The sequence below is a fragment of the Vombatus ursinus genome, unplaced genomic scaffold (genome assembly GCF_900497805.2).
Source record: "Vombatus ursinus unplaced genomic scaffold, bare-nosed wombat genome assembly UNPS02011431.1, whole genome shotgun sequence".
In the NCBI taxonomy this organism is placed as follows: domain Eukaryota; kingdom Metazoa; phylum Chordata; class Mammalia; order Diprotodontia; family Vombatidae; genus Vombatus; species Vombatus ursinus.
The window spans coordinates 6,740,025-6,884,203 of record NW_020951209.1 but is presented as its reverse complement, the minus strand read 5'-3'; the positions used below and the strand labels follow the sequence as shown (position 1 = coordinate 6,884,203).

Here is a 144,179-nt window from a genome sequence, read left to right as displayed (position 1 = left end):
CCTTTAGTTGAAGTCAGGAGACTCTAGTTCAAGTTCTGCCTCTGCCACTAGCTGTGTAATCAGGAGTAAGCCACTTAGCCTATCAGAAACCTGTTTCATCATCTGTAAAATGGGGGCAATAACCTACCCCAGAACTATTGTGAGGAAAGCATTCACAATTCCACAAGTGATAGGGAAGCATCCTTGAAAATTTCAAAAATGAATGTTACAGTCCCCTGTTTCTGCCTAGGCAGAGAGAGTGTGTTAACATATACATATATGTATATCAATGATAACTAAAAGGGCTCAGATTTTTAAAATCTAGCCACTGCTTAGATTCTTATAATCTAACCACTGCTTACCCATGTTCAGACTCCTTAAGAGTCTGCCCAATATGATGGATGTTCTAATAAACCTTGTCTTTGTCTGAAAGAAGGCTTGTGTCGAATTCTTTCGGGCAGGACGCGCATGTTGTGATTTTGGGGTCCCAGCACCCCTCAACCCCTAAATCGCATCATTTTGGTGGCCCGTACAGGGAAACTGCCTAACCCCAAGTTCTTCTGCAGCAAAGACTGGAAGTTATGTAAGCTTCCTCTCCCTCCCTTTCTTGCTCTGTAGTTGGGGTCGCTCTCCAAGCACCAAGGCTTGGAGGTGCTTTTCGAGCAGACAGTTATGAGGCTGTCTTGCACTTGGCCTGATGCTCTCAAGCTCTCGGTCCACTGGGTCGGTTCAAGGCCGTGGACCTGGGTACACCTTCCACAGCATAGAGGACAAAGGATGGACACCCTATCCGGAAGTGTATCTGTTAATCCCCTCGGTGCTAGGGAATTGGGGAAAACTGCAGTTGCTTTTTGGTTCCCTGAGGCTTACTTACTCCCTTCCCTCTGCACCTCTGAATCCTTCTTCATGGAGGTTACAGGGAAAGTTAGAACACCTGAAAATATCTTGGCCGATTCTAGAGGTTTTGTGATTGATCATTAGGGAGTTTTGAAACACCTTTGATTTCACCCTCCCCCACCTGGGAAAGGAAGGAGGGGGGAGGGGCAGCAGCTACAGCTTGGGTTCCACTGGCAATGGCCTTGGGCTCTGGGGCAACTTTTGCCTGGAAGTATCATCCAGGTTCAGCACATCCTGCTCAAGGTAATGAAGCTAGCCTCCATACTTGGGTAAGCATGCTCTTTTAAATTTGTAGTTTTAGCTGTTAGTGATGAGATGTTGATTCTCTGTGTAAAGTAATTTGGAAGTGCATTTAACAAAACTGAAGTCACCTGATTGGTAATGGGTTTGTTTCATGTTTCAAATTGGTGAACTTTCTGTATCAGTTATGTCAAGCAACTTTTCATAATTTGGTTACTGCTAAAATAATTTACTACTGTTGGTTATTGTTTTAATGTGTAAACTAGCCAAAAAGCTTGTTTGGGTTATGTATGGCTTGCTGAGAATTTGCAAGTGTATAGAAATCTCTAATGATTGGCTTTTTACATTAGGATAAATTTAAGTTTTGAGATGTAAATCCTGGAAAAGTTTTTCCTAAGCTGTGATTAGTAAAACTTGCTGTTTGAGGTAAAAGCTCACAGGATTTTATTTTGAGTTGTCTGATGGGTCATAATCCATTGATAATCAATAATCCACCATCTGAGAGAAATGCCACAAGCTACTCAGAGAAGGTGATACTGGTGGGAAGTCAACATTGGGAAAAGCTGAGAGGACAATTTTAGCCTCAGTCTGAGATGGGATCCTCCTGGCTCAGTTTCCCCATTATGTTCCTTTGAAAGGGAATGTTACCCACCTGGCTATTCCTAAGTCTGACTACGAGGTGGATTTGATACTGCATGGTTGGAAAACTGAATTATCTGAATCCAAATAGAGCTAAGGATGTTTTGTTCTCTCATTTGGGCCCTAAATTTAGTCCCTGTTTTATATCTGGTCTCTGCAGTCTTTTCTGTCAGATTTGTGTCTTCTAGACTACAGGCCATTCACCTACAGTTGGTAACAGCGAGTGCCAGCCAATGTCCCATCGTTCCCTGGATGCAGCCTGTGTTCGGTCTAGTCAACCTCCTCTTTGGGACCCCCTTGAGGCAGGGACAGCTCTACGCCCCTTGCCAGCAGGAAGCAGTTTCAGAAGCTGAGACCTTCGCCCCTTACCCCAAAAGAATTTGGGTTCCTATTTGTTTGAGGGGGGAATGATGGGGTTGGAATCTGGGCCCCAGAAAGGAAAAACCCTGGACTTTCCCACATGGCCAAATCTCTGGTGTTCCCTTGAGGCTATAAGCCCATCAACTGGCCTTTCATTGTGACTACACCCAATCTCCCCTCCATTGTCTTACCTCCCTATGGCCTCTGGCCATTTCCCACCCTTAATCCTAGCTAGGCTCCATTGTCCAGGTCCCAGGAGTTCTGTTCACCCCAGCTTACTGGCCACTCCCATCCAGATCTCCTTAGACCCCTCCTCCAGTCACCCCAAACTACTTGGCCACTCCTAGATCCCTCCTACAGTCTTTCTGTATATAAGGTCCATCTTGTCTCCATTAAGATGCTCAGATTCTTGAAATCTAGCCACTGCTCAGATTCTTATAATCTAACCACTGCTTACCCATGTTCAGATTCCTTAAGAGTCTGCCCAATATGATGGATGTTCTAATAAACCTTGTTTTTGACTGAAAAAAAAAATGACAACTAAAAGGCTAAACAAAACAGAATAACCTAAGACACAGTATAGAGGGTCAATTAATGATGGTGACTTTTCAGAGTGGAGCTCTACCTGAGACAAGCTCTGAACTGGGCCACTCTCTAAGAGCACTGATGGGGAGAAGGAAGCATTTGGAATTGGATTTCTAGTCAAAGGAACTGGGTTTGAAAGTCAGTTCTAATAATTACTACCTGTGTGACCTTGGGTTAAGTCATGCCCTTTCAGGATCTTTCTCCTCTCCTGTAAAATGAAAGGGGTTAGAGTAGTTGATCTCTTAACAAAATCCTATGATCCTAGCAGGTAGAAGTATGTCACACATGTCAGACATGAATACTTCAGATAGTACTCTCACTGAAAAGGATTTAAGACTGTGGAAGAAAATTCAATTTGTTGAAATATAAGGGATGAGGAAGCATGTTTTAGATAAGAAGTAAGTAGATTTAGGAGGACAACTAGGGAGCACCAGGCCTGGAGTCAGGAAGACCTGAGTTCAAATGTGGCCTCAGACACTTACTAGCTGTGTGATCCTGGACAAGTCATTTAACCCTGTTTTCCTCAGTTTCCTCATTTATAAAATGACCTGGAGAAGAAAATGGGAAACCATTCCAGTATCTTTGCCAAGAAAACCCCAAATGGGGTCATGAAGAGTTGGACACAACTGAACAACAACAAAAGTAGATTAGTAAAGAATAGGGATGGGGGAGAGGAAGGGTAAGTTCTCTGTCAAGATCAGGAGGTACAGGATCAATGACCCAAGTAGAGGGGTTTGTTTTGGAGAGTTTGGATGAAAGGGAAAGAAAATAGATTTGTCTTATTTTTTTTTTAAATGGGGGGAGTTGCTACCAGTGTGAAATGTTGTATGAGCTTTGAGATGAGGTCACTATTATTAATTTTACTTAAATGTTTTACTTTGTTAGAAGAAACCTCTCACAAAATAGAGTAAATTGTAAATATTTGTAATATAAAAGCAAAACATCAATAAGATTTCAATCAAGCAAAAAAAAAAGACTGTGAAGGGAGGAAAGTGAGCTCAGAGAAGGGAGACTAGACTGGGAGAACAGGAAGGAGTGGAGGAACAAAATGAGAAGAAAAAATAAATAGTTTAGGAGAAATAAGAGGCCAAGAGAGAAAACAGGAGATTGATTTTTAAATTTTCAGAGTTCAAAATCATGGCAGTGGCATAGTTATGAGTGATGGTGAGATGTAAGGTACGATTATCCCTCTATATGACTGTAGAAAGGTAGGATGAAGATACAGTTAAGGAGAGCTGAGCAGATTGATGAACTGGGAAGCCAAGGTGTTTGAGAGTACATCAAATATGTGCCACCTAGCTGCCCTCCTAATTTACTTACTTCTCTATAAACATGCTTCCCCATCCTTAAAAAAAAAAAAAATCAATTGACTCTGTCATTCCTTCAAGCAATTTCCCTTCTGGCTAGATCTCTTCTTCCTTTCCCATCCAAACTTGTAGAAAAAAAAATCATCTATGCTGACTGGAGTATAAATCATCCAGTTTTCTCCAACCAATGTTATGGTCTAATGTAGGCTACTTTAGATTGGAGCAATATTTTTCAAATCCCACTGTCTCTTCCCTCTCTCAGTTATCATTCCCCTTCTTTCTGGGCACAAACACAGAAGACAGTGACATTCATTTTTGAAATTTTCAAGGGGCTCTCCCATTATTTGTGGAATTGTGAAGAGTGTAGGTAGCATGTCCCAAACTGCAGGTGGTTTAATGGGGACACCTAGTGGTTAAATAAGGTCATTATAGATGTGTTAGCAAACTTGAGCTAGGCCCAAAGGCTTCAACTATTGATAGAGGGTTAGTCATCTCATCTGTTTCATGACCCTCTTCTAAAGGGTTTGAGGAAGATGCTGCTTTCACTGTGAGGTGAAGATTTGAAAAAGTCATTTGTGCTCCTTTGAAATAAATCAACAAAGATTAAGATGACATTCTACGTAATTACATGGAAAGAGGAAGGGTAGCATCAACTGAGAGGCAAAACATTTGGGGACTTTCCTTCAGCCCTGCCCTGCCACTGCTTTGCAATGTAGCTCAGTGTCTTTACAGAATCTCCAAGTTTTAGAGTTGAATAGCCCTGAGGGGCCATCGAGTTGAACAGATAACCGAAGATATATCCTCTTTACAGTATACCCAGAAAGTAGTCATCCAGCCTTTGCCTAGAGTTCAAGTGAGAGGGGAATCCACTACTTCTCAAAGCACTCTGCATAGGAGAGAACCCAATGGGTAGGACAATTTTCCTTATATTACACCTAAATTTGCCTCTTTGCCACTTCCATCCAATGCTCCTAATTCTGCTGTCTGGGGCCTAGGATGATAGCCCTTTGTGAGCTTAAAGACAGCTAGCATCTCTCCCTTAGTCTTCTGTTCTCCCAGTTCAATCAAGCAACACCTATTTATTAACCACCCACTATGTGTCAGGCAATGTACTAGGTACTGGAGATAAAAGACAAAAAACAGCCCAGTCCTTGCACTCAAGGAGCATAGAGGCTTTTGGGGATGTAGGTGGAGGGACCACCCCGTATGCATAAGGATCCATGATTTCATTGGTAAAGGGAATTCCCAGTGACACTGGCTTCCTGGCTCCTCTACAAACAAGATACTCCATCTCTTGAGTTCAGACATGTTCTCTGGCTGTCCTCCATGCCTAGAACTCTCTTCTTCCTTTGCTCATACTACTGACCTCCCTGGCTTTCTTTAAGTCCCAACTAAAATCCTACCTTCTACAGGAAGTCTTCCACAATTCCTCTTAGTTCTGGTGCCTTTTAATTATTTCCTATTTAAACTGTGTATAACTTGCTTAGTATATATTTAGTAGCATGTTGTCTCCGCTATTATAAGCTCCTTGAGGGTAGGGACTGTTTTTTGCCTTTTTTTTTTATCCACTCAGCTTTTGAATGAATGAATGGAAACTCCCTCTACTAAAAAAAACCAGCACCTTTTTTGCAATTTCTAATCTTAAAGAGTTGCCTGGGGCATTGATAGGTAACTAAGGTACCAACCACTATATGTCAGAGATGGGATCTGAGACAAGGTCACAAAGAAAATATAAGATAATTTCACGGGGCATAAGCAGCTTTAAAGGCTGGTAGTAGAGCAGTAGATAAAGCGTTGGGCCTGGAATCAGGAAGTTCTGAGTTCTAATCAGAACACATAGACTTACTAGATGTGTGACCAATTTAACTTCTATCTGCCTCACTTTCCTCAACTGTAACATGGGAGTAGTAACAGCACCAACCACAAAAGGTTGTTGTGAGGATCAAATGCAATAATATTTATACCAAAAAAAAGTGCTTTGTACAGTCCCTGGAACATTTGTTCAATCATTTCAGTTGTGTCAGACTCTTCATGACTCCATTTGGGGTTTTCTTGGCCAAGATACTAGAGTAGTTTGCCATTTCCTTCCTTTAAATGCATATTGTATGTGAACACCTATTTTTATTCAGATATACTAGGAGGCTGGACATCCACTAGAAGGCATGCTGAATATGGAAATAGAACTGGGTGCAGGTCTGGTACTGTGTCTGCTCTATTGCATCTTTGACCCTGGTCAGGACTTTTCTGAGCCTCAGTTTTCTCATTTGTAGAATGCAGGGTTGCTCTGGATGACTTCCAAGAATGCTTTGAGTTGAAAATTTATGATCCCATGAGAAGACCATATAGAATGTAAGCCTCTTGAGGGCATAGATTGTTTCTTTCTCCTTTTAAAAAAAATATCCCCAGTGCCTTGAACAGTGTCTAGTAGGTTGCTTAATAAATAACTATTCATAGAACAAAGGAAGACCATGACAAAAACTGAATCAATAAAAGATGATTATTATAGGTGTCATAAAAACTGGTGTTCTGTTTTTTTTTTTAAATAATTACATACCCTCCTATTTGCTCATTTACAACATTGTAAGTAACTGGGTATAAGTAACTGGGTGACATGCCAGTGAACCTTGTAAAAACAGTGAAATAAACATAATCCTTTAAAATAAGGGGAAAATATTGTAGCTTTGTGGAGAACGAATTGGAAAGGGGAGAGACCCAAGCTGTCTTAAGTGAGAAGTGAACTAAAGTGAAAGTCAAATGAGTTGGAGGGGAAGGGATGGATGAGAGAAATGTTGTGAAGGCAGAATCAATAAGATTTGGCACCTGATTAACTCTGGTGGGTGAGGGTAAGTGAGGAGTTGGGAATAATGCTCAGATTTCAGGCTATGGTGACTGGAAGGATGATGGTATCCTCTACAGAAGGTTGGAAGAAGAGTGAGTTTAGTTTTGGACTTTTTGAGTTGGAGATGCCTCTGAGGAGAAAGAATAGAATTGGATATATAGATCTGGGAGTCATCTGCATACTGATAACAGAATCTGTGGGAATTGATGAGCTCACCTAGCCTGTTTCCATTAACTGAGCCTCAAACTCAAAAATAAACACAATTTTTTAGAGATACTGTGCAAATCAAGTGAGATCAATCAAATCATCCTTCAACAAGTATTTTTAAAAATCTAAAGTGACCACCTCCCAACTTGTGTTCCTATTTAATTTTAAAATAATAATTAATTTATTATGAACTTGACAATCATCAACAAACATTAACAATTCCACATTCAAATGTAAGGGTGTGACCCATTTGGGTATCCACTAGATTGAAACCTAAAAAGAGACAGAGACATTGAAATGTAAAAGGATGTGTTTCAGATACAAAGGAAACATTTTAGGGTCTAAAACTTGAATAGTACAATTGTATAGACCTAGGCCAGGAAGATAATGAACTTGCCTGGGGTACAAACAGATTCTATATCTTTGTTTCCTGCTACTCCTCCATATGTTGAATGGGAATCTGGAAAGCATACCTGGGCTATGCTCCATAAGTTAAGGTGAATCACCTCATTGAGGGAAATCATTTCTGAACCAGGAGAAACTAAATCTCTCCCACCTCCTTGAGGATTCAAAGAAACTTCTCCCAGTCCTAAACTAAATATCTTTGCCCTAGTTGGAAGCAGCATTTTAATATTCCAGCTGAAGAGAAGGCAATAACACCCAGCCAAGACTGGGGCTTAGTCAGATAATAGCTTACAACCGCCCATCAAAGAGTAAGCCCAGTAGTCTAGGGAATTGACCTGTCTGGTAGAAACATCACCCCCTGTGAAATGCCCAGAGGTCAATTGATCTGCCTGACTCTGTCAGGTAGTAATTGACCACTAGTCAAGTGACCCGCCTAACCCAGTTAAATAGTAGTTTAGAGATTGAGTGCCCTATCTAACAACCAAGCAAACTATGTGACTCAGCCCAGCACTGGATTGACTATGTCCTGCAAGGAGCCAGCCTAACCTTGTAGCAGAATGATTGCTTCATCATCAACACTAATGCCCTGCCCCAAAGTCAACTTCTTGAGAACCCTCCAAAGAAAGAAAAGACAGTGAAGTACTGAAGTTCCATAGTTCTGAGTTGCCTTTGCTTCCTTACATATGTGCCTCACTACCGTTATATTTGAAATTCATGGTCATTCTTGCCCCCATTGGTTCTGTGTGTATTTGTGGGCAAGGTTTTAGGGAAAATGCTTTGCAACTACTGTTCTTTCTATCCTATATGAGTAAATGTCTGTGCTAATGAACTGAGCCTGATGGCTGATTGTTAAGGGGAAGCACGCTTAAGTGGGCTCATAAGCTACAATGTTAGCAGGATAGCTACTCATAGGGTCACCCCCTAGAACCCTGAGAGTAATAGCAACTACTTCTCTATGGACTTGACCTGACAGAGCTAGTTTGAGTAGACAGATGGAGCCTAAAGGGGTGATATATAGAAGGAGTCTAGAGACCACCTTCCCAAAGGATTTCATATGAAACCATGAATCTATCACATACAGATATATAGTTTGGGGTTTTTTAAGTGCATATCAAATTTAACATGGTAGTGCCAACATTGCCCTTCTTGTCATATATCCTTCTAAACTTCCTTCTATACTTCCTTCTGCTCTATTCTGTGCAATGTAAAATATTTCATTGACATCTTCTTCTTCTTCTTCTTCTTCTTCTTCTCCTCCTCCTCCTCCTCCTCCTCCTCCTGCTCCTCCTCCTCCTCCCTCTTCCTTCTTCCTTTTCCCTCTTCTCCTCTTTCTTCTTCTGCAACATTATCACTACTCTTCATACTAATTCCCTCAAAGAGACTTTCCTCTTCTCAAATAAAAGCCCTCTCTTGTAGCAAATAAGTATAGTCAAGCAAAACAAATTTGTATTGTACTGGACTTGTCTGAAATTGTCATTCTCATTCTGGCAACATGCTCTCAACAAATATTTATTAAGTGCCTACCATGTGCTAGGTACTGCGCTAAATGGGTATGTATGGAACACAGCATATATAGATTCAGCTAATTATTCATTTTATTGACCTGTTTTTTCCATCATTTTATGCTTTGTTATAAGGAATGGTTCTTGGGGAGGAGGTTTTGGAATAAATACATTGGGGAATGAAGGTAACAAAAACAAAATATATGAATAAAATTTAAAGTAAAAAAATTGGGAGAGGGGAGGCTACTGCAAGTTGAATTTCTAGGGGATAAGTAAATCACAGATATCAAAGCACAGTCAAGCTGAGGAATGAATTTTTATGGGTTCATCAAACACCTTTAATCTAGTATCATGGTTTTCAAAATGAGGGACTTTACCTCCCTACTCTTTGCTGGTTTCCCCTTATCCTGGCAGATGAGTCTCAGTTATTCAGAGACTAGTTGTCCAGTTTGCAAGCAATCTCTTTTTCAAGTGGTTTGAAGGAACAAAGAAGCAAAAGCACCATATGATTTTCATATTTCTACCACTATTGGCAACTTTAAGATGAAAATCCAAATAGTTCATACCCATGTATGTATACACCTAATATGATGATAATCAGAGGCAAAATTATGAAGCTGTCATTAATACACCTGTGAGATCTGCTTGAACCCTTCATCACTTGAAGAAGGTCAAAAACCTGGACTGGTCAATTGGAGAGGACAATTTGAGCCCTTTTGGACTGATGTATCAGTAATGCTTTGCAATGGTCTCTGAATGAACCCAAAAATCCTCCTGCTATGTCAACAACCATAAGACCGGATGAAGATTGCACAAACATTATGAATCAAGGGCTCTTCCTTGCTTCATGGCTTTATAATCTGTGCAGCTTAATCCCAAAGTGAGTTCAGTTATGACTGCAGCTCCCATGCATGCATTTATATGCATGCCTGCCTGCTTTGAGAGAAATAAACATGCATACAGCCTAATTCTATTTGTCTTTCTTAGACTGAACTCTGGAGGTTGACACAACTCTTTTAAGGATGAGAAGGCTAATAACAGATGAAATTGGATAAACTCAGAATTCTTCATGGAGTGGAAAGATAAATGGGAAAGCCACAAAAAAGTGGAGACTATGCTAGATCAATAAAGATTGATACCAAGAAGCAGTATACAGTGTAAATTATCTACCAATTTAAATGCCAATACAACAGACATTCCAGGTTTTCCTTAATTTATACAAATGAGCTTTTTAGCCTTATCTTCCACAAACCTCCAATCGGATTGAACTACTCTTGAATCCCCAAACATTCCAAGAGCTCTCTTGCCTTCACCTTTATTCATGTTGTCTTTTGCTTGCAATGTTGCACTCTCTCTGCCACATTTCAACCCCTCCATGAAGACTGAAGTAATTTAATCAATTAATCAACAAGCATATCATAAGTGTTTACCATGTGCTAGTCACCATTTGTACTGGGGGCACAAATCAAAAGCAAAAACAGTCCTTGCCTTCAAGGAATTTAAAAAAAATTTTTTTCACATAACAAGCATTTATTTTCTCCCCTTCTCACTTTCACTCAACTGAGAGAAAAAAGAAGAAAATGAAAACCCCTGTAAATAAACATACATAGAAGGACCTTACATTCTAATGGGGAAAACAATATAGCATAATTACTAAGATACATATAGAGTACACTATATATACAAGTTAAGCTTAGAGAAGGTACTAGCATCTCATTGAGATCAGGAAAGGCCTCCTTCCAATGAGATGATAGCTCCTTCTCTAAGGTTACCTGTAGGCATCAGGGAAGGAACCAGTAGATAGGGAGAGGTGGAAGATTATTATAGAGATAGGAGTGGTGATAGTTGGAGCAATCTAAAGAGAGTGGAACAGTTTTCTTCCGGGAGAAAGTTGTGGGAGGAGTGGGGGAGAAAAGAAGGAAGTGGGTTGAATAAAGAGAAGGAAATTGTTTAGGTGACTTGGGTGGGTTTGGACAAGCAAAGAAGATCAGAAATTGAATTTTGGGAAGGAGAATTTGGCAGCTTGGGAGAAAATCCAAGAGAATTTGAAAGAAGACAATCTTCCAAACAAGGTACTGGTGCAGATTGTAAATGAAGAAAAATCAGGGACAATTAGTGAGACAAAGAAAAGATTGATGAGGATTAATAGCAATAAAGGAGGATTAGGAAGTAGAATCTGAAGAGGTAGATTTAAGAAGATTAAGAAGAAGGTAGTTGGCAAGGCAATGCAAGCAATACAAGCAATAAATAAATAAAGGGTTAAGTAAATTGATAGAGTAGATGAGTGGTTGTGGTAAATTGACTGGAAAAAGTTCTAACTTTAAAAAATTAATGATCATCTATAAAAAGTTTTAACCAGATGCTTAGGTTTGAGGTATAAACATTCACAAGTAGTTTCAAGAAACAAGCTTGACAATCTCAACCATTATGGGGAGTGAGATAAATTGTGCAATGACTTGCCTCAAGTGGGCAATGTTTATATTTCTGGTACAGTACAGTCTCTGTTATCTGTGTTCCAAGAATAAGTTAATCCTCTGAGAGGAGAAAGTGAAGGGACTAGAACACTCTCTACACTCCAGGTTGTTAGGGAGATTTAAGGGTTCTTTAAGGGTTCATTGTATAACATTTATTATTATTTTCTTGCAGGCATTAAAAAAAAATAGACTCCAAATCTGCCCCCTCCAATTTGTTCACTTTTACAAGTCAGCCAGAGTAAGCAATTATTTCAAAGTGGAATGCATTTAATGAAATAGGGCAGTCAGAAAAGTAATGATAGAACATTTTCTCCTTGAACCTGGGGCACATTCTCCCATAAATACATATAACAATCAATGGGAATAGTGGACACACCAAGAGAACACATATAAAGAGGCACACATAGAGAGAAAACATATGGCCAAGGCGCATATGTAAAGGAGAAATTATCTTGCTGACATAGTAGTTTTCTGGTGAGGTCATCACTGGGCCCAGTCCCTATTGGTCAGTACTCTGATAGTGCATGTTTGCTGACAGGCTTTGTTCTATCGGATTCTTCAGAACTTTTCTCTGATTTTAGCTTTCTGATCCAACTATATTCCTCAGCTGAAGTACTACCTCTTCCTATAAGAGAAAGAATGGTATGCCGGTTGCGCCGTGCACTCTCCTTCTAACAGGAGCAGGCTTCCAAGGTCATACTTACCAGTCTTCGGAGCCCACCCGGATAAACACAGAGACGAGCTGATCAGGAGGTGCAAACACTCGAACTTTATTCAGAGGCCATCACAGCAAGGCCAAGCAGGAAAGCAAGAGCAAGAGAGAGCAAGCTCGGATCCCTACCGCCCCTATATACCTTCCTAGCCCCTCCTCCTCAGCCCGCCTACCAGTGAATGATTGTAGGATCAGATACCGGAAGGGGATGTCTGGGGTTAGCACTGCACCAAGGGAGAGGACGTGACAAAGGAAGCTAGGCCTGGATACCAGAAGGAGACGTCTGGGGTTAGCGCTGCACAAAGGGAGAGTACGTGACACAGGAAGCTCGGCCTAGATACAGGAAGGATATGTCTGGGGTTAGTGCTGCACCTAGGGAGAGGACTAGACAAAGGGAGCTCATTCTCTGCCGTCCCACTCCCACATGGCACAGCCCCCTGCCTCAGGAGCACATGCTCCAGTTACTTCCCCGTATCCTGTTCCTACCCCAGTTCACCACAACTCCACATGGCACAGCCCCCTGCCTCGGGAGCGTGAGCTCCGGTTACTTCCTAATATCCAGTTCCTGCCCCATCTTGCCACAACCCCCACTTGGCAGTAGCCAACATCAGACAATCCCTCACAGAATGGGCTCTATCTCTTTCTTTTAGCTTAGAGTTCAGAAGCTTAAACTTTACCTCTTTCATAGAGATAGACTATTCATATATGTACTCAGTATCCGCTGAGGCAAAATTCTCAGCTGCCTTTGGCTCCCCATTAAGAGAAATCTGTCAGTTTCCAGAGTTAGTTAAGGGAAGCTTCTCTCCAGAAGGATAATGTTCATTTTTGTTCAGTCATGTTTGACTCTTCATGACTCCATTTGGAGTTTTCTTGACAAGGATACTGGAGTGTTTTGCCATTTCCTTCTCCAGCTCATTTTATAGATGAGGAAACTGAGGCAAACAGTGACTTGCCCAGGGTCACATAGCTAGTAAGTGTCTGAGGCCAGATTTGAACTCAGGAAGACTAGTTTTCTTGACTCCAGGCCCATCACTCTATCCACTGTACCACCTAGCTATTCAGTGTTCACTTCTAGGGAGTAGTGTCTTTTGGAACACAGAATGACCAGTGAGCTAAGTAGAGTTAACAGGCATCAATCAAGTCATTCTTTGAAACATCCTCTTGCTTCCTCTTGCTAGAATGATCCATATCTTTGTCAATAGGCTCTATCTGACTTAGCCTTAAAAATTCTTTGTAATTTCCATTTATTCTTAACTGCCAATCTGCATCCCTTCTAAACCATTTCAAGAGCCACTTTTTCAATAAATTGTCAAAGGTCAAGCCCCCAGATTTCCCAACCTCTGCCCGAATGAGTGAGGGGAAACAAGAACAAAAGAAGCTGGATGAAAGCCCTGGTGAGAATTACAGGAGAAAGGAAGAAATTACCTTTAGATCTATGGATCTACAGATAGGTGATGAGTCAATAATAAATATACAATAAACAAGTGATAGAGAAGATTGTACAAGATAAAACGGACAATTTTGATAACATAAAATTAAAAAGTTTTTTCAGAAACAAATATAACATAGTAAAAATTAGAAGAGAGACAGTTAACTAGGAAAAATATTTGCAACAAGTTTCTGTGATCGTTACATGTCTAAGATATATGATTCAAATTTACAAGACTAAGAACCATTCTTCCAATAGGTGATGGTCAAAGGATATGAAGTCAGTTTTCAAAGGAGGAAATTCAGGATGTTAACAATCATATGAAAAAGGTCTATGTCACTAATAATTAGAGAAATGCAAATTCCAGGAACTCTGATGTTCCACGTCTTATCTGACTGGCAAAGACGATGAAAGAGGAAAATGACAGATGCTGGAGGGGCTGTGGGAAAACAGGTTCACTAGTGTACTGTTGGTGGAGCTGTGAATTGGTCCAGTTATTCTGAAAAACAATTTAGAACTATGCCCCACAAGTTATTAAATGGCATATTCAATCAGTAGACCTACCCTCCAAAGAAATCAAAGAAAGAGGAAAAGTTTCTGTATGTACAAAAATATTTATAACAGCTCTTTTTGTAATACCTCAAAACTGGAAACTAAGATTGTATACTCCTCTTGGGAATGGCTCTTGTTAATACTCTGATAAATCCCAAGCCTGAAAGATTGAAGATGAAACATTCCATTTATCTTCTGACAGAGAAGTGATGAACTTAAAATGCAGGAAGAAACATCTATTTTGAATATGACTAATGTGGTCATTTGTTTATGTAGCTATGTATTAAGGCATTATTTTTTGAGATTTTAAAAAATTTATCCAATTTTTAAAAATGCTTATTTCTTTACCTGTCCTCTCCTCCTTTGCTACATACAGTCTATTAGGACGAGGTGGTACTCCTTGTCAAGTCCAACCTTTCTACTTGTGCCCTTGTCTGTCATGTCCTTTGGAGCTAACTCCATTGCTCATTTCATTCTTTTGTACCTTATTTAATCTCTTCCCATTTAGTGGTTTCTTCCCCACTGTCTAGAAATATACGCAGGTTAAGCTACCTTTTAATCACAAACCTTAACTGGACCCTGTTGTAGCTTCAAATTTTAGTCATATATCTCTCTTCTCTTCATTATCTGGCATCTCACAACCTGGCGTTTGGCCTACAACTCTGTGCCAACTGTTAGTCTCGTCAAGATAACAATGAAACTTTAACTGCTAGATTTAGTTGACAAGTATACAACTGGAAATTGAGGGAGTTCCCATCAATTGCTGAATAACTGAACAAATTATAAGAATGTAATAGAATACTACTATGCTATAAGAAATGATGAAGAGGTCAGTTTCAGAGAAACTTGAGAAGGCTTGAATTAAATGATGAAGAGTGAAATTGTCAGAAAAGGAAAACAATGTTTATAATAACAACAAAACATTAGAAAGATAAATTTGAAAGATCTTAGAACTCTGAACAATTCAATGACCAACCACAATTCCAGAGGTCACATGATAAAATGTGCTACCCACCTCTTGACAGAGAATGGATTCAGGGTGTAAATTGAAACATATCTTTTCTTTGGATATGGCCTGTATGGGAATTTGCTTTGTTTGACCACGCATATTAATTACAAGAGTTTTAGTTTTGTTTTTCTTTTTTTTTTTTAATAGGGGGTGGGTAGGTTAGAGGGAGACAAAATAGATTTTTAATAGAAAATAAATACATTTCTAACAAACAAATAAAACATATCAATTAAAAAAGAAAGAAAACTTTTGTGAGGCATCACCTACTGCCTCAATCTTTTGTCTCAAATTCTTGCCTTTATTCTATATATGTAATCATCAACAAATTTCCTAGAGCAACTAGGTGGTATAGGAGATAAAGTGATAGACTTATAGTCAGGAAGACCGAAGTTCAAATCTTGCCTCAGATACTTGCTAGGTGTGTAGCCTCTTCTATGTGAAGTAATTTCCCCTGTTCTTCTTCTCCCTTTCCATTTCTCCCGGTGCATCCTTCTTTCTCACTCTTCTGTTCTTCTTTTGAAATCATCCCAATATAATAGACACACACCTATGCCATTCTAACTCCCTAATGAAGGTAATGTTCTCAGGAATTACATGTATCATCTTCCCATATGGGAATTTAAAGAGTCTAACCTTATTAAATCACTATGATTCTTCATTCATGTTTACCTTGTTATGCTTCTGTTATGTGTTGTCTTTGAATGTCAAATATTATATTCAGTATATTCTGGGAATATCATTTAACCTTTCTGAGACTCAGTTTCTTTACTGAGAAGGGATAATAACAACAGCATCTAGCTCACAGGATTGTTGGGAAGATCAAATGAGGTAATGTTTGTGAAGCACAGTGCCTGTTACATAGGTGCTTAATAAACGCTTATTTCCCTCCCTTCTTATTTTATAGATGAGAAAACTGAGGTTGAAAGAGGTTAAGTAACTTATTCAGTGTCGTACAGCTAGCTAGTGTCTGAGGTAAGATTTGAACTCAGATCTTTCTGACTACAGGTCTATCACTCTATCTACTATTGTCTTAATTCATTTGAATTGAAAAGATTAGAAAGCCAATGATGGAAAAGACATGAAGTTAACCAAGTGTTTAAAAAATTCCCCCTTGAACCCTCAAAAGAAAAGTATTTTGCCAAGAATAAGACCAGAGAAAAGACTGATTCCCTAGATAGGGAGGAAAAACTAGGCCAAAAAAATCCAAAAAAACAAAAACCCACCAATTAATTTTGTTATTAAACAGTCAAATATGCTCCAACTGTAACAGAAGGGTAGAAGACTAAAACTGTTGTGTCTTACATACCTAATCTATTCCACTGATCCACCACTCTATTTCTTAATCAGTACCAAGTAATTTTGATGATTGCTGCTTTATAATACAATTTAAGATCTGGTACAGCTGGGCCACCTTCCCTTGCATTTCTTTTCATTAGTTCCCTTGATATTCTGGATCTTTTGTTCTTCCAGATAAATTTTGTTATTGTTTTTTCCTAGCTCTATAAAATAATTTTTTGGTACTTTGATTGCTATGGCACTGAATAAGTAAATTAATTTAAGTAGAATTGTCATTTTTATTATATTAGCTCAGCCTACCCATGAGCAACTGATATTTTTCCAATTATTTAGATCTGACTTTATTTAAATGAAAAGTGTTTTGTGATTGTGTTCATATAATTCCTGGGTTTGTGCCGGCAGGTAGACTTCCAAATATTTTATAATGTCTACAGTAATTTTAAATGGAATTTCTCTTTCTATCTCTTGCTGTTGGGCTTTGTTAGTAATATATAGAAATACCAATGATTTATATGGATTCATTTTGTATCCTCCAACTTTGCTAAACTTGTTTATTATTTCAAGTAATTTTTTTCTTGATTCTCTAGGATTCTCTAAATTTACCATCATATCATTTTCAAAAAATGATAGCTTTGTTTCTTCTTTGCCTATTCTAATTCCTTCAATTTCTTTTTCTTCTCTAATTGCTACAGCCAACATTTCTAGCACAATACTTGAATAACAGTGGTGATAATGAACATCCTTGTTTTACTCCTGATCTTATTGGAAATGCTTCCAGCTTATCTCCATTACATATAATGCTTGCTGATGGTTTTTGATAGATGCTATCTATCATTTTAAGGAAGACCTCATTTATTCCTATGTAGTGGATTCTTTCAATTTCTATTTTGCCCTTTGGTTCTAAGATATTTGGGTGATTTTCCTTTCTAATTTTTTGAAATTTGATATCTAGGCTCTTAAAAAAAATCCTGGTTTTCAGATAGTTCAATAATTCTTAAATTATCTTTCAATCTATTTTCCAGGTCAGTTGTTTTTCCTATGAGATATTTCACATTTTCTCTTCCTTTTTTTTTTTTCTGAATTTTGACTTTGTTTTATTTTTTCCTGATACTTCATGGAGTCATTAATATCCACTTGACCAGTTCTAATTTTTAAGGAGTTATTTTCCTCAATGAGGTTTTGTACCATTTTTTTTTTTTTTACCATTTGGCCAATTCTGATTTTTAATTTTCTTCAGTATTTTGTGTGTGTGTGTGTGTGCCTCTTTTACCAAGCTGTTAATTCTCTTTTTATAATTTTCTTGCATTGCTCTCATTCCTTTTCTCAATTTTTCCTCTACCACCCTTGTTTGATTTCTAAAATCATTTCTAGCTGTTTTTAATTTTTTACTTATCTCTTCTAGAAATTTTTGTTGGGCTGGTGTGCAATCAACATTTTTCTTTGAGGCCTTGCTTGTAAATGTTTTCAAGTAATTTTCTTCTGAGTTTGTGTCTTGAGCCTCTCTATCACCATAAATAGATTTTTATGGTCAGGTTCTTTTTTGTTGTTGTTTGCTCATTTTTCCAGTCTATTTGATTTCAGATTTTATTTTAGAATTGGGCTCTGCTCACCTTTGGAGGAGGATGACTGGCTTGAGTTTCTGTCCATTATGTCCTTCTGCTTTCCCAACTGAGGGTCTATAGGTTTTTGGTGGTTCCAAAGTCGTGTGATCCAGGGAGAGTTCTAGTGTCTGCCCTAGCTCCTTACCCAGGTAGGATCTCTGTTCCCTCCTGACTGTGGTCACTCATGGGTAATGGGGCCAAAGTCATACAATTGCGTACCTGGTGCTAGAACAGGTATCCTCTGTGATTTCTTTCTGACCAGGTATTCAGTCCATTTACTGTCCCTGGGCACTGGTGCCTCTGTAGCCACCACCACTGGTCCCTTCTGCAGCTACCTGCCACTGCCATCACCTGTTGCTGCTTTTTCTGAGCCACACTCTTAGCTAACCCTCACATCAGTGTTCACAGACCTCTCTTTTTGTCTTTTTAAGCTTCTCTGAGCTGGAAAAATGACTCACTGTGACTTTTTCTTGGCTTTCTCACTCAGAATTATGTCCAATGTTTTCTATGGTCATTTTGTAGAAGTGATTTTGAGGGAGATTTGGCAGTTGTGACATTTCATTCCTCCATCTTGATTCTGCCTTCCTTACTTCATACTACTACCAATTAATACATAGAGTATTGGGGTCACTACTTTCATCAGTACCTATAGTACTACCCTGGGTAAGGACTTAGCAAGGGGGAAACCAGGGATTGTTCTTTGGCACCAGTGCTCTGTGCTGTGTTATTCTTTCAAGGGCTTCTCCTCTACTTCTGTACCCCAATAGTGTTAGTTACTTCCTATCCAAGTTGATTGGTTGTTGTCCTTCATGCTTGAAGAAGACCAAAATGACATCACTATGTTGGGGGAAAGGTACAGTGTATCTCACTATGGCTGATCAGACCAATATGAGCTCAGAAGGCTCTACCACAGGTTGGCAAAAGTAGTCCACATGAACATTTTGGAGTAGAGATCTCTCTAAATGTGCACATTTCATGTTTCTTTTGGTTAATGCAATTCTGCTTCACTCATAGAGCTTCACTCAACACTTTCTTTGATGTGGGTATGCCATGCTGGGTAGTCCTATGTCAGTATCTCCCATATCTCACAATCTATTCCAAAGTTCTTTAGAGAGACCTTGCCAGGTGTCCTTGTATTGCTTCTTCTGACCTCTGTGTGAGCCCTTGCTTTGTGTGAGTACTCTGTAAAATGGTCTTTTAGGCAAATGCATGTTTGGCATTCAAATGTATCCAGCCTATTGGAGTCACACTCCCTGCAATAGTTTGAATGCTTGTCAGCTTAGCTCAAGAAAGGATGTCAGTGTCCAGTATCTTATCTTCCCAGGTGATCTTCGGCATCTTCCTAAGACAGGCATACAACAATGAGGGCAGCACAACAGCTTTGTAGATTTCCAGTTTGGTAGGCAGCCTAATACCTCTTCTCTCCCATACTTTCCTTCAGAACCTCATAAATATTGAGCTAACTCTGGCAATGCAGGTGTCAACCTCATCATCTATGTATACATCCCTGAAAAGTATACTGCCAAGGTAAGTGAACTTATCCACAGCATTCAAAATTTCTTCATTTGCTGTAACTACTGGTTCCATGTATGGATGGTGAGGTGAGTAGTGGAGAATCTCTGTTTTCTTAATGTTAATTGTCAGGCCAAAATTAGCAGAAGCAATAGATAATCAATCCATACTCTGTTGCATCTCAGCCTCAGGCCACATTGAGTGCACAATCATCTGGGACCAAAAGTCATGCACTAACTCCCTCCACTTTAGTCTTGGCTTGTAGAATTTTTTTTTTTTTAGTTAAATAATTTATCATCAATGCAATAGCTGACTTTGATGGCATTTTCATTCTCATTGAAGGTGTCCAACAATATCACTGAAAACATCATACTAAAAAGCATGGGAGCAAGCACACAGCCCTGCTTCATTCCATTAGTGACTGGGAAAGCATGAGAGCATTGTCCATTACCCAGAACCCGGGCAAGCATGTCATCATGAAATTGATGTAGAATGCTGATGAACTTCTCCAGGCAACCAAATTTTGACATAATTTTCCATAAGCCCTCATGACTGACAGTATCAAAGGCCTTGGTCAGATCTACAAACATTATGCACAGACCTCTGTCCTCCTGGCATTTCTCCTGGATTTTTTGGGCAGTAACCACCATATCAAACTGTTCCTTGACCCTTTCTGAAGCTGTACTGACTCTTGATTAGTTTATCATCTTCCAGGTGAGGGATCAGCCTATCAAAGAGGACTCAGACAAGAATCTTGCTGGCAATGACTAAGAGACCCCCACTGTGATTGTCACAGGACAACCTATTTCCCTTTCCTTTATAGAGATGGACAATGGAGGCATCCTTGAACTCCCTGAGGATAACTTCCTCTTGCCATATAACCTGGAAGATTTCAGTCAGTTTTTGTATCAGCAATAAACCCCTTGCTTTGTAAATCTCGTCCTGGAATAGAATCAACACCAGTCACTTTGCCACAAGAGAGGAACTGAATGCCATTCAAAGCCTCTTCTTTAGTTGGAAGCTTGGCTAGAGAGGGATTGACTTCAACCTGAGGAGAATAGTCAATGACTTCAGCATTAGTTGATGACAGTCTATTGAGAACACTACGGAAGTGTTCAGCCCATCTCTCCAGGATGATGTCCTTATTATTAATCAATGTGGCTCCATCAGCACTGAGTAGTTGAGATGCATAAATAGCCTTCAGGGCATCATAAAAATGCTTTGGATTGTTACTATCTGTGTAAAACTGAATCTCATTTGCCTTCTTACTAAATCAAGAATTCTGCATCTCTCTAAGCTTCACTTGCACTTTACTTGTGATGGAATTAGAATGCTGTCTTTTTAGAGATGAACTATCCTGCTGGTAAACCTTGCAGAGTTCACATTTTTCATTTAGCAGTTTCTGAATTTCCCCACCATTTTTGTCAAACCAATCTTGATATTTGCAAGTGTTCTGGCCCAGATGAGCAAAATGTAGTGCTTTACACCAGATCTCTGAAAGCTGCCTACTCCTTTTCTGCTCCATTGTTGACAACCCTGTGTTGGCCCAGCTTTTCCTCTAAGTTAGCAACAAAGTGTCCACTCATGGAGAAGTGCTCTAATCTGTTGACATTTAGTCTTCTGGTAATCATCTTGCATTGGGACCATTGGGATAAGTCTATGATTGGTCCAATGCTGTACCATACATCACCTTCTCACTCTCACATCCTGTCTGTTTCTTCTCCTTGCAATGACACAGTCTATTAAATGCCAATGTTTGCTTTGAGGGTACATCCATGAAGTTTTATTGTGTTTAGGTAAATGGAAGATGGTGCTGGTGATAAGGTCTTGAGATGCACAAATCTTCAGTAGTAAGTGACTGTTGCTTTTTCTGCCTCCATTTCTCCAAAGGACTCTTTGCTGTGTCTGATAGTCTGTGCCTACTCTGGAGTTAAAGTCACCCAGAATTACAAGCTTGTCCTCTTTTGGCACATTGATGATGAGGGTCTCCAGGTCTTCATTACATTTTCCTTTGACCTCCTCAGGGTTTATCATGGTGGAGGTATATACACTGATTATGGTAGCGTGGCGTTTTCCTGAAAGTGGCAATTACATTGTCATGAGCCTTTTGTTCAGTCCTTTTGGAAGGCAGACAAGCTTGTTGACGAGATTAGTTTTGATTGTGAAATCTACACCAGCTTCATGGCACTCTCCATCACTGCTGCCACTCCAGAAAAACTTGTATCTAGCTCTGACCTCAGTAAGCTGGTCTTCATTTACCAGCCTTGTTTCACTCAGGGCTGCTATTTGGATGTGACACTTGCTAAGTTCTCTTGCAACAAGAGCTGTTTATCTTTCAGTTCTGCTGGATTTTGTATTGTTCATAAACATGTGCATATTCCATGTGCCAATGGTGAGTGGAATCATCTTTGCAAAAGTTTGGTTTTTTTTGGTTTTTTTTTTTAGAGGCAGTTGTGGTTAAGTCACTTGCCCAGGCAAAATTTGAACACAGGACCTCATGACTCCAAGGCTTGTGCTGTATTCATTGAGTCATCCAGCTGCCTCACAAATGTTTTTGGGTTTTTTTGTGTGCTTTGACTGCAGGGTGGAATCCCCACCTGCTGCCATGGTAAGTAGGCTAGAGTTCGGTAAAGCAGACAGTTTTTAGGATACCTTTTTTAGCTCTTTCCTCACTTCAAGAGGTGAGCAGTGCGGTCCTTAAAAAAGGCTGCTCAGGGTGGCGCAGTGGATAGAGCACCGTCCCTGAAGTTAGGAGGACCTGAGTTCAAATCGGGCCTCAGACTAAACTCTTAACACTTACTAGCTGTGTGACCCTGGGCAAATCACTTAACCCCAATTGCCTAAAAAGAAAGGAAAAAAAAAAGGCTGCTCAGGCAATCATCAAAACTATTTGGTACTTGGGGCAGCTAGGTGGTGCAGTGGATAGGGCACTGGCCCTGAAGTCAGGAGGACCTGAGTTCAAATCCAGCCTCAGACCAGACACTTGACACTTACTAGCTGTGTGACCCTGGGCAAGTCACTTAACCCCAATTGCCTGAAAAAAAAAAAAGAAAAACTATTTGGTACTGGCTAAGAAATAGAGTGGTAGATCAGTGGAATAGGTTAGGTACACAAGACCCAGTGGTAAATTACTATAGTAATCTACTGTGATAAACCCAAAGACTCCAGCTTCTAGGATAAGAACTCACTATTTGACAAAAATTGCTGGGAAAACTGGAAAATAGTATGGCAGAAACCAGGCATAGACCAACATTTCACACCCTGTGCCAAGATAAGGTTGAAATGGGTGCATGATTTAGATATAAAGACTGATACTATAAACATACTAGGAGAGCAAGAAATAGTTTGCCTGTCAGATCTATGGAGAAGGGAAGAATTTATGACCAAGCAAGAGATAGAGAACATTATGAAATACAAAATGGATAATTTTGATTACATTAAATTAAAAAGTTTTGCACAAACAAAACAAATGCAACTAAAATTAGAAAGAAAGCAGAAAGCTGGGAAACAATTTTTATAGCCAGTGTTTCTGATAAAGGCTTCATTTCTAAAATATATACAGAACTGAGTCAAGTTTATAAGAATACAAGTCATTCCCCATTTGATAAATGATCAAAGGATATGAATAGGCAGTTTTCAGAAGAAGAAATTAAAGCTACCTATAATCATATGAAAGAATGCTCTAAATCACTGTTGATTAGAGAAATGCAAATTAAAACAACTCTGAGGTACCACCTCACACCTATCATACAGGCTAATATAACAGAAAAGGAAAATGATAAATGTTGGAGAAGATGTGGGAAAATTGGAACATTAATGCATTATTGGTGAAATTGTGAACTGATCCAACTACTCTGGAGAGCAGTTTGGAACTTTGCCCAAAAAGCTACAAAACTATGCATACCCTTTGATCTAGTAATGCCACTACTAGGTCTGTATCCCAAAGAGGTCAGAAAAATGGGGAAAGGACCCACATGTACAAAAATAGCAGGTCTTTTTGTGGTGGCAAAAAATTGGAAATTGAGAGGATGCCCATCAATTGGGGAATGGCTGAACATGTTGTGAACATGTGTTACATATGAATCTAATGGAATACTATTGTGCTATAAGAAATGTTGAGCAGGCGGATTTCAGAAAAACTTGAAAAGACTTACATGAACTGATGCTGAGTGAAGTGAGCAGAACCAGGAGAACATTGCACACAGCAACAGCAACATTGTGCAATGATCAATTATGGTTGACTTGAATTTTCTCAGCAATACAGTGATCTAAGACAATTCCAAAAGACTTGTTATGGAAAATGCTAACCACATCCAGAGAAAGGACTGTGGAGTCTGAAGGCAGATCTAAGCATACTATTTTCACTTTTTTTTCCTTTCTTGTGATTTTTCCCTTTTGTTTTAATTCTTCTTTCACAAGTTGACTGATGTGGAAATATGCTTAACATGATTGTACATGTATAGCCTATATCACATTGCTTGCTGTCCTAGGGAGGAAGGGAGGGAGAAGAATTTAGATCTCAAAATTTTACAAAAAAGAATGTGGAAAACTATCTTTACATGTAATTGGAAAAAAAAATAAAATACTATTAAGAAAAAGAAAAAAGAAAAAAAAAAAGCTGCTCAGATACCCAGGGCACTGCTGGATCCACTGCTGCTTCAGTCCAGTGAGAAGATGAACCTATTGCCTGGGCTGCCTGTGTGCAGAATTGTGACTATAGCTCCCAGTGTATCTGCACCTATTGCTTTGTCACTTGCTCACAGCCACAGCACTTTGAGGTAGGTAAAAATGGCAAAATGGTATGCGTGATGTCTTTAGACTCATGTATAAATTGGATTTAAGTCAGGCAAAGTTGCCTCACCCTCTCTTCCAGAGTCATCAAAGTTCAGTGGCAAGACAAAAGTCAAGATGACTGGCTATGTCTTGGGATGCAGTGGATGACCTTGGAATCTCCTATGTGTAACCAAGCTCTAATTGCTCCACAATGCCGGCTTTAGCTGTCTTCATGGCCATTGGAACAAATTGTTCTCATCTGCCCATTCCACTGGGGAGAAGTCTTCACACGCTTAGGGTAGACACCCTCCTAACTCACCGATGGGTTTGAGGCACCTCTGTTACCCTCAATCTGGTTTAGCCCATCTGCCGAAATGGTTTACCAATGTGTGACTGCTGGGCGTGCTATAGTTTCTTGGAGCCACAAGTGAGAGCTGGGTGTTAGGTGGACACCAAAGGTGAATGAGCAGCTCTGAAAAGGGCTCAGCAGCCCTCACACCAGAGGTACTAGTCTTCTGGAACACCTTTATATGCAAGGAGTACTGGAACACTGTAAGCCCACCTGACAGTTACCCACCTTTTCCTTCTCCAGGGCATGAAACTCATCAAGTTTATTTAAAACTTCTGCTATTTTATACCTATGTCCTACAGCTCTACCCTCAACACCAGAGGTCTCTTAAGGCATCTTTGGGAATGCTTCTTTTTTTGATCTCTCCAATTATACTGGATAAAATGTTCAATTCAGATATTTGTTACGTTTTGGTTGTGCTTATGATGAATCTGTTCCATTTATTTTCTTTTTCTCCCATTGCCTGGACGGAGTACCTTCTATTTGGTCAGCAACTCCACCCAAATATCTTGAGGGGTTGGAAAAGTATTTTCTCTTTCTTATTTGCCTGATAGAAAGGAGCCCTGCATTCTTCCAGGACACCTGAGCTAGGTTATAAAAATTACCTAGGGATCCTTCTTGGGAATCTCTAAAAGGGAAGGGAGAGGGGCAAAGCCAAGACCTCTCAGCAAGATAGTTGTAAGGGAGAAGAATCAGCACTAAGGAAGGAGACTTTTATAGTTCCTGCTAAAAATGCAAAGCAAACCAGAGAAGAGAGGTTTTAATGTAAGTCAGAGTCCAGTTTTAAAACAGGGGACAATTTTAAAACTGTCCAAAAGCAAAACACACTGCCTTGGAAGACAATGAATTTTCCATCACTGGAATTCATCAAATGGATGACAATGTGTCAAGAATGCTTGGGCTAGAAAGTTTATAATCACTGTTCTTTCAACTCTAAAATTATATAATAGCTAGGGAAGGTTTCCTGGATGAGATGAAGATATGACAAGTCTACATTATTGTCAGATGGTGAAATGTGGAATCTGAAGGGTGGTTATCATTGGCTTTGACTGGGAAGATTGGCCAGGGAGCCATGTGAACGACTGACTGCTGAAAAAATTGATACTAGGTTTATCATATTTGTAGAAAATGCTAAACTAAGTGAAGTGATTTATTAATCACATTGGAAGGCTGGAAAAAAAACAAAAACATTTCAAATTACTTGACCAAGTGGGAAAAAATTGGTATTATAAAGTCATAATGAAATTTACAGAATGGTACCTTTGAGTTCACAAAAATACAGAATGGGGAGATACTGAGGGGAGGGCTGGGAGAAAGACCTGGGGGTCGTAGTTGACCACAAGCCCAAATCAGCAGCAGTATAGTATAATATTGCTTTTTGTAGGGCTGGGGAGAGAGAAGTCACATAATTCTGGGATATTTTATAAAGAAGGCAGTATTATATTTAAGCAAGTCTGTGGAAGTAACTCTGAATCAGTCAATCCTTTAAAAATATATTACATCTGACTCAGGTCATCCTATTTTTTGAAAGATGTGTAGGAATTTGAGATGGGCTAGAGAAGAGAAATAAAAATGATTAAAGGATGAAGGATGATACCAAACAGATAATTCAGATTCTTAAGATGAGAGTTTAGTTTTGGAAAACTATTTAACATACATGCTCATTCCACCCTACAACAGTGTCCATTCCTTATAAAACCCTTATCTCTGACTTGGGCTAGTACTCAGTTCCAAGATAAGGGTGGGTGATCCTGAATCAGCATAAACTAGCTTTAATCAGCATAAATTTAGCCTTATCAGTAGGCAGAGTAGGGAGTGGCCTATTTGGTAAAATTTGAGGGAAACCATAAAAGTTCTCTTGTTCCTCTGTTTGACATCCCATTCCCTATTCCTGCTGTTGAAATCCTACCTTCAAAGCCTAGTTCAAAATCAACCTCCTCCAGGAAGTCTTCCTTGATTCCATAGTTAGTAATAATCTAGTAGTTATATATTTTTCTCAGACCAAGTACCAAGAGGGCACGGCCCAGGTCTTGCCTAAACTTTGTATCATCACAGGCAGCTAGTACCATGCTCTGCAAACAATCAGCTCTGAAGGAATTATTTGTTGAATTAAATTGTGGTCATTAGATAGATGTTTGGAATCTTTTTAAAACTATCTCCAGAGCTTATAACACGTTTTTTTTTTCATTTATATATTCATTCATTTATTCAGCAAGCATTCTTTTTTTTTTTTTAGACTTTAGACTTTTTTTAGACTAGACTTTTTAGCATCCATATTTTATCCCCATTCTTTTAAGTGTTCACTTTGGGCTGCTCACATCAGCCCAGTAAGTTAGCTCAGGAGCTAATGTTCCATTTCTTACCTGGGCCACTTCACTCTTTCTTAGGCATCCTGGATGACTTCTCCCCCAACCCCCCATCCATACTGGTGCTGGATTAGTGGGGGGTATCTGATAGGCTTAGCACACTGCACCTCAGAATTCCTGAGTTTCAGTGACCCACCAACCTCAGCTTAACAAAGATTCCTGGCATGAACCACCATGCCTAGATCAATAAGCATTTATTAAATACCTACTGTGTGCCAGGCACAGCATTTGGGGACACAAAACCAAAAACAGACTGCCCTCAATGACAGAATAGTGAGGAGGGCAGGACATGGATGTGGAAAATTAATTAAACACAAAATAAATGCAAAAGAATTTGAGGGGAGGGGTATAGCATCAGTAACTGGAGGGATCTGGATGGGCTTCCTGGAGGGAGGGGCGTCTCTGAAGGGAGCTAGGGATTCTAGGAGATGAAGGTGAGCTGATACTACATTCCAGACATGGGGAACAGCAGATACAAAGACAAAGAGACAGAAGATGGAATGTTCTGTCTAGGGAGCAGCTGATGGTTCAGTCTGGCCAGACTGAAGAGTGAAGGAAAGGAGTGGTGTGTAGCAAACCTGTAAAAGTTAAGAGATAGCCAAATTCTGAAGGACTTTAAAAGCAAAACCAAGACACTTGTATTTTATCTTAGGGGCAAGAGGGAGCCTCTGGAACTTCTTGAGAGGGGAGTAACATCAGGTCTGTGCTTTTAGGAATATTAATTTGGCAGCTGTGTGGAGTTTGGATAGGAAACGAGAGATTTGAGGATAGGAGACTAATTAGGAAGTTATTGCCTTAGTCCAGGCAATAGATAAGGAGGATTTGCATTAGCATAGCCAAATTAGCATTGTGGCCATGTTAGTGGAGAAATGTGGAGGTAGAAATGACAAGATTTGACATGGGGATTTCAGGAGAACAGAAGAGTCAAGGATGATTCCAAGGTTGTGAACTTTGGTGATTTTGGAACGGCAGAAGTGCCCTTAAGACATATGGGTAAGTTAGAAGGAGGGGAGGCCTTTGGAGGAAAGATAATGAGTTCTCTTTTGGACATTTTGAGTTTGAGATGCCTGTGGGACATCAGTTGGAGATGTCCAGAAGGCAGTTAGAGATGTGAGACTTGATGAGGCTGGACATATATATATAGATATCGATATCTATAGATATCGATATCTATATAGATAGATAGAGAGATAGATCTGGAGGTCATCTGCATAGAGATAAAGTTGGGCCGGGAGTTAAATACTTGAGAGCTGATAAGATCACCTGAGGAGAGAGGATAAGTAGAAGATGAGAAGTCCTGAGAAGGTCCTAGGGCACACCCATGCATACATCAGCCTAAACTGATGACAATTCAGAGGAGACTTTGAAGAAGGGGCTGGACATGCAGGGAGAAAGCTATAAGGAAAATCCAAGGAGGGGAAAGGAAGAGGGAATGGTCATGCCAATCAATAAGCATTTATTAAGTACCTACTATATGCCAAGTGGGCAGCTAGATGGTGCATGGGATAGAGCTCTGGGCATGGAGTCAGGAAGAGCCAAGTTCAAATCCTGCCTCACTTACTAGCTGTGTGACTCTGGGGAAGTCACTTAACCCTGTTTACCTCAGTTTTCTCATCTGTGAAATGAGCTGGAGAACTCTAGTATCCTTGCCAAGAAACCCCAAATGGGATTGTGAAGAGTCATGGCTGAATGGAAAATGGATAGAAGGAGGAGGGACTTGATTCAGGCAGACCCACCAACAAATTATTGCAATAACACAGGCGTGAAGGAATGGGGGCCTGTGCTAGGGCGGGGCAATGTCAGAGGAGAGCAGGTGATATTTTCAAGAGGTGTTGCAAAGGTGAAATCCACAGGCGTTGGCAATAGTTTAGATTTGCGAGGTGAGAGAGAGGGAGGAAACCAGTACGACTCAACAATGTCAGGTTCTACAGAGATTTCAAGAAAGATGAGGACTGAGAAAAAGCCATTGAATTAATCAGTTACGAGATCACTGATAATCTTGGGAAGAACAGTTTAGTTTGAGTTCTGAGGTCAAAGCCAGATTACAGAGGGATGAAAAGTCTGAGTCAACAAAGGGGAGGCAATGAGCACACTCAGTTTTTTCTAGGAATTTGACTCTGAAATCAAGGAGGAGGATAGGAAATCAATAGGAGGACAGCTTAATAGGCTAATATGATTAAGGGAAGTTTTTTTTTTTTGTTTAAAGAATGGAGAGTGCTGGGCATATTCTCAATCTTTGGTTTTGAGGGTGGATTTCATTTTTTTTTTTTTATAGTCAAAAGCAGATTTCTTTCTTCATTCCTTCCTTCCTTCCTTCCTTTCTCTTCCTTTCTTTCTTTTTTTCTCTCTCCTTCCTTCCTTTCTTTTTCTTTCTTTCTTTCTTTCTTTCTTTCTTTCTTTCTTTCTTTCTTTCTTCTGAATAATCAAAAACCAACTCTGGTAAATAAAAGTGTTTGACCAATCTAAGTGATACTATTTTTGGTCAATGTAGTGAATGATGAGGCATATAAAATGGCTTTGAAGGGGAAAGTAATTTCTTTGAAGGGGCTACCACTCACTTTGGTGCAGAAGTTCCTGTGTATTTAAAAAATACATATAGCAACAGTAGAAAGAGCATTCAATTTGGAGTTTGAATGTATAGCCTATATCAGATTGCAGTCAGTCTTGGGGAGGGAGAAAAATTTATAAAAGTGAATGTTGAAAGCTAAAAATAAATAAATACAATTTAAAAACAAAAGATTTGGAGTCTGAGAACCTGTTTTTAAGTGAGGCTTTGGTTTTCTACTTCTTGGGCATGTGACTTTAGCCACCACTTTAAAATATTAAACATCAACATGACAAATTAGATATACTTTGTAACTATTTACATTTTTATAAATCAATTATAATGCACAAAATATTATAATTTTTCAGTCACTACCTCTAAGTCACCATTAGGATTCTCCATCTTTCTGTCCTTTTGCATTCAGTTCCCCTTCTTATATGGCTGTGGTTAATATGCTTTAATTTGAATCTTTTAAATCACTAGTGATTTGGGGCATTTTTCACATGGCTATTGATAGCTTGGTTTTCTTCCTCTAAAAACTGTCAGTTCATATCCTTTGACCATCAGTTGAGGAGTGATTCTTATTCTTAGAAGTTTAAATCAATTCTCTACACATCTTAGAAATGAGACTTTCATCAGAGAAAATCTCTACAAAGACTTTTCCCCCCATTTACCATCTTCCTATCAAATTTTACTTGAATTGGTTTTGTTTGTGCAGACTATTTTTAATTTTATGTAATCAAAATCATCCATTTTACCTTCTGTGATATTCTCTGTCCTTTGTTTGACCATAGACTCTTCTCCAATCCATAGTTTCAAAAGATACTTTCTTCATTGCTCCATAATTTACTTTATGTTTAAATCATCCTTGATATTTAATTCATGCACACATTTGGAGCTTATCTTGAATGTTGGTTTATACTTACTTAGGTTCTGCCAGACTACTTTCTAGTTTTCCCAAATTTTTGTTGAATAGTGAGTTCTTACTGGGATAGTTAGGAAGCAGCTAGGGGATACAATGGATAGACCTTTGGCCCTGGAGTCAGGAGGATCTGAATTCAAATCCTGCCTGACCCAGGGCAAGTCACTTAAGCTTATTTGCCTCAGTTACTCATCTATAAAATGAACTGGAGAAGGGAAATAGTAAACCATTCCAGTATCTTTGCCAACAAACCCCAAATGGGGACAGGACATGACTGGAATAAAACAATAATTCCTATAGTTGGGATCTTTGAGCTAGTAAAGCTGTTTTGTTTCTGTATGTTATGTACCTAATCTCTTCCTCTGATCAACCTCTGATTTCTTAACCAGTTCCAAATTGTTTTGATGATTATGAGTGTAGTAGTTTGAGATCTGGAACTGCTAGAAACCTTTACTTCCCATTTAAAAAAAGCTATTTCCCTTGAGATTCTTGACCTTGTGTTTCTCCCACATTAATTTGGTCATTTTTTTTTCTCTATAAATTAATTCTTTGGCAGTTTGGCATGGCACTGAAGAAGTAAGTTAATTTGGTATTGTTGTTTTTATTATATTTGTTCAGACTACTCATGAATTACTCTTCCTCCAATTATTTAGATTTGTCTTTATGTAAAGAATATTTTGTAGTTGTATTCATATAGTTTGTGTAACTTGGCAGGTAGACCTCCAAATATTTTATATATTCTGTAGTTACCAACTTATTTTCTAAAATGATTCTAGTAGTTGTGAATGAGTATACCTTTTTCTCCACATCTCTGTCATTTTTTTCTTTGCCTTTAATTAGTTTTGCTAATTTGACCATTAAAGTTGGAGGTACTAACAGTTTTCCTTTATATCTCTTTGATTGTTAAGATTGAACATTGTTTCAAACGACCATTAACAATTTTTATTTCCTTTTTTCAAAAACTTGAATATAGGGTAGTCCCTTCTGAGCTTGGAGAGAATAATATTAGCATTACCTCATAGGGTTGTTGAGTGACAAAAGTACTTTGTAAATATTTAAAATGTATGTAAATGTGTTCTTATTTTTACTCCCCAGTTGTAACTTGTTTCTTGATTCCCAAATTAAACTGGAACAGATCAGAGACCCCCTTTTATGCTACTTCTTTCTGTATTTGCACAGAACCTAGCAATGTCTGGTAATAAATATTTGTTGACTGGATTGTTGATTGAAGCAAAGACTTGTCCAGTGCCATGCCTCAACTCAGCTCTCCCACCCTGTGTACTTAATCCTCACACCATATGTGTTTGCTCTTCATAATGACAGCTTTAACAGTCCCCAAGGGATGGAGAAGAAAACCTGCTCTATGGTAAGGAGGGAGAAGGAAAGAGTTTGGGGCATCGGTGGCAGATCTGGGAAGACCACCCAGAAGTTCCTGCTTCTTAGCTCTACTGGAGCATGGGCCCTTTGGTGGGAGCCTGCTAGGGATAGAAGCGGCCTTTCCTGGCTGCACTACTGTCCCTTCCTGGGCCTTTCATGGACATGTGCAAATGAGAGATGCACATGGGAGGTGAGCCTGAGCACAATGGAGGTGGCCAGTTTGTCTCCCCATCCTGTTCCGCTGTCGCATCCACTCCCCGCCTTGGCCCTTGCTACCTGCCTGCCTGCCTCTGGTCCTCTGCTCACTGGTGCAAAGGGACTGCCTGGGGTCCTTGGGGTGAAGTAGAGGCAGCTCTCCCAAGGGCCATGCCTAGGATCTCTGGTTACAGGGCTCAGGAGGTGGGGGCGGGGGGATGACTTGTCTCCAGTTTCTGATTCTTTCCCCTCAGCCCTTCCTCATTGGACATATAGGATCTCCCTCCCACCCTAGTCCTCTTATCCCCTACCCAAGCTTATGTGTTTACGGTCTTGGGCTCGCTGCCCCTTGATCTTCTCCCGTTTCCTGGCCAGGAGTGTGGGATTTTCTCAGCTGTCTGGGGGCATGGAGCTAGGGCTTGAGGGGCCTGGAGAGGTAGGGGCGGGGCTGAGGGAGAAAGGCTTAGGGGCCAGAGGAAGGAGGGAGAGCGAAGAGGAAAGGAGGGAGGGGTTAGAGGAGGAGTTGGGGGGCCGTGGAACTTAGAAAGAAAGGGGCAGGAGTCAGCTTCCGAAGTGGAGGGGTCCAGCGCAAACTGGGACAGTGCCTCCCAACTTCCAGTCTTTCCTAGATCACTGCCCTCCCCACCCCACCCCCTTCCTCCAACTCCTCCAACTCCTCCTCGGTACTAGCCCCTCCTCTGACCGCCCAGGGCCAGGCTGGCCCAACCTCTCTCCCTTCCCTGGGAGCCCCCCTCCCTTGCCTCCCTTTCAGTCTCCTCCCCAAGCCTGTAGCGAGGGTCGGGCACTCCCTCCCTCAGCTGCGTGCATCTCATACCAGCCCTCATTCCTCACATACCAGGCTTCCTTCTTTCAAACTTGAGGCCAGGGGGGTGGCGAGGGACAGCAGCCTCCCCAAGGCTCTAGCACCCCAGCCCGGCCCCCTGCCACCCCCCCCCCCATCCCTGCCGGCTAGCAGGCTCCTTCCAGGGTCTTCCTGCCCCTTTCCTTGTTCAGGTGAGTGGAGGTGTCTGCACAGCAAAGTCTCTGCTTCTTGCCTCCCGCCTTCCCCTACTTTACTCTCTGGCTCCCTCCCTCCTCTCTCTACTTCCCCTCTCTCTCTTCCCCCTCCCTATCCCTCCCTCCCCTTCCCTTCTCTTTCCCCCTCTTCTCCTGTTTCTCACCCTCCTCAGCTCCTTCTAGCTCTTTTCCTCATCCTTTACTTTTTCCTCCTTTCCCCTTCCCTCTCCTTTATCCTGCCCTTCCCTCTCCATCTTAGCCCTTTTTCTTCTCTTTCCCTTCTTGACTCCGTCTTTTCTCTCTTCTCTTTTCTTCCTTCCCCTCCTTTCTTCCTTTCCCTCCTTCACCCTTTCCTTTCCCTTTCCCTTCTTCATACTTCTCTCTTTCTCCTTTTTTTCTTCCCATTTCTATTCCTTGAACCCTCTTTTCTTGCTCCTTTCATTTCTCCTCCAGAGTGCCTTTTTTCCTCTCTTCCAGTTGACTCACTCCTCCAAGAATAGGGATCTTGTGCTTTCCTGTCAATTTGATCCTGGAAAAACTCCTTCCTCTCTCCCTTCCGGCCTCCTGTCTTCCCCCCTACTCTCAAACTGGGAGCCATATGTGTGGCAAGTTGTGTGCTATACTGTGGGGATCCTGCCTCCCTATCATTATACTCTTAGAAGGGCTCTGCTGTCCCCCAGCCAACTTTTCCCAAGCCTAAGTCTCCTTTCTGTAGGGAGGGGTTTTTTTTGGTGGTGGTGGTGGGGGTGGGAGTTTGTATTAAGAGTCGGAACCCTGAAATTCTGGCGACCCAACGTGATTTCCCTTGTCCATTCTCTACAGCATTATTGGAGAGCTGGAGCAGAATTGGTGCATCTCTGAGCGCCCCTCAGAACTCACTTAGCACACCATCCCTCTCTCATCCCCCATCCTGGAACAGGTAAGGAACATTGTTCAGCTGTGGATTCTATCCTGGGTAGGAGGGAAAGGTATAGAGAAATGCGCGGGAAGATTGGTGTGTTTAAGGAAATTCATAGGATCACAGATAGAATCATAGATTTGGAACTGAAAAGATTTTAGAGATCCTGTCTTCTAGATTAGTGACTAGGATGCCTAAAGACTGGGGATGGGAGAAAAGCTGGAGGAGGAAGGGACTTTTTAAAATAGCAGGAAAGCAAGAGCATATGGAGGGAAGGAAGGGCAGAGGATAATTGCTAGGAGTGATAATAGTAATTCTATGTATTGTTGGGCAAGTTCTAAGCCTTGGTATTCTCGTCTGTAAAATAGGGCTAACCATACTTATATATTACCATCCTGATAGAGATCATGTGTTCGAAGTGCTTTGTAACTAGAAAGAACTACATGTATAGAATCACACCTTAGAGCTGGAAGAGACTTGGAGGCCATCTATCTAATCCAACCCCTTCATTTTACAAAGCAAGAAGAAACCACAGGGAGAAGCAACTAGTTCAAGATTTTACAGGTAATATGTGAGTTATTTTTATAGCGGCAACCACCATAATGTGAAGGGAGGTAGATGGAAGTAGTAGGGACATAAAAATGGTCTGGGGAACGGGGAGGAATAAAAGCTGTGAATAAAGGTGAGTGAAAGGATTCCCCATCTGTTACTCTTTACTGCCAGGCCTTTCTTAATTTAACCCTAGAAGAGGGAAGAGTACTCAGGGGGAGGTATTTGGAGTTTGCCGTGTGTAATTGTTACTTTTTTTTTATGAAGCTATAAGTGGTGTAGAAGTCAGTAGTAGTTTTTTTTTTTTTCTGGGAGGTGATGAGAAGCTTGATGGTGGCTCTGCTTACAAGAGTTGTAGGGTAAGAGAGCTATAGAAACCTAAAATCGACATTTCATCAGAAGAGCAACCCAGAGTCCTCCCTGAAATATATCTTTTTTTTTTTTTATGGAAGAGATATTCCCTGGGAAAAGGCAGTGGTGCTGCTAGTGCGTAGATGTCTGTGTTTAAAAATGTGTGGTCCTAGATCTCACTTTGTGAGTATCTTCAAATGAATTGGTAGGTCTGCATGAGTCTGTGTGTATGCCTTCTTTAGATCAGCGTGTTCTGCGTGAGAGAGTTATGTTAACATGAGTCTATGCAGACAGGGTCTCTGAGGACAGATTTGTGTTTGAACTTCTGCATCTCAGTGTGTTTATTTCAAAATGTGAGGGTTTTTCTGAATGGGTGAATTGTTTTCTTTATGGGCTGATGCCCCTGTGTCTTTAAATGTGTTTGCATATTTGTACATATCTGACTATCCATATATGTCTGTGTCTGAGTGTGAGTATCTCTAGATGTAAATCTGTGTATGTGAGAGAGACACAGAAACTGAGAGAAGAGAGAGATAAAGAGAAGAGAAAAAGAGAGAAGAGAGATGGAGTTAAGAGGAATGGACAAGACCAACTTTAGTAGTATGTAGGTCTAATGATCAACCATGTTTGTATTGTGTGACTTGGGCTATTTGTGTGTGAGTGGGTGTGTGTGTGTGTGTGTTTTACATTGGTTATTTGTTATATATTTAGGGAGATTTGTTTTGGAGAGAGCAGGGTGGGCTCTGAGGCAAATTCCTTGATGGTTTGAAAATGTGAAGTTGAGTTCGTTCCCCTATGGGCTCTTGGGAAAACAAGGTAATGACTGGGAGGGACTTGAGGGTTGGGACCAGAAGCAGGAAGTGAGAACTGGTAACGTATGGGAATTGAGCTGTAAATCACACCCTGGAGAAAATGAATGTTGGAATCTTTTGAGTTGTGTAAGAGGGTGCTTTTCAGTTCTGATCCAAGTAATGTCTAGTGCAGCCTTGAAAATAAGGGCAAAATTTTATCAGCCCACTCATCTTTTTACCAGGCCTTACTAGCCTGAAGACAGCCTCATTTTTTATGACTGGCCAGTTGGCCAGTGCATGACTCACCACTTTCCCAGGGCAGGGGGATGGATGAGTCTCTTTTTACAAGGCTAATTTATTGCCAGACTGTTCTATGTTTCCAATTTTGCTTACTGTTGGCTTATTGGGAAGTAGCATAGTATGGAAAGCATGTTGGATTGTGTGGAAAGCATGTTGGATTTGGAGTTAGGACCTGGGTGCAAATCTCAGTTCTGGTGCTTAATATCTTTGTAACCTTGGTCAAGTCATTTCTTGTCTCTGGACCTCAGTTTCATTATCTGTAAAATGAAAGGTTGGACTAGTTGTCCTCTAACATCCATTTCAGTTCCAAAAATATCATCCTATGAGGCTATGCTGTGGTATAATAATGCTGTGGTCTTGGGTGGTTAATTCTTACACCCATCTTGAGTTTTCCTTCCCTACTCCCTCTCCTTCCTTTATCCTTTACTTGGTTCCTTTTCAATAGAGATGTTTCTTGAGTTTTCACCATTTGAACATTAGAGTGAATGAGCTGGTCGGAGAGCTCATAGAGAGATAGAGAGAGAGAGAGAGAGGATTTTGGTATAGGTAACAAAGCCTAAGTTGGGAACTAGCATCTTAATTGTCTCTTCTTCTAAATAAAGGGGAGACATTGTGGCTTCCCATTGAGATGTTCAGAAGGAAAAATAGGGTGATTCCTGCTTAGCTCATAGCATCATTGGATAATGCTATTCTAGCAAACAAGAAAGAACTTGAGACCATCTAACATAAACCCTTCATTTCCTGAATGAGGGAACTGAAATCTTGAGAGGTGAAGTGATTTGTTTGAACTCATACAGGTTGTTGTATGTGGGCTTCTGTCATTTAAATGGAAGCTCCTTGAGGATAGGACTGTCTTTCTTTTTGCTTGTATCTATATCCCAGTGTTTAGCACAGAAGCCTGGCACATAGTAATCCCTTAGTCACCTTGCCTTTCCTTGTAAGTGGATTTGAACCCATTGACTCCAAATCTACTGTTCCTTCTTGCTATAAGACTGCATCTTCAAAAAAGGGAGGTAGAAGCATACCCTACTCTACCCTTCTCCCCAGAGCCTACCTGGCCATCTCCAAAACAGATCTCCCCAAACATACAACAAATAACAAATTACACACACACGCACACACACACACACTAACTACCAGGGGACTAGGCTATTCTCCCAGTTCTTTGGTCTATACTCTGTACCTACTTCTTCCCCTCCTGATTTTTATCTCTGACTTATTCCATGAAGGCGAGTTTTCTAGGGGGCTTCATCTCACTCTTCAAACCACAAAGCCCTGGTTCAATGAGCAATGGTGACCAACAGAATCAGAAAGATCCTTAGAGATCATTTAGTGCAAATGCTCATTTTACAGATCAGGACAGTGAGACCCAGAGAGGGGAAGTAACTTGCTAAAAGGTCTTAGCAAGGCTCTGACAGAGCTGGACTAGAACCCAGGTATACCAAGTCCTGGCCCAGTCTGGAAAGGATATCAGCTCTAACTTGGGAAGAGCCCCAGATCAGCCCTAGTCCAGAAGGATCCAATCCTCAAACTAACCTACAGTCTAGCTGGAGCTTCCTTCGAGCCATACTAGTTTTGCCCTGGAGCAGATCTGAATTCCTCAGATAAACCTCAGACCTGGGGCAGAGGGTGGAGAAGCTCTAGACTGGGAATGACCTAGGGATTTTCATGCCCAAGGTAAGTTCTCTCTGCCTCCAGTCTTTTTTTTTTTTTTAATTCAGTTTTATTTTTAATTCTATGTCCTTTCTCTGCCCCAACCCTTTCCCCACCCATTGAGAAGGCAAGAAATACAAAATCCATTACAAATAAGAAATCATACAAAACAAATTTCTGAATTAGTCATACTCTGGGGGGGGAAGAAAGAGAAAAAAATAAACTTCAATCTGCACTGAGTCCATTATTTTCTATCTGAAGATGGGTAACATTTTCCATCACGAGTCTTTGGAATTGTCATAGATCATTGTGTTGATCAAAGTTACTAAATCTTTCATAGTTGATTATCTTTACACTATTGCTGTTATTGTGTAAATTGTTCTAGTTTTTCTCATTTTACTTTGCATCAGTTCATATAAGTTTTCCCAGATTTTTCTGAAACCATTCCCTTCATCATTTCTTAGAGCTCAATAGTATTCTGTCACATTCATATACCATAACTTGTTTAGCTATTTCCCAATTGATGGGCATCCCCTCAGTTTCCAATTCTTTGTTACTACAAAAATAGCTGCTATAACTATTTTTGTACAGATGGGTCCTTTTCCTTTTTCTTTGATCTCTTTGGGCCATAAACCTAGAAGTGGCCTCCAGTCTTACCTTTGTCAATCCATCCTGTACCAATAGGTCTCCTACACAGAAACCTTTCAAATTCTCACTTCCTATCACACAAGCTGACCTTCCACACTCTGACTCCTCTCTCTTCTAATCAGGTGATCTCCTTGTTATACACCATGGAGGGCAGTGTGGTGTCGGGCAATGAACACTGGGTTTTGAACTAGAACAGACTCAGGGATGAATCTCTCCCATATAATTTACTAGTTCTATGTCCTTGGGCATGGAGTATTTTACCCTTATGAGCCTGAGTTTCCTCATTTGTAAAATGAAGATAATAATATCTTTACCTCAAAAGCTTGTTTTGAGGAAAGTGCTTTGTAAACTGTAAAATGCTATACATATAGCAGGACAGATATTTGAAATGTAGAGAAAAGTACTCTGGGTTTAAGGTCAGAGGACCTGTGTTTGAATCCCAGCTCTGCTACTTAAAACCTGAAACTTTGGGAAAGTCATTTAAGGGGTAAGGGAAAGGAATAAGCATTTATTAATGCCTACTATTTATCAGGCGCTATGTGCTTTACAGATAGCTCATTTGTTCTTCACAACAACCCTGTGAGGTAGATGCTAATATTATCTCCTTTTTAGGGTTGAGGAAACTGAGGCAGATAGAAGTTAAGTAACTTGCCCACTTCTCGTAAGTGTCTGAGGCCAGATTTGAACTTAGGTCTTCCTGATTCCAGGCCCAGCGCCCTATCTGCACCTCTGTTTCATCATCAGTAAAATGAAAGGATTAAATGAACTCTTTAAGATTGCTTCTAGCTCTAAAAATATAAATTATTCTAATGCTTATTCCTACTGAGTGCCTTCACCAATGTTCTCCTCTTCTGAAAAGCCGCCTTCTTCCCTCTACCCTTATCCAAATCTGAGCCAGCTCAGTTAAGTCCTTGGATTTTTCAGTTGTCATAAGCTGGTAGCAGTTATGAGAAGAGTTACTGGATCAACATCAGAGTGCCATGTTACCTTCCATCTCTACCAAGAAATAAACAGGAAGGAATTAGACAGCAGGTTTGCTTTCTAGTCAATAATAACTGACATTTAGAGAGTGTTTTACAGTTTGCAAAGCATTTTATATGAATTGTCTTATTTGAGTCTCACAACAACCCTATTAGGTATGACAGGCATTATTATCTCCACTTTGCAGGGGAGGAAGCTCAGTCCCAAGAGTCTAAGTTACAGTGTCAGGCAGAATCTGAATCCAGGTCTTCCTAGATGTCCAGGTATAGTTTGAAAGCCATCATGCCACACTTCCTCTCAAGGATTTCAGAATCTAGAAGTGGTTCCGCAAGAGGTCTTTAAAAATGTCATCTGGGCTAACATCTTCATTTTACTGATGAGAAAATTAAGGCCCAGAAAGATAAAGTGATATCAGATAAACTCACGCAGCTTGTAAGCAATAGAGCCAGACCTCGAAGTTGGTGTCTTCATTGCAAAGCCAGGGCTATTTCCACTATACCAAACCACCTTCTTTTCAAGAGTTCAGATCTAGCTCTTCCTCCCTGACTATTCCTTCCCTGATTATTCCAGTGCTCCCTGAGTTTCTTCTGCTCACCTTCCTGTCTTAATTATAGTCTGTGCCATATAATGTAGTGCTTCATTATATCGTTGGTTTGTATTGTTTACCATTATTTCTCATGGTTTATATTAGCTTTCCAGCTCCTGGAAGGCTTGAACTTCTCCTTGTTTCCCACAGGTTCAAGCACAGCCCTGCCAGGCCTTCAGAAAGTATTTGTTGAGTAAATGGTTAGCCTCTTCTCCTCCAGGATCCTGGGGCTGTATGTACTAGTGATGCAGTGAGCACCATTTGCTAGTAGATTCTCATAACATTTAAGGTAACAGTGTCCTCTTTCTCCCACATACCCTTCTGTTTGACCCCAGGACACTACTCAGCCTCTTACAATATCCAGATAATGGGGGTGGCTGGTACAATGTTGGTGCAACATTATGTCCCATGTTATATAGCTAAGATCAGGAGGCAAAACCACCATATCTTTACTCTCCATAGAATTATAGAATGCCAGAGCTAGGAGGGAGTCATGGAGTAGGTGGGGGCAGGGGGTAGGGTAGAGGAGACAGATGGAAGGATGGAGAGAGGGGAGAGACAGACAGAGACAGAAACACAGAGAAAGACAGAGAGAGCACTTTTGAAAGTTATTACATCCATCCCTGTCTCCATGCAGACTTTATACTTAACCCAGTCCCAATCCAAGGGGGTATAGACTCTGACCTTCCATATCCTTCAGGATACTGGGAGATTTTCACAGATTTACTTAGTTAAGTATCCCAATGCCAACCAGAAAGTCTTCTCTGTGGTTTGCTCTACATCCTTGTCTTCATTCCTCTGAGGAGATGAGTGGTACTACTGGTCTCACTCCAGTAATCTTTCCTGTAGTTAAAGATAGTTTATGGCAATTGACAAATCTTTTACTCTCTCCAGATCACCCCTTGCTCCCTGTGACATGGTGTTGTATTGGTCTTTGGGGTTACAGCACCCTTGAAGCCTCTAGAATTGGGGTAGAAGAGCTGATTTTCTCTTTTCCTAACTCCCATCTCTTTGGGATTAAACCAGTCCAGGCAGGAGAGAAGAAAGGGTTTTGCAGTGGAAGATTAGAAAGACTAGAAGTCTGGTCTTTTGGGTTTTAGTTCCAGTTCTCTTTTGGTCTGCTTAGAGGGTGTCATATTCTCCTCTTAGTTTTTTCATCCAGAAAATAAGGAGAATATTATTTTCTAGTAGAGTAAATTTTAGCCCCCTTATTGCCTATCTTTTTTTTTTTTGCTCTTTTTTTTTTTAAATTAGGAATTTACTTCTGCTTTATTCACCTGGAACTTGGGGGAAATCTACAATGCCTTCATATGGGAAGGATTTGGAAGCTCAGCAAAGGTGGGGGTGGGGGGGGGAAACTTAGATTGCTCTGAAGAAGAGTAGGAGGATGGTTCAATCTCCCCATGACCTGGACCAGCACTGTGTCTGTAGTGAGGTCAGGCCTCTTTGGGTGGGGACCCACCTTCCTCTGACCCAAATTGCTTGGAAACAATAGGCTTCGGAGGAGTCACCGGCAGCAGGAAATGGGAGCTGTGCAGTGGCTGGGGTGACCCTCCTGGGGGATGGGATCGTATCCGCCCAAAAGCAAAAGCAGACTGTGTAATGGGAAGGGTGGAGTTAGGGGGGGTCTGGAGCAGCTAGGAGGGACTACTGACACATAGGGTACCTTTATCAGCAGGGTTGCAGTCATCCCTTCATGAGGAAGTGAGCTCAAAATGAAAGCTGACATCCTGAAAGCCCCTCTAATTAGCATAGAATTTATTTCATGTTTCAAAAGCAAAATATCCCTGCATAGATATCCCTGTCCTTTTGTAGCCAATTAGAGGCCTCTCTAGGCCACTTCTTCTCCCTCATTCCCCTACTACTTTAAGCCCCTGCTATGTCTTCTCAGACTATGTCTGGCCCAGCCTGGAAAAACAACTGGTTGGGTTCCTTCCTGGCTGGTTGGTCTCCTTCCTGGCATCTTTCTCAATGGAACAGCTTACTTGGGAGGCAGTGTGGTATAGTAGAAAGAGCTTTGGACAGTGAGTCAGAAGTAATAAAAACGTTTTGTTGTTTTTTAAGCTATGTGCAGAGCAAGAAAATGAATGAGGAGGGTATAGAATCAACTTGTCCAAAGTGGAATTCATTCTCCTTTCCTCTAAACCCACTCTTCTTCCTAACATCTCCATTTCTCTGTTACCAGCCTTCCGGTCATCTAGGTTCACATCACTGGAGTCATCCTCATCTCTTCACTTTCCATCAATCCCCACATCCAATCAATTGCCACAACATTTTGTACATTCATTCCCTTCTCTCCATCCACTTGGTTACTGCCTAGTTCTGTCCCTTATCTCCTCTTGCTTGGACTACTGCTAGAACCCAGAGACGCCTGAACCAGATTAAAATGGAATTGGGAAACGTTTAACAAGATAAATAAAAATATAATATAACATAGATAATGTACATTTGTGGTTTTCTAACTTAATATGGGGCCCCCAGAGATCTACTATTATTTAAGTTTGACACCATTGCTATAGTTTACTAATTGGTCGTTGTTATTGTTGAGTCACGTCCGATTCTTTGTGATGCCCTTTGGTGTTTTCTTGGCAGAGAAACTGGAGTGGTTTGCGATTTCTTTCTCCGGCTGAATTTGCAGATGAGGAAACTGAGGCAAACAGGGTTAAGTGACTTGCCCAGGGTCACCCAACTAGTAAGTGTCTGAGGTCAGATTTTAACTCAGGAAGATAAGTCTTCCTGCCACTAAGCTTGATGCTCCATCCATTGCAAGATGAAATTCAACAGGGATAAATGATAAGTCTTACATTTATGTTCAAGTAGTCAGTTGCAATAAATATAACTTTGAGGGAGACCTGAATGGACAGAAGTTTTGTGAGGAAAATTATATTAATAATAATAGTATTTATATGACACTTGAAGGTCAGCAAAGTGCTCTACAAATAAATATTAGTTCATTTATCCTCACAGCAACCCTGAGAGGAAGGCACTATTATTATCCCCATTTTACAGATGAGGAAACTGAGGCAGACATGTTAGGTGACTTACCCAAGATCACACAGCTAGTTAGTATCTTAATTCTGGCTGAGGTGTTCCTGACGCCAGCTCCAAAGCACTATCCTTTGTGCCACCCAACTACCTAGATCTGGATCACAACCTCTATCATGAGCCACTGGTGTGCTGAGGCTGTTAACCAGTTGACAGGGTCTTCTTTAAAGAACTGTGGTTTTCTCAGTGTGCGTACTTTTCCCACTAATGAAGATCACAACTCCATTGTAGCTCAGTAGGGCTGTGGTGGCTGAAAAATTCATCAGCCTGAAGCCAACATGGTGATGGAGCCTCTCTGGATGTAATTGGTCCTCAGACATACAGGTCCATTCCCGGGCCTGTGCTTGAAGCCTTTCCAGCTTGCTAGAGCTTCCCAAAGTTCTCTCTACCCCTCACCTCCACTACCTTCCATAGCCTTCCAGAACCCAGGAACATTCTCCAACCCCATGATGAAGCCTCAGAAGAGTAAACGGTATTAATGGAAGCATAGAGTCTAGCACAAAGGAAACAGCAGTCTCACTGAGTTCCATGCTGTTCATCCCACATCTGGAGTAACAGGTCTGAGTGCCATACTTTTAGAAGAGACATCACATTGACAAATTGGAATATCTAGAAAAAGATAACCTGAGAATCAGGAAAGCATGACAACTGAGGAATAGGTGAGGAAACTGAATAAGAAAAGATTGCTGGGTGGTTGGGGAGTGGAGAGATTAAAAAAACAATTCTCTTCATACATTTAAAGCATTCTCCTGTGGAAGGAAGATAGGCTAGACTTGTTCTGTGTAAAAATTAGGATTAATGGGTGAAAGTTATGAAGAAGGAGACTGACTCAATATGAGGAACTTTCTTATCAGTATTGCTATCTGACCATGGAATGGATAAGAAAGTAAGTTGTTATCAGTGTTCAAGTGTTCAAGCACAGGTTGTATAAATATTTGTTGAGGATGCTATAGAGAGGACATCCATTGGAAGAAAGGTACTCCCCAATGACTTCTTTTTTTTTTTTTTTTGGTGAGGTAATCAGGGTTAAGTGACTTGCCCAGGGTCACACAGCTAGTAAGTGTCAAGTGTCTGAGGCCAGATTTGAACTCAGGTCCTTCTGACTCCAAGACCAAAGCTTTATCCACTGCGCCATCTAGCTACCCCTCCCCAATGACTTCTAAGGCCTGTTTCCTTTCTAAGATTCCATGATTGGTTAAAGGCTCAGTATTAGTACTAACTAGCCACATGACCTTGGTTAGGTCACTTCTCCTTTTTAGCATTTAGTTGTTTTCACCTGTAAAATAAGGTTCAACTAGATAGCCTCTGATGTCTCATCCATCTCTAAGATTCTGTTAGTTCCCTCTGCAGTATGTGTGAGATAATATGTCCCTTAAGCTAGAAATGAGAAACCTATTTAAGACAGATGAAGAAGACCCAATGGGAGAAATATCAAATGCATATAGTTAGAGGTTTGTACCTGATTTCCATTCCTAGAATTGGTGTTAGAACAGTCTTTCTTAGGGTCACTTTCCCAGGAGATGGTTCCACCATCTGGGGATTCCTCATACTTTTAAGACTTTATCTTAACATATAGAAAATGTCTAGTTATTGATGTAACAGAGGCCTAATGCATACAGATTCAGTGGGATGTTTTGGATTCAATCAGAATTATAGAAATAAGGTTCAACACCCTTCACCTCCTTCCCCCCCATAATGGGCATTCTTTACCAATTAAATTAGGCAGGAACCATACACCAAAGAGCAAAGCATTTAAAATATTGAAACAAAATAGAGTAATAAATAACAGAAAATTAAACAGTAGAATCATTTTTAGCCTTTCCTTCTCATTTCCAATACGTGAAACGGTGCAGTCTCCCCCAGGTTCCTACACTTGTGAGGAAGAGAACTCCTCTGAACATTATGATCCTGGTTGGAGAAGGGTTGTAACTGGAACGTCTTCCATGGCTTCATCTCCCAACAACTTGTACCTTGCTGCTTCTTGGTTCTGACCCCCACACCTCCCTATTTCTCATACCTGAGCTCCTCTTGTCATTGTTGTTCTACTTTGCCCTGACAGCCCTCACTGAAGCTCCTCCATCTCCCTTGCCTTTGAAACTATCATTGAGTGCTTCCCCAAGCTCCTTGCAATCTACTGGAAGTGTCTGGTGATGATGAAGTGTTACTGCTTTTCTTTGAGACTATGCCAGACCGATATTCTAGAGCTAATAATACATTTTCAGCTCTTCCGTTAGCAAGGTCTTAGCATTACGATATTCTGGGTGTGCCAGACTCAAAAGAAATATTGCTTGTTGACTGTCAAGGTTTTTCTGACTTGCCTGCCCTCATATCGTAGCTGATTCAAGGTCAATAGGTTCCTTTCACTTCTTCCCCTTCCCAGATCTTAGGTTGAGTGCATCCCGTGTTGTCTTCAAAACCTGCTGAGGCTTTCAGGGCCAAGCAGTAAACACATGTACCACTTTTCATTTGCTTTTCATTCCTGTTGCATTCTTGGCAACCAGCACCTGACCCATTCAAATTGCCTTAAAGTAAGCCTTAAGGAGGCACTTAATAACATTGGAGGGGAGAGAAATAAAGCTAATAATCACTTTCCTTCATTCCATCATGGCATAATGTTTCTGTCCCCCTTACCCTGGTGTACGAGTCACATCGAGGAGGTAGATCAAGCACTTCCTATATGTTAAGCATTAGGTTTCTTGTTTTATAAGCATATGGAAGCAGCATGGTGTGGTGGTGATATCATTCAGGGATAATACATAGTTATCAATCAGTTAGTATGTGTATGGCTGGGCAGCTAGGTGGCGCCATAGTGCACAGAGGGCTGGGCCTGGAGTCAGGAAGACTCATCTTACTGAGTTCAAATCCAGCCTTAGACACTTGATAACTGTGTCACCCCGGCAAGTCACTTAACCCTATTTGCCTGCGTTTCCTCATCTGTCAAATCAGGGCTCTGGAGAAGGAAATGGCAAACCACTCTAGTATCTTTGCCAAGAAAACCCCAAATGGGGTCACAGAGTCAGATATGACTGTAAGGACTGAACAGCAACATGTGTGTGGCATTGTGATGCCAAGTGACAAAGATATAACCCATATGACCCAGCTATACACTTCTAGGCCTATGCTCCAAAGAGATGAAATAAAAAGGAAAAGGTCCTGTATATAAAAAAAATCTGTAGCGGCTCTTTTTGTGGTAGCAAAATATTGGAAACTAAGAAGATATCCTACAATTGAAGGGATTAAACAAATTGTGGTATATAAATATTATGGAATACAGTTGTGTTTTAAAAAATGAGGAAACAGATGATTTCAAAGAGCCATGGAAAAACTTACATGAACTAATGAATAGTGAAGTCAGCAGAATCAGCAGGAACAATAAAGTATACATTTGCAAATGTCTTAGTACTCTAAAAATCTCAGCTTTTATAGAGAGGTTGTGTGGCATATTGGAAAGGGAATCAGAATTTGTTAAGTACCTACTATGTGTCAGGCACTGTGCTTAACGCTTTTTTTTTTTTTACAAATATTATCTCATTTGATCCTTATGGCAACCCTATAAGGTAGGTATTATTATTTCCATTTTACAACTGAGGAAACTGAGGCAAATAGAGGTTAAGTGATTTGCTCAAGATCTCACAGACAGAGGGCTGGTCTCAGAGTCATGAAGGCCTGGGTTCAAGTCTCATCTCTGACATATACTAGCACTGTGATCCTGGGCAAATCCCTTAACTTCTCAGTGTATCCCCAGGCAACTCTCTAAGATGGTAAGTTTCAGAAGAGTCAGTAAGAGGGATTTTCCTCATGAGGAACTCCCCCAGAAATGAAATCTCAGGTACACCACCCCCATGCCAAGTATTCTACCACCTATCTCACAGAGTTGTGATGAAAGGGCTTTATAAACCTTTAAGTGGCATAAAAAGAACTATTACTGGAATAAGAGGTGGGGGTAAATTAGAGCCTTTAGAGGTGGGATAGGTGATGATTCACTAAAAGATTCTGAGGGAAAATTGTCAGGCAGGTAAGAAGAGAACCACAACCCCAGGAAAAGAGAGTATTCATAAAGAGGGGATAGTCAATAGTGGCAGTGATTCATAGGGACCAAGACAGATAATAACGACCAAGAAAAAGCCTATTCTACTTAGCAATAAAATGGTTATTGGTGAGCCTTTTCCATCGAGTGATACCATTGAGTGTGATGGTTGGAAGCCAGACTGCAGAAGATTGAAAAAGGAATGACAGAAAAGGAGATACAAGTAATGAATATAGACAGCTTTTTCTGTTTAAAAAGTTTTTTCTTTATTTTATTTTTAACTTATGGAATAAAATAAAACAAGCATTTACATAACATAGTATAATAAAAAAGATGATTGCACATCAAACTGCAAATCTATTATGTACAACTCGCTATTCCTTTTAAATATATAATAAAGTTATCATGTAAATTTCTTTTTTTCCTTTTTTTTTTACCTGTGGTTCCCCCCCACCCAAGTTGGCTACCATTAGACACAAGTATATGTATGTTAAATCATTTTATACATACTTTTATTTATCAGTTCTTTCTGTGGATGCAGATAGCTATGTCTTCCTTTGTATGTCCTTTGTAGTTCATTTGGGTCTTTATAATAGTCAAAATGACTTATTTGCTCCAAACAAAAGCCTTCTGTCTGTGAGACCCTGTTGTTCTCAAAACAATATTGCTATTGCCATATACAATGCTATCTTGGTTCTGCTCATTTTTCACTTCATTATTTTGTGCAATTCTGTCCATATTTTTCCGAGATCATCAAGCTCATCATTTTTTCTAGAAGTTTATCTGTGCAAGGAAGGAGAAATATAGAATGATAGGTCGAGAGTAAGATAGGGCAAAGTGAAGGTTTTGGTTTTTTATTTAAAAGGGGGTAGTAGGGAGATCTGGGCATTTTTGTAGGCAATAGGAAGCCAGTGGATGAGAGAGACAGAATATTAGGGACAAAATGGAATCAAGGGCACAAGTACAAGAGTTGGTGTGGTCAAGAAGGATCATCTCTTCCTTAGAAGAGAGTGGGGAAGAATTTTCAGGTGATTTGACACTGTCAACCTCATGCCACTGAAAACTGGTTAAAGGAATTAGACCAATTTAGCCTGGAGAAAAAAAGACTTGGGGAAAACATGATAGCTGATCTGGTACTGACTCCCAATTCAATACTCTTTCTCTTTTACTGAGATTACTCCAATTCCCAGTCCTGGTGAAGTTTCCTTTGGAATGCTCTGAGAGTTACTTAAATGTAGTATAAGAAGGGGAAACTGACAATTTCATCCTAAGTGACCAAGGAATAGAGGGATCTGGGGAGGGGAGATTTGGGAAGGAGTTAATGACAAGAGGATCATTGTTATCAGTGACCAGGCACAGAAGAAAGGTCATGGGGTAGGAGAAAGGAGAGATAAATCTGGAAATTTCTCTCAGAGGCCATCTTACTCTGGAGTAGGCTAATATTGGGGTTCTAAGCCTCAAGCTACCCCTCCTCACTCATCTATTTGGATCAAGAGTGGAGGTGCAGTAGAGAAGAAAAAAAAAGACTACATTAGCATTTGTCATATAATATCCTTGCAAATTTTAGGTCTATGTATGTGTATATATGGAAGGAGAGATTGGTCCTATTTCTTAACCTCTCTGGGGCTCAATTCTCAAGACCCTTCTCTTGCTCTGTTTTCCTCAGATTTGTGGTGAAGACCTAAGTTCAAATTTAGCCTCAGACATTTATTAGCTGTATGTTTCTGGGCAAATCATTTAACCTTTGTCTGCCTTAGTTTTCTCAGCTATAAAATGGAGATGATAATAATAATAATAGTAGTACTTCTCAGGGTTGTGAGGAGTAAATAAAATGATAATGATAAAGCACTTAGCACAGTGCCTGGCACATAATAAGTACTTAATATATGCTTGTTTATGGGGGCAGCTAGGTGGCACAGTGGATAGAGTACCAGGCCTGGAGTTAGGAAGACCTGAGTTCAAATTTGGCCTCAGATACTTACTAGCTGTGTGACCCTGGGTAAGTCACTTAATTCTGTTTGTCTTCGTTTCCTCGTATGTAAAATGAGCTGGAGAAGGAAATGGCAAGCCATTTCAGTATCTTTGTCAAGAAAACTCTAAACATGGTTACAAAGAATCAGACATGATTGAAACGACTGAACAGCAATAACAATATGCTTGTTTCCCTCCCTTTTCTTCCTTTCTTCCTTCCTGCCTGCCCGCCTTCCTCCCTTCTTTTCTCCTTTCCTTCTCTAGTAAAAATTGTGACAAGCAAACAAAATATTGTTTCTCCTATCTCCCCTTTCTTGATCCTTTTATGTCCCTTTCAGTTACCTTCCCCCTACCCCATCCATTCCCCCACCTGACTGGGAAGATGAAGATCTGATAAACTAATTCATACTAAGGAACTTAATGGTTTATACCCTTCCAGGGAAATCTGCATTTTAAAATAGGCAAAATTTGCACCTAAGGGTGAAGGAATGAAGCAGAAATGTTGTAAATCTAGGCACTGTGGCACTTAGATGGGGGAGAGTGTGAATGTATTTTGGGATTGGCAAGCCATCTCCAGCTCCTGGCAAACATGACCCAATTTGACCTCAGCCTTCTAAAAGTCACAGAAGCATTGAATGTTAGCCAAATGGGACCTTAGTGATAGTCTATTCCAACTCCCTCATTTTCAAAAGAGAGGAAGTGCCATATGACATGACCTCTTCCCCTGGGCCTCCTATCTAAGACAGTGGCTCTGACACTGAGAATATTCAAGTAAAATAAAATCTTTTGTGTCATGTAACTAAAGAATTGCAAGTTTTATGTGTTTTTCCCAAAGATAGAATTTTAGACCTGAAAGAAATGTCTTCACTCATTGGATTGTGAGGAAAGCACTTAGTGAATAGTAGAACTATGTATTGTAATCATCATGTGGTCTAGCCTAATTTTACAAATGAGGAGACTAAAACATACAGAGGTGAAATTCTTTCCCCAAGTGCACCCAGGGAATTAGTAGAAAGCCTTGATTTCTTGAGGGTTCTTCTTCCCAGTAGATGGGAGAGTGTTGTTTGTGGGCTATAGAGGACTTTGAGAAGCTGGTGTTGTTCCTTCTTTGTTCACGAAGAGGACTGATGATGTCATGAGGGTAATGTCTTGATTTGCTCATGAATTGGATCTGAGCAAAGCACAGCAGCCTTACTCCTCCAGAGTCATTGAAGTCCAGTGGTAAGACAAAAGTCAAGATGACTGGTGGTGGCCTAAGATGCAGATGGGATGACCTTGGCCTTTCTAAATTAAGTTCTTTCCCATACCTCATTGAGAAAGCTAGAAGGCTTCCAGAGGATGATAGCCACAATGGAAAAAAGAAAAGTTTCCAGATCATGTAATATGAGAATTAACTGAAGAAATAATGAATTAGATTGAAGAAAAGAAGACTTAGGGTGATGATGACATGATTGTCTTCAAGTATTTGAAGGGTTATCATGTGAAAGACAGATCAGACTGGTTCTGCTTTGCCTGAGAGAGAGGAACCAGAAGCAATGTGAAGAAGTTGCAGAAGTAGATTTAGTCCTAGTATAAGGAAAAACTTCTGAACAATTCAGAGTATCTGAAATGGAATCACTTACCTAGGGAAGTAGTATGTTCCCCTTTAGTGGAGATCTTCAAGTCAAGGCCAGCTGATTACTTGTTAAGTATATTGTAGAGATAATTTTTAGCCTTTTTAGTCTTTGTCTAAATCAGGAGTTCTTAGATCCCCTATGGCATTCTGGTGAAGCCTAGGAACCTCTTCTGAGACTAATATTTTTTGAAAAAAATTCATAATATTTTATTTATTTAGGAGAACTTCAAGTTAGGCAGAATTTTTTTTTTTTCATTCACCAGCCCTCTTCCCCAGTATGTGGATAATTTGCAAATTTAAGAGAAAAGCACTTGCTGGCTTGATAATTAATAAAAATATATATGAGATTATATAGTACACTGTACAATATATAAATATAGCCTGTAGTAGTTGTATACTCCTAGGGAGAGCCACCACAATGTCAAAACACTTTGAAAAGTGCCCGATAAAAATATAAATTTTCAAATGTTATCTACCTCTAGAGAAAAAGCTGACAGAGTCTGAAGGTAGATCGAAGCATATTTTTTTCCTTCTATTGGCTTTTGGTTTTCCTTTTTTTGGTTTGTTTTCTTTCACAACATGGCTAATGTGGAAGTATGTTTTGCATGACTGCACATGTATAGTCTGACAAATTACTTGCCTTCTCAGAAAGGGGAGAAAGGAGGGAGGGAGAAATTTAGAACTTAAAATTTTAAAAAATGTTTAACATTTTTTAAAAGTGTTTTTACATGTAATTGGATAAAAATAAAATATAATAAAATTAAAAAAAATAAAAAGTTTCAGTCTTCCCATCTAGAACTAATGTACAAAGGCAAGGGCTCTTAAGCTTTTTATGTGGACATCTGGGGAAATCTGGCAACATCTATGGATCCATTCTCAGAATCATTTTTTAATGATTATTATTTATTTTTAATATTCATTTGAAAAAATTGAATTCCAAATAAGGTTTTTAAATGCATAAAATGATTATATAAGATTACCAGAGAAAGCAATGATATTGAAATATAGTTATCAAAATACATTTTTCAACAAAACAAGTTCAGGGACCCCAGGTGAAGGACTCCAGGTCTAGATCATAAAAATGATAGCTAACATGTAGCACTTTGACGTTTGCAAAGTACTTTATATCTCTTATCTAAGTTGATAATCACAACAACCCTATGAGGCAGGTGCTATTATTATCTTCATTTTACAAATGAAGAAACTGGGGAGGTTGAGAGTAGCCTGGGAGTGAGTGCCCAGTTTCAGTGCACCATATCTCTAGATTGTGTAACACAGATCTCTGACTCTGTCTACCACGTCCCTTTCAATCCACCCTAACCTCAGTAGACAACCACTGCATGCCTTGTTCTTCAAGTTGGGTGGGAGGGCTGAAAGGCCAGAACACTAGGAACATGGGCTCAGAAGGCAAAAAAGAAGCAGCAGTCACACCTAGCCCTAGGCCACAGTCCACAGATAAAACTCAAACGTTCACCAAAGACTAGTTGACAGAGTAAAGGAGACTGGCCAGTAGCTTAGTGCCCTTTTCTACTGCTGCCATTCCCTAGCATCAGAGGCCCTAGATATCCGTCCAGATGTCCGCCGAAGTGGGTTGTCATAGTGAGTAGGTGTCAAATGCCAGGTAGGTACGAACTAGAATATTCAATACCAGGAACAGGGGGGAAGAGCTTAGATCAACCAGTCAGAGGGAAGTGTTAGGTTACATGGTGGAACCCGAGTGTACCCGTTAGGTCCTAACTACTAAGTTGTTATTGTTCAGTCATTTTTTCAGTCTTATTTGACTATTCATGATCCTATTTGGGGTTTTCTTGGCAGAGATACTGAAGTGGTTTGCCATTTCCTTTTGCAGTTCATTCTTTTAAGATGAGGAAACTGAGGCAAACAAAGTTAAGTGACTTACTTGTTCGGGGTCATACAGCTATTAGGTGTCGGGGGCCAGATCTGAATTTATCAAATTGAATCTTCCTGATTCCAGGCCTGGCACTCTATCCACTAAGCCACCTAGCTGCCTAAATCTCTCAATACTTATTGAGTAATTGAGTGGATGATCTAATTTTTGTCAATAAAGAATGATTGGTTGCTAGAGTGGAAATAATGTGAACTTTGCAGGAAAGTTACTGATCCATCTTGGATTTGTTGCTAGAAAAGAAGAGAAAGGCAGTGAATATAGTCTGACATACACCTTAAATTAAAAAAAAATTATTTTTTCCTAATTGCATACAAAAGCAATTTTTAACATTTAAAGAAAATTCAGGGTGGGAGCAGCTGGGTGGTGCAGTGGACAGAGCACTGGCCCTGGAGTCAAGAGGACCTGAGTTCGAATCCCACCTCAGGCACATAACACTTACTAGCTGTGTGACTCGGGGCAAGTCACTTAACCCCAATTGCCTCACTAAAACAAATAAAAATAAATAAAAATAAAAAAAAATTCTGAGTTCCAAATTCCCTCCCTTTCTCCCTTCCCCCCTCCCTGAGAAGGTAAGCAATTTGATATAGATTATACATATGTAATCATACAAAATATTTCCTTATTAGTCATGTTCCTCTTTTTAAAGAGTAGGTATCAAAGAGTTCAGGAAAAGGATAGGAAAGGACCAATGGTCTATAATTCTATAGGAGAAGATACTCCAGGAATAATAGGTAGTCCAGGAGCTCTTTAGAATCGATTTCTGAAGCCACCAACAAAAACAAATTTCACTGAGAAAAAGGGAGAATTTTTAGAAGAGATCCATGTGGATGAATGGGGAACTGTTTAACCAACCTAGATATTAAGAAGACCTGTACAAATGATGGAAACAAAGTCAGTTAATGGAGGATGAATAAAAAAGGCTGTTATGGTCCTGTAAGAAGGGTATGAAGACTGATGTCCCAGAATGAGCTGAGGCTGGTGGAGACACCTCAGGACAACAAAAAGTGATTTAAAAAAACTTAATACTATATTGGAGAAAAATGGACCAAAGAAGGGCCAGGATGACCGCCTAGTGTGATGAGATGATGATGACAGGTTGTGGTATAAAACACAGAAGTTCAAATCTTGTTTTGCTTGTTTCCTTGGTGGAGGAGAGCCATCTCTGGACTAGAAATGGAAGAACAAAAATGACCTAACAGAGAACTGCAGTGCAAGATAAACTAGGGAGAAAAGAGTACTTTTCTGCCCTCGATGAGTTTAAGGCCTGAGGTACAGTTCAACAATATCCCAGGGTACTAAAATAACTGCAGATGTGACTGCAGAGCCACCTTCAGCAATCTCAGAAAGATTCTGGAGGACAGCAAGGAGAATACAGGACTGAGAAGGGCAATCGTCCCAGATTTTTTAAAAAGGGAGCTTGCAAATTATAGTCCAGTGAGCTTGACTTCACTTCCTGGGAAATGTTGAAATGTATTAAAGGGATGGTTAACTGAATACCTCATGAAGGGAATAGTGATCACAAAGAACCAGCATGTCGTCATCAATAATAGATGATACCACACTAACTTTATTTCTGTTTTTGACAGGGTTACTGGACTGATATAGGGGAAGACTGTTTTCGACATAGCTTACCTAGGATTTAGCAAAGCATTTGACAAAGTCTATCCTACCAATGACTTGATGTGAAGAAAGACATAGGTGGTATGTTTATCAAATTTCTGATTGATGTAAAGCTAAGAGGAATTTGCTGACACAGTGGATGAAAGATTTAGGTTCCAAAAAGAACCTGATGGAAAGTTGCAAGGAATCTAATAATATGAAATGTAATAGGGATAAAGAAAAAGCCTCATACTTGAATTGCTAAAAATCAATTTCATAAATTTAAGACCAGTCAATCAACAAGCATTCCTTCTACTATGTGCCAAGCATAGGGATACAAATACCAAAGTCTTTGCCTACAAGGAATCCACTTCTAATGTAACTGTGACATTGGGTCTCATTTCATCATGTTTAAAATGTGGAATTTGGATTAGATGGCCTCTGAGTTCCCTTCCAGCTCCTGATCTAGATCTTAAATCCAGATCCAGATTTTTAAAAATAGATGTTTATCAATTATATATAATAAATATAAATGTTGTATATATTCCATATTATATATATTTACATCATCTACATTGCCTCCTATATCCCTGAGCTTATATTCTACTGGATATTGATGGAAGATGGGAGAGAAAGGTGTTGCTGGACATCCAGAGGAGGGGTTACTCAGGATGGTGGAGGGATCTCAAGGTCATGCTATATGAGGATTAGCTGAGGAAGTGGGGATGTAGGCTATAGAAGAGAAAAATTAAGGGATCATGATAGCCATCTTCATATCTGAAGGGCTAGCATGTGGAAGGGGTTTTAAGATTTATTCCTTCTGCTTGGTCTAAAGGGCAGAACTAGGAGAAAAAAATAGATGCTGCAAAGATGCAAATTTAAAATCAGTGTAAGGAAAAAAATTCCTAAAAATGACAACTGTCCAAAAGTGGAAACGATTGCCTCAGGAGGTAATGGCAGTCACCTCAGCTGAGATATTCAAGGAAAGGCTGTATATCCATTTGACCTTAGGTCAAACACTCATAAAACCTCAGTTTCCTCATCTTTGAGATGAAAGTGTTTCACTATTAAGTATATTAATAAATACTATTAAGTATTGTTCTATGATTCTAAACTGGACATCTTTGGTTATCTTAGTAAACTGTGTCAAGTCCAGATAGCCGTATCTTAATTATCTTGAGTAATTACCAGAGTTTAAGGATGACTTCAGAATGACAATCGGTGGAATTCACAATGGAGGTCCCTAGGATCAGACCTGGAGACTCCAGATGGGGAGCATTTTTGTCCTGCTTCTTTTAAGTGGTAGTGGTTTACATCCTAGGCTTAATAAGGCCATCTGTTCTCCACTCACATTCTCTTCTCTGGCAGGCACAGACTGCCGGATAAAGTGAAATACTTGTGAGGGAAAAAACAAACAAACAGACACAACCTCTCTCAAGGGGAGAGATGGGGTGAAGAGTCATGGAGGGAGGGGGATGGGAGGACGGTGTCAGCTTACACCATGTGCTTCTAACATGGCCTACCAGGCAATGACTCCTCTGTAGATTTGCCATGCAGGGAGAGTGGGAGCTGGGCTTCTGAGAACTAATCAAGGGAGAGGCTATCAAATGATTGTTTGGGAACAGGCTGGGGTAGGGTTAAGGCTGCTCCCCAGTGAACCTTGGCTGGTGAGGAGAAGACTGGGAGTAGCTCCATTTGGTCATAGATCCCAGGGCCTTGGGTGACCTGCTGCCCTACTTTTTCTGGGATAGTGGACACAAAGGGCGAGTCCTTGGAAAACTTCACTTGTGGGGCCATAGACTATCATACGATAATAGAGTTAGAGTTAGAATGGACCTTGGAAGCTGTTGAGTCTCACCCCCTCCTTCATTTTACAAGTGAATAGACTGAGGCCCACAGAGGTTAATTGACTTGCCCAGGTTCACACAGCTTGTAAGTGTCTGAGGCAGGTGATGAACTCAGGTCTTCCCAGTTCCGTATCTGGTACCCTATCTGCTACATCATTGAAGGAGAGGAGCTAGCTGAACATCCCTGTGCCCTCTTTCTGTGGCTGCACTCCTTAACCATGGTGCCCCCTTGCCTGACTTCTGCAATGCCAAAGTGATTTGCAGAGAAGGATGATGGTTATTTGTACTTCCAGTACTCCCCAATTCCTCTGTCAGAGCAATCAGGCAATTAGACTGTGAAGGGCCTGGGGCATAGACTATAATTGCTGCTTGGTTGCCTGTGTAACCAGAGGAATCTTACACTCTTCTCTCCCTTACACATACATATACCTCTATAGGGGAAGAGAGTATGTAAAGGTAGGAAAACGTCTGTCATAAGGAGCTTTGCAGAGGGTCTTGAGATGAGTTTATCAAATGAGTTTATCATTATGCAAGTGAGTTTATCAAATGAACCAAGTGGTTCAGAGTACTTACCAAGAGATCTTTTTACAGCAAACATGTTCAGTCCCTTCCCCTCACTTCCCAAGTTTCCCTTTCAATCAAAGTCACAAGAAAATTTAAGCAAAAGGTCACCAAGGAGAGCTTTTGCCAGTATTTGTTAACTTTCTTCTAGCTCAGGGACCTGTCCTAATTTGCATGTCTGTGTTAGCTGCATGTGTGCTTTGGAGCTCAGCTTATGCTCCCTGGTCTTTATAGCTTTCAACCATAAGTGTGTACCCCAGATCCTGATTCCCAGAAGACCTCCCTTTCTCCCCCTCCTAGCATCTTGCTTTGGACAATTTTGTCTTCCCAACAGCTTGGGTCAGGGATAAAAGTCCTTTATGGAGATTTCTGAGAGATAGTGAATAGCTTCAGAAAACTGAGCAATGCTTCTGGGAAGGAATTTGGCTCAAGGGTGGAGCCTGGGATAGAACCCAGGATAGAACTCTATCTTCACTAAGTCATATTTTTAGAATTTATTTAAAAGAAAAAAAAAAGGAACAAAATATAAATTCAGAAATAGTGTGCCAGGATAAAGCCATTATATCTGTAATTAAAGGAAAATCACCCATTCCTGATTGATTAATGTTTCAATGAAATCTTTAACTAACATTTCCTAGATCTAGTTTGGCCTTCTATGATTTTCAGCTCAAAAGCTTTAGGCTACCGCATTCAGACTCTCTTATCATCCCAGAAGAGTATGGCACCTTCCTTCCCATGACATTCCTTACTCTTCAGCCTATTTTGAAATTTATCCTGGGCAGGATAGATGGAGCTCATTCTTCCTTTCTCCAAATTGACCCTGAGCCAATCAGAAAGCCTTCTTTGGAGAGTGGGCTCTGGGTACTCTACCATAGAATCACTTAGTTAACTAACTCCCTCTCCTCCTGACCAAGGGACAAATGTGAAAACAAGACAGATAAATAAAACAGTGTTTCTATCACCACAAAACCCAGAATAATTCATCCTGACACATAAGTGTCCACTAAAGTTCACAAAGGACCACTCTATTTGTTATTAGGTCTATTTGTAGATATATTCTATAGATGAGGACAGGAAGACAGTAGGGGTTGATGGAGGGACTGCAGATAATATGTAATATTTGACTTTCTACAGCATATAGTCTATCACTTCAGTTATTTGCTGCTGCCCACCAAAGCAGTGGTATCCAGATCAGATTGGAAAATCTGATCCCCCCATCTCTGGAGTTCTAGAAGCAGAGTCTGACAACCATTTGTCAGGAATTTTGTAGATAGAATTAATGTTTTGGAGAAGGAATTGGCTAGGCAGCCTATAAGAGATTGTTCCAATTTACACAGTTAGTGGCAGGGGCTGGATCAGAATGTAAAGCATTTCAGGCTCTAGTTGAACTAGCAAGCCCTACTTTCATGGCCACCCATTGGGGAGAGTCCACCAGTGCTTGCTATATAGTCCTATTACAAAAACTTTTACAGCTGGAAACTCAATAAATTGAGAAGAATAACATTTTTACATAATTTGCACTGTTTTTAGAATGCACTGAGATCTCTAATGTTTGCTTCATTCTTTGCCTTTGATCTTTATCTCCCAACTTCTTTCTTTCCACCCCTCAGACCCAGCTCCCCTCAGCCCTAGTCCCTTTTCCCTATTAATCCCACTGACTATTCTTTTTCTTTAACCCTCATTATACAAGGTTTGGCTGTTCTCCCCACATCCTCCCAAGACCAGATTATTTGGTTAATATATAGCTTCTATATATAACCTGTGTCCTAAAGTTGATCCCTTGCTTCCCCTGTCTTCTGCCTGACAGCCTTTCCTGTCACCCCCAACACTTTGGTCTCCATCCCAGCAGGTCCAACGGGTCCTTCTCCAAGCGGAGCCTTGGAGGGCCTAGCCGGCACCATTACCTCCAACGAGTGGAGCTCTCCCACCTCCCCTGAGGGGAGCAACGTCTCCGAGAGCAGCGAGGCTTTGGACAAACCCATCGACAATGATGCGGAGGGCGTGTGGAGCCCTGACATTGAGCAGAGCTTCCAAGAGGCCCTTGCCATCTACCCACCCTGTGGCAGGCGCAAGATCATCTTATCAGATGAGGGCAAGATGTATGGTAAGGAGCTAGAGATGGGACTGGAGCTGCTATTGGTGATAACATTTTTTTTCCCTTAATAGTATTTTTTTTTTCAACTACATGTAAAGATAGTTTTCGACATTCACTTTTATAAGATTTTGAGTTCCAAATGTTTTTCTCCCTCCCTTCCCTTCGCCTTCCCCAAGACAGCATGCAATCTGATATAGGCTATACGTGTACAATCATATTAAACATAGATAAATAACATATATTAAGCACCTATTGTATATGCAACATTGTTTACTCTGTACTCAACTCTGGAAGAGATGTACAATTTAGTTTAAAAAAATATTGCCCCTACCCTCAAGAAGCTTATATTTTATTAGGGGGGATAAGACACAAATAGAATTATAATGCACAATAATACAAGAGAAATTAAATCAGTTACAAAACATAGTCCTATAGGAGGTCATTATTAAACTGGAGGATCAAGGAAGAAGGTGGCATTTGAGTTGAGTTTTAAAGAAGTTTAAAGTCAGGCAGAGAAGACATGTTTTCAATTTATTCTAATACGAAGCAGTATATGATAAACGTCACATGAATGACATAGACAATAGTGATCTGGGAGTTAAAGGAAGGAAAGATCATTGTGGTGATCAAGGAAGATTGCACTGAGGAAGGGTCATTTGATCTGGTTTTTGAAGAATGGGTAGAATTTTTATGAATGGAGTGGGGAAGAGTATTCAAGGTAGAGAGGACATCATGAGCAAATGGAGAAAGACTTGAGAGAAAAAGAAATACAGGTGTATGTTTATATGAAGATTATGACATCATGGTCCCTGTCTGCAAGGCAGAAGGGAGGAGAACTATTCCTGAAGAACAACACTGTCACATGGGGATAGCAGTTATGGGGACAGATGTCTGTTTGGGGAACAGTATAGGGTAACACTTCTTTCTGTCCACATTGTCTTCCTGATCCATGGGCAAGCTAGTGGTTCAGACAGGCAACAAGCTATACACTGTAATCCTAGGTCCCAAGCTACTCAGAGCTCAAACTTATATAGAGTTTTAGACAAAGAGCCAACATGGCACAATAGGACAGCACCCCATCATTCATGGGGCAAGACAGTTGGGTTTTCTAGTCCTGAGAAGTCAGACATGCAGTCCTAGGGCCACATCTGGCCCACAACACTCCTGAGTGCAGCCTGAAGCAGATTAAAATATAATTGGGAAACATTTAACAAAATAAATAAAAATACAATAGGTAATTATATATTATTATTTTGTTATCATATTAACCATATAATATTAAGACACAATCATAATATGAAATTATAATTATATATCAATTACATATAATCATATATTAGAAAATATAATTAACTATAATTAAGTTAAGCAATTATATCAAATGTCATATAATATTATGTTAATAGATAATATTAATATTAATATCCAGCCTTCACAGATCCTTGTGTATTGTTTAGAGGTCCCCATTTCTATTTGAGTTTGATAGGGGTATACACCACTGAAATCAGGGTATTTTCAGAAATAAGGAATGAGGAATGCGGGGCAGGAACCTGGAAAACTTAATTAACTGTGCCACAGCAAATATGTGGCTGGGAAATGAGGGAGATACCCTGTCTTCAAGTCAGTTGAACCTTATCATACAAATATCTTGAAGACTGGGGCTATACCAGTCAAACCAGTTTTTTATCTACTCACACTGCCCTCAGACACAGTTAGTGGTCATAATGTCAAATGCACATGGATCTCTTTGAGAATAAGAGCAGTATTTTATAAAGTGTTTAATTGTATGGGTCCAGATAAAAATGGCATAGGAGTTTAGAGAAAGGAGAAGTCAGTGTGGGTCAGCGCTCAAAGAGACTTCAATGAGGGAAATGGAATTTTAGCTAATTTTTTATTTGAAAAATAAATAGACTCTGGATAAGTAGATGGGAGAGGAAAGAGACTTCCAGGTATGGGGACCATACTAGCAAAAGGTCGGAGGCAGGAAACTGCTTTCCAAAGTTACCAGATATCTAGTAAGTAAGGATTATTTCATTTATATCCTTAGCACCTAGCACAGTGCTTGGCATGTAGTAGGTGCTTAAAAAATATTGGTTGATTGTGGAAGTAAGTGTTTCTGACTGGAGCAGAGGGTAGGTCTTGGGAACAATATGAAATAGTATTGAAAAGGTGGGGTCAAATCAGCTGAAGGATTGAGCAGGGGAGGGATAGAGTAAAAGGAAGGTTTTGGAAAGATTAACCCAGCAGTAGCACAGAGCCAGACTCAGAGCTAAGAAGAGCTTTGTTAGAGTCCCCCTTCTGACATTTGCTACCTGTGTCACCATGGGTCACTTTAACTTTTTTGAACTTCAGGCTACTCTCTAAGGATAGAAGTTATATACAGGTTGATACTTGCATTAATGGAGAGAGTTTGAGTTTGGACTCAATGGCCTCCATGGTCTCATTCATTCAACTGAAATTCAGTAATTCTGAAAGATGAAGAGAGAGAGGCCTGAGCCTTGGTAAAAGGAGGAAAAGGAGGAAGAGTGGTGGTGGTGGTGGTGGTGGTGGTAGTAGTAGTAGTAGTAGTAGTGGTGGTGGTGGTAGTGGTGGTGGTAGTGGTAATATTAGTAGTGATAGTGGTTGTAGTAGCAGTGGTGGTGATGGTGGTAGTTGTACTTGTAGTACTAGTTTAGAATGCTATTGCATTTTAAAATTGACAAAGTACCTTTTTCCCAGCTATTTTGTGAATATAAGAATTTTTATCACCGCCGTTTTGCAGATAAAAAAATTAATTCTCAAGCAAGAGATTTTTGTCCAGGGTTCAATAACTATTAAGCATCAGAGTCAGGACTTGGATTCAGATCTTCTAACTCTTGAGAATAATGCTCTAAATTCGCTAAACTTCAGGGAAGTAGGAGAGAAAGAAGAAAAAAGACAAGGGAATGGTGAGAAAGAAGGGAAATAGAAATGGAAGAACTGAAATAAGGAATGGAAGAGGAGAGATGGGGGATAGGGGAAGGAAAAGACAGATTTCTTGTGGGAGTCTGAAGTTGGTACTCTAAGCTTTACCCTTCCCTTCCCCCAGGCCCCTTTGATTCTGCACCCTCATTTAGTTCTCATCTCTACAGCTGGTCAGGCACTTTGCCTGCCTGGGGAGGGGGAGTTTTCAGTGGTGTCTGTTGACCTGTCTCAGCTCCCGCTGCACCTGTCCTCCATGTGCACAGACTTCAGTGGACTCCAGACACTGGCTTATCCTCTCCTCTTCCACTCTCCTTCTCTTCTTACAAGACTTGGTAGTGAGTGAGTTCCAAGGCAGGGACTACAGAGTATGGCCAGCCTGGATAAGATATATATAGTCCTGAACTCACTACTGTGTGGATGGGATGGGGTACTGGGAGGTGGAGGTAGGGAGCAGACTGGCCCAGCTGCCAAAGGGCTGATCTCCTTCTGGAAGCTGTCCTGCCTTCTACTCTTTCCCAGTGCCTTCTCTGTCTACCTTTCTGTCATGTCCTACTTCTTTTTTCTATCTTTTAGTCTTTCAAATAGTTTTTTTCTTTTATTCTTGCATTGGACTTTCAATTCCATCCTCACCACCTTTCCTCTGAATTTTTGGCCTGAGGGCTGGAGTCAGGCCTGGTCAAAAATCAGTCATTTTTCTAGGCATTTTCTGGGCTCGTCAGGAAGGCTGTATGATGCAGTAGCAAGAATACTAGATATGAAAACAGAAAACCTAGGTTTGAGTTCTGATGCCAATCAGGATAACAGGATGTCAACTAGGATTATAGGGTATCAAGCTATGAGATCTGGTCCAACACCCTCATTTTACAGATAAAGACACTGGGACCAAGAGAGTGTAGATGACTTACCAGAGTTCTGTAGTAATTAATAATGTAAAGTAATAATAATAAATGCCAAATAGGTTGTACATAACAGTGAATCTTACAGGAATTTAGAGAAGGTGGTCATCATTGTGAGCTGGAGACCTGGTGGGTGGTGGGGGTAAGGCAGGATTGTCTGAAAAGGCTTCATGCAAGAGATGAAACATAAACTTTTGTATATGAAAGAATAAGAGAAAAGGGTGTTTCAGGTTGGAAAAACCAGCCTTAGAAATCACCAAGTCATAGATCTTAGATTTAGAGTTGGAAGAGAATGGAGAAGTCATCTAATCCAATGCCCTTATTTTGTAGATGAGGAAACAGAGGGGAAGTGACTGGCTTAAGGTCACAAAGCTGAATAATGGAAAGATCTGAGACTTAAGCCTAGCCCTCCTGATTCTCTCCCTGATTTAAGGGATCTTTCTGCTATACTGTGCTGGCTCCATGTAGGAGGGAATAAAAAGGGGTATCCTCATCTTTTCACAGGGTTCCTGTTCTCTGTGAGTCATTTTCTAATTCTCTGAGAAATTATTTTTCTCTATAGCTCCATCCTTCTGTTTTTCCATTCACTTTTTCTTTAAAAAAATTGAATTATACATGTATTTTCAAACATCAGTGTAACCTCCCAATGACTCTTCCTTCTCTCCTCCACATTCCACTGCTCAACAACAGAAACCTTTCCTAGCAACAAAAATATCAAATTAAGAAAAGCAAATGAACACATTGGCCATGTCTGCATGTATAGTCAGCTTCCATGGGCTTTTTTATCTCTTTTCAAATGCTTCCATCACTAGGAAAAGTACTAGACTTTTAGTTAGAGAATCTGGAATTACATCCTGGCTCTGCTCCTTACTACCAGTATTTCCTTGGTCATGTCACTTAACCACTCAAGGCCTCAGTTTCTTCATCTGTTAAATGAGGAGTTTGGACTAGTTGACCTCTAAAGTCCCTTTCCTCTCTATATCACTCTTTCCCTTCCTGCGCCTATGACTTTAGAGATCTTGTTTTGGTCTGACTTTGTGACCCTGGTCTTGGTCCTGGAATCTTTAACTGTTAGTGTTAGAAGAAAGCTTAGCGATTGTAGGAGCACAGCTCTACAGTTGGAAAGAGATCTCAAACCCTCTAGCCCATGGTATGATGGGATAAGTTTATAAGAAGCTGAATTGACATAGACTTCATTTCCACTGACGTCTAACGTAAGAGCTCTCCTACCTTGGAATTGGAATAATTCCTGGTGAGAGAGAGAACTCTTCAGAAGTGATTAGTGTCTCCTTTGGCTTCAGACAGAACTTCACAGATACCCCTTTGACTGTCTAGGAGTCTTCCTTGTTTTGTTTGTTTTTTTCTTTCAATTTTTAAAAACAATTTGTACGGTAATAGTGTTACAAGTTTGATCGAAATCTGTAAATCCATCAGGACCAGGAACAAGTTTTTGTTTGTTTTGTAGTTCCGCTATACCTAGTTCTGTTTCCTTTTCCAACACTGGATTATTTAAGATATCTTTTTGGTGTTCTGTTAATTTGGATATTTCATATCCTCTTTTTCTTTTGTGCTATCAATTTTACTAGCATATAGTATGCATAGTAGGTTCTGATGATAGTTTTTATTATGGTTTCATTGTGGTTGTACTTTATTCATTTTGCTACTTTGTAGTTTTGGTTTTATGCTTTCTTCTTTTTAATCAGGTTAGATGAAGATTTCTCAACTTTGTTAGTCTTTTCAAAGAACCAGCTCATAATAAAAAAAAAATAGCATGTATATCGTACTTTAAGATTTGTAAACTAGTTTACAAATATCTCATTTTATCTTCCCAACAACCCTGGGAGGTAGGTGCTATTATTATTCGTATTTTTTAGTTGAGGAAACTGAGGCCAATAAAGGTTATGTAGGTAGGGAATGTGTAAGACTGGGTTTGAACTCAGGTCTTCCTGACTCAGGTCTACCTCTCTATACATTGTTCCACTTAGCTGCTATTTATTATTTCTATCATCTTTTTGGTTTCCAATTTATCTATTTCTCCCTAATTTTCAATAATTCTCTCTTGTGTTCATTTTGGCTTCATTTGTTAAATTTCTAATTTTTAAAAAAATTCAGATTCATTTCATTAAACTTCTTTTCTGTTTTTTTAATGTATGTTTTTAAGGGTAGAATTTTTCCCTTGAGGATTCTTTAATAGCATTTTAGAAATTTTAGTTGCTTGAATACTTCCAAATGAAAAAGAGTTGACTAGCTCACATGGTAGTCTGGTTTTTTTTGACAACTCTAATTGTTAGAAATGTATTTTATTGAATTAAAATATGCCACCCAATAACTCCTACATAGTTCTGCCCTCTAGAGTCAGAAAAAATAAGTGCAATACCATTTCTCACATGGTATCCCACAGAAGATTGTCATATGTACTGTATTGGAATTCACACTATTTAAAGTTCTACTTATGTAAATATGATGATTAGCTCCAGCCCAGTGGAAATATACTGTGAGAAGTTGAATAATGCAACCAATTCATGGATTCATTATTTTCTGTAATCAGGATCTAACTATAACCATTTCATCATCATCATCATCATCATCCATGGAATGGCACTGAATTATTAGTACTATCTCTCTTTGTACAAAGCCTCACACCCTTATTAATATTGCTGCAACTTGACAGTTTTCGATGACTGGATTAGTAAGAATTCTCACCGCGTGTGGTTCATGTCTGATGTAAAGCTCATGAAGTCGTTCCTAGTTAAAGAACCAGGTGTGTTAATTGAGTTGATGAAATTACACTAAAGGGATTATGTATCCCTTTTTTTTTTAGTAGACTCAGGAAAGGGTCAGAGGATCTTAGATTCAGAGATAGAAAGGACCTTAGAAGTCACCAAGTCGAACTCTCTCATTTTACAGAGGAGAAAACTGAGGCCCACAGAGGCTTAAGTGACTTGACCAGGGTCACATATCTAGTAAGTGTCTGAGTTGGGTTTCACACTTTCTAATTCAAGTCTAGTACTCTGTCTACTACTCAAACTTGACAATTAGGATGTCTGCCTTCTGGATTAATCTAGGTGTCTTTAGCTACAAGAAACTTAGTTCCTCCTGTAGAAACCTAGGGTAATAAACAAGTATTTATTAAGCATTTACTGTGTGTTAGACTTTGTGTTAAGCACTGGGAATATAAATACAAACAAAAAGAAAGGTCCTGCCCTCAAAGGAGCTTACATTCAAATGGGATAAAATGGCCCATAAAAGAAAGTTGAAAAGATTGCCGGTGGGGGTTAGAAGGAAGAATAATGAAGAAGTCTGAAGAGTTGGGAGTGGAGTAGGAAGAGGAGAGGTGTGAGCATGGCTGGTCTGGGTACTTCCCCAAAATAGTAGTTCCAGGAGGGAACTCGCCCATCAGAGGAGGGCGCCACAGGGGAAGATGGCTATTCTGAGTATGCTGGCCAAAACTGCTTTGGGCTAAATACATGAAGAAGCCTTCTTCCCCCACGATACTGACACTTTTATCAGTGTGCCTCAATCTTTCATTAAAGGTGTTTATTACTTCAGCTGATCCCCATTAAGGTAAGCTGGGGGACCATAGGGATTAGATCACTGAAAGCTGATTCTAGCCTCCTTCCCTCGAGGTCCTAATTTGCAGTGATTAAATTTAGAGCTCATGAAAGGGGAACGGGTGCTGGCCAGAGAGTCACTCACTGACGGATGTTTCTGGTTGGAGTGAAGCGAGGACTGACAGAGATGTTTGCTTTTAGTTCAGAGTGAAGTGATACTTTAAGATATCTCAACCCTTTACAGCAAATTTTATAGGTGAAAAATCTTACAGAGAAGGAGATGGATTGAGACACAGAAGGGGAGAATTGAGGCATGTGGTCTGAGACAAGAGAACTGTAGAAAAACCTGAAGATACTTGTTCTAGACAAGGACATTCGGAGACATGGCAAGTGGGGACTCATTGCCTGCATAGAATGAAGAGAGCTGTGTGTGGCTTGTTTTAAATGACATAGAGTGATGACTACACCTGAGACTTGGCCATCAAGAAGGAAGTGATAAAGATACAGTGGAAACCAAAGTTCTAGAATACCTTGCCCAGTCCTCAGTACCCTGGTTAGAAGCAGTGCTGGGGGTGTGCTGGAGCCAGCTCTTACCAGCTCGTAAGAGATCCTTGTTAAATTTTCAGTGTGAACATTTATACCTCAGAAATCTGCAAATGCTATACAAATCAGGACTTGGCTTATTTTTGTTTTTTTATTATCTAGATTTAACAAAGTGATGGAGAAAATGTTAATAGTAATGCAAATTAACTTAAAAGTAAATTATAGATACTTTCTTCTCCCCTGCCACCAGAAAACTGCCTTTTAACCAGTTACCAGGACATCCCTGGGCAGAGCTGAAAATGGGACCCAGTGGCCTTGCCTCCCAGTCCCTTATTTCCTTCCAGAAGGGAGCTTGTGACTTCTTTGTGAGATCTGCAGCTGTCCTTGGAGTTCTGCTCTGTGGTGAGATGGGTGGGGGCCAGAGATATAAGCTCCCATCCCCCAGGGACTAGTGGCCACTTGAGTTCTGACAGATGGGCCAGGGGCTTGGCAGTGCCCATCCACCCTCGCCACACCCTGCCTCTTCTTTGGGGATAAACTAAGGACATCTGCTGCTCGGTCATGCCCAACTAACTAGCTGGCCACAGCAGTAACCTTGAATTTTTGACCTCTGTTCCCCAGCCTGGGCTCTTTTCCCACCTCCTTGATCTCCAACCGCTAGTTTCACTACTTTCCTTTCACTTCCTCCTCAGGGATCTGTCTCTAATGTAGTTAGAATGAAAATGGATGATCTGATTTAAGTTGAACATAACCACACATGTTTTTGGGGACCCGGGCATTTCCTATCTATTAAAGGGGCCCTTGGGCTGATTGGATTCCATGGCCTTTGATGTAAGGAAGACCTGCTTAGAAAAAGGTAAGAGAGAACAGGTTTAAATTTCAGCAGTATTGAATTTAGGTTAGGTATTAGGAACACTTGTGTGGCTCAAAAGGAGAACTTCAAACACATTGATTGCTAAGTAAAATTGTGGACGTTCCTTCTTTCAAGATAAGTTCTTATGTTTATACTTAAGTTGTAGACTTCACTTATCTGAAGATAGTTTTATCTTACATACACACTTCAGTGTATTGAAGAAGGAGCATGACATAGTGGAGAAAGAGTTGGCCTGGGAGCCAGGAAGATCTGGATTCAAGTTTCACCTCTGACACATACTGGGGTATCCTTAGCATGTCACTTGCACTCTCAGTGCTCTATGAAACTCTATACTATAAACTGCAGAAAACATGCTGACCTGCATTGGTTGAAGATGTTCCCTCACTTTGAAGTTCCTGTGAAATCACAGGTTCAGTTCTTATTCCTCTATACCTCAATGAGTCTTATTTCATTAAGATGGACGGTCTTTCTATCAGTGAGCCTGATCACAGACAGCCTATCACAGCCTGTCCTTGCCTACTAATCTTGTGCAATTCTTGTCCATGTGCTTCCAGTGATCCTCCACAAAGAATCCACTGAATGTACTAGAGAATTTCCTATTGGCCTTTTTACATTTTATCAATGATAGTGCAGCACCAATGCTGTCCCTCACTTACCACAGGACTAGCACACAGCCTTTTCTCGTCAAACATTTCCTTAGTGATTTCTCTTGTACAGAGGTCAACAATTGAAAATATGCTACATCATACTTATGCTTACCACACATTTCCCCATTGTCTTCTGGGGATATCAGAGTTTTGATTCTTGGAGACAATGGCATTCCAAGATTCACAACTATACAACAGTCCCAGAAGAGCATTCTTTTAAAAAAGATAGATTTCTGTGCCTAGAAGCAGTATGTTAAAGGTGCTAAACAATTTCTCAGATGCACTTTTTCATTTTCCTGTCCTAGATAGCTAGATATCTTGCTATAGATATATCTAAAATAAATATATAGCTAAAGATATACATATGTGTGTGTGTGTGTGTGTGTGTGTATATATATATATGTGTGTGTGTGTGTGTGTGTGTGTGTTTGCAAATGTGTAAATATATACCTACATATTGTTGTGGTAAGTCAATGGGCTGGCTTGTCATAGGCCAATCATAGTCTGGACTGTAGACATTTTTATGCTTTTAGTTTTTTCTGTATAGGTTTTGTGATGTGGTAGAGAGCTAACCAAAGGGTCAGGAAGAACTATATTAGAATTTTACCTCTGACATATACTAGTTATGTGACCATAGGGAAGTCATTTAATTTCTCAGTGCCCTAGGCAACTCTTTAAAACTATATGTTACAGATGCATTAGTATTCTTCATCTATGGAGGGCGTTTCTATCCCTGGATTTCCCTACACCAATAATTTGGTACCGATCAAAACAAAAGCAATTATTAGTGAATATATAGAAAAGGAATAAGTCAAGCCAGGTGAACTTCATTTCCTCTTTTAACAAGGTCACTGCAGTGGTAGATAAGGAGAATGCTGTTAATAGAATATGCCTTCATTTTAGCCAAGTCTTTGACAAAATCTCTCATGCCCTTTTTGTGCAAAGGAATTAGGCTGGATGATAGCACATTTAGGTGATTTTCAAATTTGTTGAATGGCTAGTCTTAAGTTGCATATCCCAGAGTTCTCTGTTTGGCACTGTGCTACTTAACATTTTAATCAATGACTTAGATAAAAGCATTGGTGAGATACCTAGGAAATTTGCAGGTGACACAAAGCCAGGGGGTATTGCTGTCACATCAGATGACAGGGTCAGGGTTCAAAAAAATCTTGACAGGCTAGAATGTTGGTCTGACTCTATTTAATATAATAAAATTCAAGGGTGTGGATTATTGCATATATGGTGCTATTTTTTGATTGATTTTTGCCAATTTTTTTTCTCTTCCTCTTTTTAAAAAATTTATTTGTTATATGAGATAATTGATTGGAAGGTTGAAGAATGTGAAGGAGGATATGGGGGAAATGTAAGTTAAAAACAAAAATTATCTTTAAAAGAGGTATTAGACTTGTTCTATGTGGCCCCAGAAGGCAGAACTCACTTTGTGACCTCATTTGGGTTTCCCTGGCCAAAATACTGGTATGGTTTGTCATTTCCTTCTCTAGCTCATTTGACAGATGAGGAAACTGAGGCAAACAGGGTGAAGTGACTTGCCCAGGGTCACAGCTATTAAATGTCTGAGGCCAGATTTGAACTCAGGAAAATGAGTCTTTCTGACTTCAGGCCTGGCACTCTAGCTACTGTATTACCTGCTTGTCCCTCAGAACAAAGAATAATGGATGGGAATTATAAAGAGGCAAAGTTGGGCTTAATGTAAGGAAAAACTTACTAACAATTAGAACTCTCTAGAATTCGCTGCCTTCAAAGGTGGTGGGTTCTCTCTCACTGGAAGCCTTTAAGCGAATGCTAGCATAACCATTTGTCAAATGTGTTGTAGAGAAGATTTTTGTTCGGAAACAGGTCAGATGGACTAGGTGGGCTCTGAGGTTCCTTACATTTCTGATGTTCTGTGATTCTATGATTCTTAAAGACATTTATCTTTCTGAGAGTATTTGACTACAGTAGTATCCAGAGGCAAGAGAATGAAGTCCCTTGCTGCTGGAGGATTCACAGAAAAGACCAGGGGCATATTTTCCTTGCTTTCCTCAGCTATGCATACCAGATTCGTCTCCCCCCACCCCAGTCTCCTCCATCCTGGTTCATTTTGTGCTCTCAAATCTAGAAAGTGAATAGTTGTATGTAGAAATTCTGAATCCATTTCCATCTCGGCTACCCAACTGGGAGCAGGCAAGTGTATTTGCCTCACCTTGGATTACAGAGAAAGCTTCATGGATGTTGTTTTCTAAAAGGCTTGGAGACTTTTATGAGGTCTTTGGGAAGGGCAAAGGATTGAGAGGTGGGATGGTAAGATCAAGGATGGGCACAGTAGAGTAGAAATGGAGTCTAAGGAAAATGGCAGTTGAGAAAGGGAAGCAGACATGAGGGAATTATATGTATGGGGAGTTCCTGAATCCCACAGAGGTCAGATTGGACATGGAGGGGCTTTCTAGGAACAAGGAATAAAATGGAACACATGTGCCTGAGTTTTTTCTTCTTTTTTTATAAAGTCGGAGAGACTTTCCCTTCCTCCCCTCCCCCCTTGTCCTATTCAGAAACAAACCACTGGTCTGTAAGGAAGTGAGGTCTAGTGGAGGAAGCCTTGAGATTCTACTGGGTTCTATGGGTTCATTTCCTGGTTTAATCCTAGATTTGTTGAAGTACCTTAATATAGCCATTCAGACAGATATTACTATGGACTTCATTCAGAGTCCTAGACTGGGCACTTTGCAGAAATACAGAGTGGGGAGGAGATATGAACCATACCCTTAGGGAACTTTTTCTACGAGACACAGAAGGGAAAAAAGAAAAGGATAAAAAAGCAAGCATAACTAGTGTAGTGGAGACTTTGCTATTTGGAGCAGATAAAGGAAAGTGGTCATAGTAGGGTCAAGAGAGGAGAATCATTTTTGTTTCTTCCCTGGGAACAGAATCCTAAGGCTAGAGAGGACCTCCTAGTATCATCTGCCTCTGAAGAAGATGTTCAGAAATCTCTCCAGGAGTGAAAGGTCAGTGAAGCTTCAGGACATAAGAGCATATGGCCTGGGTTAGATGTCAGCCAGAATGGAGGCAGAATGATAAACTCGTTTACCTCTGTCATGCTGAAATGACAGGAAGGTGTGGTCCATGGACTTCTTTGGCTCAGCACAGACACCGAAACCCAATATTTTATTCCCTTGGGGGAGAATTCACAGCTGCTCTTGCCTCCCCCTGGCCATGACCTGCTGGGACAGGACATAGTGTTATTTTGAGACTTCAACATGAGATCCAGTGATTATAAGGGAGGAGGGCGCTGTCTGGGGTTATGGAAGAAGTTCAAAAAGAAAAAGAATACAGGTACAACTGAACCAACTTTGGTTCCCTGTTCAATTTGGCTCCTGTCCTGTCTTCCAATGTTGGCCCTTTGTCCAGGGCTGGCATGGCCTCTCTAGAATTGACCAGATCAATGTGAGACAAGAGCTCTCCCAATTCTAGGAGACAAATGGATTAAAACAAATTTATTCTGTCTTCAGAGTTAGAGGTGGCTTGGGTGTGGCCAAGTCATATGTGCCATCTTGGAGTCAGTATGGAGTTCCAAAGATTTGCTGTGAGGGTCATAGAGAAGGCTTGGAGGAATGCATGCTTTTTATATGATGGAGTGAGACACAGTTTGGTGTAGTGGAAAGAGTTCTTGACTCAGAATTGAGGGATCTGGGGTTCAAATACCGCAGCTAGCATTTGCCAGCTATAACCATTTTCCAGTGTAACTATATCCCATAACCATTCTGAGTTTCAGTTTTCTCATTAATGAGATGGGGATAATGATACTTTTATTAGTCTCCTCCCAGGATTATTGTGAAGAAAGTTTGTTGTATAAACCTCCTTTGTGTCAGGCATCTGAGGGCTCCAGAGGGGGATAATAGGAGGAGGTTCCAGGACACAAAGAACCTGCTGTATATTTTCCTTTTTTCCCCCTACTCTTTCCCTTACTTCCTGCCCTTTCTGTTTTCCCTGTTGTGTAGAAGCAATACTGACAATGCCCCAGCATTCCCAATTACAGCAATCCCAATTACAGGATCTCCTAGGAAGTTCAGGGCAGGGGCAAAAGAAGGCTAAGGTAGAGTCTGGCAATGGAGGCTCTTTTGAGGTTGGGACAAAGAGGGCCAGGAGCACAAAGGTAAGGGAGAAAGAAAGGAAGGAAGAAAGAAATATAGAAATATTTACCTACCATATGCCCCTGCTAAGCTCATTACAAGTATGATCTCATTTGATCCTTGCAACAACCCTGAAATGTAGGTGTTATAATTATCCCCATTTTACAGATAAGGATCATCTTTGACCAAGCTATTGAATATCTTGGGGCCTCAGATTCCTCATCTGTAAAACAAGTGAATAGGACTATCAGATAATCTCTTGAAGTTATTCCAACTCAATTCTATTATTCTGCTGTAAGCTTGACAGGGGTGTCAAATCACCCTCCCATTCCACTTAAATTGACACATGAACACACTTCCATTAAGTCAAGCAATCAGAGAGGTGTGAACCTGGTATGGGCGAAGCCTAGGCATCACAAATGAATCAACTGTTCAAAGGTTTTTAGATGAGGTTAAAAAAATTGCTTGACCTTTGACCCAGGAATAGTACTTCTAGGGCTGTATCCCAAAGAGATCATAAAAATGGGAAAAGGACCCAAGTGTACAAAAATATTTATAGCAGCTCTTTTTGTGGTGGCAAAGAATTAGAAATTGAGAGGATGCCTGTCAATTGGGGAATGGTTGAACAAGTTGTGGTATATGAATGTAATGGAATACTATTGTGCTATAAGAAATCATGAGCAAGCAGACTTCAGAAAAACCTAGAAAGACTTGTATGGACTGATGCTGAGTAAAGTGAGCAGAATCAGGAGAATGTTGTACATAGCAACAGCCATGTTGTACGATGACTAACATTGATAGACTTAGCCCTTCTCAGCAATACAAGGATCTAAGACATCTCCAAAGGTCTCATGATGGAAAATGCTATTCACATCCAAAGAAAGAGCTATGGAGTTTGAATGTAGATCGAAGGATTCTATCTACTATTTTTTTTTCTTCTGTTTTGTTTTGTTTCCTCTTTCTGGTGGTTCCTCCTATTGGTTCTAATTCTTCCTTACAACGTGACTAATGTGAAAATATGTTTAATAGGAATGTATATGTATAGCCTATATCAGATTGCGTAGTACCGTCTTAGGGAGGGAAGTGGGGAGGGAGGGGGAGAAAAATTAAAACTCAAAAGCTTATGGAAGTGGTTGTGGATGAATCAAAATAAATTAATAAAAAGAATTGCTTGATCAATTTAGAAGTCCTTAAAAGTCATTGGATGAAATGCAGGGACATTTTACAGGAAGTATATTCAGATTGACTGAGAAGACTTGGTCATGCCCCATGGATTTTGTATAGAACAGCCAACTACTTTAGAAACCAGGTATTTGATTGTCTGGCAGTAGAGCAAAGAGCCATTCCAGCCAGGTCCCAGAGAAAGAATTGCTTGATGGGGAAAAGAAGAGCCTCAGTCTTTCAGTCTGTCTGTCTGTCTGTCTGTCTGTCTGTCTGTCTCTTTCTCTCTCTCTGTCTATCTCTGTCTCCAGAGAGAGGACTTTGTGAACTTTGGAGGGTCAGAGGACTTCTCATTAGCATCTTAGAACCAGCAGCATACCTAGAGCAGCTGACAAAGCATCTGTGCCAATCCTGGTTACTAGGAGTCCCTTTCTCTTCTTTGTAGGGGGATTCTTGACATTCTCCATAAATAGAGTGTAGTTTTTCTGCCGGATGCCTTACCACTGTCTTTCCTCATGATGTCTGTGGTTCCTTTGGTTGATTCCTTTTCTTGTATGGTTTCCATTTTTCCCTGCCATCCTGGTCATTTTTTTCTTTTGTGCTTTAGATTGTCAATGTCCTTTCTAAAATGAGGCCCCAACAAGTGAAAATATTAGTCAAGATATGGCCTGACCAAATAGTAGTGCTTCTTAACTGTTTTTGGACGATATGCTTATAAATTCATGCAACCTCAGTTCACATTAACTTTTTTGGCTTTTGTGTCAGACTATTGGTTCATATTGAACAATCCCCAGGTCTTTTTTGTTCATAAACTGTAGTCTAGCTATGCCTCTTCCATACTATACATATAAAGATGATTTTTATTTTTAAACTTAAGTGTTAGACTTTACATTTATCCCTACTAAATCTTAGATGATTAGGTTTGGTTGTAGCTTTTTCAGCTCTTTTAAAATCTTGATTCTGCAGTCTTAGCTTTCTATTTTTTTCTGCCAGGTTTATTGGACATTCACTGTGTACCTGGTTCTGTGCTAGTAGTGGCTATAGGGGATATAAAATAAATATGTGACATAGTTCCCACTCTCAAGAGGCATCTAGATGGCTCTGGATAGCATGCTGGACTAGGAACCAAAAGTTTAAACCCAGCCTCGGACACTTACTAGTTGTGTCACCTGGTGCAAGTCACTTAACCTCTGTCTGCCTCAATTTCCTCATCTGTAAAGTAGAGATTGTCATAGCATCAACCTCTCAGGGTAGTTGTGAGAATAAAATGAGATAATAATAGTAAAGCATTTTGCAAACCTTAAAACCAGATTAAAGCTAGCTGTTATTAGTAAGAAGTGTATAATTAACTTGGAGAAACAGGAACACACACATAATACTTAGTTAACAATGTAGTCTAGATTGTCTTCTATTCATAGATTGTAGTCTTTGCTTCTTAAACTTTGGGTCATGATCCCATATGGCGTTGTGAAAAAATTTGGCAACAGTAAAAGACTTCTGAATGTGCAATGTCCAAAAATTAATTAAAAATCAAACATGTAATGAATCCAAGGTGTTTCTGCCAGCGCTTGCCCATGTTGCACCAGGAAACTTCACTGCAGCCTTGGTTCTAAAAACAAAGCATGTACCAACATCTGGAGTAGAAAAAGTTTAAAAAGCCCTGGTCAAGAATATGTCTCTATATATCTATATACCTAGATAGAGAGCTCTTTTGTTGTCTTGCCTGACCTGTTGGCTGTTTCTTTTAGCTTCATGTCATCTGCAGATTTGATAAGCATGCCATCTAAGATTTTATTTATAACTCTATAATTGTGCACCTTGGCAGTAGGCAAAGAAGTCTTTGAGGAGACAGCCCAGCGTTGGCCCAGGTGGTCATTGCCCACTTTTCTCTGCTTTTATCCTACCTATAGCTCGGTGGTATGGTGGATAGAGTGCTGCACGTGGAGTCAGGAAAACCAGAGTTCTAATATGACCCCAGACACTTATTATCCGTATGATGTCATGGGAAGTCATTAAACTTTGTTTGCCTCAGTTTCCTTATCTATGAAATGAGAATAATAACAGCACCTACCTCCTAGGGTTGATCAAACTCTTTGCAAACCTTAAAGCACTGTATAAATGCTAGCTACTATTATTACCTTGCCCAACTCTATCATCTGTGGGTCTTCCTATGTGCCAAGAACATGGGCACTTCTGGGGCCTTGGGTGATTCTCCTAGGACTTGGATTTGGAGGTTGGGAGATGGGTAGAAGAGTTGCTGGAGAGTTAGTGGTGTCTTCTTTGATTCCTACCCAGCTTTCAAGATACAACTCTAGGGACAGCTAGGTGGCGCAGGGGATAGCACACCAGCCCTGAAGTCAGGAAGATCTGAGTTCAAATCCAGCCTCAGAACAAACACTTGACACTTACTTAACCTCTCACTGCTCTCGGGCAAATCTCTAAAGCTGTAAGCTGCCAAATAATTCCTGAGCTACATTCATCAAGGGAGATTTCCTCATTAGAAGTTCTCTACACCAGTGAAATCATAGGTCCAGATTGATGTTAAGGTTTGTAAAGTATTTTCTTTTCGTCAGCCCTATGAAGGAGGTAGTAAATTATTATCCCTATTTTATAAATGAAACAAATGAGTGTTAAAGGTTAAGTGACTTTCCCATGGTCTTATATCCTGTATGCAGTTAAGCCTTTGAAATAGGATTGAAACCCAGATCTCCTGACCCAAGGCCAGGGCTCTTTCTCCTACCATATACTACCTCTTTCTTGATCGCCCTACCTTCTCAATAAAACATTCCTTGGTCACGAAAACACACAATGATCTTCCTCTTCTGAACTCTCACTGTGTTCTTATTGTTGGTACTTGTTTCCTGCTCAGTATTGCTAGTTCACTTTCCACATGTGTGTCTTGTCTTTTACCCCCAATTGGATTGCAAACTCCTTGAGGACAGGATCACAGAAAACATTTTTTTTTAAAGCTAGGTAATGGGGTTAAGTGACTTGCCCAGGGTCACGCAGCTAGTAAGTGTTATGTGTCTGAGGCCGGATTTGAACTCGGGTCCTCCTGAATCCAGGGCTGGTGCTCTATCCACTGCACCACCTAGCTGCCCCGAAAACACTTTTTATTAAACCGGTTCACTTTAGACTTATGGATTAGCATATATTATATGCTAAAGGAAGAATGATGGCATAAGGCCAAGAGAAAATCAGCATTCCCCACCTCCTTTTTGTCCTGGAAAGCTTCCTGGAAGAGTTGTAATTTCTGTAGTTATTTAATTAAGGAGATGGAAAACTGACAAACTGGAGAGGGAGAGAATTCTAGTCTTATTCTTGTAATTAGGCTGTAAATTCCTTCAAAGGAGAGTCCTCTTCTAGTTCATTATCCTCTTTTAGCACCTTGCTCATTGGACATGTAAATGTTGACTAACTGAATAAGGTGCTGAGTGAGATGATTGAATGAATACATTGAACAAGTGTGAGTTTTCCTGCAAAAGGTCCTCAGTCCCAGGAAGCAGACTGACCCTGTTGATTCTTTCATTCTCAGGCCCCATCATCATGATCTGACACCACAACTATGTCTGCCAGGACTCAGTCCTTCTGGCTTTTCTGATCCCCGTCCTCTGTCCTTTACCCCCATCTTCCTTGACTTAGCAAGCTGTCTTCTGTTTCTACAGGCCGTAATGAGCTGATTGCTCGTTATATTAAGCTCCGGACCGGGAAAACTCGAACCAGGAAGCAGGTGAGTGCTAACATGTTTAACATGCTAACAAGTATTAACATGGTTAACAACAAGGAGCCAATATCTCACAACCTGCAGGCTTCCTCAAAGGAAAGAAAGTGTCTTCCTATGACCTTTGGTGATGGTGCCAATTTAAGGGTTGGTGTATTTGTCAAAATGCTTATGTGAACTAGTTTTCTGTGGGCCAGGGGTCGGTTACTGCCCTATCCCTTATGATAATAATGCACCATATCTCTGCAAGAGCAAGCACACCTCTTCAAACCTGAGAACCCCCTAGGATCAAAGTATTTAGAGTTGAAATGGATTTTGATCACATTATTTTACAGGTAAGGAAATGGAAGCCCAGAGAGAAAGTGACTTGTACAAAGTCAGGTAGCAAGCACCAGAACTAGGAAGAGAAGCCAGTAGTAGCTGTCCTCTGTCTCTTATCTTTCTGGCACACCAGAAGAGACCCTTGGAAGGTAATCAAGGGGCCTCAGCGCAGTGTGAGACAAGAACATAATGTATTCTTTTCTCTCTGGCAGGTATCTAGCCACATCCAGGTGCTAGCCCGTCGGAAAGCCCGGGAGATCCAAGCCAAGTTAAAGGTAAAGCAGGTCCTAGGATGTTTTGGCTTCCCCCAGCAGCAAGAGGGATAGGGACCCTGAGGGCAAACAACTTCATTCACTACCCATCAAGGGGAAATCTCTCTTCATCCCTTCTCCTTGGCTTTGTTAACCCAAGAGCTCTTGAAATTGAATCATCACGAGTCTCTTTTGTGATACTGCTAGTAGAAAGTGAGAAAGAACAGAGAAAGGTGGCAACAGTGTCAAATAAACACTGATCTGTGGCCCCTGAGGCTCTCATTTGTCTCTGTGCTTCTTACTCTTGAATAAGAAGTTTCCTCTGACCCCCAGGCAGCCTTTTAGGGCCAGCTCTTAGTGATTCTTTGCAAGTCCATCCAGGTTCCTGAAAGAACCAGGTTATAGGACAGTGGCCCAGGGTGCTGACTTAAACTACATCTCGCTCTATGTTGGGAGCTGGACTTCTGAGACAGAGTAAAGAGTTAGAACCCCAGGCCTCTACCAGTATCTTGGGAAGGACAGACAGCCCACTGTCCTCCTGCTGTCTCTCCTAAACCCTCCCTTCCCCCTTCAGCTCTACTTACTTATGACCAGTCCACCTGTCCTTCCCCTAAGCAGCTGTAGTAGAGGCACCTCTAAGTGACAGCTGGAGAGGCTGCAGCTGCTGGCCCTCCATCCACAGCATGCGTGCATGGAGCTTCCACCACCCCAGGCCACATCCTGAACCCTGTTTGCCTTGGGGTTTCCTCTTGCCTAAGCCTGCCCCTTACTGCCCTCTCTCATTCTGTGTTCAAATCCCCAGTCAACCAGCTGCTGGGCTGGAGACCACAGCAGGGTATTTATCATGGAGAACAATTGCTCCTGTGTTATCTCCAGAGCCATAAAAGTGAGTGTGAATTTGCTTGGGCCACACTGTGTAGTCAATTTTTTGCCTCCATGTATTGTTCTTTGTTCTTTGTGTATGCTGCAGTCCAGTGCCTGGGTGTCTTTCCCCATCATGCACATCCCTTTCTTTCCTCCCCTCCAGACACCTCTCCCTCCCCGCCTCCCTGCCCAGCTGATGGCATCAAGTCCCCTGCACCCGGGAGAAGTTTGGGTTCAATTTGACGCCCTGGTCACTCAGAATGAGATTCAGTTCCACTCAACAAACATTTAAGACCCTTCTTCCCCCACCTCCCTGCCCTTTTTTTTTGTTTGTTTGTTTGTTTCTTTCCCCCTGCAAGACTGTATTGGTTTGGAGTTTATCAACCTTTCAGAGGTGGCATGTTAAGTTTTCAAAATACAGATATCTCTGGGAAAGGTCACATTTTTTTTCTTTTTTCTTTTTTTTTTTTAGTGAGACAATCAGGGTTAAGTGACTTGCCCAAGGTCATACAACTAGTATGTATCAAATGTTTGATCTGAGGCTGGATGTGAATTCAGATCCTCCTGACTTCAGGGCCAGCGCTCTATCCACTGCACCACCTAGCTGCCCCTGAAAGGTCACATTTTAATCTAACTTTAAGTCTAATCAGTTAGCATTAGGGCTTAGTATGTAGTCAGCTGAGATTGAGAAAGGGATAGAAGGAAGACTCAAAGACCCTATCAGATGTGGGGAAAGGGGCACTGAAAGTGGAGGGGGAGGAGTATGAGATATAGAGCGGGATGTTATCATAGAGGTCATCTTTTCCAACTCTCTTATTTTACAGATGAGGACACTGGCTTCACAATTTTTCTTAGTGTCTGCTGGCCCTGACTACTCAAAATCTTCTCCTTTGCAGGGCAGCTAGGTGGTGCAGTGCTAGAGCACCAGCCTTGCATTCAGGAAGACCTGAGTTCAAATCCAGCCTCAGATACATAACACTTACTAGCTGTGTGACCCTGGGCAAGTCACTTAACCCCATTGCCTAGGCAAAAAAAAAAATCATCTCCTGTTCCACGGTTAGTAGGCATGCCAATGCGAAGCCCTAATTTAGCCCAATCAAGCATCTTCATTGGTGGTGTGATTTATAGAGTACTGGAATGAGAATCAGGAAGACCTGAATTCATATTTGGCCCAAATACTTAATAGTTGTGTGACCCTGTGCAAGTAACTTAATGTCCATTTGCCTCAGTTTCCTCACCTGTAAAATAGGGGTAATAATAGCACCTATCTCACAAGTTTGTTGTAAGAATCAAATGAGATAATAATTGTAAAGTACTTAGCACAGTGCCTGGCACATAGTAGGTGCTATATAAATGTTAGCTATCATCATCATCATCATCATCATTTGACTATTTCTCCCTTTTGCTAATACAAACTCTTTTTGTTAAAGACCCAGGGGTAGTATAGCTACATTCCACAGAACAGAGGATTGTTATCATCATCACCATAATAATTATAACTATCACCATATTATCAGTCAGACATCAGGAAAGGTACTGATATAGGCTGCTAGGTGGTACAGCAGATAGAGGCCCTATGCCTAGAGTCAGGAAGAATGAATTCAAATTTGATCTCAGACACTTAAAGTGCTTTGTAAACCTTAAAGCACTATATGCTATCTATACTTATCATCACAAAAATTACTTTGTATGCACCCTATGTTGGGCACTTAACAGAATGGTTTAGAGTTTAGACATTGAGGACATATAGATGGCAGAATGATGTGTTGATATTCTATAGGTGGTACAGTGGATAAAGTGCCAGGCCTGGAGTCAGGAAGATCTGAGTTCAAATTTGACCTCAGACACTTGCTAGCTGAGTGACTCTGGGCAAGTCATTTAACCCTGTTTGCCTCAGTTTTTCCTCATCTGTAAAATGAGCTGCAGTTGGAAATGGCAAACCACTCCAGTATCTTTGCCAAGAGTACCCCAAATAGGGTCATGAAGAGTCAGACATGGCTGAAATGATTGAACAATAACAACAACATTCTATGTATATGCATTTTGAATCGGGAAAGTCCCTGGTTTAGAATACGGCTGCTAGATATCATCATTTCTCAAGACAATCCAGGAAGGCTTCAGAAATGAGGATAGGTTTAACTAAGACATATCTGCCTGAGGCTGACACTTCATATCTAAGGAGGAACAGATGTCTTCTCAGTAGTCTCCTAGGATAGAGTGGACTATGTTACAGTTTGTTAATTACATACATTTACATTCCAATTTTAACTTTTTGAAGCCCTTTCATGTGAAGGATCCCTGATTAAGAGCTAGAAGGGGCCTCAGAGATCATCTAATCCAATTTCATTTTAGAGTTAAGAAATGGACACCCAAGAGATTAAGTGACTTGACTAAAATTACTCAGGTAGTAAGTGACAGGATCAGAATTTGAACCCAGGACCTCTAATTCCAAATCCAGTGCCCTTTCTGCTGTTCAATACTTTGTCTTAGTTGATCCTTACAAAATCCCTGTGGGGTAAACATGGTGGGTATTGTTACATCCATAGGAAATTGAGACTCGGAGATCTTTTCCACAGTCACACAGTTGATTAATGGCTGAGTCGGGTCTAGAACATAGGTTTCCTGGACTCCTGTGCAGGTGCTCTTTTCACTAGGGCTGGGGGACTGCTACCTTCTTCCCTTGTTAATCCTCTCCTCCCTGACTTCTCTATACACATGTGCCTTGTCCCTCTCTGTCCTCTGGCTGCATCAAGATCACTGCAATATCATCCCTTCCCATTTCTCCTCAGGATCAGGCAGCTAAGGACAAAGCCCTGCAGAATATGGCTACCATGTCATCTGCTCAGATCATCTCTGCTACAGCCTTCCACAATAAAATGGCCCTTACCCGGGGACCAGCCTACCCAGCAGTCTCAGGGGTAAGTGGACATGCTACAGTAAAGGGTTAAATCACCCCTCTTCTTCTCACCTTCCTCGCCCCATCCTCTTTAAGTTCCAAGTACAAAACAGTCCAGATTTTGATCACTGCCTCCTCTCTAGCTTGGGATGTTGGAGAGGAGAGAACAAAGCATTGGGTTTGGACAAAGCTATTGGCCTAAGGATGAAACCAAACTGGAATCTATGGACACAGCCATAACCCATAATTTCTATCCATTGCTTGTCACTCTCCAATCCCCTGCTAACACTCTCTCCTTATACTGGTCTTAGACATGATTCACCTAAAAACAGGTAGAGCAGGGCCTCAGTGCACACACAGCCCTACTGCAGACTTCCAAGGGATACTAAAGAACAAACCTACAACTTCCATTCTTATTAACTAAATAGATAATTGAACTTTACCTTCACTGGCCCCTGCCTCTTATTTGCTAGTCTTTCTAGTAGCCTCTACTTTACACTCTCTCATTCCACTTCCTTTTGCTCCCCTTTCCTCCAAATTCTCCAGTGTTCTCAGCCATAGTGGCACAAAGGGACCCCATGTTTCAGGTTCAGACTTTCACTTTCCAACCCAGGCCCCTATCTCCATTTCTTCTACTTTCAGTCATGGCCCTAGTTGGGAGCTAGACTGGATTGATTCTGTTTTTTGCCTTTCAGTTTTGGCAAGGAACTTTGCCAGGCCAAGCCGGAACTTCCCATGAGTGAGTATGTCCTGTGCTCTGCTCTTGTTTGCTCTCTCCATAACCCTTCAAGGTATATTGTACCTATGAGACCTGTGGTCCCATCAGCTTCCAGATTCTGAATAATGCTATGGACACCAGGGCTGGCCTCTAAGATAGACAGAGGCCTGAGTACAGTTTTTCCAGGACAGCTAATGTTTGGAGATTGGTAGTTTGAACTCTCCATAGCTTTATTGGAGTGACTGTGTCTCAGTTGTTAATACATCACTAAAGCAGTAATTAAATCAGGTTCCCTGGGCCCAGAATCCCAAGAGGATTACCTGGAGCTGGAAGCCTGATGTCTATGCAATATGTCCACCAGAGGCTTACCTTTTTCAGCAATGGAAATATTTCCTTTATGGATCAAATATAAAAACTAAGGGGAAAGAGTTGGGTGGGAGGGACAGACAGGCTTGCTGTATAGATCATTTAAGGGTTGGGCCTAAGCATCTTTCCTACTGAGGGTATCCAACTCCAATCAAAGTTCAGCTGACAATCTCTCTCCCATGTTTCCTGCAGTGTGAAACCTTTCTCTCAACAAACCTATGCTGTTCAGCCTCCGCTCCCTCTGCCAGGTGGGTCAGCGCTGCATGGCTCTCTTGCATGGCATCCTCCCCAAATCCCATGCTCTGGGCTCAAGGAATAACATGCCTACCTGAAATGCCAATGTGTATACTTTTTTCTTGCCTCCTACTGATTGTATACTCAGTTTGTACATCCCATTACTTAGATAGCCTACCTTATGGCAGCAAGCACATGAAACCTACATGCATGTCTAACCTCACTGGCATGCTTATTTTCACACTCTCTATCTTTGGTTACATCAACTACCAAACTCCTCATCCAGTGTATGGACATACAACTAGCATACCTAGCCCCTCAAGCTCAGCTCAGATGCTTTTGGCTTGGCTGGAATATCTGGCTTCCTTTGCATACCAAATGAATGCCACTTGCATGCCTGACCTCCTTAAGCAACTTTGCCCCTTGTGCCCCACTACCCTCTGCTCAGCTTCATCTCCTGTGGAACCTTTTCCCCACAATTTAGAAAGCCTAAGAGATCCCCAGCCTTTACCAGCAGGGAGGGTCTGGAAGAAGAGTGGGGTCAGTACTAGGACAATGGCGTATAGAGTTAGATAGATGCCATTGTAACCAGATTCTTTCAGCTGTGTGAGCCTGTTATATGGGCCCCTTCTTATCCTCTTCCAGGTGATCTCTCCATCCATGTCTCTATCACATGGTGTGAGGTGGGAAGGAGATGGAGTGGGTAGAACCATCTTCCATCCTAGGCAGTAAGACAAAACACTCTTTCTTACCCTCCCCCTTTTTGCAGGTTGCAATGATTCCTGATATTCTGGGACATGTTTGACTTTGGATTTCCCCAGGGTTTTGGCAAAGGCTTTGTACAAGTCTTTGCTCTCTTGTCAGGCTACTCTGCCTTTTGGGGGTTAATAATACCTCCAAGCTCAAAACCTAGTAAACTTGGATGGGTACAGTGGGAATGCAAAGAGAGAGGAAGATACCCATTGACCTAGCAATTCTGCAGGGTGAGGACAGTGGATCCCTTCTCTAGCCTCTGCCACTGGCTCCATGGCCAGCCTCTCCCTCTTTAGCCTTGTGCTTCCCTCCTCAATTTTAGGTATATGAATCATCTCATCCTGTTGGGATATCTTTGTCTCCAGAACCCTTAGAGTCCTGTCCACTATTTCTTATTCCTATCATCCCATACCCTTTCCTTTCCACATCTGGAGTTATGAGATGGGGTAAACTGAGGCACAGAGATTTGGAGCAAGGGATTAAGGAATTCCAGTAAGTTTGTGGCAGATTTAGAAAAAGGTATCCCTGTCCCCACTCCAGAACTCCTTTGTTTGGTACCAAATGATACTGGTTTGGTCTAACACAGTTAGGTGTTTCTTGGTGTGTTATTTACTAGTCACAAGCCCTGTCCTTCAGAGACTTACACTAGAGCTCTTACTCACTACTTTACCATGCCACTGTTTCCGAAGGGGACGTGAGGCTTCTTTAGTGGGTGTGTGTGTGAGGAGGGACTGCTCTGGTCCCCATTGGCTTCTCCCCCTGTACTTAGGGTTTGAATCTCCTGCTGGGTCCACCCTGTCACCATCAACCCCTCCATGGCAAGGCCGAAGTGTGGCCAGCTCCAAGCTCTGGATGTTGGAGTTCTCTGCCTTCTTGGAGCAGCAACAAGACCCAGACACGGTAGGCCTTGACCCCCTGGCCTTACGCTTGTGAGTTTGGGCATCCTTCCCTCCCTGTCTAGGTATATGCTGTTCCTAATCCCTTTTTCCTCCCTCCTGAGTTTGTTTCTATTTCTGTTTCTTTCTTAGTCTTCCCTATGCATATCTCTCTTCTTTCTATCTCTTTTCTGGTCTCTGTTTCTACCTGTTCTCCCTTTTCATTTCTCTTCTTCCTTCTCTTCTCTCCCCCTTTGAGGAAAGTCTTCTGTTTCTTGGTTCTCTCTCATTTTCATTCTTGTTTTTCCCTCTTCAATTTCATTTCTCCTTTCTCTTCTTTCCTTCTGTGTTCCTGTTTCTCCCTTTCTCTGACTTTATCTTTTGATGAACGTATAAAGTTCATTCCAAAGTTTTCAGATGGGGGTTCATCTTCTCATCCCTGGGTTTATTTTAATTTAATTGGGCTATCTCCCTTCCCTATCTTTCCAAGCTTCTTTCTCTCTCCCCTCTTTCTCCCCCTCCTGCGTTCCACAGTGCCTTAATATAACATCCCATTGAAGAGGAAGACAGACACCAAAGGTAGTCTCTGACCTCTTCCCAAACTGGGTTTAAATAATTTCTCAAATTGGTTCATCACTTCCCCCTTTGGAGTGGATTTGGGTAGATGTGAGGAAGAAAATATGTTCAAAATAAAACAGGAAGAGTAATTTATTACTATCTCCTTATTACCCTCATTACTTATTACTTATTAATTTATCACCCACAGCTCCTCCCTGCCTAACCCTTTTTACTATGTAAGATCTCCCAACCTGCCTGGCCAATGATACTCCTTAAAGAATAATAGGTACACTAGGTAGAGCTTCTTCATATGGGATATGTTACAGACATTCATTCCTTAAAGGACATGGGCAGTGCTGAAAGGAAGCAGGGAAGGAAGCAGGGGAGGCAGCATGGAGCAGTGGGCAAAGCACTCGACTCAGGGTCGACAAGAGCTGGGTTTGAATCTCACCTCTGATGCTTACTAGCTGTATGACCCTCAGCAAGTCATGTAACCTTTCTATGTCCCAGTCTCCTCATCTACAAAACGGGGATAATAATAGCACTTACCTTCCAGGATTGTCTTGAGTTTCATTATGTAATGCATGAGAAGTACTTTTCAAACCTTAATGCACTATATACCTTTCAGTTATTATTAAATTCTGCCTCTGACACTTAATAGTTGTGTGACCTGGGCAAAGTCATTTATCCTTTCTGAGTCATAGTTCCTATATCTATAAAATGGGGGTAATAATAGGACCTGCTTCACAGGGTTGTTATAAGACTCAAACTAAATAAATATGTATGTGTATATATAGGGCAGGTAGGTGGTGCAATGGATAGAGTGCCAGGCCTGGAATCAGGAAAACTCATCTTCTTGAGTTCAGATCTGGCTGTGTGGCCCTGGGCAAGTCACTTAATCCTGTTTGCCTCTGTTTCCTCATCTGTAAAATGAGCTAGAGAAGGAAATGGCAAACCACTCTAGTATCTTTGCCAAGAAAATCCCAGTTGGGGTTGTGAAGAGTTGAACAACTGAAACCAACTGATCAACAACAAAAATGTGTGTATATATACATATAAAATATTTTGCAAATTTTAAAGTACTGTATATGTGTTAATTATTAGTCCACCTAGATTAGCAGAGTGTTAGAGGAATGTTAGAGATGGTCTGGTCTAGCCCCCCAATAGGAATGAGGCTCTGAGAGGGGATGTACCTTGGCAAAGATTACACAACTAGTTAGACCTCAGTTTCCAGATCAGGGCTCTTTGGACTACACCATGAAGCCCTGAAATTGTCTCCCTGCCTCACTTGTGATCCCACCATTTTCTTCACAGTATAACAAGCACCTGTTTGTACACATTGGCCAGTCTAGTCCCAGCTACAGTGACCCCTACCTCGAAGCGGTGGACATCCACCAGATCTATGACAAATTCCCTGATAAGAAGGGAGGACTCAAGGAGCTCTTTGAACGAGGACCCTCAAATGCCTTCTTCCTTGTCAAGTTCTGGGTAAGTCAGTGTTGTTGAGTAGGAATAAGAATACAGAATGGTAGAGGTTGAAGACCAGAGTCGAATGTCCTCTTTCTGTAGGTGGAAAGTTCCAGAGAGACTGAATGAGAAGGGTGTGGAACCAGGGAATACAGACCCTAATATCCAAAAGATAGAAACTAAAATGGTGGTAGGCTACTGATACTAAAGGATGGAATTACAGGAAAATATCCTTTTCTGATAGGTAGAAGTAGTATACGGGGGTGGGACCATGAGGGTAGAGCCAAAGAACATAGGGATAAGGTGGAACATGGTCTGCTGTAATGCTGAGAGAAAAATTCTGAGAGATTGTGACCAAAAATGAGTATACCCTATCAGCCAAAGTTCTATCCCATTGGCATATAATTTCAGGGTCTCAGATTCTAGAGGTCATTTAAATTCCAGAAGTTTATATCATCATCATCATCATCATCATCATCATCATCATCATCATCATTGTCACATTTATATAAGAGTTTAACATTTTACATATGATATCTCATTTGGTCCCAACAATAACCTTGTGACATAGGTTCTGTTATTATCCCCTTTTTACAGATGAGGGAACTGAGGTCAAAGAGCCTAAGTGATTTGCCTTCAGTCACACAGCAGTAAGTCAGGGCAGCAAGTGGGAAAAGGGTATTTCAAAAGGGTGTTTCAATTGTGCCATATACTGACCCTAGGTCTGCTCCTCTCCTACTTCCTCAGCCAAGCCCAGAAGACTGGGTCACAACTCCTCCAGGGGGCTGGGACATTTTCTCCCAATGGAAAGGAATGAATTTCTCTTTTTCACTGCAGCTCAAAGAGTAAATGAATCATGGGAGTTGTAATAGACACTAAACTTTCCTATTAGTACCTTATAGTTTGGAAGTTAGAAAACTGAGCTCATTCAACCAACATTGAATATCTCCTATGTGCTAGGAACTATGGAAGGTACAAAGATGTACCCTCATCTTTCAGGATGGGGAAGGGTCTCTCATGTATATAAGAGCTGGAGGTTGCTTCAGGGAATAGGGTAATAGAAGGAGATCCAGGCTTGGAATCCCCATTCTTCTACTGCCTATCTGGATGACCTTGGACAAGCTAACTTACTTTTCTAGGTTTCAGTTTTCTTATCTGTAAAATGAGGGGAGTGGTCTAGATCAGTGATTCCCAATATTTTTTGTTCCTCAAACCCCATTTAATAACAACAACAAAATGTTGTGAACCCCCAAGGTAATATTCTTCTGGATTTATTCATTAAATGCTTAAAATAGCTACAATGTCCAAAAAAACTCCAAATTAAAATTTTCATTATAGAATATAAAATTTCATTCTACCTGAATTATGAAAATTCCAAACACAAAATTAGAAGACTAATTATAAAATGATTGCAAATATTTTATGTGGAACATTCTATAAGAATAAAAGAAGTGATCTAGCAAGATTTAGTGCTTACTAGATCTGCAAGAACATATAAAATTTCTTTGTTTTACAAATTTTTGTTGAATAGAAATGACATTTATATAAAAAGGCCTAATAACATTTAAGCAACTACATTTCACTTATGGTACCATTAAAGTTTTTGTAGTGTGAATCCCTTGGCCCATCATCAAGAACCCTTAAGGGGTTTGTGAACCAAGAAATCAGAACCATTGGTCCAAATGATTTACAAGGTCCCTTCTTGCTCCAAATCCTATGAACCATAAACACTTAGAGGTGGGATTGATCTTGGAGATAAGTAAAACATCCTCATTTTATAAATTTGTGTAGTCCTTGTAATTTTATATGTCTTTTTCATGTATGTTGTTTCATTTGATATTTGCAACAACCCTGAACTTATGTTGAATAAGTTTTGTTATTCCCACTTGGCAGGATGAGGAAATTGAGGTCATGCTCAAATACAAGAGTTAATAGTGGAGCTGTCTCTTGATTTCTAGTACTAAAGTCCAGGGTTTTTTCCATTAGTTCATCCTACCTAAAAGAAGAGTAGGAGTCTGGCTGTTAAAACCTGTTTGTCCCTGCCAACAGGTCTCTTGCTCCTGATACAGGATAGAACAAGACTAGAGCAAAGGTGTGGCTTAGTATCCAAATGACAGATGGATAACTTTAGCTCTCTCACTATTTTAGGAGCATGATGAGTTGTGTGGGGGACCTGGGTAGAGGAAAAGACAATCAGCTAGCCCCAGTCTCCTATAGTAGAGCTGTTTCTATTCCTCTTTTTGGCATGGACCAGGGCTGAGTAGACCAGGAGCAGACACTGGGATTAGATGGATAGATGGCAGATGTACAGATCCCATGAAGGTCATGGGGGGTGCTTTAAGTGGGTCAGGATAAAAGAAATAGGCTCTAGTGAAATCATCTTAGTTCTAGCTTTGATTAAGAAAATTTTTAAAAGAGGTTCTCCCAGTAGATAGCCAATTAGTACTACTGCTGTACTAATATTTTGTGTATATCTAAAGTGTCTTTCAGTATTACCATTGCCCCCTATAGCATAGCCCTTTGGAAGAAACCATAGGCATGCATAAAGTGTGGGTGTTGCATGCACATCTATGGGAAGAAACTAAAGTCATATTAATTACTTTTGCATACTTTAGTCCATCTCTCTTCCATCAATTTATTAGGGTCTTCCCTGACTCAGAGGAAGGAATAGAGCTCAGCACAGGCTTAAGCTTCACCTAGAAGCACAATTCTGGGTCTGGGAAGTAGCCCAGAGGGCAATATTGAGTTGGAGTACAGACCTGTAGCAAAGAACCCATTAAGGGTCCCATGACCTTTAACTGCTGGGGTCCTGTGACCTCTGCAAGAGACATACCTGATAGATTAGGGAACAATAAAAATTATAATTATGATAGTTCACATTTATATTGAGCTTTATGGTCTATAAAATGTTATTCTCACAACAACTCTGTAGTAGGTAGGTTTAGTAGGCAGGTTTTATACATATTTTACAAATGAGGAAATGATTTCAGAGATATTAACTGGCTTGCCCATAGTTATGAGTATTGTAGTTACAATTCCATCTCCCTCTGTTGATTACCTCTTATTATCCTATATGTATCTTGTTTGTACATAGTCATTTCCATCTCCCTGAGAGCAAGGACTTTGTTTTGTCTTTATTTGTATCCCCAGCACCTTGCACAGTGCCTAGCCATAGCACAGTGCCTGGGCACATAGTAGGTACTTAATAAATACTGGTTGGCTGACAGACCTGAACCCAGCTCTTGACTCCAGGTCCCATGCTCAGAAGATGTCAAGGACTCAGCTTTTCATTCTCAGATTCATCACTGTTACAACTGTTCTGTTTTCTGTGCCCAAGACGTTGGTCAGTTTATAGTATGACCTGGGACACAAGGCTTATAACGGGACAAATCTGACACAAAAGAACACAGAAAGGGGAACAAGACACTAACAAATCAAGAAATCAAGAAAGGCCTCTTGGAAGGGAGGTAGTGTTTGAACTGAGCCTTGAACAGAGCTGGGAGTTTCAAGGGGTGGAAGGAGAGCATTTCAAGCATAAGTGAGAACCTTTGTAAAGACATGGGAGATGGGCAATATGCTGTCATGTATGGAGAAGAGCAAATAGGTCAGTTCAAATGGTTTATAAATCACGTTGGGGGAATGTGTAATCATACTGGCAGCATATGTTGTGAAAGGATTTAAATGCCAGACAGGAGAGTTTGTGTTGCATGCATGTTGAGACAATAGGGAACCACTGAGGCTTCTTGAGAAGAAAGTGACATGGTCAGATTTGCACTTTAGGAATATCATTTTAGCAGCTAAATAGAGGATAGATTAGAGAGGGGATGGGTGGCATGCAGGTAACCTAGTTTGAAGGCTATTACAATTGTCTGTGTAAGAGGTGATGAAGACCCAGGCTAGGGTGGTTGTAGTATGAGTCGAGAGAAAGAAACAAAGCCAGAACATGTTGAGGAGCTAGAATTAATAATACTGATTATTAATAGAATCAATAGAATAAATTATTATTTATTATTAATTATATCTTATAATTTTTATACCATACATTATTATATTATATACAATAAATATTGTTATAACAACTAATTATTAATAATAATTAATAGAATTAATCAAACTGGTTAGATAAGTGGAGGAGGGACTGTGAGTAAGTGAGAATGAAGAGTTGAGGATGATTCTATATTTACAAACCTGGGTGATTGGAAGAATGATGGTGTCCCCAATAGAAACAGGGGAGTTAGGAAGAAGAGTGGGTTTAGGGGAAAAGAGAATGAGATCTATTTCAGATACATTAGGTTTGAGATGCCTATGGGACATCCAAGTAGAGATGCTGGAGCTCTGGAGGACAGATAAGGACTTTGGGAGTCATCTGCATAGAGATGATAGCTGAATCCACAGTTGCTGAGGAGATCACCAAAACAAATCACAGAGAGAGGAGAGACTCCAGGACAGTGCACACCCACACACAGGGGGTAAGACATGAATGATGATTCAATGAGGTCTTCTGAGGAGGAATTGTAAGACAGACAAGAAAGAAGCACAACTGAGAAATGTTTGGACAACCCAGGGAGGAGAGAATATTAAGAAGCAAAAGGTGGTTAATAAGGTCAAATGTTGCAGAGAGGTCAAGAAAGAGGATTAGGAAATTAAATTTGGAGAGATTGATTTTGGTCAATGGATGGGGATGGAAGACAGATTGGAATGACTGAGAAAATGAGGCACATAGAGTATAGACAGCTTTTTTTCTACAAGTTTGGTTGTGAAAGAGAAGAAAGATACCAAATGATGGCTTGAGGGTGAAATGAAGGTGTTTTTTAAGAATATGGGACATTTGGGCATGTTTCTAGGAATCAGGGCAAAAGCCAGAGAATAAGGAAATATTAGGAGGAATAAAAGGAAATAAAGAATAAGGAAAGTTGAAAATTATAGAGAGATGGATGATCAAAGGGGAGATGGGAGGGCATGTGATCAAGAGCACAAATAAAGGGGCTTCAAGGAGGAGGAGGAGAGCAAAGGAGTAGAGAGTGTACAATGATGTTAAGGTGATTTGAAGTGAAAAATTAGGGAAGAGAAGGTGCTTTTGACAGATAGTGAAGTACAAAATGAGTGAGGCCCTCTGCTGAGAAGGAATAGAGAAGGGGGGTTGTGTAGATGGCTTGAGAAGAAAAGGTTGGAAACAGCCGAATAACAAAAATTTATGGTAAACTCAGTCAACAGGTTGTGCAGCTTCCTTCAATGGTGTTCTGTGACAGAAAAGCAGAAACAGAGACGACCAATGGTAGGAGTAATCCAAGACTGGGAAAGAGAGTTTCAGAGATAGCATAATAGGAATATGCTTAGAGTATGGTTAGGTTAGAAGGTATGAACTAAATTGAACTAATAAAACTGAACTAGCTAAATAAAGGTCAAGATTTTGAAAGGAGGAAAAGTGAGAACAAAGCAAAAGTAATGGCCTCGAGATTGTGGTGAGGGTGAAAATAGGGTTAGGAGAGGTGAGGCTCAGAGAGAGATGGAAAGACAGAGGGTTATGATTAGATAAATGGACAGTGGTTAGAGCTGGGCCTGGAATCACGAAGACATGAGTTCAAATCTGGCCTTAGATATCTACTAGCTGTGTGACCCTGGCCAAGCCACTTAACCCCTTCAAGTCTGATAATAGCATCTACTTCAAAGGGTTGTTGACCAAATGAATGTCCAAATGAGGTAATATTTGTAAAGCACTTAGTGCAGTTCCTGGTGTAAAGTAGGAGCTTAGTAAATGCTTAAAAAAGAGATAGGAATTTCAGAGTTATGGGTTGTGGAAATAAAATACTTCTGGGTGATGGACAGTTCATACAAGATCTAGAGTATGAGAGGCAGATAGGTGGCATCGTGGATAGAACACCAGCCCTAGAGTCAGGAGGATCTAAGCTCAAATGTGACCTCAGATACTTACTAGCTTATATTGTTTGGATCTGTCGAGAAAGTAGGATCTGAGGTTTGGGACTCCTGGGATTCCCTATCACTACCACTGACGTGCTATGTGACCTTGTTCAAATCCATTTCTTCTCTGGGCCTCAGTTTCCCTTTTCTGAAAAATAGAAAGACTCCTAGTGCCCAGGAACTGTGATGAAAGGGATAAAATGAAATAGAATTGTTACCCTTCTCAACCTTGACCATCTCTTTCTTCATTCCTTCACTCACCTTGTCCACCATACTAGGCTTTTGTGAGAGGAGAGGATAGGGGAAAGTAAGAAGAAGGATTAAGAGGTAACATGGTACAGTGGAGGGTACACTAGGAAGCTCTGACTCTGCTACCATCAATTAATTTCTCATTAATGATTATATTGTCAGAATTTCATTTTTTGAGAGCCCTCCCAGCCCCTTTGAGCCATCTTCTTCCTTAAAGGATAATGCCTATCATTTTCTTTGAACTTTATGAAATCCTATTTAGTTACTACTGACCGTATCATCATGTATGATTTTATAAATATAACTGAGGATCACATTAGGGTCATTGGCAGCTTCACCACATTGCTAACTCAAATTGAATTTGTAATACTAAGTCCCCCCTCCCCCACCTTGTCTTTTTCACTTAAACTAGCTAAGTCTTGCCCTTCCCATACTTAAAAAACAAACAAAAACCCCCCTAAATTCAGGGTTTTATATGGATTCTTCCCAAACTCTATTTTGATAGATTTAGGACATTGTTCCCATCCAAGTCTTTTTTTAATCTTGATTGTGTCATCCACTAGCTTAGCTTCTGCCCAGCTTTGTTTGTGCCCAAGTCAGGCTCGACTACCCTCATTTGCTTTCTTTAAGAGGGCTATTAGAGTGGTTGGCAGGTCCGGAAAATCTAGAGTTCAGCAAGGCATTTGATAGCCTCCTGTGATGTAACCAATAGTCACAAGATAGTCAGTAGTAATTAGATAATCTCAAAATGTGAGATAGTTCTCACTTTCTATAGTTATACCTTATTTATAGGATTTTCAGAATCTTAAACATGAATAAGGAGAGTTGAGGTATTTACCTCCAAAGATAAGAGACATCTTCAACCAAACTTCATTTTCTCCTGGCTTTGAGGTACAAGTCCATTTGCAAACAGTAGGATGGTCCCATGAGGTAAGGTTAGAACTGTTTAACTACTCATGACTATTTATTAATAATGGTTTCCAACTTGAAAAGTTCCTGGGCTCAACAGCAGAACTTGGGCTAGGGCAGGGAGCCCAGAGGAGGGAAGAATATATAATGTGCCTGCTCCCTGATCATCTCCCTCCAACCCTAGCTTGACAATCCTGTTTGGGCCCCTTGACATTTCTCCTGGCTGGCCTGCTCGCATGCCAGCACATGACAATGAATCTGAGCCCCTCCAGTCCCCCACACTAGGGCTGCGGCTGCTCTGGCTCATTTGCCAGTCATTTGATGCCCCACACCTGTTAACTGCTTTCCTTGTGAGCTGCCAACCCACACACACAGCTATGAATAGGTTAGGAGAGTGAGAGGGGGCACAGAGAGGGCAGGAGGGTAGGGAATTTGGGGCCAGAATCTTCTACAGGAATGGAGTGTGTGTGTGTGTGTGTGTGTGTGTGTGTGTGTGTGTGTGTGTGAAAGAGGGAGAGACAGAGAACATCTCTTAGACTGGAGAAAAGAAGGGAAAAGAACCTTTTAGAGGGATAAGGGGTGTGGAGAACGAAGGAAGGCATTTTAGGGAGGGCAAGAAATGCCTGGGTTTATAGCTTTGGGGGAAGAAATGTGGGAGAGAGGTTGAGGACTGTGTTAGAAAGATGGAGACAAAAAGAGTAGGTGACCAAGAGAAAGAACTGATAAATAAAAGTATATATAGAATAATTTTACACATATATGCCTATTTGTGTCTAATGGTAACTATTTCTAGGGCGGGAGAGGGGTAGTGTGGAGGGAAGATAAAAGGAAAATCATGCTAACTTTATTGCATATTTGGAGGGAATAGTAAGTTGTACTTGGTAGATTTGCGGTTTTCATGTGCAATCATCTTTTGTATTATACTGTGTTATGGAAATGCTTGTTTTGTTCTGTGAATTGAAAATCAAATAAATTTTTTTAAAAAAGATTGTGTAAAGGGCCAGAGAAAAGACTTGACAATAATCATAATAGCTCATACTTATAGCCTGTTAAAGCTTTTTACAGAGTTCATTCCTTGCAGTAGTGCCGTGAGGCAAGTAGTGTAATTATTATTATTAACTTTAATTTTACAGACGATTAAATAAGGGTCAGGGGAATGCTTGTAAGTGTCAGAGCTAGGACTGGAACCCACCTCTTGTGCCTTCTTTCACTGTGCTGCATGATTGTAGTTTGGCATTCAGCAGAGGCTGCCTTGTAATATTATGCTGAATGGCCCATGGCTGCTAAGAGGGGTGTGGCGCAGCCAGCTCTAAACATCTAGTTTCCAGTAGTGTTAAAATTTCACTCATACCCCAGAAATTGGCAATCACTACAAATCAGGTCTTGGTTTATTGTTTTGTTGATTGTCTTAGACTTAAAAGTATTAATAAAGTAGATTACATTTAAATGTGTATATGTATGCATTTTTCCGCCCCCTTTCTTCTCTTTTCCATTCTTCTCTGTCTTTTGACCACTTCCACCACCATCACTACCCCCAATCCCCCGTTCCCTCTCTTTTTTTATACACATCTGACCTTAAGGGAAAAACGAGCTACTCCACTCAAGGCATTGCGTGCCAGCTCACTGTTCAGGTGTGTGATGTGTGATGTCTTTTCCTCATATGCCCAGGCTCCCCAGTGTCTTCCCTTTTAAGAGCTCAGGTCCTGAATTTATCAGTAGTGTAATAGCAGCAGGGTATAGTGGAGAGATTTCTGGGCTTAGAGTCAGAAAGACCAGCATTCAGACATGCTGGATTCCAACACCTCTCAGCCATGTATTACTGGGCAAGTCATTTAACCTCTCTATGCCTTAAGCAACTCCCTAAAGTTGACCTGTAAGTCAAAAGATGGACTGACGTCTGTGTTGGTGAAGAAAGACAGAGATCCTGCACATACTAAAAAGAACACTTAATTCAAAATCAGAAAATCTGGGTGCAAATCTTGACTTTGCCACTTACTATTTGAGTAGTACAACAGAAGAAGGAACATCTTATTTGATCCTTGCTTTTCAACAGTATAATATGGGAGTTGGACTAGAAATTCTGGAGAAAAAATATTCTGGGGGGATGTACATGATAGCTGTTTACAAGTTTTTGAAATCTCTCGTGTGGAAGAGGTATTTGTTCATTTTGATCCCAGAGGGAGGAAGCAGGAGAGGTCAATTTTGGTTTGAGGTCAGGAAAAAACTTCTTACAATGAGAGCTGTCCAAAAGTAGAACAAGCTGCTTTGGAGTGGTGAGTTCCCTCTCACTGGAGGACTTCAAACAGAATCTGAATGACCACTTGCCAGACACAGTGGCGTTACATAGTAGGTGCTTAATAAATGTTGATTAATTGGTTGATTGACGGTGGTGATCTCTTTCATGAACAGGTGGCCAATGAAGTCCCTTCCGTACCCAAGGTTTTGTTGTTCTGTGGTCCTTTCCCACTCTCAGATCCTATTCTTATCTACACGTGCTTACCTTGGAAACTGCACATACCCAAGCCCGCTAACCACCAAGTTTTGTTTAGGGGATAGTCCATCCCCCTAGGACAACAGAGAGAAGGGACAGTGTGGAGGTGGGCTTCCTTCCCTTCATTTGCTGAAATTGAGAGCTGTATAGATATGTTTAAGTGGAAGGGGGAAGGTCTTTACCTCATCCTCAGAACCCAAGCTCACCCAGGGCATAAATACTAGAGCTAGTACTCAACTCCAGGGCCTCAGACTCTAGATGTTTTGTTTATTCACCGTGGCTGAAATCAGGATCTGCATTAAAGGAGAAGACAGTAGAGCTGGGTAGTATGGGGAAGTGACTCTAACCCTTCCTGCTTCCATCTTTCAGTCTAACCCACTCATTATATAAGTGGGGAAATTGAGGCCCAGAGAGGTGTGAAGTAACTAATACAAAGTCTTATGGTTAACCATTTATGAGGGACAGTGAGGTTGGGTGGAGAGTGTTTGCATCTGGCGTCAGAAGACCAGGTTCAAATCCTGGCCTTGTCATTGCCTAGTTTTGTGAGAGAGGACAGGTCATTTCTCTTCTCTGGGACTCAGTTTCCCTCTCTACAAAATTCTACTTGCCTAGATATCTCACAGCATTGTTTTCAGGATCAAATGCAGTGATGTCCATGGTGGACCCATAAAATAGGATATAGGGATAAGTAGGGACTGAACCTATTGTTTCATTGGTATAGGGAACTCGTCTTTCAACCAACTGAGATTAGCACTTCTACAATTTAGTAGGCAATACAAAATGGTATAGGGGACAGAGTGCTGGATTTAGAGTCAAACCTTGGCCCAGAAGTTACTACCTGAATGATTTTAGGCACTTAATTATCTGGGCCTCGGTTTCCTCAACTGTAAAGTGAAGAAGTTGAACTAGATGATTTCTCAGTTCCAAATCTGAATTCTTTTGAAATATGCCAGTTAATATACAAGCTTGTAGAACAACCCCTTCCCTGAAGACTTTCCCATACCCAGTTTAGACAAACTATCCTTATAACTGACTGCCCCATAGTGGCCAGTAGTGGAATTGCACAGTCCCTCCAAATGTTGGTTGACTATCCTTGTCTTGAGAAAGAAGGGTCCTTGATTTCTGGATCTAATACTATCCTAGGTCCAGAAACTCCTCTGTTTTTTAGGACTGTGCTAATGATATATCCCATTTATGTCCCATTGTGGCCAAAACTATAAACTAAGGAGAGAGGGTTCAAGCTAGTCTGGGAATGGGGACTTCTGTGTTAGATGGATTTCTTAGGGGTCTTCACATTGATCTGTACACTGCTCTTGCCCAAGTACAGAATGACTAAGTGTAAAATGGGGATAATAATACCCATGGTGTGTAGGTTGCCAGGATGTGTTGACTATCAGATGAGGTAATGTCCCTAAAGTGCTTTGCAAACCTTAAAGCATTGTGTATAAATGTCACCTTAAAGCACGATGCATAAATGTCATTTGTTATTATGCTGGTGATCACAGGAATATAGCCTAGGGCTCAAGGTATATGAGTAACTGTCTTATTCCCGGGTCTTTTTGATTCTGAAAAAGCCAATTGTTTAAATTACATTGAAATTAAAGCTCAATGAAACTTAACAGGGGAATAACTATAACATATAAAGAGTTTATCTTTGATGCCATAAGATCAGAGAATTTGGCACTGGAAGAGACCTTATAGATGATCCAGGTCAATGTAGATGAGGAAACTAAAGTCCCAGGAAATAAAGTAATTGTTTCAAGGGCCCCCAATTAGCTAGCAGCGATCAGAATTTCAACCCAGATCCTCTGATGCCAAATACAGTGATCTCCATGACATGGGTACCCCTCACCGAATGCACATTGCAACCCTTTAAGGTCTTCTCATCCTATGTATTTCTTGTCGGTATCTTTCCATGAATCCTCCATAGAAAAGCCACCATTTCATGTGCATTCTTCCTCCAGTTCTTTTGCTATTTTGTAGATAATAGTGTGATACTCAGACTGTCCCTCTGTTATCCCTAGTCCTTATTACATAACTAAGTCATTTCCTTTTCTGACTGTTCTTTTTGCCATGCCACCTGCTAGCCAGCTGTGCATTTTCAAGTAATCACTGCCTAAATTCTTCTGAAGTTTTTCCACTTTCTTCTAGTCCCTTAGCTGGTTGAATCTTTGTTAAGTAGAATGACCTTCTAAGGTACTTGAGACTGTCTGAAATGTCTGCACTATTTGGCACTGTGTGGTATCTGTCCCAACAGGCTGACCTCAACACCAACATCAAGGATGAAGGCAGCTCTTTTTATGGTGTCTCCAGTCAGTATGAGAGTCCTGAAAACATGATCATCACCTGCTCCACCAAAGTCTGCTCCTTTGGCAAACAGGTTGTGGAGAAAGTAGAGGTGAGCAACTACCTACCCACAAGGGGTGGAGAAGGGGGTGATAGGGCCAGAAGTGCAGGTATGGTACTGATTTCTTCTTCCATAGAGCTCAGGAAAAGCCCGATGGTTCGAGCTCTGCCTTGAAGCAAACTTAGGACTTCTGGATACTATTCGCTGGTGTTGACACAGTTATCTCCCTATGTGACCTTAAACAACTCTGATTCTAGGCTTCCACTTCCCACAAGGAGAATCCTGGAGACTAGCTTCCTCTGCCTTCTCTACTAAGCTTCCTTTAGATTTCCTATTTTAAAAATTTTTTTGAAAGTTATTTAACTCTAAACTTAGTAACCATCAACAAAAACAAACATTTGAATAAACAAAATAATGAATTATTGCACATTTAGCTTGTCAGAAACTCCAATTTATTTATGCTTTTGAAAAGTGTATGTTAACTTTAACAAAATAACTCATATTTATTTTGTAAAAATGTTATCAGCATCTGCTTTATTACTATATTCAAATCACCATGCTGGGTCCTGACTATAAAATATGGTAAAACCTTATTAATTCATTGAAGTTTTGCTTACTCAGATGGACTAAGAAATATTGTTAACTTACCTACTGAGATAGGGTTTAGCCAGGCTTGTTAATGGAGAAACAAAATAAGTTTAAGAGACTGAAGTTTTATTGTGCATATTAGCAATTATTTGCAATCAGTGTACTGATTTACAAACTATTCTTATTTCAATATTTTCTTGGATCCATGATTTCATTTATATGGGTATACCTTCCATAACTGCAGATTGTCCATACCTTTTTATCCCGGATGATTCTTATTCAAATTTTACCATAGAGCCTCCAATGAGACCCAGTGTGTTAGAGACATTCCTCTAGGGTCTGTGTTTTGTTTTGTATTTACATTTCATGGGTATTAGTTCAACATTTGGGCTATCCAACTAATATAATTTACTGTAATCACATAGAAGCCTATCTCCTTTTCTGATGATCTAAAACCACCCTGAAACTACTTCTTGCACATAAGTATTATGTTACAGCCTGCTTATGTCCACTACATATCTATATGTTGCCTATTGGGTCACTGGCAGTTTTGGTCCTTTGGAGATGATGGCAATCCAAGATCTGCAGCCAGATAGGAGAATATTGTCTGGATGATATGCATTTTATTTTCATCTATTTGGTTTTTATTCAATGGATGCACTTGTTTATTGAATGGATGTACTTGTTTGAGTCATTAGGCCAATCTGTTTTGACTTACCATTTATCTCACTGAGGAAGCCTTATAATAGTGTAGGGTTTTGTATCAGCATAATATCATCCGTTAACAGGAACATCCAGAAGATCTCTCTCTTCTATTTGGATCTTATGAGGGCCATTTGTCCATAAAAATGGCAAATACTTTGGGCAAGTATAAATCTCCTGGTTTTATACTTGACAGTACCAATCAGAGGGTCATTGAATACAATTACCTCTGTGGTTATATTTATCAATGAATTTTATATAATGTTGAAATTCTTTGAGAGAGTCCATGAGTTGAGTCCATGGGAGACTCCTTTTTGAAGAGAACTTTTAAATCTGCCTACCATTCAAAGCAACTAGGTGGCATGGAAAATAGAATGTAGGACCGGGAATTAGGAAGATATGGTCTGAGCTGTATGCCCCTGGGCAAGTCACTTAACCTCATTCTGCCTAGGTTTTCTTATCTGTAAAATGGGGAAAATAATAAACCTTACCTCCCAAGTTTATTGTGAAGATCAAATGAGATAATATTTGTAAAGTGCTTTGCAAACCTTAAAGTGCTATATAAATGCTGGCTTTTAGTTTCTTTAATTAAATTCTTTTTTGTAATCAGTGAACATTATAAATATAGTAGGATCTTTTCTGTACTTCAGTCAATTTTATGACTGCAAAGAAAATATTTTTCCTTTTCATATTTTCATCTGAGCAGATAACACTCATAAAAATTTGATGAAGATGAGAAAATAGGTGGAAAGCATTTCAAGACCTTCTTGGGACATTCCATGACTATTGGTTTGTTGGGGCATTGTTGATATGGTTTAAAAAAAATTCATCTCTTTGTGGATATCTGCTGCTTTTATATCACGTTTGTTTCTGAATACATAATTGCCTCCTCCCTTGTTCAGCAATTATTAAGGAAGAAAAGCAGTCCAACAATTCTAACAAACACATTCACTGTGTTTGACTATATATGCATTATTCAACACTAACTCTGCAATGAAGGGAAGGAGGCATTTTTAAAAAAATTCTTCTCTAATAAGGTGTTCGGTTTTACTTTTTTGTGTTTGTGTATATCTTGTAGTCATTGTCATATTGGTTTTCCTGGTTTTGTTTATTTTTTATAATAATTTCTTCTTAGTAAGTTGTGAATTTGCTTGTTCTTGGTCCTGGTTGGCCTCTTTCTACCATCCTAAGGTATAAATGATGATGGGTTGAAATCTTGGCTAGTCATGTGCCTGAACTATCGACCCTGGACTTGACCCTTAAAAGGCAAAGGACTGTTAGAGACACAGAACTGAAATGATCAGAAAGAAGCTGGTCAGATATCGAGAGACTCCGGTTTTCTGGAGGGAAGTTTTCACAGTCCTATAGTTCCACAGCCCCTCCAAGGAAGAAGGTAGAACCATGTGGCTCCAGGTATAGGGTGAGTAGCAAGGAATTCCTGTGCCAATTTTGGAATTATAGGAACATAATTGGGCAACAGTGGAGTGACAGAAGAAATTTTAGACTGAGCTGCCTGGACATAAAGGAAGAGTTCCTGGATGATGCTAAACTTTTGAGCCAAGAAGAGAAATTCTAGAGCTAAGCAGGATCTGGAGCTAAGTATCAACAAAGGATAGAGCCACAATATGGAGGAGAAAACATAGATTTGCCCTTTGTTAATATTCTGAGTTATGTGAACTCTGCTAGTTCCAGAGAAATGGAATCACCTTGAAATGTTTTCTCTTTGAAGAAGACTTGCAACTCTGTATACATAGTGCCTACTCTAGTGCCATAATCATGAAAAATTTTAAAGGTACCTAGAGAGGTGTAGGTCTGAGGTCACAAGTTACATAGGTATACAGATCAGTTGTTATTTATGTATGTTTACTCTTATTTTTAGGATAGAAACATTGTTTTTTATTCCTTTCCTGAGATACCTTATAAAATGATCCTTTAATACATTCAAGAGAATATGATTATGTTCCCTCTGGCACAGATCTACATGTTTCCTGGCCCAGCTCCAGTCACTTTTCCAAACTTCATCTTCTTATGTGCCATTTGTTTCCTTATATACCATATTGGTATATCTCTAACTGAGATGTTAGAATCCACATGTGGTACATCACTGACATTTATGATGATAATAGATTTTAGAAATGCTGGCAAATCTCTCTCATTTTCTGTATTTTTTGGCCTTCTCTAACAGTGTGTGTCACCTATGAATGCTCTTGTGATGATGGGTCTTAGGGATGCTCTTGGGATGAAAGCTTAGCTAAGCTTTCTGCAGATTTGTTTCTGTTTTCACTGATTTTCAAAATGATACAGCTTATACTTTTCTGTCTCTGTCCTCTATAATATTTTACAAATGAGTTTGTATTATAAATTGGTATGTCTTTAGGCTGCCACATCTCTGCTTAGTGAAGAAATCAAGAATTTGTTAGCTAAGGGGCTTTTAAAATTTAATTTAATTTGAGGCTTTAAAAAAAACACCTCATTGTTTTGGTGATTGCTTTACGTAGACTAAATTTCTACAGGAAATAGTGATGGTACCTTTTTGCATATCTCATTTCCTATGAATCACTTTTAAGTATGCATTGAAGCAGATCCCCTGTAGCACTATGATGACCAATTAAGTTATTTCTTGAATGTGAAAGTAATAATTTTGCATTTCTTTGAAAAATAAGCTATAAAAAACTAACCTCTTTATTCTCTTACCTCTTACTCTTCCCACTGCCCCATAGCTTACTTAATGGAACTATTTCTATACAAAATACCATAGTTTCCACCAATTACTAAAGGAAGGACTAGAGTTGGGGGTGGGGCAGAACCATATTGCTATTCACCAATTAAAGAAGACAGTCTTTTTTCATGCTCCCAGAGGAAACACCCATATCTATTCCCTTTCTCACCAGCTTCTATTTCTGGGATTTATGGGAATCCTTCCACTGGGTTTGCTATAGAATGGAGTCAACCATAAGGGCTAAAAGTACATGCATGGGGAATAGAGGTAGACATGTAAAGTGATCCTGAATTCCGGCTCTTCCTTGGGTCCTGCAGACAGAGTATGCCCATTATGAGAATGGCCACTACTCCTACCGAATTCACCGGTCTCCTCTCTGCGAATATATGATCAACTTCATCCATAAGCTAAAGCACCTGCCAGAGAAATATATGATGAACAGCGTATTGGAGAACTTCACTATTCTGCAGGTGTGTGCTGATACGAATGCTCCAGGAACTTGTACTGGTGGGAATTGAGGGTGGGAACATGAGGACTGAGGGGAAACTTTGAAATTGGTGGTTGAAGTTCAAGAAAAAGCAGTAGATGATATGGGCTGTTCCTTGTAGCCAGCGGTTGGAGCTATGGGAAACCTCAAAACTTTGAAATGGAGAGAGAGGGCAAGTTGGTATAGGAAACAGGAATCTTTTGGGGAACTTCATCAGTCTTCTTTCTCCTGCATCTAGGTGGTGACCAACAGAGATACCCAGGAGACCTTACTGTGTATTGCCTATGTGTTTGAAGTGTCTGCAAGTGAGCATGGAGCTCAACATCACATCTACCGGCTGGTGAAAGAATAAGAGACTTGGGGATGGAGGACAAGAAGAAGCCAGGCTGTGTGTGTTCAAGGAAAGCAGGGATATCTGGTCTATGCCTGAAGTTCAGAGTCAAGAAGAGAACATTTCCCCCCGACCCCTCCTTTCCCAAGAACAAGCATAATCCCCTAACCTCAAATAAACTCAAGATATTACACCTTTTCAGAGGAATGTGGTCTGGCTGTGTGAACAGTGGGAAGTGGTAGGGAGAGAGGTCTAGGAGATGAAAGTGGGATTTATCTGGGAGTTGGGGTGGGGTGATGAAGGAGTCACATATTCATTATGTGTCATGAGCTATTTTGAAGCCATGATCCCACTGTCTGCCCAGCTCTCCACACCACCACTGAACCTTCTGGCCCTGATGATTTACCCTCCCAGTAATCTGTTGGACCAGATGAGACAAGGCTTAGATACCACCACAGAGGAGTCAGAGCTGGAAAGGACCTTATTTTATGGGTGAGGAAACTGAAGTGTAGAGAGGTGAATAACTTGCCTCTATGAGCATGGGTAGTAAGTAAAGCTGAGATTTGAATCCAGATCTTTTGACTCTAGTGCTTTTCCCACTATACCACATTGCTTCCTTATGCATCTGTGTCTTGAGCAAAGGCTTGATCAGTCATAGATTGGGTATATTTCACCCATACTTGTGTATTGATCTTTGCTATGTATCTATATTTGCCCCTGTGCATTTAGTCCCATTCCACCCAGAGACTAGAGACTTGGGACTAGAAGACAAAGTAAAGTGAAAGAAAGCTGGTGGTTGGTTGAGTCTGATGGGTATAGGTTTTAGAAGAGTAAATAGTAGGGTAGTAATAGAGGCCCCTCCTTAGTCTAGGTATATTCCCCCAGGAACATTCATTTATTTTAAAAAAAATTAGTGCTTATCATGTACAGCACTAGAGGACATTCAAAGTTTAGATAATACTACCCTCTTATCTAAAGGGTCCCCTGATGGAGCTTAAGTTTTGGTTGGAGGCTGAGATCCAGTTCTGCCATGCCCAATGTTGCATGATAATTGCCTTAGAGAGTTATAAAACAAGTCAAGTGAGGTCTAAGGGAAAGGTTCCTACCTATCAGGGAATCGGGGAGTTTCATGGAAATAATGACATTTGCTTTAAAGGATGCATAGGAATTAAGTGGATAGAGGAGAGGGGCCATTTAAGCTAAAGACACAGTATGAGCAAAGACACCGAGGTGGGAAAGCCCAAGGCAGCTCCTGAAGGGGCAGAGACGGGTCTGTGTTGACCTGAGCAATGGAGAGTACTGAAGAAAAGACAGGACACAAACTTTGAAAGTTGTAGTGGAATCGGAATGTGGGAGGTTTGTCCTTTCGGCAGTGGGGAACCACTGAAGACCAAAGAAGTCACCTGACCAGCTAACGTCCATCTTCCCTGTTTCATTTTTCCTACCAGTTAAGAAATAGGTCAATTTTATTTTTTCGCAAAATTGTTTGTTTTTACAATGTTATATTATAAACTGTTCTGGTTTTGCTCACTTTACTCTGCATAGTTTTATACAATCTTAGCAGGTTTCTCTGAAACCAGACCTTTATTTCTTACAGCACAATAGTGTAGAATTTATTTTATATTAAGGGGTGTAGGAGGATAATTGGTGGAATAGCCTGAGGTATTTGGATAACAAATCGACGTTTTAGAAAGTGAAAGTCAGGTGAAAGTTCCTTGATTCCAACTCAAAGCCTCAAAAACCCTCCCAATTTAGGGAAATTTCTGGGTGGGACAAAGGAGGTGGGGCATATTCCCACCCCAAAGCACCTGGTAATTCTCCAAGTTATCAAGACAATGCTACTCCCCTTTCCAAAAGGAACAGTTTATTCCCATGGACCATAGATCAAAATACTTTAATGTTTGGGGGCCTCGAAGAGCTGACATGAAAGGGACCTTAGATCATCTAATTCAGGATTTTTAAAAACATTTTGTTTGTCATGGACCTCTTTAGCAGCCTAGTAAATCCTATGTATTTCTCAGAATAATGTTTTTAAATGCATAAATGTTTTTAATGCAATAATATTTTAGAAATATATAGGATTTCAAATGAAACCAATTATATTGAAATACAGTTACCACAATATTAAGAAATAAGTAAGTTCACAGGTTAAGAATCCCTGGAGAGTGTTAATGGGGACTATTTTACAAATAAAGATCCTCAGGTATCACTGAGCAAAATTTATTTGGAGAAAGGTCATGTAAATTCTGTCTGTAAGGGCAAAGTCTACGTCTTATTTTTCTATATCTTCTACTACTTGGCACTCAGCCCATACCTAATAGGCATTTGATAAATGAATTGGATCTGGTCTCTGCTTTCCCTTGGGATGCTGTGGTCATAGGTGGCCCTATACTGCCACCTTTTGGTCCATTGAATTTTTTCTTTCTGCATGGTGACTTTTCCCTGCCCCTCCCTTCCCTACTCCCCAGCAGAGAGCTGAAAATATCTCAAAGGATCATAGAATTTTAGAGTAAGAAACTTGGGTACCATCTAGTCCTTCTTTTAGAAAGGAGGCTCCAGGGAGTTCAAAAATCTTGCCCAAGGTCAGAGTTCAATGACCTAGCTAAGGCTAGATCCCAGATCAGATATTTGTTCAGAACTTAGTTCACAAGGTTGTTGTGAAAGTGCTTTGTAAAGACTTTATAAAGAAAGTGCTTTCTAAACTGCAAAGCACTATATAAATAAGTTTTTTTTTTCCTATATGCAAGGCATTGAGCCCTAAGGACACAAAAGTGATATAGGTCCTGCTCAATTCAGTCTTGTACATCATTTATACAGTCTTAAAGTTTTAAAAATATTTTCATAACCACAACCTATTGAGAGAGGTAATGCAATTATAATTGCTCTTGGCTTTGCAGATTAAAAATGGGTTTAAGTACAAGTCAAGTAACCCAACTAGGTCATGCAGCAAGACCTAATAAGTGACAGCTTCAGGGCTTGTCTTCTCATTCCATGAGGAGAGAGAACTTTTCCCACCATATTTATTGATGTACTGTCTCCAGAGTTATTAATGACCATTATCAAATCACATTATCAAAAACAATGACTTTTCAGGCCTCATTCTTCTTGACCTCTCTTCAGTCCTTGACACTATAGATTAATCACTTTCTGGATACTGTCTCCAATTTGGGTTTTTATGACACTGCTCTCTCTTGATTTTCCTTTTACTGATCTGGACTCTCCTTGGTTTTTCTTGCTTCATCATCATCTCTGTCCCCCCACCTCCCAAATGTAGGTGTACCCTATGGTTCTGTCTTTGGTCCACTTCTCTTTCTAGAATCTATGTCTCAGTGGTTTCACCAACTCCCTCTTGTTCATCTATCTTTATTTCCAGTCTGAGATACAGGCTTGTATCACCAACTGCCAATTGGATATTTGTCATTTGCTATCCCAAATACATCTCAAACTCAGAATTCATTTTCCCCCAAGCTCTTCCCTCTCCTTAACTTTCCTATTTCTATCAAGGGCATCACCATTTCTTATAGCCACCCAGTTTTCATTTAGGAGTCATCCTCAATTCTTAACTCTTCACTCTTCACCAGCTTTGACGTACAATCATTTGCCAAGTCTTATTGGTTTTACTTGATGATACCTCACAAATCCATCACCTTCTCTATGTTCATATGGTTACCACACTACTTCATACCCTAATCATCTCCCTTCTATACTACTCTAATAGCCTCATAGTTTGTTTCCTTGCATCAATCCACTTCCCTTTCCATTCCATCCTTCAGAGGTGCCAAGTGATTTTCCTAAAGCCCAATTTTAACTATGTCACTCACCCACTCATAAAGCTCCAATGGCTCCCTACTGCCTCTAGGGTAAAAGACCATTTTGAGCATTTAAAGTGCTTTATAATCTGACTCCAATCTACCTATCCAACACACACTCTCTCTCTCTCTCTCTCTCTCTCTCTCTCTCTCTCTCTCTCTCTCTCTCTCTCTCTCTCTCTCTCTCTCTCTCTCTCTCTCTGTTTTTCTCTCCCTCTACCCCCATGAGGAAAGTAGGACTTGACCTGGAATTTTGACAATTTAGATAGAGGAGAGAAGGGAAGGAAGACTAAGCTCCTGGAGGTACCAAATGCTCTACTAACCTTCCTACCAGATACAAGGCAATAGGATGTGACAATTTTGAAGATAGTGCCTGTGTCATGAAAATTGGGACAAATTGACAGCAAGGAGAGGTGAAAGTTTCTTTTTGCATGAATGGCATTTATGAATCACTACAGCAGCTAGGTATTTACCCATTTATTTGCACTGGCTACTATGCCAATAGAGGAGAAACACACATAGTATCTTCCCCTAGAGTTTCCAGTCTAAGGCCACATTTATGTAGACATAGGTGCTGACATAAAGGAAGGAAATCACAATTTTATGACTTATTTCATAGAGATCTATAATGGACCTTATGGTGATATGATGAGGAAAGTGCTTTGAAACTGTAAAGTATTATAGAATGTAAATTATTATTACCATTGAGTCCAATTAAATTTTTACAGATAGATAAAATGAAACTCAAAGAGGTTCTGAAGTACTTTGTCCAAGTCACACAGGAAATTCATAACAAAACACTCTGAGGGTACTGTCAGGAGAAAGGGCTGCCTGTAGGCTAGAAAGGACTTTGAAAAACTGGAGAGCATCTCGATAAGGACAACCAGGAAGGTGAGGTAGGAGGACTGATTAAAGAAATTGGTGATGTTTATTTAGCCTGTTGTCCTTTGGAGTATACTACAGACCAAATGGCCAGAAAAGATGAAGAACCAGGTAAACAAATTGTAAGCCTGGTGCAGAGGCATTGTATAGTAGTGGTGTTGGGTGAGGATTATTTAGTGCTTCAATTATCTAGCCATTTGTTCAAAGTTTCTGCCAAAATAAAAGAGGCTAATAGAGCAGAACAACCAGTAAATTATTTGCTTTCTCTAATGATACATTCATCAAAAACCTGTTTTTCTGGATGTGATTCTAACCAACAAGGAAGAATTAATTGCTGAAGCAGAAATGATAGGAACCTTGGAAAAGGGCTTGGATGAGTAGAAGTGAAATGACTAATCTATTTTAGAATTCTTGATAGAGGAGAAGAGAAATCTGTACCCTTTATTTTGGGAGAGTGGATATTGAAGGTGTCAGAAAAGTTAGGTAGGAAGCCATGGCCTAAAATTCTGCGGGAGGTCAATCAACAAAAATTTATTAAACACCTACAAGGTACCAGGCACTGTTAGGTGTTAGGGTCACAGATACAAAGAATGAAACAATCTCTCTCTTTTTTAATTTTAGTTTTTATTTTCAGTTACAAATTCTCTCCCTTCCCCACTTGTTGAGAAGTCAAAAAATACAGTATCCATTTTATATGTGTGTGTGTATATTCACATATACATACAGTCATGCAAAACATTTTTGCATTAGCTGACAGTAAAAAAAAATAAAGTGAAAAATATGCTTCAATATACATTCAGAATTTATCAGTTATCTCTGAAGGTGAATAGTACTTTTCATCATGAGTCCTTTGGAATTGTGGATCATTGTATTGATCAGAATAGCTAAGTTTTTCACAGTTGATTATTGTTACAATATTGCTGTGTATACAATGTTCTAGTTCTTCTCACTTCTTTGCATCAGCTCATATAAGTCTTCCTAGGTTTTTCTGAAACCATTCCCTTCATCATGTCTTACAACACAATAGTATTTCATCAAAATCATAAATCATAACTTGTTCAACCATTTCCCAATTAATTAGCATCCCCTAGGTTTCCAATTCTTTGCCACCCCACCACTTTGCAAAGTGCTATAAATATTTTCATACATAAGGATCCATTTCTGTTTTCTGTGCTCTCTTTGGGGTATAGACCTAGTGATGGTATTACCAGGTCAAAGGGGATGCAGTTTTGTGGCCATTTGGGCATAGTTCCAAATTGTTCTTTTCAGAATGGTTGAACCAGTTCACAGCTCCACCAACAGTGCATTAGTCTGCCTATTTTCACACATGCGCTTCAGCATTTGTCATTTTCCTTTTCTGTCATATTTGCCAATCTGGTGATATGAGGTATGATCTCAGAATCATTTAATTTGCATTTCTCTGATTATTAGTGATATAGAGTATTTTCATATCTCTATTGATAGTTTTGATTTTTTCTGAAAACTGCCTATTCATATCATTTAATGATTTATCAATTGGAAATGGCTCATATTTTTATAAATTTGCCTCAGTTCCTTATATATCTGAGACATGAGACCTTTATCAGAGAATCTGCTGTAATTCCCCACCCCACCTCCAGTTCGTTTGTACAAAACCTTTTTAATTTAATGTAATCAAAATTATCCATTATATTTCCCATGATCCTATCTATCTCTCATTGGTCATAAACTCTTCCTTCATCCATAGATCTGACATAATTTTTTTCATGTTTTCCTAATTTATTTATGATATCACCCTTTATGTTTATATCACGTATGCATTTTGAACTTACCTTGGTATATGGTGTGAGATATTAGTCTATGCTGTCAGATGTGTCATGATATATGGTCTGTTTCTGTCAGACTTTTCACATTTTCCCAACAGATTTATTGAATAGTAAGTTCATGCCCAAATAGCTGGAATCTTTGGGTTTATCAAACATTAGGTTACCCTGGTCATTGACACCAATGATCAACCACTCTATTGCTTATCTAGTTTCAGATTGTTTTGATGATTATTATTTTGTAGTATGGTTTGAGATCTCGTACTGGTAAGCCACCTTCCTTTTTTTTCCCCATTAATTCCTCAAGATGAATTTAGTTAATATTTTTCCTAGCTCTATAAAATAATTATTTGGTAGTTTGATTGGTATGGCACTGAATTAAGTAAATTAATTTAGGTAGTAGTGTCATTTTTGTTATATTGGCTCAGCCTACCATGAGCAATTAATATTTCTCCAATTGTTTACATATGTCTTTGTGTGAAAAGTGTTTTGTAATTGTGTTCAACACAGTTTTTTTGTGTGTCTTAGCAGGTAGACTACCAAGTATTTTATGCTTTCTGCAGTTATTTTAAAGGGAATTTCTATATCTCTTTTTGCTGGGAACAGTCCCTACCCTCAAAGAACTTACATTTTATTTGGGGAGACAACATGTGCACATATAAGTATGAAAAAAAAATGCAAAATTAATAAAAAGTAGTAGGTGAAGGACAGCCCTAGCATTTGGAGATAGCAAAAGAGCCTTCATGTAGAAAGTGGTGCTTGAGCTGTATGTTGAAGGAAGAGAGGGATTTGATGAGGAAGGAGCACATTCCAGGTATGGAAAGTGATCTATAGAAAAGCACAGAGGTGAGAAATATAGTACCATGTGTGAAGAACAGAGAGAAGGCTGCTTTGGCTCTACTGAAGAATGTGGGTGGCAGCTAGGAGGCGAAGTGGATAGAGTGCCAGGCCTGGAGTCAGGAACATCTGAATTCAATTCTGGCCTCAGACACTTACTAGCTATGTGATCTTGGGCATACCACTTAACCTCTCTGTTTGCCCTCATCCACTGGAGAAGGAAATGGCAAACCATTCTGGTATCTTTGCCAAGAAAACACATTACAAGGTCATGAAGTGTCTGACATGATGGAATGATGGAACAATAAGAATGTGGGAAGGGGAGTAATATAGAATGAGATTGGAAAGATAGATCAAGGACAAGTTGGCAAGGGTTTTAAAAGACAGAGGAGTTTATATTTTACCCTAGAGTGAAGTCATATCAGGAAGGATAAGAAGCTCTCAAGAACGAAATTCTTTAGACACAAAAATAAATTGTTCTATTGAGGAAAGAAAGGAAGGATCTTGTAAAGAAACTAATATGTATACATAGCTCATAAACCAATTCAGATTTTACATATATATATTATATATGAAGAGAGAAAGAGTGAGAGTAAGAGCAAGAGAGAGAGTGAGAACCAGAGAGACAGAGAGAGAAAGAGAGAAAGAGAAGATAGAAACAAGGGTAGGTAATTGAAAATTAATACAAAATCATTGGAGGATTCCCCAAAAAATTATCTGCAATCAAAAGCTGCAAATGAATTGAGGCTAGCAATAAATGTTAAAGACCAAAAAAGTCTTTTTTTAAAGCTATATCAGGGCAAAGAATATTAAAGGGATAGGACTAGTCAAGTGGATGGGATGATAATAGATGATTAAGAAGGAAGAACCATTCAGTTTTTATTATGCATCAGTGCTTCTGAAAGACATTATAACAATTACTAATACAGAATTTAAACCCAATGTAAATAAGGAGATAAGTAACCTAGGAGCACCTTTCTGCCTTTGAAAAGCTCATTTCAGATGACCTGCACTCCAGAGTACAGCAGGATGTGATTGAAGAAGGTTGTAAAAGCAGCAAGGTGGTGCCATCATGCACAGAGCGCTGGACCTGGAGTGGTCAAGATCTGAGTTTGATTCTATCCTCAATTACTAGCTTTGTGATCCTGGACAAGTCACTTAAGCTATGTCTGCTACAAGTGCTATGGACAAAACCTACAAAATGACATACCCTGAAAACCTAAACCTTACTATTAATGAGGGGAAAAAATGAATCCAAAGAAGCAGGCATTGCAATCTTGCTATCAAAGCAAAAAAAAAAAAAAAAATTCACAACATAGAGATAAACAAGGAAATAACATTATGCTAAAAGGAACCTTAGGCAATATCAATATTAAACTTCTGTGCTCCAGATGCATTTAAATTTGTAAAGGGAAAAATAGCTGAATTACAAGAAGACATAAATAACAATATGTTAGTGGCAGGAGGTTTTAATATTCATCACTCTTTTTGAGGAACAGAAACATAAACAAAAGTCAAAATATAAAATTGAAGAAACTGCTAAATTCTTAAAGGGTTCCATGAATCCTTAGGGTGCCCAAGACCCTTTCAGAAGGTCTTCAAGTTTAAAACTTTCTACAATATTGTAACACATTATTTGTCTATGAAAATACTCTTTCATTTTCCAACTACATATCTCTGTGAGCTAGGTTTTCTTTATGTAATTCAGCCAAAACAATATAACAAATTGAATGCAGAAACAGATATGAGAATCCATTTGTTTTCTATTAAAGAGATTTACATAAATGCCACTCTTCTTATGAAATGATTTTTCTTTTGGAAAATATAGTTATGTTCATAAAATATTTATATTAACAATTAATGAGTTTATTATTGTTATTTTAAAATTAATATTTTTAAATGTGTCTATTTAAATTTCTAATACGGCAAATATCAGTAGATACAATCCCCTCAAATGAACGTCCTCGATAATTTTTTTTCATATTCAACAATGATATTTTATTCTTTTCTAATGGTAAAATCTTGTGTTTAGAAAAGGGAGATTGCATAGGAAATCACTACTTTTTAGAAGCCCCCCATACTCAAGTTCCACCCAGTAATCTAGAATCACATTAGTTTTTCCTGTCCAACTTTACACATCACCTTTGGAAATGTAGGTGTTCTAAAATAAATCACTCGCCCAGATGGTTTCTGTAAATGCACACAATTGCTTTAAGCTACAGTCCTTTTAGGTCAAGGCTTTTCTTGGTTTAGGGCACAAAGTCATAAAGTGCAAGAGTCTGGGTAGAGACAGGCTAAAAGGTAAATCTAAGTTACTGCTTACCTTGCAGTTTTTGTTTTCTTTTATAGGATCCCAATCATTAAAGTCATCAGACAGGAGATGATACAACTGTTAAGAACCTACATAAAACGGCCTAGGCTATTATTCTAAGTCAAGGGGAGAAATCTAGAGTGTGGTGTCACAACTATAGAGAGCAATCCTTCAATGCCTTCAAGGCAACAAAGCTGGCCCATTTGATTAACTGTTGAACTCTACATTTTCAATCCAAAATGTTTCTGGTATCATAATTGCATTATGGATATTTGCCTATTGCTGCATTCATTAGGCAAAAACAGGCTCATCTTTGAAACAAGGATTACAAACCTAGAAAGAGGTTTGGAAAGCATTAGTACAAGTAAATTATCTGACTGCCCTTAGTGAATCCCTAAGTTTATCATCATGCTTTGGTTGCTATAGAGCTTTTAAAATAATAGAACTCTGAAGCATATTTTGGAGAGGCCAGAGATCATTGTATTTAAAGGTGTTTTGGGTGTGTAGTGTGTGCCTCATTATACCAGACTGGGACAAATGAGTCAAGTCTTACATACCTGTATATTAAGAAACAATACAAGCCTAGAAGTTGCATAATTGTCCAGAGTTTCTCGATGTTTGCCAGTATAAACTGGCATGAATCCCAATGTCAACAATCACTATTTCATTTAATATACTAGTATGATAATGGCCAATGGATGACCTTCTTTGTCTTGAAAAAGCTAGAACCTGAATTTAATTTCAAGAGATCACAGATCACTATGATGATAGGATAAGAAATGACAACAGAACATGCAAATTAAATCTTTCTTTGAATAAATTGAGCAATACAAAGAGTAATTAAGTCCCTCTTCATTCTCTTAGTTCAAAAAAGCACAGGCCCAATTATAATTTCAAACATATCTATTTCCAATTTGTGAATGTGAGAAAACACTCACCCCACATGCCCCCCTCTACTAAACAAAACATAGACTTGGGGGTGAACTTTACAAAATAGGTGGGTCTTCTATAACATTTGTTTGCAGGAAAATAATATGACAAATACTTCCCCAAATTGGTTATTTTGGAAACCCATCCTAAGAGCAAGTAGAACCAACCTTCATGAGGAGCCAAGACATATTCTTCTGGTACAAACATTTCCTCATTCTTAAAGCTACATACTTCCTGTCTGTGTTTCACCTTTATACATTGGATCATTTTCCACCAGCAAAAAATGAAACACGTTCTCAACTCTCCAAAGTTAATGTTATTCATGTAGATTTTTAGGTAGCTTCTTTGGTATGTGAAACATCTGAAAATCAAAATGTCTCAGTCTAAAAATTCACAAAGTCCATTTTCTTCATTCACGTGAATTCATTTTACTCATTGCCATCCTATAGAGCACCGGCTCTGGATTCAGAAGGACCTGAGTTCAAATCCGTCCTGAGACACATAACATTTACTAGCTGTGTGACCCTGGGCAAGTCACTTAACCCCATTGCCTAGCCAAAAAAAAAATCATTGCCATCCTGATTTGAAGGCATATTCTCAGACTTCTTTAGTGAAGGATAACTCATGAGTTCATTTATTTCCTTCTTCATTTTTCCTTTCTCCTTCTTCTTCATATCTTGGATCTGGGCTTTCTTCTCATTCCTTTCTTCTTGGTCTTGGTATTTCTTCTCTGCTGCTAGGTCTGCAAATTACTCCATTTTGATCATTTTTAATTGGTTCAGAATCTCATCTACTTTCTTCTCCACTGTTAAAATTTCACATCTTTTTGCCTGTGAAATTCTATCTGTTTCACATCTATGTCTGCTGTTTTCTTTAGGTTAGACCGTAGTGCATATGCCACATTAACACCGTTCATCTTGCAACCTTGAATACTATCGGCCTTTACAAGGTGTGCACAGTTCATCAGCACTTTCTTTGGAATGTTTTCTACTCTTCCCCCTTGTGTAGCCAAAGGTTCATGTGAACTGAAGAGTTTGTCCACATGATACCAAATATCTTCTGGCCAGCCATACTTTATTAGATCTTCATTTTCATGTTTGTCCTTTCCCACATAATTGGTAAAACAGATGAATCAGCATGACTGGTGAAGTAGAATACTGAGCTGGCAGTGGTTCTTAGGCCAAGTTTGGCTCCAAGGCAGGGGTTTAGAGTGGTGTCCAGGAAGCAGAACCTAGTTTGTCCAACGGTTAATCTGTCAATCCTGGTCCTCAATAATTCTTAAGAATGTAAAGGGATACTGAGACCAAAAAGTTTGAGAACTGCTATATTAGAGAAAGTAGAAATAAAAGACTTGTGACATCTTGTTGTGCAATGACTAACTTTGATAGACAGCTCTTCTCAGCAATGCAAGGATCTAAGACATCTCCAAAAGCCTCATGATGGAACATGCTATCCACATTCAGATAAAGAGCTATGGAGTTTGAATGTGGATCGAAGCACACTATTTGCTCTTTTTTTTCTTCTGTTTTGTTTTGTTTCTTCTTTCTTGTGGCTCCTCTTATGGGTTCTAATTCTTCTCTACAACATGACTAATATGAAAATATATTTAATAGGAATGTAAAAAAAAGAGAGTTGTGGCATCTTCGCAATGGGACTACTAAAGAATTTGCATGTTTCTCAGAACCACATGAGACTTTTACCAAAAATTGATCATGTATTAGGGAACAGAGTTATTGTAAAGAAATAGCAAATATATCCTTTGTAGACTATAACACAATAAAATTAGCAATATATATGGAGACAATAATAAAATACTAAATAATGAGAACATCATCTAAACAATCAAAAATCATGTGAAAGAAAATGATAAGGATGAAACAAAACATCAAAATTTCTAGGATGCAGATAAAATAGTCCTCAAGGGAAAAATTATGTCCCTAAAACATATATTAACAAAATAAAAAGGAGAGGATTAATTAACTAAATATTTATTTTAAAAAACTATGAAGTGAACAAATAAACCTAACATGAACACAAAAGAGGAAATATAAAAAAAGAGAAATAGACACATTGGTGACAAAAAATGTTTCATAAAATGATAATTAAAATTAAAGGAGAACTAGATAAACTGGAAAAAAAATCACAGAAATGATTAACAAAACTAAAAGCTATCTTTTTGAAAAAAGTAATAAAATTAATAAAACTTTAGCCTGTCTCAAAAAGAAGAGGACAGAAAATCAAATCCACAAAATAGCAAACAAATAAGGTAAAATCACAGTAGAACAAGAAGAAAGAGAAACAATAATTGGGATCTACTCTACAGTTACATGCTACCCAAACTGAGAAGACAAAAAAAAGGAGTATTTTGAAAAGTATAAAATACTCAAACTAACAGAAGACCAAATAGAGATCTTAAATAATCCAATGTCAGAAAAAAAAAGAACTAGCTATATTGGAATGACCAAATTAAAAAAAATAACAACTCCTGATTCTGATAAATTCCCTGAATTCCATCAAACTCTTAAAGAAAATTTAGTAGCAATACTATACAAATTATTCTCCAAAACTGAGAAGGAAAGCACCCTACTAGATTACTTTTACATAGCAAACATAGTACTAATACCTAAACCGTAGAATGACAAAGCACATAGAACAATATTATCAATGAATATCAATTCAAAAACTTTAAATAAAAGACTACAGAAATTTATTCAAGAAATCATTAAAAATATCTATCTAAATCCAAAAGCAAGCATTATTTGCAATAGGGATATAAAGCTTTCTCAATGAATATAGGACTAAAGGGAAGATGACCACTCTCCCCAATATTAGTTTATAAAGTTCTAGAAGTGGTAGCAGTAGCAATAAGAAGGAAAGAAAGAAATTAAGAGTATAAAGATAAAGAGGAGATAAAACTATTTCTATTTGCTGATGACATGATCATTTACTTAGGAAATCCTAGAGAATCAGCAAAGGTGCTGATTGAGATAATTAATAGCTTCAGCAAAACTATAGACTACAAAATAAGCCCACAAAAATCAATAGCATTTGCAATGATTGAAAGGGAATCCCATTCCAAATAACTACAAAATGCATAAAATACTTGGGGACTAATGTACCAAGACACACAAAATACTAACATAGATTCAATCAACCAATCAATCAATAAACATTTATTAAACTCCTACTATGTGCCAGGCTTTGTGCTAAGCTCTGCAGATAAAGAACAAGTCAAAAGAGAGTCTCTGCCCTCAACAAGCTTACAGTCTAATGGGGGAGAGAATGTGCAAACAAATATATGCAAAGCAAGCTATGTGCAGGAAAAATAGGAAATAATTAAGACAGGGAAAGATTTAAGAGGGGCTGGGGAAAGCTTCCTATAAAAGAAAGGATTTTAGTTGGGACTTGAAGCCAGGGAAGTCAGTAGATGGAGTTGAAGAGGAAAAACATTCCAGCCATGGGGCACAGCACAGAAAATGCTGGGAGTCAAGAGATGGAGTGTCTTGTTTGTGGAACAGCAAGAAAGCCAGTATCACTAAACTGAAGCATAATTGTGAGCCTGAGGGACTGGGAAGATGGTGTTGACCTCTGCAGTAAGAAGGCAGGTAAGGAGTAAGGATGGTTTAGGGGGAAAGATTATAAGATCTGTTTTGAACATGTTCAGTTTCAGATGTCTATTGGATATCCAGTTTGAAATGTCTGAAAGGATGTGGAGATGTGAGAATAGAGGTCAACATAGAGGTTGGGGCAGGATAAGTAGCAGATTTGAGACTCATCAGCAAAAAGATAGTAATTAAATGCGTGGGATGAGATCACCAAATGAAGTGGTATAAAAGAAGAAGAGAAGAGGGCCCAGGACAGAATCCTGAGGGACACCTATGGTAACAGTGCATGATCTGAAGGAGGATCAAACAAAGGAAACTAAAAAGGAGATAGGAGGAAAACCAGAAGAGGGGTGGTGTCCTGAAAACCTAAAGAGAAGAAAGTATCAAGGACGAGAGGTGATCAACAGCATCAAGGGCTGCAAAGGTGAAGGAGAATGAGGACTGAGAAAAAGCTATTGGAGAAAAAGCTACAAAGTGCTCCTTAAACAAGTAAAGAACAACTAAATAGCTGGAGGAATATTCATTGCTCATGACTGGACCATACCAATGTAAGAAAAGTGATGATACCACTAAGGTTAATTTATAGTTTTAATGTGATACTAATCAAATTATCAAAGGGATACTTTACATAATTCAATAAAATAATTAAAAATTCATTTGGAAAAATGAAAGATATAGACTATCAAGGGAAATAATGAAATGAGATAAGGAAGGAGGAATAGCACTTCTAGACATCATACACTTTTGCAATATATTGATGAGTTTTACTGATTTTTTTGTTTTGTTTTGTTTTATTTTTTACAAGGCAATCAGGGTTAAGTGGTTTGCCTAGTGTCATGCTAGTAAGTGTCAAGTATCTGAGGCCGGATTTGAGCTCTGGTCTTCCTGACTCCAGGGCCAGTGTTCTATATTTGCTGCTTTTTTTTCTCTTATTTTTCCTTTTATTTTGACTTTAAGAATTTTTAAAAATTATTATTATATGAGGTGGTAGAAGAGGGAAGGATACTGGGGAAAATTTTGGTGATATAAAGAAAAGTAAAACATGAATAAACATTTATTTTTTTGAAAAAACGATGTATGCTGCTTCAGGATAGGGACCATGTTTTTGCCTTTCTTTCTATCCCCAGCGCTTAGCACAGTGCCTGGAACATAATAAGCATTTCAGAAATGTTTCTTGATTAACTGTTGACTGACTAACTTAAGATCGGAATAGAACAAACAGAAAAGAGGTAAAATAAAAGCAAGGCCCAGCCTTGCCCAGTCAAAATTTGTGTTTTAGATGCCATGTGCTCATGTCTACATAGCACCTGGGCTAGGACACAAGGCAAACTGTCCCTTCCCATCTCTTAGGGGAAACTACTCAAAATAGTCCTGAATACTGTATACCAAGATAATTTCCAAATGGAGACATGACATAGATATCAAAGGTTATATCATAAACAAATTAGGAGGAACAATCTGTGGATTTGTGTTCAGTTATGTCCAACTCTTCATGACCCCATGGACAGTGGTCCACAGGGTTTTCTTGACAGAGATACTGGAGTGATTTGCCTTTTCCTTCTCCAGTGGATTAAGGCAAACAGAGGTTAAGTGGCTTGCTCAGGTTAACAAAGCTAGTAAGTGTCTGAGGCTGCATTTGAACTCAAGTCTTCCTGATTCCAGGCCCAGTGCTCTATCCATTGAGCCATATAACTGCCCTTCAATCTGTAGGTATGAATCTGTGACCAAACAAGAGACAGAGAGGATCACAGAAGATAAAATGAAGAGCTTTAATTACATAAAAATTTTAAAAGTTTTTGCACAAACAAAACCAAAACAGCTAAGATTAGAAGGAAAACAGGTACCTGGGGGAGGGATAGGGGCAGGGATTTTTGCAGTAAGTTTCTCTGAGAAAGTTCTTATTTCCAAAACATATGAGAAATTGATTCAAATATATGAATATAAGAGCCACTCCCCAATTGACAAATGCTCAAAGATATGAATAGGCCTAAGGAACCAATCAAAGCTATCAATAACCATGTAAAAAATGTAGAAAAATACAAAGTAAATCAACTCAGATTCTACCTCACATTCACCAGATTGTCAAACATGACAAAAGAGGAAAATAACAAATGCTGGAGAGGCTGAGAGAGAACAGGCACATTAATGCATTTCTGGTGGAGTTGTGAATTGGTCCAGTCATTCTGGAAAGCAATCTGTAACTATGCCTTTGGACTATTACTAAACTTATACCCCTCTTCAGAAAAGATCTTCTTTGAAACTGAAAGATGGACAACAAGCCTATACCCCAAAGAGATCAAAAAAAAAAAAAAAGGAAAAGGACCTACATGTACTAAAAATTCTCATGGCTCTTATTGAGGTGACTAAGATCTGGAAACTTAAGGGGTACCCATTAAGTAGGAAGTTCCTGAACAAATTATGGTATATGAATGTAATAGAATATTATTATTCTGTAAGAAATTGCAAAAGGGACACTTTCACAAAAACCTGCAAAGATTTGTATGAGATCATAGAGTAAGCACAAATTGAACAGTTTATATAATAACATTTTAAAGACAAACATCTCTGAGCTTTGATCAACACAATAACCAAGCACCATTCTAAGGACTCATGATGAAGCATGCTACCCACCTTCTAACAGAGAGGTGATGAACTCAAGAGGAAGAATGAATCATACATTTTTTCCTTTTCTCTCTCCTTTTATTTTTTAATTAATTAATTAATTTTCAGTTTTCAACATTCACTTCCATAAGCTTTTGAGTTTTAAATTTTCTCCCCTGTCCTCCCCTCCTCCTTCCCCAAGATAGCATGCAATCTGATATAGGCTCTACATATACATTCCTATTGAACATATTTTCACATTAATCATGTTGTAAAGAAGTATTAGAACCAACAGAAGGAACCACAAGAGAGAAGAAACAAAACAAAACAAAAGAAAAAAAAGAGCAAATAGTATGCTTCGATCTGCATTCAGGTTCCATAGTTCTATCTCTGAATGTGGATGTCTTAGATCACTGTATTGCTGAGAAGAGCTAAGTTTAACAAAGTTAGTCATCACACAACATGGCTGTTACTGTGTGCCCTGTTCTCCTGATTCTGTTCACTTCACTCAGCGTCAGTTCATTTAAGTCTTTCCAGGTTTTTCTGAAGTCTGCCTGCTCATCATTTCTTATAGCATTATAGTATTCCATTACACTTATATACCACAACTTGTTCAGCCATTCCCCAATTGATGGGCATCCCCTCAATTTCCAATTCTTTGGCACCACAGAAAGAGCCACTATAAATATATTTGGGTCCTTTTCCCATTTTTATGACTTCTTTGGGATATAGCCCTAGAAGTGGTATTGCTGGGTCAAAGGGTATGCACATTTTTGTAGCCCTTTGGGCATAGTTCCAAATTGCTCTCCAGAATGATTGGATCAGTTTACAACTCCACCAACAATGCATTAGTGTTCCAATTTTCCCACATCTTCTCCAACATTTCTCATTTTCTTGTTTTGTCATGTTAGCCAATCTGATAGGTGTGATGTGGTACCTCAAAGTTGTTTTGATCTGCATTTCTCTAATCAATAGTGTGAATCATATATTTTTGGACATGGTTCATTTGACTGTGCATATTAGCTTTTTGTTTTAAGTATTTCAATTAACAAAAAAAATCTATTTTATTTCCCCCCTACTTCCATCTTTTTTTTTAAACCAAATCTTTGTCAAAGAAAAAAATATCAATACTTAAAATTTTTGGCACAAGTCTAACAGAAATAATTTTTAGCCAAGCATTTTTAGCTTGGAGAAAATGTACAAAGTTGCATAATTCCCCATGTCCCCTGATGTCTCTCTACTCCAAGATAATTTGAGACAACCTTTACTGGAATCTTCAAAAAGGAAAAAGCTCACAATGTATTAAAATTCGGTTTTGGTTAACATCCCAGATTATTCTTTACTAGATTATTCCCCTCAAGGATTGAAAAGGGTCTCTCCCTTTGATCCATATCTTAACAATGAATAGAAAAGAGGGTGTTGCCCTTGAGTCAGTCATGTCATCCATTACTTCTGGTAGATGGGGAGGCAATAATCTTGCTTGGACAAGAAGTATATTTGTTTGTCACCATAATCTATTTTCCTAAGAAAAACTTTTGTTCTAAGCATTTTCCTAAAGAGAAAAATTTCAGAACAGTTTTAGACTGGTTAAGATATTATTTCTTAATAATTCCATTTGAATTTTAAAAGGATATTTAAAAATACTTTATTTTTCTCCAATTACATGTAAAAATAATTTTTTACATTCATTTTTTTAAATGTGTTCCAAATTCTCTCTCTCCTTCCCTTCCCTCCCCTCTCCCTGAGATGGCAACCAATTTGGTATAGGTTAAAAAGAATACTTTTAATATGCCTCCATAGCCAGTTAACAAATATGCACAGTCAAGCAAAACAAATTCCCACGTTGGCCATATCCAAAACACATGTGTCTTATTTTGCACCCCAAGTCTATTATGTCTTTGTCAGGAAGTGGGGAGCATGCTTTTATAGGTCCTCTGGAATCATGATTGATCATTGCATCCATCAAAATGCATGATCAGAGTTTTATAAGTCTTTCAAAGCTGCTTGTCTTTACAATGTTATTTTATAAATTGTTCTCCTAGTTTTGCTAACTTTACTCTGTATCAGTTGATACAAGTCTTCTCAGGTTTCTCTGAAGTCCTCCCCTTCATCATTTCTTACAGCATAATAGTATTCCATTGCATTTATATACCATGACTTATTCAGCCATTTCCCAATAGGTGGGTACCTTCTTATTTTCTAGTTCTTCGCCACTACAGAAAGAACTGCTACCTATATTTTTATACATATGACTCCTTTTCCTCTCTGATTTCTTTGGGGTATAGGCCTAGTAGTGGTATTTCAGGGTCCAAAGGTATGAACAATTAAGTCAGTTTTTGTTTTGTTTTGTTTTCCCCTTTTTGTTGAGGCAATTGGGGTTAAGTGACTTGCCCAGGGTCACACAGCTAGTGTAAGTCAGTTTTTGAAATACAGTTTTGAGTTGCTTTCCAATATGGCCAGACCAACTCATAGCTCTCTCAGCATGGAATAAATGTATCTGTTTTCCTACAGCCCTCCAATATTTTTCATTTTCTTTTTTTATCAACTTTGCCCATCTGATGGGTAGGAGGCAGAACCTCAGTGTCGATTTACTTTGCATTTCTCTAATTATTATTTGGAGCATTTTTACTATGACTCAAATAAATATTTTAATTTAGCTTGGATTTCTTTCTTAGAAAACACCCTGTTCATATCCTATGAACATTTATCAATTTGCAAGTGGTTCTTTTCCTTACACATTTGAATCAGTTGCTCATGTATCTTTCAGGAAACCTCGACTATATTTCTTACAAAACTTAAAAAAAATTTTTTTTATTTTGGAGAGGTGGCAGGAAAAGAAAAATCAATGCTTGTTATTTCTTTTTAAAGAATTTTTTTAAAGGAAAAGAAAACAGTCCAGATGCCATAAAGGAAGAGTACCCTAAGGGTGGGGACACTCCCTTTTCAAGCTCTGTTGCCTATAAATCATCTCTAAGCCAAGCCCTTTAGAGCTGAGTCATTTACGGGGGAAAGCAGGCCCCGAAGCTCCCTTATGCTTGAAGGGAAGCAGGAAGAGCAACTGTACCATGAGATGGTGCCTGTGGACCAGTTCAACTCCCTCTACACTCTAATAATTCTTCTAAATGGTCTACCTTTCTCCAGCAGTTTCCCTGTTCCCACAACCACCAAAATGATATTCCTCAATTTTCCCTTGTGGCAAAAGCCTTCAGTGGTTTCTCATTTCCTTTAATAAAGTACAAACTCTGGTATTTGAAACACCTCACAATCTGGCTTCAACCTCTCATTCCTGCTGTGTTTCATATTACTTCTCTTTCCATATTCTACATGCCAGCCAAACTGTAGTGCTAGTTCCTGGACTTGACATGTTGTCTCTTGCCACTCTGCATTTTGCGCCCCCCACCTCACCCTTTCAGAATCTTAATCTTCCTTCAAGGTTCAGCTCAGGTATTTCCTCCTCTGTGTAGCATTCATATTGCTAGATCTTAGGCTTCTGCCCACAAGATTTTCTACCTTGTGTTATCTGAGCAAATGGTGAATTTATTTCTATCTTACCAAAGAGAACATAAGCAACTTGAGGGCAATAGTTGCATAACTTTTCAAATCTTTGTGTCCACTGGGCCTAGAGGTCAGTCAGTCAATAAGCAATTAATATACTCCCACTATTAGCCAGGCACTGTGCTAAGCACTGGGGTTACAAAGAAAGGCAAAAGAAAAGTTCTGCCCTTGAGAAGTTCACCATCTAATAGGGGAGAAACAAGTAAACAAATATATTCAGAAAGCTAAGTTCAGGATAAATAGGAAATAATTAAGATAGAGATGACACTACAATTAAGAGGGACTAGAAACACCTTCCTGTAGAAGGTGGGATTTCAATTAGGGCTTGAAGGAAGCCAGGAGACAGAGATGGGGACAGAGAACATTCCAGGCATGGCGGACAACCAAGAAAATGCCTGGAGCTGAGAGATGGAGTGTGTTGCTTGTGGAACAGCCATGATGCCAGTGTCACTGATAGAAATGTATATGTCAGGGAATAAGGTATAAAAAGACTGGAGGGGTAGCTAGGTGGTGCAACGGATGGAGTTTTAGCTTTGGAGTCAGGAGGACCTGAGTTCAAATCTGGCCTCAGACACTTGACACTTACTAGCTGTGTGTCCCTGGGCAAGTCACTTAACCCTGATTGCCTCACCAAAAAGCAAAAAAAAAAAAAGACTGGGGGGGGCACTAGGTTAGCACAGTGGTTCACACATGGTAGGTATTTAATACATCAAATAAGTTAACATATAAAACAAAAGCTTTACAAATCTTTCTAGTTATATAAAGACTAGCTATTATTTTACATTTCTGTTGAATTAGGTTGATAATAATAGCTGGCCTTTTTTATAGTATTTTAAGATTTTCAAAGTGTTTACAAATATTATCTCATTTTGTCCTCACAACAACCCTGCGGGGGAGGTGCTATTATTATTTCCATTTTATAGCTGAGAAAACTAGGGAAAACAGAGGTTAAGTGACTTGCCCAGAGTCACAACTAGTAAATGTCTGAGTTAGAATTTGAGACCTTTGAGATCACAGGAGTGAGATCATCTTGAATCCAGATCCAGTACTCTGACTACTGTGCCACCTAACTGACCATTCACTGCCTCTCTCATCTTAAACTGTTGATTATTTGGAAGTATTAGACTTTATATTTATCTCTAATACATTAAAATTTTTATTTTATTTGTATTTTTCAAATTAATAAGCATTTATTTTTTCTCTCCCCTCCTTCCTTCCTTCAAAGAACAATTTTTTTTTTAGTGATGCAATTGGGGTTGTGACTTGCCCAGGGTCACACAGCTAGTAAGTGTCAAGTGTCTGAGTCTGAATTTGAACTCAGGTCCTCCTGACTCCAAGGCCAGTGTTCTATCCACTGTGCCACCTAACTGCCCCTAAAGAACAATTTAAAAAATGAAAACACCTTTATAACAAACATATGTAGTCAAACAAGACAAATTCCTGTACGGATCATCTCCAAAAATGTATATCTCATGCTGCAGTTTAAGTCTATCACTTCTCTGTTACAGTTGAAAGCAGCAACAAAACCTCTACTATTGATGAGGATCGGGCTGGTGAAGCAGTTTTCTTGTCCTCTCCTTGAAGGAGTCAAAGTATACCTGAAAGAAACTTTGTCACCCCTGACATCCACATAAGCAGCCCTTTGCCCCTTTCAAAAGTCTGGAAAGGCCATATTACTTAATAAAGGAGAAGAAACACTTGGAGACCTGAAACACCAAAATTCCAAATTCTAACTCTCACTCTGCAGCAGACTGTAAATTCTTTGAAGGGCCATGCCACACCAATTGACCCTCTCTGGGTCTTGGTCATCCAGTGTCAAGTACAAGCAGCATGCCCATATTACATCTAATCGATGTAATCCCATCCCACTCTAATCATCTATCTAAACATCCCCAGTTCACTCATGACCTAGCTTGTTTAATCCTAGGTCATTGATCTACGATTCACAGTTAACCTTTGGAACCCCCACCATACTGTCAACAGACTTCCCCCTAAACCACTGAAATTTTAAACCTGCATTCCTTCAGTCTTCTTACTCTTACCAAATCCTAAGATCTGTACTTATTCAATTCAATCCAATTAAACTGAAATGAAAGTAAACTGTGAAATTATAACAAAAACCTTAGCTTGCAGTGTGATTTTGAGCAAGTCACTTTACCTCTAAGCCTCAGTTTTTTCATCTGTAAAATTAAGGAGTTGAATGAAGATTCCCTTCTAGCCCTACATCCTAGGATTCTGTACAATGGATTTGACTGATAGAGAAGCTGATTCTGTAATAAATAGTTTAAATACCATGTCTATTTTTTTTTTTTTGTAAACCAGATGTATAAGACATGTCAGTACTAGCTGTCTTAATTAGGAAGAAACAAATATGAGTAAGGGTGGAAAGAGAACAGAGAATCTGTACCTTGAATACTTGAATTTGAATCTCAGATATGTATTCACTGAACAATTAATTTTCCCTTTCTGGGCCTCAGTCTCTTCATTTATAAAATGAAGCACTAGAACCAGTATAATGTCAGAAGTCCTTTTCATTTGTGAAATCATATTATCTTTTTCAGGAGTTTGCTTTTTTTCCTGTGATACTTAAAAATATTAATTCAGGTTATTCACCGGAAGATCAAAAGATAAAGCTGAAGCTTAAATACTTATGTCACATAATGAGAAGACAGGACTCATGAGAAAAGACCCTGACATTGGGAAAGATTGAAGACAAAAGGAAAAGGGACAGTAGAGGATGAGCTGCATAGATAGTGTCATGGAAACAATGAACGTGAACTTGGACAGACATCAAGAAATAGTGGAGGATAGGAGGGCTTGGCATGCTATGGTCCATTGGGTTACCAAGAGTCCAACTTATTTGAATGAACAATAAAATGAGGCACCCCCAGGTCTCAACCTCCTGCAATTTGTGCACTGGCCACTGGGTGGCACAATTCTGTAGGTGATTTAGCACCCCACCATATTTCCAGTGCTCAATCACAGAGGGTGGTTGAAATCACTTGAGAATACTAATTTTTGCTCATCACTTTGCTTGCCACTTTGGATTGTATTCAGTGATTGTGAAGGGGGAATTTGGCCATTTTATTGCTAACTTGAATTGTTGGAGAATTAAACAATACTGACAGACTCACAGAAATCACAACTAGGAGATTTCAGGATCTATCACCAGAAAGTACTATTTCTAGTTATAATCCAGATAGATGGATACCTAGACCAGTCTTTAAAATGTCCTGGATGGAGATTATATAATACTTCCAATATCATGAACCAATGTACCTCATGCTATCAGTAATCTTATCCTTGTGTCCAAAGTAAGTACAATTATTTTCAATGTAAATAATTTCCTCTGGGGTTTATGGGGTGGTTTAGGAGGACTAGCATCTCTGGTGTGAGGGCTTGCTGAGACCTTTTCAGGGCTGCTCATGCTCCTTCGGTCTACCTGCCACTCAACTCTCACCTGTGGCTCCAAGAAGCTGTATCATGTTCAGGGGCCACATTCCAGTAAAATCCTCTCAGCAGACTGGCTAAACCAGGTTGAGGGTAATCAACTGGCCCCAAATCTGTCAGCAATTTAGGGGGATGTCTACCCCAAGCATGTGAAGATTTTAGTGAAATGGGCAGATGAGGACAATTTGTTCCATGACTGAAGCAGGTGCTATGGAGAGCTTAGAACTTGGTCAGGCATTGAAGATACCAAGGTCATCCACTACACCCTGGGCCATTGCCAGTGGTTTTGACTTTTATCTTGCCATTGAACTTCAATGACTCTGGAAGAGAGAGTGAGGCTGATGACTTTGTGCAACTCTGCCTCACTTAAATCCAATTCACAAGCAAGTCAAAACATCACCCCATGATGTCTTCAGCCTTCTTTAAAAAAAAATAGGATGATTTTAAAAATGAATGTTGAAAATGATTTTTATATGTAATTGGGGAAAAATTAAATACTAAAAAACACACACCAAGAAAAAAACCCAACAGAGGAAGAACAAAAAATAATTTATTCTAGTTAGAGCTTTAGTGGAGGTAGTCAGAACCCTCCAAATAGATAAAATGTCACCTCAGTATTTTTCTGTACTGAATAAAAGCAAATGTTTTTCTTGAGTTTATTCCATAAAAATGCAAAGTCCTGCATTTGATTTAAAAAATCAGATGCACATATGCTATCTGGACTTGGGCAGTATAGTCAAATCCTTCTGGACTTTAGTTTTGCTTTCTGAAAAATGGAAGGATTGAACTAGTTGAAATGACCATTTCCATTTCTTTTTTAAAAAAATACATTTTTAGTTGTTTTAATTTTTCTGTATTTGGCAAATATCATCAAGCAAGACATACAAAAGAAAAGAATGAATGTAATAAATTCAACATGTTAGTTAGAAAGCTGTCTGTCCCATTTGTGTTTCTGAATCTTCTTCCATTCTTTTCTGTGTATTTTTTTTTTTTTTTTTGCTTAGGCAGTTGGGATTAAGTGACTTGCTTAGGGTCACACAGCTAGTAAGTGTCAAGTGTCTGAGATCAGATTTGAACTCAGGTCCTCCTGACTCCAAGGCCAGAGCTCTATTCACTGCACCACCTAGCTGCCCCTTCTGTGCATTACTTTTTAAAATTCTACAATGACCTTTTTTTTCTTTGGAGAGAACTTGGTGGTGCAGTGGATAGAGCACTGGACCTGGAGTAGAACATCCATAGTTCAGATCTGATCTCAAACATTTAGTACCTGTGTGACCCTAAGAAAGTCACTTAAACTCTCTGTTTCAATTTCCTCATTTGTGAAATGGGGATAATTATAGCACCTACATCACAGGGTTGTTGTAAGACTCGGATGAAGTAGTATTTGTAAAGTGTTTTACATACTTTAAAAGTGCTATATATGTATATGTATACATATCTGTGTGTGTGCATATATATATATATAATATACATAGGCATCTCTGTTGATAGTCTCTCCTTTCCCTCTCTCCTAATTCTGACCCCCTTCCCATAGTTAAACAATATACATATACATATATATACACGTATGTATATGTATATTTGAACAGATATGTCCTTTTCTTCTTTTTAAAATCTCTTCAAGGTAAGTTCCTTTCCACCTAAAAAAATTCAATTATCTAAGAAGAGGATGGTAGAAAACTTAACTGTATAGTAGTTTATATGAAAAAAGACTTAAGGGCTTTAGTGGATGGCAATCTCTGGATAAAAATAATATGAGTCAACAATGTGTTGTGGTTGCAAAAGAAAAAAAGCTAAAGCAATCATGACTGAATTAATTCAAGGAATGTTAATTGAATGTCTCCTATATATAAGGTATTGTACTAGGTACTGAATTAATGGAATTATAAAGCTCACTTCTCTCCCAGCTCTATTCCTGTCTCTCCCAACTTTTCTCTCAGTTCCAGCAGCATTCTCCTCTGGAAATGTCCTTGCCCTTCTGGATTCCCTCCTCCAATTGGAAAGTTTCTGCCCTAGACTATCACTGCAGGAAGTTGCCAAGCCATGCATGCTCACTTTTCTCCAGGATCCACTGCTGACCTTCAAGAATTTTCTTCCTCACCCCCATTCTGGAGTCCTTCCTCACTTCCCCTACTTGTGTTATGTGTTGTCAGCTTTCGTTAGAATGTAAGCTCCTTGAGGGTAGAGATTGTCTTTTTTTGCTTGTATTTGTATTCCCAGTGCTTAGTACAGTGACTGGCACATAGTATTTAATAAATGCTTTCAAAGAAGGCTGAGAACAAAGATGGCTGAGTAAAGGCAGGGACTCACCTGAGCTCTCCCAGACTCCCCTCCAAACAACTTTAAAATAATCTTTCAAATTGAATTCTGGAGTAGTAGAACCAGTAAAAGGTCAGAATGAACAATGTCAGGCAGATAGCAGAATGAATTAAAAACCAGAATCCTACAACAGTGTTTACAAAAAACATACTTGAAGTACAGAGACACACAGAGAGTAAAAGTAAAAGACAGGAACAGAATCTACCATGTTTCAACTGATGTAAAAAAGCAAAGGAGGAATCATTATCTCAGACAAAGCAAAAGCAAAAATAGATCTAACTAGAAGAGACAAGCAGGGAAACTACATTTTACTAAAAGGTACCATAGACAATGAAGTAATATCAATACTAAACTTATATCCACCAAATGGCATAGCATCCAAATTCTATGAAAAATTAAATGAATTACAGGAGAAAATAAACAGTAAAACTATAGCAGTGAAGGACCTCAACTTTCCCCTCTCAGAATATATTAAATCTAACCAAAAAATAAATGAGAAAGAAGTTAAGGAAATGAATTGACTTTTAGAAAAGTTAGATATGTTAGACTTATGGAGGAAATTGAATGGTAATGGAAAGAAATATACCTTTTTCTCAGGAACACATGGCACTTGCACAAAAATTGACCATATTAGGACACAAAACTTCACAACCAAATGCAGAAAAGCAGAAATATTAAATGCATTCTTTTCAGATCATAATGTAATAAAACTACATTCAATAAAGGGCTATGGAAACATGGACTAAAAATTAATTGGAAACTAAATAATCTAATCCTGGAGAATCAGTGAGTTAAAGAACAAATCATAGAAAAAATCAATAATTTCATTAAAGAGAATGACAGCAATGAGACAACATACCATAATTTATGAGAGCCAAAGCAGCATTTAGGGGAAAATTTATATCTCTAAACACTTACATCAATAAAGTAGACAAAGAGTAGATCAATGAATTGGGCATGCAACTAAAAATGGAAAAAGGATAAATTAAAAATCCCCAATTAAATATTGAGTTGGAAATCTTGAAAATCAAAGGAAAGATCAATAAAATTGAAAGTGAGAAATCATCAAATTAGGAGCTGGTTTTATGAAAAAAATAAAAAACTAATAAAATAGAAAAACCAGTATTTAATTTGATTTAAAAAAAGAAAGAAAACCAAATTACCAGTATCAAAAATAAAAAGAATGAATTCACCACCAATGAAGATGAAATTAAAGCAATTGTTAGGAACTATTTTGCCCATTTACATGCTAATAAATTTGACAATCTAAGCAAAATGGATGAATATTTACAAAAATACAAATTGCCTAGATTAACAGAAGAGGAAACAAAATACTTAAATAACCCATCTTAGAAAAAGAAATTGAACAAGCCCTAAGAAAAAAATCCCAGGGCCAGATGGGTTCACAAGTGAATTCTAACAAACTATTTGGAAAAATAAGCAAAGAAGGAGTCCTACCAAATTCCTTTTAGGACACAAATATAGTGCCATTATTTCTAAACTAGGAAGAGCAAAAACAGAGAAAGAAAACTATACACCAATTCCCCTAGTGAATGTTGATGCAGAGATTTTAAATAAAACACTAGCAAGGAGAACACAGCAATATATCACAAAGATCATATCCTATGCCTAAGGTGGATTTATATCAGGAATACAGGTCTGGTTCAACATTAGAAAAACTATTAGTATAATTGACCATATCACTAACAAAAACATCAAAAATCATATGATTATCTCAGCAATTGCGGAAAAAGCTTTTGACAAAATATAGCACTCATTCTTATTAAAACAACTAGAAAACATAGGAATAAATGGTTTTTTCCCTAAAATGATAAATAGGATCTATTTAAAACCATCAGGAAGCATTATCTATACTGTGGATAAGCTAGAAGCCTTCCCAATAAGGTCAGGGGTGAAGCAAAGAAGCCCATTATCACCACTGTTATTCAACATTATACTAGAAATTCTAGCCATAGCAATAAAAGAAGAAAAAAAATAAATTGGAGGAATTAGACTAGTCTATGAGGAAACAAAACTATCACTCTTTGCAGTTGATATACTTAGAGAATTCTAGAGAATCAATTAAAAAACTAGTTGAAATAAATATTTTCAGCAAAGTTGCAGGACAAAAATAAACCCACACAGATCAGCATTTCTATATATTACTGAGTCTAGCAGGAAGAGGTAGAAAAAGAAATTCCATTTATAATTACTGCAGATAATATAAAATACTTGGGAATCCATCTGCCAAGACAAACTCAAGAAGTATGTGAACACAGTTACAAAACACTTACACACAAAGTCAGATCTAAACAAGTGGAAAAATATTAATTGCTCATGGGGTAGGCTGATCTATTATATTAAATAATATAATATTATAAAATAAACATAATGTCAATATAATAAAATAACAATTCTATCTAAATTAATTTACTTATTTAGTGCAATATCAATTAAACTACCAAAAATTATTTTATAGAGCTAGACAAAATAATAACAAAATTCATCTGGAAGAACAAAAGGTCAAGAATATCAAGGGAATTAATTTAAAAAAATGTGAAGGAATAGACTGGCAGTACCAGATCTCAAACTGTATTACAAAGCAGCGTTCATCAAAACAATATGGTACTGGCTAAGAAATAGAGTTGTAGACCAGTGGAAGAGATTAGGTACATAATACACAATAGTAAATGTCCATAGTAATCTAGTTTTTGATAAGTGCAAAGATCCTAGCTTTTGGAAAAAGTACTCACTATTGATAAAAATTGCTGGGGAAATGGGAAAATAGTTTGGCAAAACCTAGACATAGACCAACATCTCACACTATATGCCAAGATAAATTCAAATGGGTATATGATTTAGACACAAAGGGTGATATCACAAGCAAATTAGGGTAGCATGGAATATCTTACCTGTCAGATCAATGGATAAGGGAAGAATCTGTGACAAAAGAAGACATAGAGAGCATTGTGGGAAGTAAAATGGATAATTTTAATTTCATGAAATTTAAAAGTTTCTGCATAAACAAATCCAATGCAGCCAAAATTGGAAAGAAAGCAGAAAACTGGGGGAAATTTTTACAGCAGCATTCTCTGATAAAGGCCTCATTTCTCAAATATATAGAGAATTGAGTCAAGTCTGTAAGAATAGGAGTCATTCTCCAATTAACAAATGGTCAAAGGATATGAACAGGCAGTTTTTGGAAGAAGAAATCAAAGCTATCTATACTCATATGAAAAAATGCTCTAAATCACTATTTTCCTTTTTTGTTTAATATTTTATTCCCCCCCATTATATGTAAAAACAATTTTTTAGATTTTTAAAAATTTTGAGTACCAAATTCCTTCTCTTTCTCCCTTGCTCCTTCCCTGAGATGGTAAGCAATTTGATATAGGTTATACACGTGCAATCATGCAAAACATATTTCCCTATCATTCATGTTATAAAGGAAAACACTGATAAAAAAAAACAAGCAAAATAAGGAAAGTTTAAAAAAGTATGCTTCAATCTGCATTCAGACTCCATCAGTTCTTTCTATAGGGGTGGAGAGCATTTCTGATAGGTCCCTCAGAATTGTCTTGGATCATTGTATTGATGAGAATAGCCGACTCATCCACAGTTGATCATCATACGATATTGTTGTTACTGTGTACAATGTTCTCCTGGTTCTGTTCATTTCACTTGCATCAATTCATGTAAGCTTTTTCCAGGTTTTTCTGAGAGATTAATTTCTTATAGCACAATAGTATTCCATCACTATCATATACCACAACTTGTTCACCCCAATTGATGAGCAATTTCCAGTTCTTTGCCACTACAAAAGAGCTGTGATACCTGACTAACATTTGTAATTTTTCTTTTCTGTCATATTAGCCAATCTTATAAGTTTGAGGTGGTACCTCAGAGTTGTTTCAATTTGCATTTCTCTAATCAATAGTGACTTAGAGCATTTTTTCATATAGATATAGATAACTTTGATTTTTATTTCTGAAAACAGCCTGTTTATATCCTTTGACCATTTATCAATTGGGGAATGATTTCTATTCGTATATATTTGACTCACTTCTCTATATATTTTAGAAATGAGGTCTTTACATCCAGATATACTGGGTGTAAAAATTGTTTCCCAGTTTCCTGCTTTCCTTCTAATATTAGTTGCATTGGTTTTGTTTGTGCAAAACCTTTCAAATTTAATATAATCAAAGTCATCCATTTTACATTTTGTAATGCTCTCTGTCTCTTGTTTGGTCATAAATTCTTCCCTTAGATCTGATAGGTAAACTATTCCATGTTCTTCTAATCTGCTTATGGTATCACCTTTTATGTCTAAATCATGCACCCATTTTGATCATATCTTGGTATACAGTGTGAGATGTTGGTCTATACCTAGTTTCTGCCAAATGTTTTCCAATTTTCCCAGCAGTTTTTGTCAAATAGTGAGTTCTTGTCCCCAAAGCTTAGATCTTCGCATTTATCAAACACTAGATTTCTATGTATGTACTGTGTATTGTGTACCTAATCTATTCCACTGATGCACTACCATTTTTTAGCCAGTACCGGATTGTTTTGATGACTGCTGCTTTGTAATACAGTTTGAGATCTGCTACTGCTAGGCCATCTTTCCTCACAAAAAAAAAAATTCCCTTGATATTCTTGACATCTTGTTCTTCCAGATAAATTTTATTATTATTTTGTCCATCTCTATAAAATAATTTTTTGGTAGTTTGATTGGTGTGACACTGATTATATATACAACTTATATCTATCTTATATACAAATAAGATATATAGTTATCCTATATATATCTTGTACAAACAAGACTTAGTTGTTTGCATGTTGTCTTCTCTGTTAGACTGTGAGTTCCTTGAGCCAGGGACTGTTTTTTATCTTTCTTAGTATTCCCAGAGCTTAGCATAGTGCCACATACATAGCAGACATTTAATAAATGCTTGTTGATTGATTGACTGAACTGCAGGGAGTAATGGAAAGGATCGCATACTAGACATTGGAAACAGCATAAACAAAAGGCCAGGAAAGTGTAGTGGCAAGTATTGAGGAGAGCGTTTTGGCAAGAGTGTTAAGCTAAAAGATAGGATTCTTTTCTATCATCCATACTCACTTCTCCCTGTCTACTGGCTGCTTCCCTACTGCTTACAAATATATACCCATGTCTTCTCACATCCTTAAAAAACCCTCGCTTGGTCCATCCATCCCTACCAGCTATCATCTCATATCTCACCTGATTTTTGTAGTGGGTAAACTCCTTGAGAAAGTTGTCTATAATAGGTGTCTCCTCTTCCTCTCCTCTTTCTTTCTTTTTAACTCTCTACAATATGGCTTCCAACCTGAAGCCAGGTTAGAGAATTTCTCTCTCCAAAGTTATTAATCATTTCTTAATTGCCAAATCTAATGGCCTTTTCTCAATTCTCATTTTCTGTGTCTCTGCCTTCTGTGACATTGTCAATCGCCCTCTTTTCCTTGATACTCTCTGCTAAGTTTTTATGACACCACTCTCTCCTAATTCTTATTGACCTTCATTCACATTATGCCCACCAACTGTGGATGTCCCACAGGGATTTGTCCTGGGGCCTCTTCACTTTTCCCTCTATATTGTTTTACTTGGTGATCTCATCTACTCCCAATTCAATTATCATCACTCTATTGATGATTCTCACTACTTATCCAGTTCTAACGTCTCTGTATAGAACCTCCAAATTAGATATTTTAAACTGGATATCCTATAGACATCTTTAGCTCAACATGTCCAAAACTGAACTCATTATCTTTTCCCCCAAACCTTTCTCCTTTCCAAACTTTCCTATCATCATCCTTCCATTCCCTAGACTTGTAACCTAGTATTATCTTATATTCCTCACTCTCTCTTCCCCATGTCCAGTCTTCATAGTATCTTTCACATATGCCCTCTTCTCTTCTCTGACACAGTTACAACTCTGGTGCAGGTCCTCACCACTTCATGTTTGGACTATTGCAGTAATCTACTCGTCGGTCTACCCGACAAAATTTTTCCCCACTCCAGTTCACCTTTCACTCAGCTGTCTAAGTGACTTTCCTAAAGCACAATCTGATCATATTACCCTGGCACTCAATAAACTCTACTGGCTCCCTATCACTTCCAGGACCAAATATAAAATCCTTTGTTTAGTGTTCAAAGCCCTTCATAAGCTGACATACATTCCAATCTTTCCAGTTTTCTTACACATTAGGCTTAAATTCCGTAACACTGGCCTCCTTACTCTTTTTCCTCCTACTCAGTAGTATTTTATTTTTTCCAATTACATGTAAAAATAGTTTTCAACATTCACTTTTATAAGATTTTGAGTTCTAATTTTTTTCTCCCTCCCTCTCTCTCCTCCCACCTCCCTAAGACAGCAAGCAATCTGATATAGGCTATACTTGTACAATCATATTAAACATATTTCCACATTAGTTACATTATGAAAGAAGAATCAGAACAAAAGGGAAAAACCACAAGAAAGAAAAAAAAAGAAAATAGTATGTTTCAATCTGCATTCAGACTCCATAGTTCTTTTTCTGGATGTTGATAGCATTTTCCATCATGAGTCTTTTGGAATTATCTTAGATCATTGTATTGCTGAGAAGAGCTAAGCATATCAAAGTTGATCATTGTGCAATGTTGCTGTTACTGTGTACAATGTTCTCCTGGTTCTGCTCACTTCACTAAGCATCAGTTCATATCACATCAATCTTTCCAGCCTTTTCTGAAATCTGCCTACTTATCATTTCTTATAGCACAATAGTATTCCTACATTCTTATACCACAACTTGTTCAGCCATTCCCCAGTTGCTGGGCATCACCTCAATTTCCAATTCTTGATCACCCCTTTTTAATATCCTTTTTGGGATACAGACCTAGTAGTGGTATTGCTATATCAAAGGGTAAGGCATAGTTTTATAGCCCTTTGGGCATAATCCCAAAATGCTCTCTAGAATGGTTGGATCAGTTCAGAACTCCACCAACAATGCATTAGTGTTCCAATTTTCCCACATCTTCTCCAATGTTTATCATTTTTCTTTCTTTTTTTTTGTCATATTAGCCAATCTGATAGGTGTGAAGTAGTACCTCAGAGTTGTTTTAATTTGCATTTCTCTGATCAACAGTGATTTAAAGTATTTTTAATTTCTTCATCTGAAAACCGGCTTCCTTACTCTTCCTCTACAAGATCCTTCATCTCCTGATGCAAGAGGTTCACTGGCTGCCCCCATGCATGGAATGCTCTCCATCCTTATCTTTGTCTCCTGGCTTTCTGGGTTTCCTTCAAATCTCAGGAAAAAAAATCTCACCTTTTACTGGAAGCTTTTCCTGATCCCTCAATTCTATGCCTTCCCTCTGTTAATTATTTCTTATTTTTTCTGTATATAGCTTGTTTATACATAGTTATGTGCATTTGTCTCTACCATCAGATTGTGAACTCCTTGAGAGAAGGTGCTATCTTTTATTTTTCTTTGTATCTCCAGGGCTTAGCATAGTGCCTGGCAGGGAGAATGTTCATAAATGTTTATTGACTATGACTTGATAATGACACAGAAATATGACCCTCGGGCTCTTTCTCCTAAAGATGTTCAAGTCTCTAGGTATGAATCTAGGTCTGAGGTCCGGAAAGTCCTAAAAGGAATTTTACCTGAGGCTTATAACCTAAATAACTTCTATGAATCTAATTGCTCTGGGACACTTAGCCCAGTAGGAGACCTTCAGAGATCACCTATGGCAAATAAAGGTCCCAAAGGTAAAGCAACTTGCTCAAAATCACACAGGCAATTAGTAGCTGGTTATTGTCCTTTGTTCTCAAGGAGGACCAAAATGACATCACTATGCTAGAGTCAAGTTACAGTGCTTCTGACTGTCGCTGATCAGACCAATATGAGCTCGGAATGTTCCACCACAGGTTGGGCCCAAATAGTTCATGTTAACATTTGGAGTAGATTCTCTACATTTGCAGTTAGTGGCAAAGCTGATAGGAAGATGCAAAATTCCTGCCTGCCATTTGTTAGACTGCTGCTCTCACTGCCCAGGAGGTCTTAATTTTTTCTGTGTCATGGATCCCCTTTGGCCATCTGATGCCTTCTTAGAATAATGTTTGTTGCCTACATTAATAACTGAAGGAAGTTCTAAATTTTAGTCAGAGATTAGTGAAAATAAAGATAACATTTTTTTTTCAACGCCAGTTCACAGGCCCCAGGTTATAAGAACTCCTGTACTACACCAAGTCTGTCCCTTACTTAGGACATCCCAACAGGAGTGTTAAATTCTGAACTCTCAATGTAAAAACCTGGTATTCTATTTATATTGAGGGCTGTCTCTCACATGTAGTACAAGGGTATCATTGTGTGGCTTGAAAGGAGGTAGAATAAACATCTCTAGCCTCTTCTCCACTCTACCCTTTTTCAAAGGAGACTTTATTGCATACCAGGAGGGATATCAGGATATTGAGGCAAGAAACTTGGCCATTATGCTCTCTTGAGAGAGAGGGTTACTGGGCTAGAATTATATCTGTCTGCTCCCTTAAATATTATTAGTCTCAAGGACATAGCTTTCAGGTTCAAACTAACTTCTGATTACTGTTTCGTTAATGGAGGAAAAGAAGGACCCCATACTTGATAATCAAAGCTTGACTCCCTTCTCATGAAATACCAGTTCCATAATGAACATACAAAACAGGTAGCAAAGAAGCCCCTTTATCCAGATCATAGCAAAACATGGAAATCAGAGAAAGTATATATAGGAGAATATATACACCATATGATAGAGTGAAGGAACTCTCCCATTGGGGAAGTTCCCCAAAGTCTCTAGTATACTGAGCTGGGGACAGGGACATGAGGAAGACATGTGACTTCTTCCCAGTCTTTTCCTTCAGCAACCTGAAGTGGGGTTGGCATTTTCCATCTAATCTTTAGATGCCAGAAGCAGCTCTCAGAACCTGAAGAGACTGAAGGGACTATATTTGAAGGAGGTCCAAAGACTTAGAGACTTTCCTGTTTGAAGAGAAGCAAACCTCTCTCTCTGGCTCTCTCCAACTCTGCCCTACCCCTCATTTAGGCATAGGGCATTGGTTTCTACCAGTAAGTAGAGAATCTCATATGGCTCGATGGGCTTTGGGTCTCAGGTTATATATCAACACATCAGGTTTTTATGTCTTCCCATTCAATAGCTTACAACAGCATTTAATACACAAAATTGTTGTCAACATGACATGACTTTTGAGCTGTCTTGAAATTTAAAAAAGAATCAACTTCACACCTACCAGATGAGGGAGACACGGCTAGAAGCAGTTTGAAAAAGATCTACAGGTTTTATTGGATTGTTAACTCAATATGAATCAACAGCAGAATATGGCAACCACAGAAAGTTAATTTAGGAAAAGTTAACAGAAAGGAGAATATATACACAGAAAGTTAACTAGGAATAATGCATATAGGCAATGAAAGTGGCAAATTGTCCTGGGAGTAGTCTATCTACACTGGTCAGACTATATCTGTGCTGTTTAGTTCTGGGTATTGATAAGTTGAGGAGTATCCAGAGAATGGCACCTAGACACTGAAGGTCACTGAGATTATTTAAAGCCCCTGGGAATGTTTAGTTTGGAAAATATTTAGGGAAGGAACAGGAGTTATCTTCAGGTTTTGGGCTGTCCCATGGAAGAGGGATTGATTAGGTTTGTTCTGCTTAGGAGGTAGAACTAGGAATAATGCATATAGGCAAACAGGCTTAAGGAAAGGAAAACACTGTAACAATTACATTTCTGCTAAAGTGTTATGGGCTGCCTTGAGATTTAAGTGAGTTACCCATCACTGAATGACTGGATGTGGTTATTATAGAGGGAAGTGCCAATGATCAACTGATCATTTGTTACGGGTTGGGGGGGAGGGGAACTTCACACGATACTCCTCTCCCCTTCCCTCCCAAGCAGTGCAAGTCTGCCCTGAAATCAACTTTTAAAAAACAAATTTGCTTGAGGAAGTATGGGAGGAGACTTGGGATATAAGGTCCCCTTGGTAGGAAGACAGAGACTCTGGCACCCTGGACACTGTGAGGCTTTGCTAGGGAGGCAAAAGAGGTCAGCAGGGAGGAGCTTACCTGGGAAAGAAACCCCTGCTAGCTTTCTGTTTTAACTATTCTGTCTCACAGGGAGGTGCGTAAACCTCGTAGTTTCTAAGCGGATGGAGTGTTAAGTGCTAAATTTTGGTTCGATGGGACAAAATCTAGTTGCTGTGCTCTAATTCCAGTTCTTTTATGAAACTTCAGGTGAGTATTCCTGGAAAAGCTGATGTTTGGGCATAAGTGAGGATACGTGGGCAGCTGTGGTCACAGAAAAGACCAAGAGACTTAGAGCAGGGAAGCATTTGGGGTGGTCCTTGGGAGTTGAGTCCAGCTGCCCTAGTCCTCTAGCCTGTCACCCCTATACCTTGCTGCTGACATGTGAAATTAAAGGGAGAAGGTTAGGAGTCATAGATAGGCTCTGGGCTTTGTTTGGTGTGTCTATCGAGGATTAAATTACCTATAGGTAGTGTTGTTTAGTGGAAGGCTCACTGGATTTGGTATCAGAAGACCTGGATTTGAATCATGGTTCTGTTACCTGTGTGATCACTCAACGTTCCCTCTCCATGTCTCAAAAACAAAGTTGTCGAGTGGCTGGACTACGAGATCTTCATCTAAGGCCCCTTTCCTCTCTCTCTACCAATCATCCTAAGAGTGTGAGGGAGCAGAATGAAGTAGAGCCGGGGCAGGTCAGGGCAGGACAGGGCAGGACGACCCTGCGCCCCGAAGTTTGCGGTTTACCGCAGCACCTCCATTCCTTGTTCATCTCCCCTTCCTCCAGAGGACTAGTAAGTCATCTTCCCCCACTCTGGAAGACCTTCAGCTCCTCCCCCGAATCTATTCTTTCCTTCTCCTAGAAAGCCCTTCCCCTTCATTTCTCCTCCCTAAGCTCGCCCTCCTCTTCCTTCGCTCTCCCCTCCTCTTTTCTCTCCTCCACTCCCCGCTCTCCAGGGCACTCCATCCCCCTCCTCGGCGCGGGGTGCAGTCTCAGCCCTAGTCCAGCCTTCCCGGGAAGCCACAGCCCCGCCCCCTCCCCCAAAGGAGCCCCCCGCCCCGCCCCCCCGTTTCCACTGGCGGTGGCGGCGGCGGCTGGAGCGGGAGTCTGGGCGGCGGCTGGAAGCTTCATTCCAGCCCCCCCCAACCCCCACTCCTCCGCCCGCCGGGAGGCCGGGGCCCCGGCTCGGCCAGGGCGGCGGCGGGGCTGGGGCGCTGGCCCCAGGGCCGGCCGAGCGGGCAAAGTTGCGGAGACTCCGGCAGCCCCTGGAAGGAGGGGCGGGGAGGGCCGGTACGGGCCGGCCAGCCCGGACGGAGCCTTCCCCCAGCCCGGCCAGCGGGGCCAGGACAGGGAGAGGAGGGAGCGGTAGGAGGAGGGCGGGGTGTCCGGGCAGGGGGAGGGGGCGCGGGATCGGAGAAAGAGGGCGCAGGGGTCGGGGAGGACTCATGGTGCCAAGAAGGGCTGGGAGAGGGCACCTGGAGGGGGGAGATGGGAGGATATTAGGAAAGTTTCTTAGAATGGGGAGAATGGGATAGAGAGGAGAGTTAAGAAAAGTCTGAGTAATGGGGAGGGCTAGCCTGGGGCAGGAGGCAAAATGGGGTGCTGGGACGTGGGGGGGAGAGAAAGAGGGAGAGCATTTTGGAGAGCCTAGGGCAGGAGGCAGGATGGGGTGGTGGGTTGTGGGGAGAAGGAGGGCATATTGGAGAGCCTGGGGCAGGAGGCAGGATGGGGTGTACTATGTAGGATGAGGGAGGTGGGAAGGTGAGGGAGGATAGAGGGCGGATAGGAGAACCTGGAGCAGAAGGAAAGACGGGAAGGTGGGATGTGGGTTGAAGGTGGTCAGTTTTGAAGAGCCTGGGGCAAGAGTCGGGGGGGGGGTGAAGGAAGGCATTTTTGGAGTGCTGGGGCAGGAGGCAGGACGGGGTGGTACTATGTAGGGTGAGGTAAGGTTAGGGAAGAGAGACGGCAGAGCCGTCTTGGAGAACCTGGGGCAAAAGGCAAGATGGGGTGGTAGGGTACGCAGTGAAGGAATTTAGAGGAAGCCCACTTATCTGGTGGGGACTTCTGGTTGAGTGTGAGGAAAGACAGGAATAGGTAGGGGATTACTGGGGACAGGACAGGCCTTCTGAGTCCTCGGAGAATACCTACAATGAATGACACCATTAATGGTAGTTAAGGCTGAGATTACTTGTAAGGCTGTAAGAAGGGTGGTAGAAATATTATTATTCACACTGAGTTTCAGAGGGCTTGACTGGCCCCCATGTTGTGGAGCTAAGTGTCAGATATGGTTTATGAACCTAGACCTACTGAATGTTGGGGATTCCTATTATAGCTCTTTTTTGCTCTGGGGAGGGGGCTTACAGGGTTGCTGTTGTGTAGTGTCCGCCTTCATTCCCTTTTACACCCATCCACATTTAGCTCAAAATGGGATTGTCGGCACATACTCCACAGGAGATTATCTTGGAGCAGTCCAAGGCCTGGGAGGTAGCCAATCAGCCTGCATGAGTTTGGAGGTTTAAAAAGTTTCTGCATGTTGTTTTTTTTTAATTAAACTAGAAAAGAATTTTTTTGAGCATTTTTCTTTTCATAGAATTGTGCCACAGAATGTTAGGACTGGACAGAACTTGAGAGCTCAAGTTTACCTTCGTTTTATCGATGAAGAAACTGAGCCACAGGGAGGTTCTGTTTAATGACTTGCCTATGGTCAGTCAGTCAGTAAATTTCACAGCTGGAACATATTTCTTCTCAGCCTTGTGCTCTGCATTTGTGTATCTTGGATCTGGAGCTTCTGTATCTCTTCCTTGTTTGAGAAAGATGCAGTTCCCTTCCCTGACCTCTCCCCAAGAATTCTTGCAGTTTCTGTGACTGATTAGAGCCTTTAGGAAAATGGGAGAGGCCTCTGGCTGCCATCTTTGTAGGTGGGGAAGCAGGATTATGTCCCCAAACATGACTGAACTTTTAAGCCTTTTCCTGCCTGTATCACTAGAATTAGATAGAAACATCTGGGGGCCTGCTTGTACTTGGGGAGAGGGGAAGAGTCTAAAAGTACCCCCTTAAAGCCTTTGTTCTATAAGATTCCACTTCTTTTTTTTCCTTCCTGCTCCCTTCCTCCCATTCTCTGCAGATATCTGATGGCAGAGATCCCACTTCTTCCAAGCAGCTTTCCTTGACTAGCTCAGAGGAAGCATAGATTTGTGCTCAAATCCATCTTATGCAACAATATTTATTTCCCTGGTAAGTATATCCATAGAGACATTCCTATGTATCACATTATTGAGAAGTATAGTTAACTTTTCATTATTTATCCAGGGGATGAGAGTAGCATTACAGAGAGCTAAGTTATAGCTAATAGAAAACAGTTTAAACCCCTAGACCATTTATTTATATTTGGCTTAGGAATGCAGTCAGAGAGACAGATATTTATACTCACCCCCTCCCCTCTGACCCAGCCCTGGTAGTACTGACTCAGCTTGGGCCTCCATGGGGAAGGAGGGGAATCTGGATGATGAAAACTCTCCTGATTAAGGTTAACTGTAACAGTCTGGGGTTTGTGTTTGCCTCATCTCAGTTAGCCTTTAAGCTGCTTGTGGCCATATCTCCCTTCTAAATCAATAAACAGATACTTATGAACAGGTATTACCTGTTATATGCCTGACCTGTGTTGAATACTCAGGATGTAAAGAAATCCTAAGACCCAGTCCTTAATTAGGCTGAAACCTGTTTAGGAAGATACATGTGCTTGTGCATGCGCACTTGAGACACACACACACACACACACACACACACACACACACACACACACACACGCACTGTGCCTAGCACCAGGTTAAGTGCAGTGGGGGATGCAGAACCTTACAATAGGGTCTTTCCCATTCAAGACCTTGCAATCAAATTGTGAAAGAAGATTTGCTAACAGGAAATGAAAGAACACAGGAATCTCCTCCACTACTACCACCACCACTTTTGTCTATCATACAACCCAGGGGTTATGCCTGCACATCATTGGTGATCGAGTTGCCCTTAGCGTGGCATCTGAACGCTTACTCCCTTTGGCTCCAACCTACCTTAGTTACTAGTATCCACCCATATGAATCTTCTCCAAGTTAATTCATTATCCCCTGAAGATGTGACCCAGCACTCATTTGGCACTTTATTGTTCATTTTTTAACTGTTTCATATATGTTGTCTACCTCGATAGACTGAAGGCTTCTTCAGCCAGGAATCATAGCACAGTGCTGGACATATCTCAGGTGCTCAGTGAATGTATATCAAACTAATGAATTAATGATGGGTGTCCACTGGCTTCAAAGGAAGAGGGTCATTCCCAGCTTCTCTAGAATGACTGCTCATGGAAGCCTCTTTTTCCACAGGAAGACCACCAGATCACCTGTTGTCTGTAAGCAGCGAAGACATTTGCAGGAGGACCAGAAGACAGGTCAGTAGGAAGTTAGGAAGCCTGTAGTGTAAACGCTGTCTAATGGTTTGCTTACTTCTTGATTGGGTAGTAGGGGATGAGAAAATCCCATCTTCTTAGTAGGGGATGGAATGACTAGGTTTTGGGGACTTGTAGGGAGAGAGAATATATACCCTCAGTATTTCTAATTAGGAACTAATACCATTGTTAGCTTGTACAGTCATTCTAGCCTTTGCCGACTGTTCCAACTATATGGAAGGAGCAGAGGGAAGCAGGAGAGGCCTGTTAACTTCCTGCTTCCCACCCTTGAAAACCCTGGGGGAGCCAGAGTGGAACAACTGGGTGGAATACCCAGGATGCCTGGTCACTGGGTAGAATTTGCAGGGAGTCAAGGCCACTCCTTCTCTTCTCCCTTCTCCTCCATCCCCTTCATAGGCCTCTTGGTAAACTTCATGCAGACCTCATGATGTTCTCTGCCACCCCCCCCTCCCCCCCCTGGGTAACCAACACATTTTTTGCTCCTTGGTGGCTTCTTGCCAGGAAATTTGCTTCCTTGTGAGTCCCAGCAGGG

At 39.8% G+C, this 144,179-nt stretch overlaps 2 protein-coding genes, 1 long non-coding RNA gene and 1 pseudogene across 4 annotated transcripts in view; 3 read left to right on the top strand and 1 right to left on the bottom strand.

Moving 5' to 3' along the window:
* Positions 1–33,427: 33,427 nt before the first annotated feature.
* LOC114038928 lies at positions 33,428–34,406 on the top strand. The gene is made up of 3 exons (XR_003568606.1): positions 33,428–33,800; positions 33,912–34,008; positions 34,356–34,406. It is a non-coding gene; the product is annotated as an uncharacterized LOC114038928 (long non-coding RNA).
* A 51-nt stretch (positions 34,407–34,457) lies between these two features.
* On the top strand, positions 34,458–103,224 carry TEAD4 (TEA domain transcription factor 4). Its single transcript, XM_027856454.1, has 12 exons — positions 34,458–34,551; positions 76,923–76,987; positions 77,512–77,574; positions 78,353–78,436; positions 81,204–81,332; positions 82,006–82,049; positions 82,587–82,642; positions 84,151–84,281; positions 86,129–86,302; positions 98,107–98,247; positions 102,523–102,675; positions 102,931–103,224. Exons 4-12 carry the CDS (start codon positions 78,395–78,397, stop codon positions 103,042–103,044), a joined length of 984 nt encoding a protein of 327 aa, XP_027712255.1. The 5' UTR covers positions 34,458–34,551; positions 76,923–76,987; positions 77,512–77,574; positions 78,353–78,394; the 3' UTR covers positions 103,045–103,224.
* A 10,921-nt stretch (positions 103,225–114,145) lies between these two features.
* Positions 114,146–139,965, bottom strand: LOC114038904 (annotated as a pseudogene).
* Positions 139,966–140,456: 491 nt separating this feature from the next.
* Positions 140,457–144,179, top strand: part of TSPAN9 (tetraspanin 9) — a 229,800-nt gene continuing 226,077 nt past the window's right edge. For both annotated transcript variants that reach the window (XM_027856405.1, XM_027856406.1), the window contains exons 1-3: positions 140,457–140,559; positions 142,319–142,428; positions 143,565–143,629. The gene's annotated coding sequence lies outside the window, so the exon portion shown is untranslated. The remainder of the gene's footprint in view (positions 140,560–142,318; positions 142,429–143,564; positions 143,630–144,179) is intronic.

Bases quoted from the DNA above. Each gene is read 5' to 3' on its own strand.
- TEAD4 (XM_027856454.1), top strand. From the start codon at position 78,395: ATGGAGAACAATTGCTCCTGTGTTATCTCCAGAGCCATAAAA. The intron at 98,248-102,522 runs GTGAGCAACTAC...TGGGTCCTGCAG, and splicing joins AGGTTGTGGAGAAAGTAGAG to ACAGAGTATGCCCATTATGA. The intron at 102,676-102,930 runs GTGTGTGCTGAT...TCCTGCATCTAG, and splicing joins AGAACTTCACTATTCTGCAG to GTGGTGACCAACAGAGATAC.